Source organism: Typopeltis vanoorti, chromosome 25 (assembly GCF_054136105.1).
Source record: "Typopeltis vanoorti isolate ZY-2024b chromosome 25, IOZ_Tvanoo_1.0, whole genome shotgun sequence".
NCBI lineage: Eukaryota > Metazoa > Arthropoda > Arachnida > Uropygi > Thelyphonidae > Typopeltis > Typopeltis vanoorti.
Genome location: NC_143573.1, coordinates 10,558,958 through 10,703,136, shown reverse-complemented (window position 1 = coordinate 10,703,136; position 144,179 = coordinate 10,558,958). Strand labels below are relative to the sequence as shown.

General features: G+C 36.5%; 3 protein-coding genes across 3 annotated transcripts in view; 2 read left to right on the top strand and 1 right to left on the bottom strand.

Annotated features, from left to right (window-relative positions):
• LOC150092534 (DNA damage-regulated autophagy modulator protein 1-like) overlaps positions 1 to 32,676 on the top strand; it is a 35,167-nt gene extending 2,491 nt beyond the window's left edge. The window contains exons 2-7 of the mRNA XM_090414708.1: positions 17,306 to 17,462; positions 17,781 to 17,848; positions 18,888 to 19,060; positions 29,080 to 29,251; positions 30,950 to 31,023; positions 31,123 to 32,676. Of these exons, the coding sequence (XP_090270834.1) occupies positions 17,306 to 17,462; positions 17,781 to 17,848; positions 18,888 to 19,060; positions 29,080 to 29,251; positions 30,950 to 31,023; positions 31,123 to 31,365 (887 nt within the window). The 3' untranslated portion in view covers positions 31,366 to 32,676. The remainder of the gene's footprint in view (positions 1 to 17,305; positions 17,463 to 17,780; positions 17,849 to 18,887; positions 19,061 to 29,079; positions 29,252 to 30,949; positions 31,024 to 31,122) is intronic.
• A 41,590-nt stretch (positions 32,677 to 74,266) lies between these two features.
• On the bottom strand, positions 74,267 to 99,476 carry LOC150092533 (DNA damage-regulated autophagy modulator protein 1-like). Its single transcript, XM_090414226.1, has 7 exons — positions 99,420 to 99,476; positions 90,867 to 91,026; positions 86,162 to 86,229; positions 84,263 to 84,432; positions 77,680 to 77,842; positions 77,194 to 77,279; positions 74,267 to 74,485 (listed from the first exon to the last, which is right to left on the bottom strand). Exons 1-7 carry the CDS (start codon positions 99,445 to 99,447, stop codon positions 74,267 to 74,269), a joined length of 894 nt encoding a protein of 297 aa, XP_090270352.1. The 5' UTR covers positions 99,448 to 99,476.
• Positions 99,477 to 104,865: 5,389 nt separating this feature from the next.
• On the top strand, positions 104,866 to 134,161 carry LOC150092532 (DNA damage-regulated autophagy modulator protein 1-like). The gene is made up of 7 exons (XM_090414650.1): positions 104,866 to 104,994; positions 110,088 to 110,250; positions 111,907 to 111,974; positions 119,998 to 120,167; positions 122,388 to 122,550; positions 126,653 to 126,729; positions 130,865 to 134,161. The coding sequence occupies exons 1-7, from the start codon at positions 104,961 to 104,963 to the stop codon at positions 131,036 to 131,038; spliced, it is 849 nt and encodes a 282-aa protein (XP_090270776.1). The 5' UTR covers positions 104,866 to 104,960; the 3' UTR covers positions 131,039 to 134,161.
• Positions 134,162 to 144,179: the final 10,018 nt, after the last annotated feature.

Here is a 144,179-nt window from a genome sequence, read left to right as displayed (position 1 = left end):
CCTTGGTATTTTCCAGGTCTACCTACTCACTGATGAGACCCCAAAGAGGGTTGAAACCGGTGCGGGTTAGGCTTGGATTCTGAGAGGCTCCACTTGGAGGTAGGTTTTTGCTTGTCTCTGCTTGGAGCCACCGCTGAGATTATGGCTCTGCTTGGTGGTGGGGTGAGCCTGCCACTGGGTAGAGCCTATGCTGAGAAGTTCTTCTCGGTGACGGGGTGAGCCTGTCACTGAGTGGAACAACGCTGAGATGGGCGATCTTTCGGGATCGCCTAATTTTTAGAGCCCGCTTCACCTATACAAAGGTCGAAACCCCTCTGGGTAGTGACCTTTCCTCATAATGTAAAACAGTAATACATCTCGTAGGAGCTGCGTTTTACATTATGAGAAAATATTAAGGATAGTGACGGAGTTTGTTCCACCTTTGCTCCGAGTTGCCCTAGTGTTGTACTACCCAGGTGTTGACTTACGCTTGGACTCGCCGATAGTTCTGCATGAAACACTTAGATTTCGATCTCCGAGTTTCGTATCCGGCTTTAAAATAATGAGGGATTTATTATTCCCTTAACTTAATTTACACCGCCGGAAAAAAATAACCTCTTGGGTCTTTATCGTAAGTATACTATACTAGTACAGCATGGCTTAATTATTACTCTACTATTTCCATTTCAGTTTGTTTATTAGATATTCTTAATTTGTAATACCTCTTCTTTTTAAAAATATTTTTTTCTATATAAAAACTGATATACAGTATTTGTATGTTCAATTTGCAATCACATATTAAAGATTAGCTTTAACATTGAAGCGCATTTTTAGTGTGAAATTCATTTTTATCCTTCTTAGGAAAATATAGTAATCTGTTTAGAATATAAATCCAAACAGGTATTTTATCATTTATTCCTCCTTTTTCCTGCAACTTTTCTTAGAAAGTTTATTTCGGACTTTTTTTGTAATCCGCTGCTGTTGCAAAGCCCATTTATTTTTTATTCTTTGAATTTTCTATTAATTCAAATAATTCTTTGTTTGCTCACTTTGTCCACATATTTCATTATAAAATTCGTATAAAAGTCGTCTTTCATTCCACAATAAAGCCTGAAGCGACTTAAAGATCTTAAAGATGCAAAGTGAATCTTGGGTACCGAACAGTGAAAAAATTGTTAGCAAAATGGACCATGTTATCCTACTGCTGTCATGCGTGGCTCAGTCAACTGAAGGGACTAAACAAGAATTCAAAGTCACGTCCCGATTCTTTGGCATAAATACAAGTTTATTCACGAAGGTCACAAATCCACGTGCATCAGTTCTTGGAAATTCATCTTGCTGATTACCCAGTAGCTGGCACTCTTGCGTGTGTTTTTATATCACCAGCAGTCGATGATCAGCAGTTTAACACTTGAGAAAGCAAATCTATAAATATTATCCATTGAATGAGTATTTACAATGCCACCACGCATTTCGTCCTTTCGAAAAATGATATTAATACATCCTGTTGCTGTTCGCAGTAGACCTTTATCATTTGCATTCAATTTTCGTCCTTCCAATAAAAATTATTAAAACGAAGAAGCTTCCATGTATTTAACGTACCTATAACTGTTATCTTACTAACTGAAGGTCTGAAATGACTTTAAAAATGCCATGTTTTGACTACAGAACATGCTTCTCGGATTAGCTAATTTCCCCGCTTATGTACTACAGTTTCTTATAAGTTTCTACATATTCTTATGAATTCACATAAGAATGCACCCCCACACTAAGGCGACATTAAGTAGGTTACTGAAACCAAGGTTAGTAACCTACGGAAGTAAAATATCTTGCTCTTCGCACGAGCCTCCGTAGCTCAGTCAGTATAGAGTGGTCGGAAAGACCTGGGTTCGATACCCATCAGTGACGTGAGGAACCTTTCTCTGGTCTCTTTCGACTAAAGGTGAGTTAGCCGGCCTTATACCGAGGTAGGGTTTTTTTCACCTGTAAACTCGGGTTTTTTGTCCCCCAAAACAGACAAACCGGTCCCGTGAACACAAATGGATTACAGCCATGAATACGTCCATGCCATATGTCGGTACCGAGCTCGGATAAAATTGAGGTTGGGTGACAGCAATGGTGAACTACCCTGTAAAAATCTCAACCAAGAATACTTTGTGGACAATGCCTACAAAGTCACCTATGGTCAGAAACCTATTGAGCAACAAGTAACATATTGAGAAAGAAAAGTTCAGCTTATTAATAGCTAAATTTGTGATAGTGTATACATGTTTTGCTAAACGTCTCACAAAGCATCAGCAGAAAGCAACAAGAGTAAAACGTTCACAATTAACCTGATATAGCTGTGTACTTGCAACAGATATCGTTTATATGACTGAGCGTATATGATAGTAGCTAAAATACACTATTATTCTTAAATTCAATCACATTATCTGCGCTCGTAACCTCCAAATGCAATCCATTTTAATCGGGCACCGCTCGATGAGAGAAAAATCTAGCTCTTTCACCGCTTCTTCACTGCATTCATTCTCAACTTCCATGGATGCTTCTTTCTCCTCTCCCCACCTTCATAAAATGGGGGAAAATGAAGATTCTGTGCATTATGTCATACATTTGCAAGAACTTTATCGTAAGAAACCAGAGAATTCATTTTATTGCTGACATGAAACCTGCCATACCACCTCTGCAACAAGTTACTTTTGTATTATGTAAGATATTAGTATTCATTTCACAACGATTTAGAGAATACAAATAAAGCAAGTAACACATTCGTAACCAAATTTACGTTAGTAATTACTCAAGACAACTGTTAACCCATTATTCACCAATAGGCAATTGTTTTCAAAGCAACTGTGTATGGAAGACTTAATTACCTCGTCTGCATTGCAAAATGGATTCGTCTTTCCTTATATCAATTTGAAACATCTGCAATAGTGACAGGTCTTACCACGTGTGTCAGAAAAAGCAGAACTCATTGCCCATGAATATAACTAGAAGGAAAACGACTTTTAATTAATAACGCTAATAAAAAAACTAATAAAATTACTAATAAAATGCGTAAATCAAGAATGACCTTCTCAGTAATCATTAACTTGTAGTTGTTGCCAGAATCAGACTAAAGAACAATCATTTCCTCTAAGCAATCAATCAGTCATTACATAAGAGAAACTTAAGATTTCTTGGAGATATTCGATGGCTCCAGTTTCTTGTTTAAGGAATACAAACCCGATTTTTCGGGAGAAAGATATTAACAAAAAAATAATCAAAAATTACATTTAAAAGTTTCAGCCACTTCATTATAAGTGAACATGCGATGCTGAAGCGATTACATTCAAACGAATAATAATAAAGTAAATATAATAAAAAATAAAAGTATTCTTTGTCTATTTCTCATTTGTAGTGGTTTGCGGGATGTTGGTATTTTCAATACTGATGATACAAAAATTGTACTGTAGTTTGTAACGTAAGTTTTTCATTAACCTTTGATCGCACACAAACGAACAGAATATTTAAACCTGGAGAGAAAATTATCTGAAGACGTGTTTTGTGAATTCCACCCACGAAAGTTTGTTAGCCTATTAGTACATTGATATTAGTGGCTTAGATGATCTATAGATTAGATCATCTGGAAACTCTGCTCTATAAACCAGACCTGACAAGTTTTCAAGTCACTTCAAGGGAGGGTGGTAGTCTCGTGCTGGGAGGTGAAATTCATTTTTCAGCCAATGGTTAGAATTATATGATTGAGATTTTTTTTTAATAAAGGAATTGCCACTTCTACAAAATAAAACTCGGAAAGAAACCCTGAATAAATCTAACTGATTCAGCCAGAAAGGCATGTGTAAGAATAAGAAAATTAGACCTCCATGGTGGAATCAAGAAGTTAACGAGGCAGTCAAGGAAAAGAAAGAATCATATAGAAAATTCCTGGCAAGTAAGTCAGATTGTATTTTAAGAGAATACAGAGACCAATGTAAGAAAGCGAAGCACGTGTAAAAACTAGCTAAAAAAGTAATGGGAAGACTTTGGTAAGAACATAGAAAATAAATATTAGGAAGGTGGCAAAATATTCTAGAGGCTATTGAAAAAGTTTAAAAATGGAGGAAAAGTACTGTAAAAGGAATCAGAGATGATAAAGGTGACATGAAAAACTGAAGATAAAGGTCTTCAAATTAAGTGGATATTGAATCCAACATTATTTCTTAGCCGAATAAGAAACTCAAAGATAGAAAATCTATCCAAGAGTTTCATGCCGAATATAGAAACTATAAAAGTTCGGCCAGTTCAAGCGTAAGCCAACAGGTGGTACATGCTGGGGCAACTTGTAGTAAAGGTGTAGTAAGCTCCGATCACGGTCCTTAGTATTTTCCCATAATGTAAAACACAACTCCTAGGAGATGTATGCTGTTATGCATCATGGAATAATGTCACTACCCAGACCGGTTTCGACCTTTTTTGAGGTCTTGTCAGTGAGTAGGTAGACCTAGATGTAAATACTGAGGTTGCAGTAATACAAAGCTTATTTCTTTACTGTACGAGTCGCCAAAAGGTGCATTAATAAATTACTGAGATACTAAGGACATTGATCGAAGCTTGCTCGACCTTTACTACGAGTTTCCCCAGCATATACCACCTGTTGGCTTACGCTTGGACTCGCCGAACTTTTATAGTTTTCTATATTCGGTATGAAACTCTTAGAGCGTCTATCTTTGAGTTTCTTATTCGGCTAAGAAATAATGTTGGATTCAATATCCACTTAATTTGAATAAATTTACTTCGCCGAAGTGAAGCCTATTGGCTCTATATCTCAGTGAAGATAAAGGTATTCTAGACGTCTGGAGTAATTACTTCGAAAGACTGATAAATGAAACAAGCAGTAACAGGATGGTAATAAAAGCACTCAGCAGGCATGCAGTCAGGAAGACATCAATACTTCAAGTGAACAAAGCCATCAAAAACCTGAAATGCTGAAAGGCAGCTGGAGTAGATGATATTCAAACAGAATGCTTACGTATGGAGGTATAAACGTTTTACGGTAGTTGAAGTACATAATTCAGAAGTCATAGTTAGAGGATAGAATTCCAGATGATTGGAGTAGAGCTCTTATAGTATCCATATATAAAAAGGGAAATAAAAAACTGAATGTGAGAAGTACAGAGATATTTCTCTACTGAGTGTTCCTGGTAATATTTATGCTAGTATACTTGAGAAACGACTAAGAAAAATCTAAGAAAAAAGAGAAGATTGTTGAAGAACAAGCTGGATTCAAGCCAAATAGGGATTGCTATGACCACATTTTCACTTTAAGACAAACAGTTGAGAAATCGTGGGATCATAACAATCATAACAAATCATAGCAAGAATCTTCATTTAAGTTTTGTAGATCTGAAAAAGGCATATGACATGGTCCCAAGAGGAAAGCTGTTCAAAACACTTGTTATATACTGTAAATGGGAGATTACATCGATCAATACAGTCATTATTTAAGCTAAGTCAGTAGTTAGAATTGAAGGAGGTACAGGAAGATGGTTTGATGTTAAGCCAGGTGTGCGCCAAGGTTGCATGTTATCTCCACTGTTATTCATTATCTATATGGATCACATTATGAAGGAAAGCAGTATTTAATCTGATAAAATTGGTGAAGGTAAATCCTGTTCTTTATTTTATGCAGATGATGTTATACTTCTGAATAAATCCAGTACCAGTCTGCAAGATTCCCTGACTAAATTAAATAACTGTTGTAATAGATTTGGTATGAAAATCAGCAATAAAAAGACAATGCAAATAGGCAGAAACATTGAAAACCTCGACTGTATCCTGAATGATGAGCCTATAGAACAAGTAAAACATTTCAGCTATTTTTAGCGAAGATCGCAAATTAAATATGAAAACAGACAATAGAATTAGTAAAGCTGGTATGGTAAGAAGTCAGTTGAATAAATTTATATGAAATAAGATAGAATTAGTGAAACCATTAAATTATCTGTATACAAGACAGTGTTCACACCAATTTTAACTTATGGATCGAGAGCTGGGTTAGAAATAAACACTTGATTAAAGACTAGAGAATTTCTGATATGAGATTTCTGAGAACGATTAGTGGAATTCATAGATTGCACAAATGGCAATATCAAGTTCATTCCTAATATCCTCATTTTTAATATGATATTGCCATTTGTGCAATCTATGGATTCCACTGATCTTTCTCAGTGTGTTTATTAGCATTCAGGAATGCGTTAGCAAAGCTAATCTCATAGAGTATGGTCACTTAAACAGAATGGGCGAGGAAGGATTAGAAAAGCAAGTGTTCTCTGCCAGGTTGGCAGGAAAACGATCCCCTTAGGAAGTCCAAGATATAGGTGGATTGATACAGTGAAAGCGCCTTAAAATACAGAAATATAAAATTGATATTTTAATGATGAAATATAACAGATTAATGTGGAGGGAAATTGTTGATCGAAAGTCAGTAATGGTATAACGTTTTCATGTATTTTTACTACCATAATTATCCTGTTCACTCCTTGAGGGTACATGTCAGGAATTTGATAAAAAAAAATACAAAGAAACATTTGCTGTACAAAACAATGCAGTTTACTGAGAATTCTTTCCTTCCCTCCAAAAATGGATGGAGTGGAAATAATTATTTCTTACAATCCATCTTCGTTCTGTAGTAGTGGATCGACGGTTCGTGTTCATCAATCCACCCTTCTGCTGAGTGAATCGAAATATATTCACTGAATCTATCTCCCTCTTTAGTCATATGTTTCATGACTCATTGATGTGTACTTAGTTGGGTTACTGGACAAAAGGTTTTTGTCTGCTTTCGTTAGCATAATTGCGGAAATTTATGTAAAACAATTAAGTTCTTCCTTGTTTGAGGATCTCTTAAAGCCACATATGAAACATTTGGTAACGAGTTTTAGATGAGTAATCCCATGTACTCGTTCTCGGATGTAGGAAGTTTTTTTTTCCTTCTAGAAACCGTTTTCATCCTGTAGTTGGTCAGTTGAAATACGCAGTTGACTGATGATTGCGGGATAATAATTTGCTTTTGGCAAAAATGGGTAACTTATTCTGATATGAGAAATTGGTTCTGATAACAATCTTCCACTCGAGTGCCTATAACTCATGGAAAAGTTGTCCAGCTTAATGTTGAATAACTTGTAGCTGATTTTTTTTTTCATTTTTGTTATCCTAAGAAAGGCAGCAGTGTGCTTCCCAAACTTCTGGATGTCAGGGCCCGGATAAAAATTCTTAATTATATTATTATTCCTTAACTCTAGTAGACTGAATTGAAAAATACAAATACATCTTCGAGGATATTTGTTAGTTTGGTTACAGACTTTCCTTACCTTCATTTACTTGTAGTAGTGTTTTCCAAAGTGGGGTATGCGTACCCGAGGGGATCTTTATGAGGTACGAGGCACGTTCAATTTTACTTTTATATTTTTTGTGAACGTACAGCGCAAGTGTATTGTATAATTCATTTTCAATAACTAATAAATCTAAAGGAAGCTTTAAACTTCCTTTCGATTGATCTTCTTTAAGGCCACACTTTGCGATATCGCTTCAACCGCGTGGTTCGAACAGTTTGAATTAAAAGTTTAAAATCAGATAGTTTGAATCCTCACTGGCGAAACTCGTCGGTCCATTTCTACATCATTCGTACTTAAATTGTAACAGTCCTCAACAAAAGTACCATTCAGAAAAGTATTGACTATTATCTTTCAGCCACACTACAATCTAATGTGAAGAGGATTTCCATCCCCATTTCTAGTACCGTGCTCACCTTAAAGGAAAGTGTGAATAAATAGCACGGATTATTTGCAGATTCAACCTATATGCTTCCTTCAAACCAGGGAGAAACTATCTTCTTTTTTTCTCATCATCTGCAAAGGATAAATCACCACCTCTCTCCTTACAAGATGTCTATCAAGTACCCTGCTCATGTGATCTTCGCCACTTCAGACTGGCTGCTCTGCTTTCATTATAATCCAAGAATGCCAACTCTATACTGCATTTTTGGAATATGAGAAGACCTACCCTGCATCTCATACCATTAACAATAGCCACAGTTGTTTGGAACCATACAAATATTCTTTATAACAACAGATTCAATTTTGGTTGTCTTTTGCTTGAAATGTGTGAAACTCGAAACCATCTGAACTGTTAACAGCTCTGACTGTATGCCAATCTCAAAGTTTGGGGAAGTGATTACCATTAACTGTTCATAGTATTTAAAAAAATAGGTACTTAATTGCAGAAGCTTTTATAATTTCTCAGTTGAATTTAATTGCGTAATATTATCAACTCGGTCGCGATCAAGATAGGAGCTAGTAAGCACATGATAAGTGATTCATTCTTAGGAATTGTGTTTTGAATGTCGTCACTGAAAATATCCGTGTTACACTGGATGAAATATATCGTAGTCATTAAATAAAATTCTGCATTTTTTTCTGTGTGTGAAAATGTAGAAGTATATAGAAATAAATGAAACGGTCTACGAGAGATAGTTTACTTTCCCCTCCCCCAAGTGGTTAATAGGCTAAGGCTAAAACTACAGAACCTGATTCGAAACCTTTTCAACAGAAAAAAAACCCCATCAGTTGCATCAAACTTATTACTGAAAATTTACATTTCGTAATTTAATTTGCGTAACTAAAATGCATTTTAAGATATTTCAAGTGTTTTTCACATATTATAACGCAAATAATAAATATCTTTACCATTATTCGCGTTTGAATGAAATATTCTAACTTTTCCAAAACTGTATTTGGCTGAGAGGGGGTACAACGGTGCTATTCAAATACTAAGAGAATTAAGTGAATAATACAAGTTTGGAAAACATTGATTTATAGCAAAACATATCAAGACATACATGATAAAAATAAACTGGTAGAAAAGTAATTACGCAAATTACAACGCATAATAGATTGGTCTCGTAGCCTTATTTGCTTTGGCCGTCATTATAACCGGTTTCAGCAGATTATCGCTTTCTTGTACTCAAATTAAGTGATTCGCAGCAAATAGTGCATGTTATAAATTTGTTGCAACCAAAAACTGAAATCGGAAGAAATCTGCGCTGTTTGCATTAAGAAAATGGAATTCCTGTGATCCTTTTATGTATGGTTAAAGCCTCCCCACACACATGTATTTCAATCCTCTGTTGAATGCTTCCTGATGTCAGCCACCTCCACTCAGTCATTCTTCCATCTTCTCTCTGGTCATCCTTTCATCTTCTCTAGGCATTCGTCTTCCTCCATATGAATGCCACTGGGTGATTGTATTGTCTTTGTCCATCTGTAGCTGTTCATCCGAGCAATATGTCCTGCCCCTCTCTATTTTAATTTTAAAATCTCTTCCCTATATCCAATACTTTCATTCCTTATATCTTGATTCCTTATTTTGTCTTGCAGTGTGATGTTTAGCATGGCGCTCTCGCTCGCTCCCTCTCTCATTCTATGCTCAGTTTTCCTATTCCGTCCATTCTTTGTTGGTCACGTGTCTTATCCATATGTCATAATTTAGATGATGCATTGAGTGAAAACTTTGCCTCTATTTTCTCGTTTAATACAAGAATTTATTCAGTTCGCTAAAATCCACCCAACTTAGCTGAATCGTTTTTATTTCTCAATGCATCTCTTTCCTAAACGTAATTATTATTTACTGTATCTGCTTATTCAATTTTTTCCATTGATATAGCTCCTTTTGGCATTCAAATCAAGTTCATTCAGGGCATATTTTAATACTGCATTGAATATTTGGGCGAAATAGTATCTCCTCGGCGTGCTCCATTATTTATTTGGAATTGACTGCTTTGTTCATCTATAAGGATACCAGCAGTTGTTCCTTCATATATTTTGTTTATTAGATGTATATAAGTTTGGTTACTTACTCCATATATCTTTTAATATCTATCTTAAAGAATTTCAGAATAAATTTTAGAACCTACATTGAATGCAATTTAGAATTTTGTACGCTTTATTATAGAATCGTTCATCCCGAACTGCTCACATGCATAAAAGGGCTACACTGACATGCAGCAATGAATTGAATAATATGAGAAATTCCCATCAAAAATAAAGTTCACGGCACGATGTTTTGAATAATTTAAGAATAAAAAAAGATGTTGCCGTTCAAAGTATTTTTATTATCATCCCTTTGTTTTCATTTATATCTTTTCCGTATCAGAATTATATCTTCAACCTATAAGTTCACCTGGGATTACTGCGTCAATTTTCCACTTATTCCCACTGGAGTTATATGATGCATCATCTGTTGATGTCTTCTATAAATTAAAATAAATAAGATCACGTGATATTCCTAAACATTCTCACTATTAACAAAAATTAGTTTGCCGTTTACCAAGCAGAATGATCTCACGAGAGAAAAAAAAACTCACTTCTTTGTATATTTCTCTGTGGTTTCCTTTTTTAGCTACATGTTTTTTAAGGTTGACTGAAACACAAACATTACAGCTTCACATTTAGTCCTTGCAGGACTCGATGTCCTCTAAAATATATCCAGCCGAAGTATCTTGATAAGGTGGATTCACATAAATTCAGCCTTGTTTACTCGAAGGTGGAACCTTCAGGGAAGTAATAATTTAATTTTTTTTTTAAGCAGATGTTTTTATAAATGATGACCTACATTTGGTCACAGGAGATGACAGATGCACAAACATGGGGCTCTGTATGTTAGAATTACTGTTTGTAGGCTGTGGGCTTAAGTGCTCTTATTCTCTTAGCAACAGCTCGAACATTTATTGCCACTGACGCTATAAAGCGTCAAACCGCTTCCAAGAGTTGTAAGATACGTGTTTCTATGCTACATTACTCAATCTGGCTTGGGCAGTAGAATCGTGTGAATGTGTAAGCATTGTGCAAAGTCATTTTTGTCATAAGCGAATGCTGAACGTGCCAAATAAAAATTTGACCGCCTGTAACTGAACTCCACTGAATGTTTTCTATGACCTGAATCCCTTTTTCCATAGAAAAATGACGCCAATTACGCGACTATATTGCAACTAAAAAAAACCGTTTCTTCAAACGGGTTTTTGAAGATCAACTGACAGGATACATCAAGATGAAGTATCACATGATAAATGACTTGTCACGAGCATGGATCAGTTCCATGTTTTGATTTTAATAATCATTTTGATTTCCTGAAGATAACTCTAGAAAAGGTTTTCTGAAGACTTATTGGCATTTGACCACCAAAGTGAGTTTTCCTCTCATAAAATTCTGGTTTAAATTTAAATCGCTTTAAAATTCTGAGAATTGTTTAGGCTGGTGGTACCTAAGCCGAGTATTTGGCTGCTTGTATGCCATTGTGGTTGATGTTAGATTACTGAAACAAGAGAACATCTTTTCCTGATCGCTTGACTTTCATTAGTTATTCACATAACTGTTTTCCATTTTGAAAAATTATGGAGACAACTACCGTGTTTGAGTAAAACTTTAGTTTAATATAAACTAGAAATCAGCACTCGACGTTTCGACCTTCATATCAAGGTCATCATCTGGAGCATACACAATATATACAGAGAAACAAGCTGCACTACAATCTACATGGTTTGCTAAAGTTACTGACCAACCGTTATTACAATTATTGGCCTGACCTCTAGTGAAAAAAAAAAACCTTCACTACATCAAAACTAGAGTCCTATTACTGTTATCACTTAAGTTACGAAACTAAATCGGGCTGGAGAGCAACATGTTTATATAATGTGATTATACATATAAATTTCAACCAATTGGTATGAATAGTTTCCAATAAAAGCAGAAAATTGCTTAAAGTCCTAAAGTATGCTATATACTAAGTAAGCTGAATATGTGCTATCCAAATTCTTGGAATTTTTATGCCAACATTATTGTTGAGATTAGGGTAGTTAATCAAAATTTTACAGGCTTCTTTAAATTTTCTTTCATACCCGGTTTTTGTATGATGTAAAGGGCAGGTACTTTTCCAATCAATTTGGTGTAGGGTGTAGAGAGCATGATCTGAGAGGCCTGCTTCACCAAAATTGTTATATTTAACGTGTCTTTTGTGTTCTCTTTTGCGTATAAGGATTGTACGTCCAGTTTCACCAATATAAGGTAAGTTACAGGTGCAGTAGATGCAATAAACTCCAGGATGTGCCAATGGAAGGAAAGGATCCTTAGAGGAGTTCCATATGTTTTTTTTAATTTTATAGGTGGTTTAAAGTGGCATGAGAGCCTTGTAAACATGAAAGAAAGGATAACTGTTTTCCGTTTACTACATGTTTTGAAAGATTCGAGAAATGCCTAAGAATACCACGGTATTCTTATGGATTCATTTTTCCCACTTCTGGAGGTACATTTTAATCCCTACAAATCGACAATTGGATTCAAATCGCATAGGTTATATAAACGAAGGCTAGTCAAGATAACGAACGTTTCATTTTTTTCTAACATGCCTTAAAAAGCAGTCAATCAACTTGAGAGTTCGAAAAAGATTTCCCTTGTGTTAGCACAGATACTGTGGTGGAATTACAGATTGGAGATGGGCATCATTGATTTTGAAACCAAGGCCAAGTATATCGAAGGTGTTTTTCAAATGCAATTTTTGCTTTAGATATAATTGCTGTTCGTTGAAGGCAAGTTGAAATTAGAAGGTCATGGAATATAAACATCATTGGATTCTTTACTAAGCCTGATAAGTAGGGCCTTAGCAGCTCCCCGCCCAAATACTGCTATTCGGGTTTCTCGCAGAAAATTGGCAGTAAGATCATTCGCTAGTTGAAATGAAGACTCGTAAATTGAAGAATTATTAATCTCCCCGAAGTCCAGCATAATCGAGACTGTGGTGGCTTGAACATTGAATGACGAAAGAGTAATGAAATTAGGCCCTGAAAATCGTGCGTTCACTCTTGGCTGCATTCAGAAAAACATTTATGAAGTAAAAAATGGTCTCAAGTCCAAGACTAGTACACTCCTTACCCGCATAGCTTACCGACAATGCCCATTCTTTTCTTCGAAATATTGCTATTCATTTCGATTTCGTGATTTAAATGACAAAAAGTTAGATACCGTTATATACAGCCTTTTCTTGATAAGCACAAAGTGATCACATTTCTTAAAATCGATTGCTCTTCAACTTTCAGAAAAATCTAAATGTCAATATACTCCGAATGTCGAGTCACATACCCATACATTTGCATCTTCACTCAAAGCCTTCTCATAAATCAATTTGTGAGACGGCTAGACAGCCGAAATGAATGCTGTTTTGAAATTCGCCGGATATGACAAGAAAGCACTTTGTTTATCAAGCAGCAGTCTGGCCTACCTCGATGACTCACATTCAGGAATAGCAGCACACTTGTGGTAACCGCAAAACCGGTCCCTAACTCCGTTGCACAATTTTTTTTTTTTTTTTGAACTAACGTATCTTAGAAGGTAAAGAGACTTTTCGTAACTTACGAAACGGATAAATGAATATTAGCAACGAATATATATTTTTACTTGGTGTATGCACCCTCTGTCCAAAAACCGAACGTTTCGAAAATAGAAGAAACTAGTGGCACCACCTATTGTATCTTTTTGTTGTCAAAAGAGGCAACCTTCGTTAGTGTTGTGTCAACTGTTTGTGACATTTGTTTCAATATAAGCCGAGTTATAGTGCCAAGAGTGATAGCGTGTTTTGATGAACGGTCGGTCGTCACGATATTCATGCCGTACGCGACGAATTCTCGCTATCAATCGCTTCAAAACTTCGAGATAAAACTCACCATTGACCGTTTGGCAAGGTGAAACGAATTCTTTGTGGATAATGCCCTTGGAATCGTAGAACCTAATCAGCATTGTCTTTACTTTTGACTTATCCAAGCTACTTTTTTTTCGAATGCCTCTCTTCTTGTGGTATTCACTCAGCACTCTCGCGCTTTGTTTCAGGCTCATACTCAAAACACCAGGTTTCGTCACCAGTAACGATCGTTTAAAGGAAGTTTGAGTCCTTACGAACGGTTATAATGAGGTCCTTGCAGTGTTCAATTCGATACATTTTTTGGTCGTCGGTCAACTTGTGGGGAACAAATCGCGAATTTAATTTACGAAGGCCCAAACTCTCCGTCAAAATGTTGTGCACAGTTGATTATGGAATCCCCAATTCATTTTCAATAAATCTCGTGGATGAGTTCGAGTTTTCTTTGATGAAATCACGCACGTTTTGGATGTTATTTTCGTTCAGTCCAGATTTTGGAGGGTCAGGCTTTTCGTCGTCCTCAAGCGTCTCACGACCACTTGGAAATCGCTTAAGCCACTCGTAAACTTGAGAACGGGATAAGCATTCATCATCGTATGCTTTTTGAAACATTTGATGCTTTTCGGTAAAACTTTTGCCAAGTTTAACTCAAAAGTCAATCGCAGCTCTCTGTTTGCAAGTCATTTACCAACCGTTCGCCCAAACACACTGTCACTCTTGGCACTCTAACTCGGCATCTAATGAAACAAATGTCATAAACAGTTGACACAACACTGATGAAGGTTGCCTCTTTCGACCACAAAAACATACAACAGGTAGCGCCACTAGTTTCGTCTCTTTTCGAAAAGTTCGGTTTCTTTTTGGACAGAGGGTGTATAAATACTTTTACCGTTCCTTATGTGCGATCACTCGAAAAAGAATCTTTAATTCTATAATAATGGAATTGTTCAAATTCTTTGGCAATGTATACTCAACGTACTCTTAGCATATACGTTCCTAGACGTGTAAAGAATATTTATCAAATACCCTCAATTGCAACGCGAACGATTTTATTTATTTATTTGGTACCCGTATTAATTCAGATGATTCTAATGTATTTCTAAATTCAAAATATTCCATAACGTAGAAATTTAACACATGCGAATTATCGTAAGCCTCCGAAATATTTTATTGTGAATTATTAATCATACCAAAGGCTTAAAATGTCACGTAATTACTCTTTCGTAGACGTTATGATTCTCATGGCATGTAAGAATAGAATGAAAATGAATTGAAGGATGCTTTGAATCAGTCGTATATCAAGGAACGCTGTAACACAAACTCGATATCTTAGTTCATTATTCAAAAAGTTAAAGGCTGCAAAACAAATTTGCTGATTTTGATATTTGTCTGGTCGTTTACAAGTGTCAAACATCGACATGTCATTATTCACGCGGTGCTGTACTTTCATTACTTTGAATGCGAATAGCGGACGGTGGTTAAAAATGGCCTTTCTGCTGCACTTTCTGAAAAACTTGACTCGAATAGATTCAGAGAAAAGGCCAGTCTTTTATGGCGTCACTGATTATCAAGAGGTCATGTAATGGATTGTTACTGTTCAATTATTGTATTAGAATTTCCTATAAAAAGTAAAGATTTGGTCTTGCAGCTAAACTTAGAATTTGAATTTTTTTCTTTCAGTGTGAACACAGTCATCATTAGATGAATTTGTCAGATCTCAGAGTGAACTGAAAGAAATATGCACGATCTTGTTGAGGGGATATTTGTTGGACCTCAAGGCTGTGATGCCTTTTCTCCAAAGTACCACAAACTTTTCTATTTGGTTAAGATTCGTTACGTTTGGAGACTTAACTGTGAATAAAGGACGCATGATTTTACACTAACCGTTTAGTATGTTATTAGATGCCAAGACATCAAAATGCATTAATAAAAAGCCTTTCTGCCTTAAGGAGACCGCTCACATCAGTTCCACGGAGAATGTTCGTAACTAAGAAACTATCTGAAAATCAACAAATTAATTTCCTTTATATCTTAAGTGTTCCGATAGCAATTCTGAATATTAAATAGGCGTCCATATGAAATTGGGATGATGCTTCTACGTTGTGATGCAGATTTCTCCCCCTGACATAGACTCCACAGATATCCTGGGGAGGAATAGCGTATTAGCATCAAGGAAGACCACGACTGAAGGACACTTACAGGCTCTAATTTGCCACTGTATGCGACTACATCCTCTCCAATGTTAGCCTACTTCTCTGTCCAAACAACCATATCGTCTTGCATTATACAATGCTTCACTACCCCATGTAAGAACAGTTTTATCACAAATGTCTTACCTTAACTGAGAATTAAGAAGAAACATAAGTAGTTTTACAAAAATGTTTTGATTTTTAGATAATTATAAGCGTATACATTGAACATCATCCTTCAAATTATGTACTGAAACTAGAAAAGAGAGAGAGCCTTCACTCAACATACGAGACATTTCCGAGTAATACTATTTGATAATATTGATATTAGATCACTATCGGCCTGGTTGGCCGAGTGGTTAGCGCATCTGCTCTCCAACAGACTGTTCTTGAATTCCACCTGACGAGGGAAAAGATGGCCGACTTTAATTGGAGCATGTTAGTCAATGAATTTCATTGACCAACATGCTGGAGGACGAAATGGATTGAAAATGTTACTGCTCTCTTGAGAAGTTTATCGACTATGCAAAAGAAATAAAAATTAATAAAAATAGAAAAGATCTTTAATTCACCCGGGGTACTTATGTAATATAGCTTTACAATTTTTTGTGGATGAGAGTAAAAAAATGTAAGTAAAGCTGCATGGATTCTATTCAAGTGAGTTCTCGGTTCAACTTTTTGTTTTTAAAGTTACTCATTTGTGTGTGTGTGTGTGTTAGGGGTTCAACCAATAAAAGAAAAACTGAATTGTCACTTCGCTATTAGTGCAAGAGACAACTTCGTATTACAAGGCGAATCAGATAATTTGTTTTAGTCGAGAAAAACAGAATCCACCAAACCAGGTGTTGGGTATAATCCCTGATACGGTATTGGAATTTCGAATAAACTGCGTCATCTACTGTCATTATGGAAAACCAATATTCTCCGCGCGTTATAATTAACGATATTAAAGTAACTAATGCTCGCGTAAAAACAAAATTTAATTTTATCAGATTACTGCTACTGGCATCCAATAAATGAATCATAATTTAAACCATATTTGTTTTTCGGATTAAGCCATCGAATATGTTATAACAGCTACTTAGTTCTCCCAGAGAATTGAAATAAACTTAAATCATCATTGGATACATTTCGCTTGGATAATCTTATTATCCAAGATTAAAGTATCGACTAGTGTACGAAGAGTGTCCAACCAGACTGCACAAAACTTGAATATCTACCTCAAGGAGAGAGAGAAATTTTCCCAAGAAACAGATAACATGCATTCAGAAATAACCTCAATTTATTTTGTATTGTCTAACGTGAAAGCCACGGTTGATTCGAAGCAACGCGAAACAACTTTCAAGACTGCAGTGCATACAATGAGAGAAAAATAATTTATGTAACCCCAAATTTATGAAGTGTTTCTTTTACAGGGGAGGTGATGCAGTACAGTAACTTCATCGTGTTTCAAAGAGATGGAGGAGCTTTTATTCCAATACTGTTATTTGTCCTTCTGTTGTCTGCGGCTTTAGCGCCTTATATTATCGCTATTACCAAAGATGGGGCCAATCCTTTGCTCCCATTTATCAGGTGAGTCGAAGATATATATATTAGGAAATATGAAGAAATTGTTAACGTTTTGATATTACAGAGCGGAAAAAGATATTTAAAAAAAAATAAAATTCAGGACTTGCAATGATCTTTTATCATAAATTTCGAAGAAAAGAAAGATCCAGAAATGCATTGCATCAACAATTTGTGACTCAGTATTTGTTACTGTCAAACAATTCGTTTTTATATTTAATCGTGTTTAAATAATATCCCACTATGACATTGCTATTTTGAAATTTTACAATTTTGTATTGTAACATGCAGTTTGATAAACACGTAGAATTGTTTTGTTTACAGTGACGCTGCAGGAAGCACACCGCAGTCAGGAATTTTCGCGATACTGCTAGCATATTCTGCTTTTGTTGGTAAGTCATTTATTACTCAGGTATAACTATACGACGATAGCCTGTCCTTTCGAAGACCTGCAGTCCCCAGAGAGCTAACCTGACCATTTAAAATCAGTGAGACTAACCACATCACCTCAAACACCTTCCACCCTCGAGAGCTAATACGAGGGGATGGGGGGTCTGGAAAGTTCTGATAAACACCTAGAACAAAAAAGATATTAAAGAAACTGATATATAACCACAAGAGAAAGAACATATCTTAAAACCCTTTAACCCGATGTTTCATCAAATTGAAATATTTTGTTATTTTTTTTTAGGATATATAAAAAGACATGCCAGACCTCAATTCCTTCATGGTGATTATCACAACTTTTCAGTCCCCACTACCATCCTCCCCTGAAAAGCTCCACTACTATACTCCACTTCCCCAACCATATAATGCCACATATCCCTCCCTCATAAAACATCTCTCCCCCATCCCCAAATACACACAAACCTCCCACCACGAAAAACAAACCGATGTACAACTCCACCATCATAACTCCAATTTGTAATTTAACAGGTACACATTAATATACAATTGCCACGGAATGTATTCTTCTGCGTGATGGCGCGTCAAGCGTTAGTGAAGTCACTTCCAGTGACGTCTCCAACGTACTGCTTACAAAGGCACGTGGTTTCCTTTACATCACGATAACTGAAGGACTATCATCGTATAGTTATAGGATTTGCTCTAACTATTGTAATTAAAATTTTGGGGAATTCCTCCCAAAAAGAGTATCGTTGTTGATTCATTTAGAGTTTTAAAAATACTTATTTTATTTTTAAATCAGATTAACTTTTACAAATATCTAAATTTTCGCAAAGAATGTCAGTTTGAAAACAATAAACGTATTCGTCGTGGTTTGTAGCAATACTGTTCTGAAGCAATACTGTTTTAAAACTAAACAAAATATAGTTGTATGCCGAGCATTTATTGAGTTCTTATGTTAGTAAAAATCGATATCTTTTTCGATCTTTTGAGAATTTCATCTAATTATTTTTTCCCCTTAACTAGGAGCGATTGGTTTGTTCATCAGGTATCTGATGGTGGCCAATTTGAATGCCCAAAGAGTACGAAAGATCGACATTGTCAACAATGCCAGTGCTTTCTTTGGATCAGGAGCTTTATTTGGGATGCTCATGGTGGGAGCGTATCCTATTAACACCTTACGAGGCTATCCTCAGTGGGTAAGTAAGCTCCACAGTCGTATTAATTATCCTGAAGTATATTGCATAATACAAAACTATTCCTTAGGAAAATGTTTGAAAACGTTACTAGTTTAAGAGGAAGGAATATTAAGACTACATCAAACTCCCATTCACTTTCTACTAACTGTATTCGGAGCCACGCAATGAGTTGTACAATCTAGCGTGAATGGGGGTTGCTTTATAAGTGGTAAAGCAAACCTCATTAATTTAACAATATCCGAGTTGCATGAAGTATCCAGTATACTTTAAATCCAGTTAAACTATAGAGGAATTGCAGCTCAACTAAGCGAAGCGTAAATAAAATTACCGCCTCGCTGACTAGCAAACTAATGCCTGACAAAACCGAAGAGCATAACATTCTGTATTGCTCGCTCGTCAAATCACGGACAATAACGAAGAAAGCCGGCTGGGAGAGAGGAAAGAGAAGAATATTTTCCTAAGCTACAGGAAAACCGTCAAACGTTCTTTCGTTGGCTTCCTTAAACAGAGACGTCAGTGAATAATAAACTGTACACGTTTAAAATATAAAACTGATGGAACTATTTACTAATTCCCAGGCTATTCAATATTTCCATACAAATAAATCTTAAGCTATTGTACGCCGACACCTCGTAGAGCCGACCTTGACAAAGTGCCAAGAAGAGTCTATTTATGTTGAAGGGGGGGGGGGAAGAAATAAAGGATGTACGAATTGGTCACCAATACGCGAAATCACGTGCTTTATACGTAAATTTTCTAACTGTTGTACAAGCAAAATAGTTACCACTTTAAGAACTAGAATTGTCATAAAAGAAAAGCTAATTTTTCGTATAATAATAAACACTTATTCCACGAAACCCATTGATTACCCTGTTATCGGAATGGATTCTCCTTCTTTTGACATGCGTAGAAGTGTCGAAAGGTCTCGCATCTGTGGGTGTACAGAAACAGTTTAATTATCAAAGTGTGCCTTTGAGATTTCGCGATGTCAGTCCAATATACGTAAGTTGAAAAGAACGATTTCGAAGCGTTCTGCGTTCCTACTGGAATTTAGTTCACAAAATTCGTTGAGTTTATGCCACTTTCAAAACTCATAGATATAAGAGCCTTCACTTGAACTGCTGGTTTTGTAACTGTCACGAACACCACCAGAGAGAGGTCGTTGCCAAATCGCGATCTGTTTGCTCGGTGAAAATGCTGAAATAAAGGAAAAACGAATAACCGAATCGACTGAACATCCATACATGATGTTTACGTGTTAAGCTTTCAGTTCAGTCAGTTGAAAAGAAAAAAAAGTATCGCGAAAAAAGAGAGTATTAACAATAATTTGGTAGCAACGTTATCTTAGCCACATCAGTTATTACTCTGCTTCCACTGGAAATGAGAATATAAGAGACAGAAGTTTTATGTTCTTTGTTAAATGTCAAGTTTTATATTTTATACGGCGAACACTTTATAATACAGTTTCCAATGATTAATTCATCGGAAGTGACGCAAATCCAGCAGTATCTACCGGAAGTTTGCACTATGTGCAAGAAATAATCTTCACACCAAGAAGAATCCAAGGTATTTTTATTTGCATGACCCGTTTGCACGGCTTATTTACGTCTGAGGGAGAAATGGATAATCGTTCCTCAGAGCGGGAGGATGGGCGCTGCTCCCAGTAATTAATTTCGCACCTTAAATGCATCTTCCATTCACGATCTTCACATTACATTAAAAGTTGCTTATAAAATGAGATACAGTTCTCTTCTTTGGAAGCATATGACGAAAAGAATGCAAACTTTGCAACTAATGTCAGTGTGAAGGTAGATCTGTTCCGTCCAAACTCGTTATCCAAATAGATTGCGCACACAATATACTGCAAACGTTATATAGCCCCATTCTTTGCGGAATACTGTGACATACCTCTGGAAAAAAAGTATGTTATTGGATTCAACGGGAAACGTCTGGGAAGGTTTGGAAAAGATAGGCATAAAAAAGAAGAAATAGACGTGATTTACACTTAAAAATGGACTGCTACAAAGAAGTCTATTATCTCCATTGCAGGGGCGAATGCTGGTCTTGAAACTCACGTTTGCTCTTGTTATCATTCAGGGAATGAGAGGTGTGATTGAAGTCTGATTAACGGAATAATAAATTACTGACCATTTAAAACTATGTACAGATAACCCTCGTATAACGCGGATGTTAGGTTCCGCAGCAATGCCGCGTTATATAAATCACGTTATGCGAGTCTCAGATCACATAGAAAAAGTAGGGTTATGTTCCGAAATCGTTTTTTTTAATTATATAAACAGCAATGACATATCCAACAAAAATATATTTTTATTTAATTCACATAATTCAAGAAAACATATAGACTATGAAACAAATACACAGTATAAAAGTATAAAAATTACAAATTGTACTCTTAAACTTCATTGCACATAATGCATAAATGTTTCAGGCAAAATAAAATAGCGCATATTTTAATCTTTCTTAGCACGAGGATTTGAGGATTGGTTAATAAACACTGGTTTTGTCATGTAATCACCCGATGCATTACTATAAAACAGTAGAGTAATTCTCTCTTTGGAAACTTTGAATCCAGGAACTGATCTTTCATTTTTCGAAATATAGGTGCGTTTTTGCATTCATTTTTTTTTTCAATATAACCCGGATTCATCCGCATTGAACACCTGATCTGCACTATAAATGTTTATAAACTTTGAGAGTTTTTTTGTTTAATGATATTTCCATCCATAGGAATTTTCTTTTGAGGTGCAATCTTCTATCGAAATCATTAGCGATTTCTCCATTTTCCCATTTTCCCATATTTAGAATATCGCGTACACGAGTAACGCGCTTTGCACTTATCGTTGACCCAGCAATAAACACTTTCTCGGATTTTATGTTCATTTTGTTTGATTGTTCTAATTGTTGAGTCATTTAAATTCAAAGTCCCGGCAAAAACTTCTGGTTTTTCTTCATTTTTCAACCGATCCAAGATTTTGAATATTTTTCTTTGAGAGAAATAAATTTTGTTTTCAATGTTGGTTTCTCCCTTTCGTTGCAGTTTGTGGTCATTACTAAAAAATAATCTTTTACAGAAAAAAGCAAGCCTTACATATTGTATGTAACTCACCAGAAAATAAAGTGCTCGGCTTGAGATGAACACACTTATGATTTTTAATGCACTTAACTGGCAGAAAACGAAAACAATTTTCAACAATAAACGTTTTATACGGTAAGCAATTGAGGTACATGCGTGCTAAAGGGTATTTCCCCCAATATAAATTCGCTACTTATAATTACATGCACAGGCAGACACAAATTTAACGTAGATAAAATTTGATTTTTAAGTCGCGCGGTGAAAAACATATGAAAAGATAAAGGGTTACTACAATTTGTAGATCGTATTCTTATCAGAACCGTGTTGTATAAGTACCTCGTCATACGAGAGTTTCCTGTGTTTAGAAATTTATGTACATTTAATCATACAAATACAATATTTATTTCACAAATGATGTTCTACCTTTTTCAATTTAGCTACTTGAATACAAATCCTACCCTACGGTTATTCTTTATGAACTGGTCAATAACATCCTCATAAAAAGTTGGTTGTAACTTAATTTTCCCAAGCAACACGCACACTTGTAAAGGCTGGCTGAAGCTCACTGGCTAGAGCTACTTTGACTGTGTTTAAGCAACAGGGTGAGACGACGTGGACTGAGCGGAAATGGCTATGCGCGCGCATGAAATCACAGTGCTGAAGCGAGGACCTGGATGCTCCCACAACTGAGCAAGCCAAGGTAGCTTGATTAGCGTTGGCCTTCGATACACAACGCAAAGCTCAATTATTGCCGCGCAAGCTTAAAACGTCTTCTGTCTACAAAAATAAAAGCTTATAAAACTTCTTTCTCAATGAATGAGCTTGCGCAGCAAGCATGGAGAATTCGCTACTGCTCCATTGCAGTTCATCGTGGTGATCTAGAAAAGCGAAACCTGCACTGTCGCAGTATTCATGAAGGAAGAATTTGGAAGAATAGAAAGGCATGGAGAGATTTGATACTCCTGACCTGACAATTTCTATCGAAACGGTTGCAGCTAAAGAAGAAGTCTGTGACATAGAAAGGCATAAAAGACAAGCGATTTATGCTAAATGACCACAAAGCGACTGTAAAATAAACTAACTTCCAGTCCTGTAAATGAGTATATGAGAAAATACTGTCTTTTTGGGAAGGGGGGAAAAAACGGATTCTAAGTATTTTGGAGCTGAGGATGCTATAGAACTAATGAGGTTATTTACAGTAATACTCACCTAATGCTAGGAATAAAGGCCCGTCCAAGAAGAGCGATCCAGTTTTTACTTTTCAGCTGAGCATTAGCACAGGTACGGGAATGGACCAACTAAGGTAATTTTTGAGAGAAAAAGATAAAAGTGCGTTTTAGGTAGGTTTTCAGGTCAGATAAAGAAGTTAACTTAAGTATAAAAGAAAGAGGGTGGGCCAAATACTAGTCTCCCGAGGAATACCTGCGTTAGCAGATAAAGAGAGAAAATCATCCAATCATGACAAGCAGAGAACGATTCGAAAGAAAAGTGGTAATCCAGGACGCAAGAGGAACCATAAGATGACAAACTGCTGAGAAGCCTTCTTTGCCAAACTTTATCAATGCTTTGGAAATATTTAGTCAACAGTTTCAAGCCTTTCCATGGCACGTGTTCAGAAGTGACTGATGTTGACAAACAGACCTGCTGTTGATCTTGATTGGCGCAAGGAGAATTACCAACATCATATATATATATATATATATATATATAATCGGCTGTACAATGGCTTGTTTCCATGTTATGGAGTGGTGGAGGAACAGGAGGCATGTTAGGTGAGTTGAACACAATTGGTGATATGCTATCAGACTAAAAGCCTTTTAGGTAGGCTATGTACGAAGCCGATGTTTATTCTCAAGCACCTACAATATGCTGTTTTCTTGTCTTAGACAGTTCCTGGTACCTCTTGGAAAACCACTGTTTGAATATTAAAGCGGGAGAGGGTGTTTTTTTGAAAAGAGTGGGGAATGAAATCCTCATTCCGACATGAATAATTTCTTGTTTATAACCAATATCAGAAGAACGAAAACAGTACTTTGACCAGGAAAAGTAGGACTAAAAGTCTCTGATTCACTCCTGGCGATATTGTAGCCTTACAGGATGTGTTTCTCCTAAATCTAATGTTTGGGAGATAGCAATGCTACAAAGGGAATTATAAAACAAGATGATTTTCGTTGCGTTCTTTGTCCAGTGTTTTCAGAGACAAAAACGAGAGTTTTCAGAAAAACTCCTCTACTCCGTACGAAACCGGCTAACTCATCTTTGAGAGAAAAGCTCTGATGAGCGTTCTTCGTGTTATAGACGGATTCGAACCCGGGTCAAAACTAACTGAACTACGGAGGCACCTCACAGAGGATAAGAGCTGGGTTCGATTCCCGTCCGTGACTTTAGGAACCTTTATCTGGTCTCTTTCGACTAAAGGTGACTTTACCAATATCATACGGAGGTAGAGTGGTTTTTCTCCGGGAAACTCGGGTTTTTCGTCCCTGAGAACAGGCAAACCGGCCCCGTGAACACACATATCTACAGACATATGTCACTCCTGGAATAAGGATTAACTGACCTATTCCGTAGGATTTGGGTTTTGAACGCCTAAACGGTGGAGTGTGGGTATATGCGTGAGCGTAAATCAGAAGAAGAAGTTATACAGTATGTATTACCTTCTCTATGTTCACTGGGCATGTACAAATGCAGTATGGTCACTACGATGCTCGGTGATGTGCCACACCAGAATTCTCCATGTACAGTAGTCCTGCTGTTTGCTTTTCTGGCAGCCTCAACTCACTCTCCGAATATCAGTCACTCCACACACACACACACACACACACACACACACACACACACACACACACACACACACACACACACACACACACACACACACACACACACACACACACACACACACACACACACACACACACACACACTCCATCCATCCATCCATCTCATTGATGGTCTATTTCTTCCTATTTTCCCGAGAACTTTACCTTCTATTACTGTTCTGAGAAGTCCTTCTTCCATCCTTTCTATGTGTCCAAAATATTTTAACTTTCTTCTGTTAATATCCTTAAGGATCCTTAAAGTTCTACTGATCTTTTCTAACACCCATTCATTTGTATGCCTTTGAGTATATGACATCCTCAAAAGCCTTCTGTAACACCACATCTCAAAAGCAGATATCCGTTTCTTATCTGACTTTTTTAGGTTCCAAGTCTCACATCCATAAGTCGCTGTTGGAAAAACAACTGCATCCAATATCCTTAACATTGTTCCCATGGAGATAGATCCATCCTTCCAGATTTTAGACAGGTCTCTGACTATTGTTTTAGCCATTCCTAACTTTTTTATGAACAGCAATTCTTCACATTAATAATGAATCCCTGGTAGTCAAACTTGCTGACTTCCTCAATCCTTTCTCCATTAAGATACACTTGTTTCTCAAGAGCTTCTCTGTTTGTATTTCCTTTGAGGACCATAATCTTTGTCTTGCTAGGATTGATTTGAAGTCCTCTGTTATTATTGATCTTGTTAACTTCTTAGTCAACATACCTAAGATTACTGATCAATCTACCCCTATCCTAATTCCTGTCCAGAGCTCACCCAATGCTTCACGCATGATATCCTCCGCATATATACTAAACAAGTGAGGAGAAAGTAAACATCCTTGCCTAACTCCTTTTCCAACTTGAAGCCAGTCAGTCAATCTAACACCTGTTCTTACCGTGTCTTCTTGCTCCCTATACAAGTTCCTATCAACCTGATAGTGTGTTGTGGAAAACCCATCCGGCATTATCACTAGTGTTAAATGTGGTGCAGGATGTGTATGGTACCAGGAAAGTCGAATACTCACTTTTGTTATGTCTATACTATCGTTTCTATACAGAAAATATCAACTAAATTAAATACTCATATTGTAATACAATATGCCATATTGCAAAGTTAATGCAAATTAGAATGGGCAACACAAAGTCCCGATATGAATCTATAATGCGCCTTTGGGAAGTGTTAGAAAGATAGATGGAGGAGAGAATATTCGAGGATGGAAACAAATTTATTCTGACCGTTTAAACATCTTGGATTAGCTGATTTCAGAAGAAGCCAGCTAAACAAAGGCAATGTTTTCCTGTTTCTACAACATAGCATACAAATCAAAATGAGAGAAAACACACACACGCGCACAAAGTATATTCTTAAAATATTCTATCCTTTTCGTTTGCCAGAGACACTTGCAACAAAGTAATTCTTGTTGCTACTTTTATGTTTATTTATTTTCGTTTGCATGTTTTGTATGCAGAATTGGTTTCATCTTGTCTTGGATAAATCCATTCTGCATTTTCAGTCGCATTCAATGAAAACGCTGGCGAACTTTTCGGAAAAAAAAGTGTTGGGTGAGCAGAATTTAAAATGGTTTATTCGGATTCTATTCGATTGAGCATTTTATTTTAAAAAAAGAGAAGGATGGAGAAGGAACAAGCGCATCACAGTTGAATATTAAGTGGCTGATTTAGAGAACACCTGAAAGCAAAATAGAAATGACTTGCATCTCATTCCTTAGTAAACATGGTGACTTGCACATGTGTAATGCACACAAAGGAAAACAACTGCCTACACGGAAAGTGGGTGTCTTTACTTTGATTATCCTAACAAGAAAGTAGAACCTCTCGGCTACTGTGTGTGTTATGAAACACTTGACGTAAAAGTATAACCAACTCGAATGAATACTTTTGTTAGTGGAATCTTCTCGGAAGGCAATAGACTTCCGTGAGAATCTTATTGATGCAGAAGGCTATAGGGCTTTTGCGTAAATAAAATGGATATCGTTCATTACTGTGCATTGAATATACAGGGTGGCCATAAAATAACCTTCCCTCTTTGGAGGCATTTGTAGTTAAACCCAAATGGAATGAGACGAAATTTTATATTGAGACTTTTGAAGGCATGCGGAGATGATTTCCGCGAAAAAAAAAGATTTAGTACCAAAAGTCGCAGATATGGAGAAATTTTGGCGCTGGTAGAGCCGAAAACAACGGATAATTACATTAAAGGCAGATAAAAATGGAATAATAAGAATAATAATAATTAAACTAAAACAACAACTTGCGAGAGATACAGAAATGAATGTAGTGATTGAACTCACAGGAAATAATGTTTTATTCATCAGAATCAGGGTCCCATGGACCACATACACGATTTTCAATGTGGTAACCTTTCTTCAAAAAAAAAAAAATCAGCTAACGCTTTTTTTCTTGTGTACAACGAATTGCATCCGGTGTGCGACATGCTGAGTCGTTGCGACTCCTTACGCTCAGCTGCGACATTCTGCAGCTGAGCGTAAGGAGTCGGATTGGATGTTCATAACAGCCAGTTTTATGTTCTCTTTCAAGACATTCAAGTTGGGAACGCCACCAACATACACAACGATTTCAAATACCCCCACAACCAAAAGTCACATGCAGTGATTTTTGGCTTGAGTTCAATCACTACATTAATTTCTGTGTCTCTCGCAAGTTGTTGTTTTAGTTTAATTATTATTATTATTATCATCATTGTAATGCCACATATCCAGCTGGAATGAGTGATGCTGCTGTCGTTTACACCGTCGAAATGTTATTATTCCATTTTATCTACCTTTAATGTAATTATCCGCTTGTTTTCGAATCCGCCAGCGCCAAAATATTCCCTATCGGCGATTTTGGTACTAAATCTTTTTTTTTTCTCGGAAATCATCTACCCATGCCTTCAAAAGATTAAAAATAAACTTTGGTCTCATTCTGTTTATTGGTTTTAGCTACAGATGCCTCCAAATGGGGAGTGTTATTTTATGGGCACCCTGTATATATTAAGCAATACTACGATGGTTTCCAGAATGGAATCTCTCTCTCTCTCTCTCTCTCTCTCTCTCTCTCTCTCTCTCTCTCTCTAGTTGAATTCGCATGTTACAAAAGTTCCAAACGCATCCATAGTAGAGTAGAAGAAAGAAAGACAACGTCCTTTGATTAAAAATACTTGCTTTCGAGTTTCAACTGAGATGCCACTAATCTTTTTCTCTTGGTTTTTCAACTGAAGGTGCATTATCTGGTCACATTGCTATAAAATTAGCAAAAAATGAGGTCCAAGCAGTGTCATAGCTGTGGGGGGGGGACGATCCGCACTAAAGTTTTACTTCAAAAATAAACGTAGTTTTTTAATTTATTTCCCTATACGTTGTTTTGACTTTTGTAGTCAAAACAACGTATTTTTGATGTGTATTGAGAGGGCCGGAAAACTCAGCAACCACCCCTGGCAGCAAAAGTCTAGCTACGCCACTGCGTCCAAGAATACACTCAGTTATCAGATAATATATTGGCTTATGGCTTTATTTGCTTCAGCAGACTTACGAACAACAACAGAGATTCAAATATGATTAATACCTAATGTCTATATATATATATATATATCGCACCTTTATAAAGTGTTTCGTACGAACGAAACTCTTTGATTAGGTGAAAAATTAATAATGTGTTAGACCGGTCCATCTCGTAGTACTTCATCAAGCTATTTAATTCTCACCCTGCCTTCCATTTCTATTTACTTGTTATTGCCAAGTAACGTGGCTTCTTATAAAACCTAATTTTGGTAATTAAAAAGGCAGTGATCCTGTCTGAATATGTTTTTTTTTATTTATTTATTCGTTAAAATCGAAAACTTGTGACACAGCGAAGTAAGTAATTAATGCTATTTATAGGGATATAGGGATATATCCTAAAGGAAAGCTAGCATGAAATGTATACAGCTATGAATGTGTTCTGCATACCATAAAATTAAGAAAATAATAATAATCTAAACTGTTTAATTAAAAATAATTAAAGGTGTTTATTGCAAATGAACACATTCATGAAGATACATTGCATTCAATAAATCTTCTTTTAATACGTTTTTTACTTAGGCGTGGGGGGTTGCAGTTCCACATTTCGTTGCAGCCATCATACTGTTTGGATGCGCTACGATATTTTGGATACTGGACTGTGCAATTCTGCGCATGATTTCACCAGAAAAGAAGTGTCTACTGGTAGTCCGGCTAGCCTTGTTGATATTGGGAGTGATTCCTCTTGTCTCTCGTATCCTTTACTGATGTTAACACAGTATATTTTATGATAGCGATATTTTTACAGAGTCCAGAAATTCGCTAAATAGTTTATAATAATAATAATAATAATAATAATAATAATAATAATAATATAAAATAATGCGTATACTTTAGTATGCATAATTGTTACACGTGATCTAAAAACTTAATGTTCTGTTTGCTACTGTGATATTTAATATTTTTGATACAAAATTATAGTGCCTAGAAGGCATTACTTTGTTAAATATTAAATACACCCTCTGTCCAAAAAGAAACCGAACTTTTCGAAAATAGAAGAAACCAGTGGAGCCACCTGTTGTATCTTTTTTCTTGTCGAAAGTGACAACCTTCATTAGTGTTCTGTTGACTGTTTATGACATTTGTTTCATTAGAAGCTGAGATATAGTGCCAAGAGTGACCTGTGTTTTGACGAACGGTCGGAAAATCAGTTTCAGAAAGAGAGCGGCGATTGACGTTTGTGATAAACTTGGTAAACGTTTTACCACAACCCATCAAATGCTTCAAAAAGGATATGGTGATGAATGCTTATCGCATACTCAAGTTTACGAGTGGTTTAAGTGATTTCAAAGTGGTCGTGAGACGCTTGAGGACGACGAAAAGCCGGGCCGTCCAAAAACTAAACCGAGCGAAGTTAACATCCGCAAAGTGCTCGATTTCATCAAAGAAAACCCCAAAGTCGTCCGTGAGATTGATTGAAGATGAATTGGGGATTCCAAAACCAACTGCGCATAACATTTTGACCGAGAGTTTGGGACTTCGTAAATTGAATTCACGATTTGTTCCCCACAAGTTGACCGACGACAAAAAAATGGATCGAATTGAACACTGCAAGGACTTCATTAAAACCGCTGGTAAGGACTCAAACTTCCTTGAAACGATCGTTATTGGTGACGAAGTATGAGCCCGAAACAAAGCGCCAGAGTGCTGAGTGGAGACCACCAGAAGAGGGGCATCCGAAAAAAAAGTCACTTGGAGAAGTCAAAAGTAAAGACAATGCTGATTTATTTCCATGATTCCAAGGATATTATCCACAAAGAATTCGTTCCGCCTGGCCAAACGGTGAATGGCGAGTTTTATCTCGAAGTTCTGAAGCGATTGATAGCGAGAATTCGTAGCGAACGCCATGAATATCGTGACTACCTACCGTTCGTGAAAAAACACTGTCACTCTTGCCCCTATAACTCGGCTTCTAATGAAACAAATATCATAAACAGTTGACACAACACTAACGAAGGTTGTCGCTTTCGATAACAAAATGATACAAAAGGTGGCACCAATAGTTTCTTCTATTTTCGAAAAGTTCGGTTTATTTTTGGACAGAGGGTGTATAAATGATGAGGCCAGCGAAGACTGACCAACTCGCTAGTAAAATGCGACTATATAGGATCCTGCGTGGAGTCCACATCTTTTATGTAGTGCAAAGCTTATTCCGTGCCGAAGGTTTATTCCCGTTAATTGTCTAAACATTCGAAAGTTTTGTTTTCATTTTGGTATTAAAATAATGACGGATGTCGAATGTCATCATTTATATTTAATTATTTTTTTTAATTTTTATCCGTCTAATGTTATTTGTTGTCAAACAACATCCACCTCCTATTCATTATCACGTTCAACAACCTTTTCCCTTCAAAATGACGCAATTTTTAGAAGTCCTTGACAAGAGTTTCAGTACCCGTACTTATGAATAAAGCGATGAACTTCAAGGTAATGTTTGGCGGAATACGAGAGCAGAGCTTCCAGGAGGTAACTTTCTTTTATTCATATGGCCGCATTCATATCAGTCATCTCATCTAATTATATTGCATAATACAATAACGAATCTGCGTATTTATGTCGTTTCAGGTCGTCACCTCTAAGGACACTTGCGCGCCATGGAAATTTCCAGCGGAATATTCCGATTATTACATCTTCTGTGCTGCCTGCGAGTGGTTCCTTTTCATCACCTACATCCTTCAGTTTCTCACACTGGTCTCGGATGCAAAGTTATATTCAGTTCAAATAATCGTTGGAAAGACGGGAATGATGCCCAACGTGAAAGATTGTTCCAGGCAACTGTCCAGTCCAGGATCTAGCATAGATAAATGAATTCATTATTTTTCGGGCATTCTCACGAAGAATGTCGGTGAGGAGATGACTGCGGACAAGAAAAGAAAATAGTTTCTATGAAACCGTTTAAAACTGGAAATATTTTACTTAAGCATCGTCATTTCTGTTTTCAGATCCCCATGCATCTTAAGAAAACTAAGCTACTTTCCTGTGTAACCCTAAGTCCATGTATTATAAAAGTTACAGTGATTTAGGAAGTAAAGCTCCAACCGTATTAGTTAAAGAGCACATCTAATTCTTTTATAGAAAAGCAACAAAAATGGCAAACATTTCTCATCACCTGAAGAAGTACTGGATGTTTTTCTTTCCACGTGCAACCTCTTCTTTCTGTAGAATTAAATATACTTTACTAAACTTCATCGCTATCCGAATCACAAACTGTAATACATAAGTAGCTAATGACTTCAGTTCTGCATTAGGGTAAATAATATCAATGAACAGAATGACTATTTCGTTGTGCCCTGAATCATCATTTATTCTTCATGTCCATATGTTGAATGTATTCTTTCTATTTAGAGCCGATTTTTCCGCACTATAATTAACACTTACGGCAATGACTTTTAAGCCAAGTATTTCAGCCAATCATTAACTATTGTTATTACAAGAATCATTACAGCCCGGATTCTATCTGCTGTAAAACTTTGGTTCTAAGTTGAATCCACTAATTATTCTTTTGTTTGACAGCTTTATTCATGCGAACACTCACTTCCGAATTTGAGAGTGAGGTCAAATTAATAATAAAATCAGAGCACTTTGAGCAGAGCGAAAAAAATAATAAAGGAGTAGTTCTTCTTTTCTTTCCTTCAGAGATAGACAGAGGTACTTTCGACCAAATGGGGAATGTTCTTTTTTCCAACGTTTGCTTTTTTGTTTTCTTCAGATATGAATCGCATCATTCAATAAACTCAATTAATTTCGGGACAACATAGTTGATTCTTGCACTGTTTAAGGTCTTCAAAGAAGTTCAGGTGAGTTGTTTCTTTCGTGGACTTATCTTTCAGTAGATTTCGACCAATTTTGTGAATCTCGTTTTTTGCGTTGGTTAATGTGGCTTGAAACTTTTTTGCCTAACAGGACCAACATGAATTACCAAGAACAGAGAGGAAACTGGAATGCTTCTACAGGTCACACAGCCTAATAGTTATTCTTCGACGTTTTGAACCTACGGGACCTAGAAAAGTGCTGTTTTAAAAAATTCGTGACTTTCATGTACAAAAGTGAGCCAAGTGCTGAGAAAGTTGACTGTAGCTGACTATGATGTAAAATGTTCTATGAAATTCAGCTCTGTAACATTAAAAACAAGAATGTTGCTAATAAAATAATATGTACAAAATAACCATTTCTAAACTGTCAGTCTCTTGTCTTCTTCAGTAATTTTTCACTTGTTTTGATTAAGAGATCTTTTCTTTTTTTTAATGAGATTCGAGTATGGCAAGCAATCAACAGATATGTAAAACTACGAGCGAAGTCTGCTCGTGGTCTTTCTAAATTGCAATAAGTATTGTGAAACCAATATTGTTTTTTCAGTTAGTGTTCAGCTTTTAAGTCCCCGCGATTAGCCTATTGGCATTGCTCTTCGCACCTATATGCCTGGGGAAGGAGTGTCTTAGGTTCGATTCTCGTCGACGACGAGAGCTTAAGGATTTTCCTAAGCACAGCAGGGTTTTTTCCACCAGTTTATCTGCGGTTTTTCATCGCGCAAGCAGGCAAACCAGCCCGTGAACACACATGGATACAGTCATAAATATCGGCCTTAGGGGATACAGCAGAGGAGTGGCGAACCTGCCACATTAATACGCCAGTAACGCCTCATTAGGAGGGGACTCAACCCCTCCTGACGGATGAGAAAAATAGGACAGGATAGTTCAGCTTTACATAGTAAAGAATATGCATTTCAATTGTTTTCCACTAAGAGACCAGAATTAAGAAGAACACTGCGTATTACAGGAAATTTACTATCATGTTTTTAAGTTGTTTAATGCTAATTTACTTATCATAGTCGTGAAATACAATTTGATACCCAAAACGGAGCGCGCGATCTGTCTAAACGACCCTTACATTTCGTTAAATTTATCCTTGACCTCTTCAGGGTAAATATTCTTCTCTATAGTCATAACCAGTTATGTGATAGTTTATTGTGTGCAGAGAGAATATAGCTGATGGAATTGATATTCGTCAAAGCTCTTGAAAGGATCGTTATTTGATGGACGAACTGCTTTTTGATGTAAAGATCATTCAAGACAGTGAAGTCCGGAATTAGACAAAGTCTTGTTCTGGTTTAAGGAAACACAGCTCATTTGAATGGCAATCACGTCGTTGAGATGTTTACTACTATGGATCGAAGCCAAGAGGACCAAGAAATCTTAAAACATTATGCAAAAAAGTTTGTTACTTAAAAACGTGTATTAAGTTAGGAAATGAAGTTAAATTCGTCAATATTTCCATGTTTCGTTCATTCATTTTGTTTTTACTCTTTTCATTTCGAACTGCATAAGTAGTATCAGGTTCTTGACTAAGAAAGAATTTCGTAATAATGCTTTCCTTTTGTTTTTCATGGATCAGTGTGTTAAAATCATCTAGATGCACAGATTCAAAAGGCGATGTTTTATAGGGAAAAAACAGCCTTTGATTGTGGAAAAAAATCTTGTTTTCTTTATCGAAAAGCATCTCAATCTTCCTGCTTGATTAAACAAAAAAGATTAGAGTTTTTTAGGAGGTTCGCCTTACCGATTATGTTAAGATTCCGAGTCGTTTACTGTCTAAAAGAAACACGAGATCTCACCAAATAACTTCCGAAAGTTCCGTTGACCGACAGGATTTAATTTATTACAGGACAAATGCCGGGTTCTTAACGAACAAGTCGCCACTTTTTGGACATCGAAAACTCGAATAAGTTTTAGCGCATCTTATATTATTTCGAATGGTAATGGATAATTGTTGTAGTGGATTTGGCCAAAGCGAAAGGTTGAGCTTACGTTCCTAATGAATATTTTCTTTGAAGGCTCATAGCGGAATCAGTAGAGGTTATGTTCTTTTTGGAAAGAGCATTAAAGGTGCATCCAGGAATTAGAGACGTCTGAAATTTGTCGTGATACTTGAGATCAGAAATGGGGAACCAACCTCCAGTCGTCCGTCTGAATAAGTAATATGGAATATCACCTGATAAGTGATGATTTTTTTATGATTTCTAAATATTTAATAAGATACAAAAATTTTAGTCTGCTAAGGAAACTCATGAAGTGTCGCTTTTCCCCTTAAAGATTATACCAGGTGCTTATTCCGCTAAACATTACACAAGATATTTTAATTTTTCGTTTTTAATTTTACTTTTCCTTTTTGATGCACTTTTTGCTTTAATTTTAATAATTAAGTACGAAGAAGTAGAACCATTTAGTTCATAAAGTTGTATGTGCACTATGGGAAGAACTTTTCCCCCATGTGTTTGTACTTTCTGATGTGAACATCACGAAGAAGCGTTTAGTCTAAATCGGAATTTTGTTTTCTTTTTAGCAAGAAAAGGCTCCCCATTGCTGGTCCAGATATAAATGTATGATAGTTAATTTACTCTATATTCAAATATGCTACACGTAATTAATTCATATCACCATACTAATTATTTAGATAAAATATTATAATAATAAAGACGCTTCAGAAACTTGATTATAATCGAACACAGCATTATTTTAATTCGTATAAGTGTATATGATTTACAAAAAATATTTAAGTTTGACAAGTTCGTTCTTTAGTGAACGTTACTGTACATTTTGTATGCTTTCATGTACACAGTTATTTTGAAAAAAAATCGAAACCTTTTATTTTGATATCGCTTTAGTTTTGATTAAATGTTTTTGCGTTGTTACGATAACCTAAAATAAAAAAATACGACTACCGATATCATGACTATAGACATGCTCACAATTCTCATTACCGTGTTATGAGAATTGTGAGCATCAATTGCTTTCATCCCGGCATGCAGTAGGAGCATGTCCATCCTTTGTATGTACAGATGTTGAGGAAAAGCAAGATATGTACAATTCAACGCGCAACTTAGCATGAAATAAGTAAAGGTAAATTATTTAAACACTTGCTGGATGGATCAGTTACTTCACTTCTAGGGAAAGCAACTTAAAATATTGTTCAACCTATTTGCAGATTATTTTGGACATCTAAACTATGCAATGCGTTCGTGTTCCGGCTGATTAAACTTCTTCTGATGTAATAATTTCATTTGTGACAAAATACAAAAATTGTCATAGCTTTTAATTACAATTCTATATCCCTTTATTAATAAAGGAAGTTTACTTCTGGACTTTGGCTCTCATCTTGAGAGCCAAAGTCCAGAAGATGATAAATATAAAACGAATTTAGCTATACGAGATGAATCTCAAAATTTACCGGACTGTAAAGGTACATACTATAGGCAACATGGCGTACTTTCGCTAGGTTTTGTTTTTTGTATTGATTTATCTTTAGTTCTTTCATTTAGTGTCCTCAGGAGAGAACGTCCTTCACATGTTCTTTGTGAATCAGTAGCGTTTACATTATTTTAAAGTCAGAGAGCGGTTTCTTGGTTTAAAGTCAGAGAGCGGTTTCTTGGTTTAAAGTCAGAGAGCCATCATCAAGAAAAGGCTTTCTTCAACATCATGTTCAAACACAGCCAAGTCGAATATGGAAGCGTATGATCATCGTCTTCTCGGATTGTAGAAGAGATGTGCGCTCTGAATGCTCTCCTGCAGGCTAATGTCAAAACAGTATTACTTGGGTGCTCTTAGGCGTTTAAGGGAAGATGATGGCAAACGACTACAAGACTGGCGTAAGAACTGGATGCTTCACCAAGACAATGCCACTGCTTACAACTATGTTACTGTACAACAATTTTGAGTCAAACATCATGACTACAACTCTCACATCCTATGGGGATTTGGAACTTGGTTTTTTATTTCCAAACGATTTGTTTTTTAAGTAGCTCCAAGAACGTTTTGGTAGAGCTTCCCTCGTAATCTGTTTATCTGAGTAGATACTGTTATTTTGCCTAAAAGATATATGATCAACAGATGAATATTAGATAATACATTATGGGAAAAAATGTTTTCATTCAGGTTTTGTATGATTTATTTGCGCTAATTTAAAATTTAAATCTCTGAAATTCTAAATTTTAATATCTAATATACACCTAACACTCACATGATATGTAACACATAATGAGCTCTGTTTCATGATGTCTCTTCAGTGTATTCACTGAAACGTCTATTAACGCATAGTTTGACTCCATGGAAAAAATGAATCCACAATCAACATGGTTAATGTAATCCTGCTCTATATTGCAGGGGCGAATTCTCCGTGCTTGCTATGCTCGATGTGCAAGCTCATTAATTGAGAAAGAAGTAATATTTATTTGTTAATAAATGCATGCATTTATAAGCATTCCATTTAGGCTTTTATTTTTGTAGACAGAAGACGTCTTAAGCTTGCATGGCAATAATTGAGCTTGGCGGTGTGTATCGAAGGTAGATGCTTGCTCGTGTAGTCAAAGCTACCTTGGCTTGCTCGGTTGTAGGAGCTTCCAGGCCCTCGCAGTAGCACTGTGATTTGGCTATGTGCGCGCATAGCCATTTCACGTCGTCTCACTCTGTTGCTTAAACCCAGGCCATACACAGTCAACGTAGCTCTAGACAGTGAGCTTCAGCAGCCTTTACAAGTGTGCGTGTTGCTTGGGAAAATTAAGTTACAACCAACTTTTTAAGACGATGCTATGGACCAGTTCATAAAGAAGAACCGTAAGGTAGAATTTGTATTCAAGTAGCTAAATTGAAAAAGATAGAATATCATTTGTAAAATAAATGTGAATTTGTATGATTAAATGTACATACATTTCTAAATATGTAGTTTTAAATGGTCAGTGATTCATTATTCCGCTAATCAGACTTCAATCACGCCTCTCACTCCCTGAATGATAACAAGAGCAAGCGTCAATTTTAAGACCAGCATTCGCCCCTGCTATATTGTATATTGCGTTTGTCATTAAAAATCTTAATATCTGATACGCACTAGTATTTATAAAATTCAGTCTTCTGTAGCATCTTAAAAACACCAGCAGTTGGCCTTGGTTATAAAACGTATCTTGTAAGAAATGTAAATTTATAAGTTATTCATTTCACTCCAAGAGAGCTAGCAACAGTCTAATGTTAAATATAATATTATGAAACTTTCCATGTTTAGTAGAGACAATTGTTAATAGATGGCACTACCTGAAAGCTGTTTCAATGAATTTGCTTTCAAATAAAGCAATATTTACATTCGTAGTTTAAAAATAAATAAATCAATTAAAAAAAAAAGGTTTCCATGGACCTAACAATTTTAATGGTAATCTTACATACACAAAAGATTATTCAATCTATTGTGAAGAACACTGCACTGTACTTTTTTAAGAAATACAACTGAATAACTTTTGGCTCAATCCTAGATTCTTCTTCTCCCTACTGTTTACAGAATGCTGTTCTTATATGTTCGGTGCAAAGAAGACGCAACTCCTCGGGGATTTCTTATTGTTGTGTTGCTGGAACACATTTTTTCGTTTCTGAAGAAATGCGTCGCATGCAGATCGATTCCAGTTTATATAAGCAAACTCCGATCATTCGGTCTGTCTCAGTCTTCTGCAGTTGGATTGCCAGCTTTCGCACTCGACGCACGCAACGTGTGATGATCGTTGGTTCATATCCTCTCATTGTTCAAGTAACACTGGGGTTCCACAGGGTTCTGTTCTTTCCCCAATCCTCTTCCTTCTATATATCGATGATTTACTTCACTTGACCTCCAGTCCAATACATAGCTTTCGAAAAAAACTAGGATTTTTCTTTCGCTCATGGCGTGACCTCACCGCCGAAATGATGGGTCACTCATACAAATCACAATTCCTCCCAGTTATTGAATACTGCTTTCACATTTAGGAGTGAGTCCTATAAATTCCTTAAAAATACTTGACAGATACGCAATCAGATTAATTAATAATTTATAACTCAATAATTCCTCCACGCCGTACTAAATCCGTCGAACACGTGCAGCTGCAGTCCAACATCCCTTCATGGTACAACTCCAGACCCACAGAATAAGTTTCTTTTCCTCCTCCTTCATTACTGATATTGTGTAACAGTCTCCTCCCCCCCCTCCCTTATGTGTTTGCCAAGGAATACAATATACAGGCTTTCAAATCAAATATAAATATCATATATATAAATATAAATATATCATATATCAAATATAAATATAAATATATCATATATCAAATATAAATATAAATATATATTAATATATATATATATATATATATATATATATATATACAGTATATATATATATTATAGTTCATATTTACTCGGTAGATCATGTTATAAAAAATTAGTTTCAATGACCTATAAACCGAGAATGAAAAAAAAAATGTTTAATGTTAAGATACTACTAGTCTCGTTGAATAAATCAACTTCTTCAGGTATCACAGGCAAAGAATTATATAAAATAACAGAGACGAGTCATGATAAAATTACATCAACAGATCTAGTATAAAACACAATAGTACATTTTAAAATAGGAATGCGTGCTGGAGTTCCAATTGAAGTTGACTACATGCGTAAGCTGTCACGAGTGCGCCAATACTGGACAGTGGCAATGTGTAGATAAGGTTAATATGGGATGAATCGAGCGATATTTCTCTAGATTCGATAATCTTCTTTCGAGTATATATATAGCGTTTGATTTACAGAAGATTAAAAAAAAGTAAAAAATTCTGCCACCAGGGACATATGGCGCTATAAGCGCGTGATTTTGGATTAATTAAAGAGTAATGGCTAGAAGTGACACAAGTCAGTTTTCGTGTTCGTATAACTTACAGATATGGTCCAATATATTCTCCTTTCAGATGTTCTAAGAACTGCATTCTGTCAATGTACATGTTCTACAGCGGAACCCAACAGATCTGCATTGATTTACCTCATTTGCTGCGTTATCCTGTCTTTTAGCAGGGTTGCTAAATCAGGCACATGTCCTTCATACACCACGCGTTTCAGATAGCCCAGCAACCAAAAGTCACAGGGGTTGGGGGGAAAAAAAAGCGAACGAGGTGGCCATGCTGTGGGAAATGCACGGCACGACTAATCACTCTGTGTTCTGCGAAGTGCTTTTGTAACATTCGCTCTACGGGCAATCCAATGCGAGGCTGTGCTCCATCCTGCATGAATATGCTAGAGTCAAAGCATCTTCTGTGCTGCAGTTGCGGATAAACAAAGTTGCCCACCATCTCTCGATACCTAACAGCAGAGACGGTACAAGTTATTGGTCCTGTCGGGCTAAGTTCTTCGAAAAAGTACGGACCGATAATAAGCGATGTAGTAAAACTACACCACACTGAGTCTTTCGGTGAGTGTAAAGGGGTCTGATGGAACACATGGGGGTTATTCGCAGTCCAAGTGGGACAATTGTGTGAGTTAACACTACTGTTAAGATAAAAACAACGTGTCATCACTTCACAAGATCTTCTAGGGCCATGCATCATCCACCTCCATTCGAGCTAAGAACGTCAGGACAAACTGCAGTCGACTATCCAGATCACCATGAAGCCAAAGCTTGAGTATGGGAGATCTTGTAGGTGAAAAAGTTTCGCATTTAAAGCAGGATTTTCCACATAGTTGAGTTTGGCCTGTCCAGTTGTCTTGATGTTGCCCGAGCACTGCTGGACCTTTGTGTGTTATTCATTCTGTGTTCCATGAAGGCAGTTGCAACTTCAACTTGTTGAGGAATAATCTGTTTTGCGCCCTTGTCCTAGCCTCACTGCTAAAAATCCACTATTTTCAAATCGCAAAGTAATTTTTGTAAGATTTGTAATTGGAGAAAAGGTCCAATTGTCATTGGACCTTTTCTCCTATCCTCCAAACGCCGGAATTCTTGAAGCGAGGCATCAACGGTAAGCAACATTCCGGTAAGGTGAGATCCATAGCACTTTAGCTTTATCAGAAAGACTCGTATCCGTTTCGGTTTTCTTATATCCACCAACTCGTCAGTAGAAATAGTGAGATTATTCAACATCTCAAAACAGTAATCCTTTTTTTTCTGTAATTTCCCAATGCCGAAATCTTCATAAATTAACTTTAATATTCCCTCCAGTGTTTCACTATTGCTAAATCTCTTTTCTGGAGCCAAGTATTTAGCACTTTAACTGTTAGCATTCATAGCCATTAAAAACAAGGCGATATAAATAAAGATTGCTAGGGTGTTTTTCCACACAAAGTAATAATAATATATAAAATCAACAAATATCCAACAACAAATGTTAAACAGAAATTTAACAAAGATCTCTCACATTTATCAACAGAACACCAAATGGAGGTAAAAACATCACTGATCACCACAATCGTGTTCCATGCCAGAAAATGTCAACTCCGAAATCCTGTTTCTTTATGTCGTCAGGTTCAAAATTTCCCTGCATCGTTGTTGCATTCATTAACTGTCTTATTCATTCTCCAAATTCCGGTAACCACTCCGACCCTTCATTATTTATTAGGTTGTTTCTTGGAAACTTCAATGCACACAGTTCAAACTGACTTGCCTTTTTTTCCCAGTTCCACTAATCAATCTTGAAGGAATGCGAAAATATTTTCGTATTATCAATTACCTAATGCAATTTGTCAATCTTTCTATAAGAGCATTATCTTTACCATCAGAATCCTAGATCTCTTTGAAACTTTGAAATCAGCTTTCGTCCCCCAAACATGTTGCATCAACTAACTCTCTTCTCTTGTTAACTTAACTCGGACTAAAACCTTGTGTACTTTTTCCTTTTTCACGGATTGTCCATTAGACAACACCTCATTTTAATTATTTAATAATACAGTGGTACTAAATAGGCTGCTTGTCACGTTTTCTACTTCTTCTCATTGAATGATTACTGTTTTACAAGTAATCATCAATCAATCAATCAAGTTACTGTCTTCACTTGTCGATCTTATTCAAAGAAGTTTGCCCTGACGTAACAATGAAATCAACAGATAAGCCTTGGCAAGTGTTCAAAAAATGGCTGGAGACAAAATCTCTTGCTCCAGACTCAGTCTGCACTACAGTTCGCAATAACTGTAAAAAAAAAAAAGAAATACAAATCCTACGCTGAAAAGGGCAAGAATATAAAATTTCCCATCTGTTCAAATGGCAGTCTTCTTTCTGACCTCTTTTCAGTTTTGAGAGCAAATTCTAAGCGTTAAACGTCTTCATCGCTTTAATGCTAAATGATACCATAAAACACCAGCCAGAGATCAAATTGATTTCATGCCATCATTCCCTTCCTCCAACTACTGCATACGTAATCTTCACAGTCTCCTAAGAACTGCCTGTTCTGTTCCCCATCTAATCTTTTTATTTTCAGAAAGATATCAGATGAATCTCATATAACTTGGATACTGACAAATTTTCTGGTCCTGGTAGTACTGCCTCCACTTGATATCACGGATTAACACCCATCTTTACCATGCATCGCATCGATTCGGCATTTACCTTATACACCCACTGTCCAAAAAGAAACCGAACGTTTCGAATATAGAAGAAACTAGTGGCGTCACCTGTTGTACCTTTTTGTTGTCAAAAGCGGCGACCTTCGTTAGTGTACGGTCAACTGTTTATGGCATTTGTTTCATTAGAAGCCGAGTTATAGTGTCAAGAATGACAGTGTGTTTAGACGAACGGTCGGTAAATGAGTTTCAAACAGAGAGCTGCGATTGACGTTTGGGTTAAACTTGGTGGAAGTTTTTACCGAAACGCATCAAATGTTTCAAAAAGCATACGATGATGAATGTTTATCGCATACTTAAGTTTACGAGTGGCTTAAGCGATTTCCAAGTGGTCGTGAGACGCTCGAGGACGACGAAAAGCCGGGCCCTCCAAAATCTGGACTGAACGAAGATAACATCCAAAACGTGCGTGATTTCATCAAAGAAAACTCGAACTCATCCGCAAGATTTATTGAAGATGAATTGGGGATTCCATAATCAACTGTGCACAACATTTTGATGGAGAGTTAGGGCCTTCGTAAATTGAATGCGCGATTTGTTCCTCACAAGTTGACCGACGACCAAAAAATGTAACGAATTGAACACTATAACGACCTCATTAAAACCGCTCTTAAGGACTCAGACTTCCTTGAAACGATCGTTACTGGTAAAGAAACCTGGTGTTTTGAGTATGAGCCCAAAACAAAACGCGAGAGTGCTGAGTGGAGACCACAAGAAGAGAGGCATCCGAAAAAAAAGTAGCTTGGATAAGTCAAAAGTAAAGACAATGCTGATTAGTCATCAGAATCAGTTGGAGGTGACATCACTAAAAGATATCCACAAATGATGAGCTTGCTCATCTCCATTAGCCTCAGCAGACATTTTCTGGAGGAAAGAGGGATGAGGGGTTAGAGTGTGGGGTGAGGGAGCATTGCAGGGAAGCGTTTTTCTTTTTTTTTTCGCTCTGCATTTATCAGTATCAGTTGGAGATTTTTTTTCCTCCAAAGTTATCAGAATCAGTTGGAGGTGACATCACTAAAAGATATCCGCAAATGATGAGCTCGCTCATCTCCACTAGCCTGAGCAGCCATTTTCTGGAGGAAAGAGGGATGAAGGGTTAGAGTATGGGGTGGGGGAGCATTGCAGGGAAGCGTTTCTTTCTTTTTTCACTCTGCATTTATCAGTGTCAGTTGGAGGTGATATCACTAAAACAAGATATCCACAAATGATGAGCTCACTCATCTCCACTAGCCTGAGCAGACATCTTCTGGAGGAGAGGGGGAGAATAGGGGGATAATGGAGTTAGGGGGTAGGGTGTGAGGAGCATTGCAGGGAAGACCTCTGTCTCCCTCTTGATGACCTTTTTACTTCCACCACCTAATGCTATTTTTTTCCCATTCCAACCATTTCGGACATATAAGTGAGAGAAATAGTCACTTGGTCTAACATCGAAAACACTTTTTGAGGATAAAATACTTAACATAATAAGGACAAATAATATAGAATACCCTTCAAGCCACAGAGATACGTTTTTCCCTATGATATCTCAAAGCAAGATAATCTCACATCAACAACATATCCAGCGGCATGTAGAAACATGTCCATGAATCATCTGTGCAAAAGTTTCATTTTGGAAGGAACGGTCAAGGTTAAGGGTCAGGTAAACACTACTATAAGGAAAAACAAACGAGTCAAGTGTCTTTGCAGTTATGGCAGTTTGTTCATCCAGTGCAAGTATCATATTGTGTTGAGGTGTTTTGTATCCAAGAAAGTAAAGTAAAGTAAAATAATGGGTGAGCCACAAAAGTCATTGAAATTTTCTTTCTTCAGGAAAATAGCATGAGACAAAACTCTTCACATTGCTCTAAAAGGATGGAAACCGATTATTATTTTAGAAGACACATACATTGTGATGTATTTATCCAGGACCACTTGGGAAAAGTTATGCAGGAAGTGGTCTGATATCCTCAGCTACTTGCAAAGAAGAGTTGACTACGAAATGGACCTCGATGAGTGTTATATTCTGAAATGCCAAAATGGGGAACTAATACTTGATGATACAGGAGCTGATGGAAGTAAAGTTTTTTCTATTAGTTGTGAAGAAGCTGAGAGATTTTCACCAAAAATGTATGACATTGATAATCATTTACTATTTTTGGAAACTGAATTACCAGCTATTCGTATCATGGGGAAAATCATCGCTAATCATTCAAATTCATCAATGGTAAAATTAGACTCAAGATTTTATCCAATTCGATAAAAATTCTTTATTTTGGAACACTTACAAAATTTTTACCAAAACTGTTTGTCTATATTTGGTAACAAAAGAATACACAGAATGTTTAGGGAGGCATTGTGTCATTTCCAGACTAACACAATATCAATATGGAGCTGTGCTTACCATGGTACTGATTTAAAAACTCTTTTTCATGACCAGCTATTTTGATGTAATGTAACCAAAAAAAAAACAGTGAGTAACAAAAATTTTGTTCATTGAATTCTTTGGAAAATGTTAAGAGTGTAAACTAAATATTGTGAAATATTTTAATGTGACATAAAGTTTGGTATAGAAAAAATGTTTGTACTCTCCAGATAACACATATACAAATTTTACCTTTCTCCACACAAAATAAGATAAAAACACACCAACAGTATATTCAACAGCATGCAAAAACATGTCCATTACTAAAAATTACTAATGCTGAAGAAAAAATAAATAAAATAAATAAATTCCACTTACAGAAATAGGTTATGAGCACAAGGAATCGAAGGTAAAATTAATAGTCATATTGTTTTTTTTAAAAAAAATAAATGTAAGCATTAATTTACTACAGTCATAATTTCCCACAGGAACGATGAGTTCCAACCTAAACAAAAGATTTCTCACCTACTTGGCAACCGTATAAGAGAGATATCTTTAAGATTAGACTTAATGAGAAATCTAGTGTTGGAAAATAAATTCACATACATTTTATTTATTTATTAATTTTGCTCAGTTATTGTGTTAGATTATGTAGTTAAACTGAATTTTAAAAATAAAATATAGAAAATAACCAATTAATTGGGGAAAAAATCATTTCATTTTTCAGAATTTCATACTCTAACAGCATTCTGAATTCGAAACCGGAAATAACACTTACCCTAAACAAAACGGCGCATAGACTTTCCCACCGAGCTTGGGAAAACATAGCATGAGCAACTGCGGGAAAGAATTAATACAGATAACCAATCGGATAGTAATCTAAATTAAGTAGTGAACTAGCTTTTCTGGTTATTTACAGAAATATCTTTCAACTCCTGTGTTTTGTGTGTTTTTGTGGTGTGAATATATGTTAGCCCCAGTAACCTGGTCAACTACATTTTGAGACCTCTGTTTGTGTTCTGTGCTGTGAATACATGTTAAAAATTCACAATTTGGAATATTCAGAAAACCTAGATAGTACCAAGATGTTCCCATTCTGGAAAGAAATGTAAATTAATTTTTTTTAACTTAAATATAACAATTGATAATTGTAATTTCAATAATCACTACTTATGTTTTGGTAAGTGTAATTCTAATACTGAATAGTTTTTTTTCATAAGAATAATCATAGGGTAGATATTAGAGTATCAACATGGATACATTAGCGACTTTTCATCTCTAATGTGTGTGTGTGTCTGTTTTAGGCACACCAGCATATAATTAAATTATTCAGAAAAGCCTAATCACTGCCGCCATCACGACTCTACTCTAAGAATTCCCACCCTTTAGCAGGAAAGAAATATCCCAAACTGTATTGGAAAATTAGTACACCCATCTATAGACAACGAAAAACAAAACTTGACAACAATGATGGATTTGTGTCACCCTGGGAAAATTTCAAGATATCTTATCTCAAAAACATCGCCCAAAATTCCATAGGCAAACCAAAACACCATGTGATATCACAGAGAGACATATGTTCCCCAGAAATTCCCAAACACAAAACGTCACGATTCCTTATCTCTAAACATCACACACAATGCTATAATCGAACCAAACACACCACGTGATGTCCCTGACAGATGAGGGTCCCCAGCGAAATTCCAAACTTTATCTTATCACTATCCATCACCCATAATACCATACGCAAACCATTTACTTATCTACAACTCATAACAACACATATCCAGGACATTGACATCGCTTCCCCTTTCACCACACCCCTATTTGTTTCATAGTATCCCACCAATCATGATACGAATGATTATCCACTAATATATCTCCCTTTTCTATTCAAAACAATCTTCTTCTTCTACAGCTTCTCCCACTTAAGTGGGGTCACTGTTTGTTATGAGGCTCCTCCACACCTTCCTGTCTTGGGCTGTCACCACATCCAAGTTCTTCATCTTCAAGTCCTCTTCTACCAGCTCCCTCCATCTCTTCTTTGGCCGCCCACGTTTCCGCCTTCCTTGTACATCCATGTGCAATACCTTTCTTCCCATATATTCGTCCTCCCTCATCATCACATGACCAAACCATCTCAACTTTGCCTCCGGTATTTTCGCTCCTAAGTTCGTAACTTTCACTGTTCCCCTGACATAGTCATTTCTCAGATGATCCTTTCTGGTCACACCGCACATCCACCTAAGCATTCTCATCTCTGCTACTTCCATCCTGCTGATGTTATTTTTCCTCAGGGCCACAGTTTCTATAGCATATATCATAGCTGGCCTCACTACTGTCCTATAAATTTTGCCTTTCAGATTGATCGGCACCCTCTTATCGCATAACACTCCAGCCATCTCCCTCCAGTTCCTCCAACCCGCTTGTATCCTGCATCCCACTTCCTTCTCAGCTCCTCCATCTTCTTCCACTGTTGAACTTAAGTATCTAAAGTCTCTCACCTTCCTGATGACATTTCCTCCCAGCTCCAGATCTGTTTCCGCCACCGCCCACTGTGCAACACATATACTCTGTCTTACTTCTGCTCAGTCTCATACCTCTCTCTTCCAGTAATTTTCTCCATCTTTCCAGTACTTTTCTCCATCTTTCCAGTTTATTTTCCACTTCTTCTCTTGAATCTACACACAGCAAGATGTCATCTGCATACAACATTGTCCAAGGTGCATCTTCTCTCACCTCCTCTGTTACCATCTCCATCACAATATTAAGGACAGGTCTGAACACTTGTCTTCACATTTCTGTACATTTCCTGCACCAACCTGACATATTTCTCCGGCACCTTCTTCTCCCTCAGACACCTCCAGACTTCTTGCCTTGGACTCTATCGTATGTTTTCTCCAGATCAATAAATACCAGATGTAGCTCCCTTTGTTTCTCTCGATATTTTTCCATCATCTGTCATAACCCAAAGATAGCATCTGTTGTTGATTTACCAGGCATGAAGCCAAATTGTTCCTTTGCAATATCCACCTCCTCCCTCAATCTACCATCAAGAACCCTTTCTAGGATCTTCATTGTGTGGGACATCAACTTTATTCCTCTGTAATTTTTAGAGTCTTATGCATCCCCCATTACCCTTGTAGATGGGAACAAGAGTACTCTCGCTCCATTCCTTGGGTATATTTTCCTGTTGGCAAACTTTCATGAACAGGTCCCACAGCAGGTCAATTCCCTCTTCCCCCAGTGCCTTCCATGCCTCCACTGGAATTCTGTCGGGGCCCACCGCTCTTCCATTCCTCATCCTCTACATGGCCTCCGTCACTTCCATTCTACTGATGTTCTGCACCATCCCCTCAGAAGGCTGCCCATCTCCTCTGTGAGTCCTTGCATTTTCTTCATTCAAAAGTCCCTCAAAGTATATTTTCCATCTGTTTCTTATGTCCACATCCCTCCATAATACTCTTCCTTCAGCATCTTTGATCTGCCTCACATGTAAGATGTCCTTAGCTACTTTATTTCTACATTTCGCTAGTTGGTAAATTTTTCTCTGTCCTTCCTTTGTTTCTAATTGATCACACAGATCTTGATATGCCATGGCCTTCCCCTGTGTCACAACTCTCTTGGCTTCTTGCTTTCTCTCTTTGTACACCTCTCTGTCCTCTTCCACCCTTGACTCATCCCACTTCTGCTTTGCCTTCCTCTTAGCTGTCACTGTCACTTGTACATCATTATTCCACCACCAACCCTCCTTCTGCTCTCTAATCTTTCCAGATGTCTTACCAAGCACCTCGATTGCACAGCTCAGGATTACTTTTGAATTATGTTTCCACCACTTTCCAGTTCATCCGAAATCCTGTCTAACACTCTCTCTCTAAAACGATTCCTCACACTCTCCTCTTTTAAGCAAAACCACTTAATTGTCTTCATCTCATGGCAACCAGAAGTTCTTATCTTCGATCTTGTTTTAAAGTCTGTGCACAGCAGTCGGTGTTGTTGTGCTACTTGATCTGTTGGAATTACTTTACAATTTGTCACAACCTTAAGATGTTTTCTTGTAGTCAAAATGTAGTCAATTTGTGAGCTGTTTTTACCACTTCTAAATGTTATCAAATGTTCTTCCCTCATGAAGAAAAACGAGTTCTCAATTGCCAGATCAAACGCTACTGCAAAGTCTACAACCCTCTCTCCTTCCTGGTTCATCATTCCCACTCCGTGGCAACCATGCACCCTTTCACAGTCTCTATTCTGTCTTCCTATGTGCCCGTTCAAGTCTCCACCAACAATCACCATCTCATTTTCTTCCAATTCCCTCATTTCTTCATCTAACACGTTCCAGAACTCATCTTTTTCCTCTGCTGTACAACCAACTTGTGGGGCATATACACATAATACGACCACCCGCTCTTCTCCAAGACCCAATTTCATTCGCATGATCCTGTCATTCCTTCTACCCACGTCCAGTACTTCACCCTTCAATCTGCCAAACACCGCAATTCCTACACCATTTCTTCCCTCGTTATTCGCTCCAGAGTAGAACAATTTATATCCATCTCCCAGTTCCTTTGCCTTTCCCCATTTCCACCTTGTCTCCTGCACACATAAAATGTCCAACTTCCTCTTCCTCATCATGTCTGCCACCTCTCTTCCCCTTCCAGTCATGCTTCCAACATTCAGTGTTCCCACTCGCAACATCCTCTCCACCTGCTGGGCTCGCTTCTTTAACCGCACCCGCCCTTGATGCGGTAGCCCTCGTCCACTTCTCACAGCCGTAGGGCGATGTGGCTGCGCGTCGCTTAAGGGGTACATCCTAGCTCTTATATCATTTTCTCTTCGACTCATAATCATAGTTTGAGTTGGCACTGAAGTTTTACGACCGGATGCCCTTCCTGACATCAACCCTCGCATTTATCCGGGCTTGGGACCGGCACATATTGAGGCTAGCTTGCCTGCTTCGGTGGCTGCATAAGACGAAATGACTTAGCAAGATAGGAAAGACTCACTCCTAGCCCACAAATACTCTAATAGCATCAGGGGGAAGGCGCAAGGAGAGGAGAAAGAAGCAAAGAAAGAAGAGGAGGGACCAGAATAATATAACAGATATATATTACATCAAGTAAGGCATGGTCCAGCATCAGGTACCTCGGGTTTGTCATGCCCGTACTCACTAAAGTGAGCCCTTGAGGAAAAACAATAACATCACTTATTTACAACTAACAAATGATGTCACTTATCAACATCTGAAAACAATACACACACCCATGACACGATTCCTTATCTTATCTTGCTCTTGATCTTGTTCAAAGTGTCACACCAATCACGACACGAATCTTATCTCTTATCATCACCATTAATTCCATACGCGAACAAAACAAACAACGTGATGTGACACACACAGATTATCCACAGATAAATTCCTAACATTCCAAACTCATGACGTCACCATTTCAACAACCAATCACGTCACGGTTCCTTAACTTATGGTGATCTTGGTCTTGTCAGAACTGGCACTCATACTACTTCAATGCTTCAAACTCCGATCTCTTTATCATCTTTAAGTCACGTGTGGTCTACATAGATGGCGCATTAAACGTCAATAATATAGAAAGACAGTTCTGTATTATTTCTGGCAAGAAAGGTTCTCACTTCTCGTTACATTTGATAAAGCCCAACTTTCCGGACAAATCAAATTGTTCAGTATAACTGAGACCTAAATCTCGGTTAATGTATGTCTTTCTTGACAGAAACACATCACGTGCACTAAACAATCACACCCATTTCTCCACAGTAGAGCTGCCAACAGTATAAATCCCAAATCTTCCCAATCTTAAAGCAGTTCTCACATTTCTCACATAATCCGTTAATCTCATACTAGAGAATCAAACATGGTGCTTTTTCAGAGAGCAAACATCGTAATTTTTCAAGCAATCTAACATTTCCAATAAACAGATCGGTGTTCTCACGCTTGGTGCTGAAATTTACCTTGCCTTCCTTTCCTTTCGGTGTGATGGTGACACAGCACCATCTAGTCCCACCCAAATTTTATCTGGGCTCCGGAATCGGCATAGGCTGACGAATCAGACTTATGGCTGAGTTAGTATTCCTGACTGTAATCCGTGTGTGTGTTCACGGGGCCGATTTGCCTGCTTGCGGGATGAATAAGATCAGATAAACTGGCGGAAAAACCCTGCTGTCCACGCCCAAGACCGGCTAACTTGGCTATGGCTGAGGAAGATCCTTAAGCTCCTCACGTCTTCGACGGGAATCGAGCCTAGGACCCTCCTTCCCCAGGCATTGGTTGCGAAGCGCAAAGCCACTAGGCTAACCGCGCGGACATTTACCTGGCATTTAAATAATTTCAAAACATTTATGTAGAACGAGATTCGAACTTGCACAATATTGAGTGGGCACAATGTTCAATGGACTAAGTGGACTGGCAGAATTTACAATGACGCATCAAAAATATGTAACATTTTTAGTGCTTCAAGAGGCCAGTCCGATTAATAGATGATCCCATTTCAGATTCGTTTGCAGTCACTTCCTCCTTTCTGATTTCGTATTATTCTTTTCTATAAGCGTTCCTTTTTACTTCAACTTTCCTGTAATTCCGCAAAAACACCAATATCTGCTGGCTTACATACATTCACAGTTCCTCTTAAAGCTTATCAGACCAACTTCTTGGCTCTCTCTTTAATTCATCAAACCTTCCCTTTTTTATTTTTAACCACCTGCTCACATACAGCACGACACTGTGGTTTACACAGCCTTTCTTATTTATGAGTTAACACGCACGTAAAAATACTCACGTGGATTTAACAATGCGGTGTCTCTCCGATGTAATTAATCTGAGATCCCACCTTTAGAAAATCAACTAATTTTGACCAAATGTGGCATCTCGCTCTTCGCTTAATGAAAGTTGAATTGCTTGATCTATTGAAAAATTCGGCCGAAATGAATGAAAATTTAGGAAGGGACAGCAGATTGGTTACATCGTCTGCAACGCCAATCGCATAATCGGTTTTGAGTAATTTCCCAATCCGCCAGATATTTTTATGAGATGTTTTAACTATTTCTGTGGCGTAATAAAATTATGTATTATATTAGCAATATTATAATATCAAATTAGCCCTTTTCAAAACTGTACATCGAGACTGTTTATATTTTACTATAAATTAAGGCACAATCTCTTCATGTATTAATTTTTTATTCTAACAGAATGGAATTTTTAGCCTTCAATAAAGGAAACGTTCCATTCCTATCTCCAGTTTGCTGCATCTACTTTACAAATCGTCACTGGTCTCTTGTTTCACTAAAGATGCTCTCCATAAGGATTTTTCACAATTAAACAAATTAAATTTAAGAGAAAATAAGATAGGTGTATCATAGAATTTTTACTGATCGGACAAGGTCGATACACGTAAAGCCATTATATCACCAGCGATTTATTAATGTCATATTATATTATGAATAATCGTTAATACACGAAGGTAGATTGAAATGTTCTCGGCCTCGACCATAGATGGCAACACTATCGGTACGAAATTTTTCTAAGTTGGTACATGTAACCTAAACATCCATGTGAAATTGCAAGTCATTCTATCAAGTAGTTTGTTTCACACAGCCGTCTGAAGCAAAAGTGTTGTTTTATCCCTTGAAATGGATAAAATTGAATATCGTACGGTTATAAAATTCTTTGTAAAAGAAGGCTTAAAGCCAAAAGAAATTCATTGGAAGTTCATAAAAGTTTACGGGTACTCTTCTCCTTCGTTTTCGAAAATTAAGAAATGGGCTACCGAGTACAAATGTGGCCGTACCAGCCTTGACGATGATCCACGTAAAGGACGTCCAAAAAAGTGTAACAAAACCAGAAATCATTGATCAAGTGCACGATATGGTATTGGATGACCGGCGAGTCAAAGTGCGTGAAATTGATGAGACTATGGACATTTCAAAAGAACGTGCAGGATATATTTTGCATGAAGAATTGCAAATGAAAAAGCATTGCGCAGGATGGGTGCCGCGCTTGCTCACAGCAGATCAACAACACACTCGCATGAAAATCTCTGAACAGTGCTTTGAGCGTATTTAACAAAATAAAACTGATTTTGTACGTTGATTTATTACTCTGGATGAGACCTGAATTCACCATTACACACCAGACTCCAAACAGCAGTTAAAACAGTGGCCAGACGCCGGTTGTTCAGAACCAAAGAAGACAAAGTCGGTTCCATCAGCAGGAAAGGTTATGGCATCGGTGTTTTGGGATACTAAAGGTATCTTGCTTATTAATTATCTTGAAAAGAGTAAAACGATAATGGGGGAATATTTTTCCGATCTTTTAACCAGACTAGACGAAAAAAATCGTGTGAAAATACCCGGTTTGCAGAAGAAAAAAATCATCTTTCATCAGGACAATGCACCTGCCTAAAAAGCTGTTTTGGATGGGAAAATTAAGGGATCTGCACTATGAATTGTTGAACATCCACCCTATTCCCCAGATTTGGCCCCCTCTGACTTCTGTCTCTTCCCAAAACTAAAACTCTTCCTCGCTGGTCAGCGTTTTACTTCGAATCAAGAGGTGATTGCAGCTGTAGAGGAGTATTTTGCAGATCTTACTGAGAACCAAAACCTGGGATAATGGCGCTGGAGCATCGTTTTAATAAATGTATTAGTCTTAAGGGAGATTATGTTGAAAAATAAAAATAATTTCGAAATTATAAATTCGTTTTTTCATTGTTAGGTCGAGAACTTTTTCAGACCACCCTCGTACATGAATCATGATAAATTCACGTTTGAAATGTGTAATAGCAGTAGTGCGAAACCCTATTGTTAAATCGACACATTTCTTGATGAATCTCTCAAAAACTGGAATGAAAAATTGCAGGGCATAACTGCATTTAATTTTAGCCAACTGAAAAAAAAGTTTAAGCCGTGATAAATGAAACGAGACGAACGCAGAGAACGAAGGAACAAAAATGCATAAAATGAGTGGCGAGAAACGTTAAAGAGATTTTGAAATTGAAATCATATGTGGGAACACAGATAGTCATAATTATAAGCTTCACCACAGAAAGTGTTTGCTAAGACCCGTACTTACTTCCTCCTAATAATTTATTTGAAAAGCTTTCTGTTTGTTCAGGTGAACAGATGAGATTCAAGGTAGAGTGATAGAACGATTCAAGTCTCTGTTCTCTTCACGACACTGCGGTGCCAACTGGCTAAGTAAATTGTCGGCTTAAAGAATAACAAAGCATAAAGAATCCATACAACCATACGGTGATCTACACTGCATCAAATACTGAAAAAGGGCTGTCCTCAGATGGGCTAAAGTGCCGTGGGCTCACAGGAAAATCCCAGCGCCTTGTTTTTCGGATAATACTGCAACGTAACGTGATCTGGGAGAAAATATTGCAAAAAATGACAAAAGGTAAAATATATTTTCTTTCTGTGGTAAATTTTTGACATATTTTTAAGATGATCTATCCAACAAAGATAATTGTAATGGATGCATGAACATTTAAGATGAATCGAAATCTCTTCTGTTTTCTTTGGAATGAAGGATAGATTTTTTCCCCTTTTTTTGTATTTAAAAGTACAGTCACTTCCACAGAAGAACCAAGTTTTTCCCTTTTTATACTTGTTATGATTTCAAATTAAACACCGTTAGAGCATCATAAATTTAAAACCCAATTTGACTGCATGCTAAAAATTGATTGTGTTTATGCAACCAGAGTTAACCATATTACGTTATCTGAAATATTTTAGAAGAATCTGTCTACTTGTATGGCACTTATTAGGTTGCCTTATCTCAGAATAAATTATTGACTATGCTATCTGTGAATAACACAGCGATCCAGTCACAAATTTAACATGGCTGGATGCATTCCTTTATTAGAATGCACTTATTCACTACACTCATATGATTCTCCAAGGTTCTGTATTATTTACTTGCGAATAATGCTTCCCTACAAACAAGAATGTAGATCCTTAGATACGTGAAAATAAAAAAAGATAAGAAAGTAAAAAAAAAAAAATCTTCATTCCACCTGGCAAGTGTCTCCATCTGCTGTGAGATGTGCACAACATATTTCATCAAAATACTCGAAAGTGGGATTAACTACAAATTACATGTTTTATTTATTACTTGAGATAAATTTTTAATAGAACAATAGTATGCAGATCATCATGCGAATCAAGGATGTAGGCCTAGCAAGGCCTGTTCCGGCTTTAGAAGTCATCGATTAAGAGGACCTCCTGGTTTTCTCTTTCCTAATGGCTTGTACTTTAAGGCTTGTTTTGGTAATCTTTCTGTTTTCAATCTTTGAACGTTTTCCATCCATTTATGTTTATATTTTTTAATTTTTTCTATTACAGGTTCTTGGTTTAATTCTTTCATAATTTCTTCGTTTCTTTTGTGATCAAATAGGGTATAGTTTGCAGTTTTTCTCATAAACTTCATTTCTGCTGTTGTTAATCTTTGTTTGTCTTTTTTGTTTTATTGTCCAGATTTCGCTTCCATACATTAAGACCGGTAAGGCTAATGTATTGTATACTTTTAGACTGGTTTGTTTTTGAACTAAGTTTGGTTTAAATATAGAGTTAATTACACCTGTTATTTTTAAATATTTTGCAATTTTACGTTTATATCTTTTTCATTTTCATATGTGATCATACATTCTAGGTAGTTGAATGAATTCACCTGTTCTAAGATCTTGTTATCTATTACTGTTTTAGTTCTTGCTGGATCTTGTCCTTTAAAGGCCATAGTTTTTGATTTTTCTGTTGTATTATCATACCATAATCTTTGACTAACTTATTTAGATTCTAAAATAGCTTTCTGTAAGTTATCTTCAGAATTTGTAATTATTATTTGGTCCTCGGTAAAAAGGAGAGTGTTTAAGTTCACTGTAGGAGAAAGTTTAATTCCTTGATGTAAATTTTTATTCCAGTTTATTATTTCATTTAAGTAAATATTAGAAAGAGTTGCTGAGAGTGGACATTGCTGTCGGACCCCTTGGTTTATCTCTCTCGTATATGATAGCTCGTGATTTAATCTTATTTGTATGTATGTATTTGTATGTATCTTATTTGTATGTAGTATGCAGATAACAGTGTTATATGAGCAACGTTTCCCTTCTATGTAGATTGTCTTTTATATAGATTCGGAAAAGACAGTAAGAACAAAGAATGGTTTTGTTGTGTCCCATTTTATGATTTTTATTCTATCTAACAATTCCCGCTTATCTATGTTTTACTATTATCTATATCACCAAAACTTATACTAATATCTAAGTTATTTCTCCCCTTAGTACCCCTAATATTTGTATTTTTACTGCGCCTTTTGGGATATTTAGTTTGAGATATTATATACAAAAACAAGGAGAAAGAACTAAAATATGTCTGAAAGTGTAAGTATGTTGCAGTCGTGACACTTTATCTCGTTTCTTAACATTAATTTCCCGCGTGATTAGGTTCGTATTTTTAAGTGGTGCATTGGATAGCAATTTCAGACAACCCTTTTATCATTGAACAAAGGTTTATTAAATTCCTTAACATGGTACAATTAAATTTTTGTGATTACTCAATTTAATGCTAAACTAAATACTTACAAACTAACACTAGCTTATTACAAGTAATTAGGCTATGATCCTATATCGGGTATTACGATCATGCCGCCATAACATTTCAACACATAAATTCACTTGACATGGACAAATAAGATTAATTCACACTATTTAACTATTCAAACTTAAGTAGATTAACTAAACCTTTTTCTGCACTAACACACAACTATGGCATTTCAACTTTCCTATACATTGCAATAGACATGCAAAATTCTCAGGACACGTAATTACTTAATAATATTCATTAGCAAGCTTACTTTCATTATATTCTGTCAGATACTAAAGTCCTAGTATAAATTTTCCTTGGTCACTTCAACAGTTCCGTATTAGAACAATGATACCTATTACAGACAGATTTTAGTTAACATTAGATATATTTTACAGTACCTTTCTTTCTTGAGTTTTTCATATGGACCATTACCTTTTTCTGATTGAATTAGCTTGGTATAACCTCACCGATAATCTGCTACTCCTACGTTCCCTTTGGAATTGAACTATGCTTACACGGTCTTAAACTTTCGTAATTCAGAACACACACTTTGAATCATCTATATGATGGCTGTGCAACTCGCCACGTGGATATCGATATCTTTACAGCTTTCCCTTTCTCGTGGTTGTCACTGAAGTCGAAACACAAAGAATATTTTCCTTTTCTTCGACTCTATGGCATTCTTCGCTTCTTACATAGGAAATCCGGAATCGAAATCCCGCTCACTTTTGTTTCCATGTTGTGACGACGGAGATATAACCCCAATCTCCACTCAGGAAAACCGCGTGAAACACTATGCCACGGAGCTCGTAAAGAACTCTCCGGAAACAGAATCAAAACAAAAACCACAAAGTCCCTCCGTGGGGGGGGGGTTTCCAACCCTTTTATACCTGCTCTCCTAACGGCACCTTTTTTAACTTCTTTTCTCCCTCCCCCTTCTTGATTTTACTTCACCGACCAATTAGGGTGGCGTTTTTCTTCCAAACGGCCTTTGGTCGGCTAGCCCGTAACGATGTCTCAATCCGGGAATCGGCCCTGAGCGATAGTCTGTTGTTTCTCTTTTACTAGCCTCTAATTTAATCCCCTTTCCAAAATTTTTCTATGAATTTACTTAATAACTTAATCTCTAGCCTCTCACATACCATCTCTTATGACTAATCCTTTTCTGTGTTATTTAGTTAAATTTTCTCATTTATACCATATTACGACATATTCTTTCTTTTGTTAGTTAGTTTAACAAACACGTTTATTTTTTATATATTTTAATGGATGCAAGAATCTTTCTTTTTCTTTTAATTAATTCAACTATTATCTTTTATGCAGGATTTTTAATTTATTTTATTTATTCTTCATGTTACACCATGATAGCTGAGAATTTTACATTCTTAAGATATCAGGTGTAACAGTTTTTTAAAAATCAGAACGTAGGTGCAGAAGATGGTGGTTCATGAGACTCATTAAGATCCTTAGAGATCAGAATTAGGTCGATGAATGGTATTCATATTTGTTAGTGGTTGATCAGGAAATCAAATGGACAATATCTTTAATAGTTTTAATATTTTTTTGTCATTTTAGCAAAGTCAAATCAGATTTATCACAATCAAGATTCGTCTTTGGTGGAACTGGGATGGAAGAAGAGTGGCTGGCTCCATGCCCTGATGGTACTGCTGCTATTTTTGGCATCTCTTCTCGCTTATCTGATAGCGTTATGGAGGGATGACGTCCAACCATTCCTCCCTTATATCAGGTATGTTATTGCATTGAACGTGTGCTTTTTATGTGAGTATTTTAACACGGATTTTTACATTTCTGCATATTTGATTTCCATTTATTCTGTCATTTGGGTAGGAAGACAATACTTGATAGAGATTAACATCTGCAAAGAACTTTCATCCACGCTTTTTTTTAACCAAGGAAAAATTAGTTGATCTTGAATTTAGGTCAACTCTTCTAGGAAAGGATTTTTTCCCTTTCTTCAAGCAAGCAAACCAACCAGAGCTGATTTCTGTCTTTGCAAGAAAGCAAACAGAAGCACGGTCTTCAACTGCATCACTATAATTGGGATGAATCCAGATAGCTGCAAGCTATTTTGTGCCATTTTTCAGAAAACAAAATTATTATCTAACGTCATTGACGTTTATTTACATATTATACGAATTCCTCTGAATGATTTTAAAATAACTGATTTAGTTTAATCACTAAATAATGCGAATAGTTTTGTTCTCCAGACCTGCCAAATAATAACTATTTATTCTTTTGCAGTGACGCAGGAGGGACACCTCCACAAAGCGGGATATTCAGCATTTTGCTTTGTTTGTCTGGATTTGTAGGTGGGTATTATACCTGTTTAAAATTTAAATCTACGGTTTTTTCATTCACTTTATTTATTTTTTATTTTCGTAGCGGGACCTTCATAATAAAAAGAATGCTTCGTAGTTTTTGATTTTTTTTTATTCCTCATCTTATTTTAGATTTAGGTAACACATTTAAGTGTGATACGATTATTTGTATTTGCATTACAGTAGCAAACTTTAGTCATCGTTATTCAAGCCATACGAGGGTGGTCTGAAAAGTTCTTGGCCTAAGAATGAAAAACCGAATTTATAATTGCAAGATTATTTTTATTATTCAACATAATCTCCCTTAAGACAAATACATTTATTCCAGCGATGCTCCAGCGCCATTATCCCAAACCCTGTAGTGGTTCTCAGAAAGATCTGCAAAATACCCCTCTACAGCTGCAATTCGAAGATTCACCTCTTGATTCGAAGAAAAACGCTGACCAGCGAGGAAAACTCTTTAGTTCTGGGAAGAGATAGAAGTCAGAGGGAGCGAAATCTGGGGAATAGGATGGATGTTCCAACAATTCATAGTACAGATCCCAAAATCCGTTTCCTGCTATTAAGATCCCTTAATAGCAGGAAAGGCCATGGCATCCCAAAACACTGATGCCATGACCTTTCCTGCTGATGGAACTGACTTTGTCTTCTTTGGCGCTGAACAACTGGTTTCTATAAACTGTTTTGACTGCTGTTTGGATTCTGGTGTGTAATGGTAAATGTAAGTCTCATACGTAGTAATAAATCGACGCTCAAAATCAGTTTTATTCTTGTTAAAAGGCTTCAAGCGCTTTTCAGAGATTTTCATGCGTGTGTGTTTTTCATCTGCTGTGAGCAAGCACGGCACCCATCTTGCGCAAATCCTTTTCATTTGCAATTTTTCATGCAAAATATATTTACACGTTCTTTTGAAATGCCTATAGTTTCCGCAATTTCACCTACTTTTACTCGCCGGTCATCCAGTACCATATCGTGCACTTGATCAATGATTTCTGGTGTTGTGACACGTTTTTGGACGTCCTTCACGTGGTTCAATTTCAAGGCTGGTACGACCACGTTTAAACTCGGCAGCCCATTTCTTAATTGTCGAAGAAGAAGGAAACGAGTGCCCATAAACTTTTAAGAACTTCGAATGAATTTGTTTTGGCGTTTAACCTTCTTTCACAAAGAATTTTATAACCGCACGATACCCAATTTTATCCATTTCAAGGGATACAGACAACACTTTTGCTTCAGACAGCTGTAGAAAACAAACTTACTTGATAGAATGACTTGCAATTTCATATGGATGCTTATGACAGATGTACCAACTTAGAAACAAAAAAACCTTGCCGATAGTGTTGCCATCTATGGTCGAGGCCGAGAACTTTTCAAACCATCCTCGTATACTTTATTTGCTATCACTTCAGTTGAAATATACTTATTGTAATTTACTATACCTGATACTTGATCTTCTACTCTACTTTGTACTTTGTATTATACTTTAACGTAGTTGCTAGTACTTTATTTAATATAATTTCTGGGCACGTGCGCTGTGCTCTAGAATTGCTGTCTCACACTTCGCAGAGAATCTGTAAACATTCTAAGGCAAAGAAAGCTATCAATCAGTGGACTGCTGTGATGGATTTCATTTCTTCTTCTGATAGAAAGCATCTTGTTTTCTTTATCTGTTTGCTGCTATTTTTTGTATTATGGATTTATTTATTTCTAGACAATTATCTTCTCCACCAACCATAGTAATTACAAAATTATCTTGTTGAATTGAATATATAGATTAGGCAAATAGATGATAAGTATCATCGAATTGTGTAATTATTTAAACATAGATATTTGTATCTTCCCAACGGCAGGTACTTTTGCAATCGCCATTCAGTACTTTTTCATCTCCATCAAGAATCAAGAGAAACAAAGAAAGATCAAATTTTTAAATTTCGTTTCTTTAATTGCCGGATTAGTTTCCAGCTTCAGTATGGTGGTAGTGGCAGCCTATCCTGCAGGATTTTACAGGGACAAAGAAGGATATGTAAGTATATCTCTTCGTACGTATAAGTTTGAAAATATTCTCATAAGAAATCAAAGAAGAAAACAGAAACATATTTCTTCGCATGAATTTAATTGTAATGTGTACAGATATGAAAAATGAGCCACAGTAGCTCAGCCGGTATAGCCCTCTGGTCGGAAAAACCTGGGTTCGATTCCTGTCCATGACGTGAAGAACCTTTATCTGGTCTCTTTCGGGTAAAGGTGAGTTAGCTGGTCTGATACGGAAATTCTGGATTTTCGTTCCTCAGAACGGGCAAACAAATCCCGTGAACACACACACAGGTATACAGTCATGAAATATATATATATATGAACCCTCATTAGGAGGACTCAATCCTCCACCTCCAAAGGGAGGGAGGAGAAAGGGGGTGAATCCCATACGAATCAATCAATCAATCTGAAAAATAGATTTCCTGATTTTTAGTAAACAGTCTATCCTGGTTCACAGCCTATTGCATTATTTCGACGTTTATATATTTAATAATTTATTGGTACGTTGACAATATACAGGGCGGCCATAAAATAACTTTCCCTCTTTGGAGGCATCTGTAGCTAAACCTAATAAACGGAATGAGACCAAATTTTCTATTGAGACTTTCGAAGGCATGGGGAGATGAATTCAGCGAAAAAAAGGTTTAGCACCAAAATTCGCCGATAGGGGAAATTTTGGCACTGGCGGAGCCGAAACCCGTCAAATATTTGCAGTAAACGCAGGTAAAAAGGATTATACAAATTTTACTGTGCGTACGTGAGAGCAGCGCCACTAGTTCCACTTAAAAAGGGATTGGGAACGCTCAGGCAGTTATTCCAATGACTGACGAATTGTGTTCAAAATGCGTCCTACCTTGCCTCAGCGTGCTTTAATTGTTAAGTTGTTTTACCTTAAACAGTGCAATACCGTAGCGGCCCTTAGGAAATTTAGAAGGCTTCGTAACCTGTGTACAGGTCCTATGTGAGCTGTAGCACTGAGAGCTATGATTAAGAAGTTTGAAGAAACTGGATCACTAGGATAGTGATCCAGTTAGAGCTGGCAGAGGGCGGAAAGCAGTGTCAGAAGAGGCAGTAACAGACAGTAACGTGTACGTGGTCCAGGGGTCCCTAATTCTGATAAATAAGACATTATTTCCTGTGAGTTCAATCACTACATTAATTTCTGTGTCTTTCGCAAGTTGTTGTTTTAGTTTAATTATTATTATTATTATTATTATCATTGTAACGCGCCACATATCCAGCTGGAATGAGTGACGCGGCAGTCGCTTACACCGTCGAAATATTATTATTCCATTTTATCTGCCTTTAATGGGAATTATCTGCTTGTTTTTGGCTCCGCCAATGCCAAAATTTCCCCTATCAGCGACTTTTGATACTAAATTTTTTTTTCACGGAAATCATCACCCTTCAAAACCATGCCTTCAAAAGTCTTAATATAAAATTTGGTCTCATTCCGTTTATTGGATTTAGCTACAGATGCCTCCAAAGAGGGAAAGTTATTTTATGGCCACCCTTTATATAAAAAAGACACCACTTGTTATATTCAGATTTTGTTTTTTTTTTCAGCGGTCTTCTGTATTTTTCCCGCACGTATTGGGGGCATGTGGATTGTTTGGAGGAGGACTACTGTATGCTGCTGTCCAGTGTGTTATTACTTACTGCATGCCGCAGTACAGCAAAATAATATTTATATTTCGTTTGGGGCTGTTTGGTTTATGCTTGTCAAGTTTCTTCTGTAGTATCCTTTTACTGATCAAATGTTATTCATACTCTTACATTATAATTACGATATTCAATGGAAAAGACGTTGCCAACATTGTTTATTTCACAAAACTGTAGTCACATACGGGCATTCAGAATATACAAATGAATGACATCGTTAACATTGGTTTTAAAATTTTTCCAGCAGGTGGTGACATTGTATTGGCTGCTATAGCATTCGAACTCTGGAGCTAATTGGGATGAACGAGGTTTTCTCTGATTTTTATATCCATCATATGTCACAAATGGACGTGTATCCCTTTGTGACATTCCAGGAATACTTGGCTGACCGAATATCGTTAAGAGATGAATACGTATGACCTTCGACCACGCATAAACATATCTGTCAAAAGCTGCCATTTAAAGCAGCAGGTGGTCGATTGGTAGTACCTCTGCTACTAATGGTTCAGTTAAGTAAGTTTGAGCGCGGTTAGTAGTTGGAAGGGAATCAATCGTTCGATGCTGTTGGCACACTCTCCCTCGATGAGTCTTTGGACTCCCTGGAGGTGTCAAATAATAATAATAAAATAATATTGCTGATGGAACGATGCGGCAGATATCGCCAAGAAGTTTAGATGTTGCGGTAAAAATAATTTCATGATCTCTATTTCATTTGTATATTCTGACATGCTCATTGCAAGTCATAATTTAATCGAAAAATATCAATGTATTTAGATTAATACTGAAAGAAATTTCCCCTAAAGTTAATTTTCTATTCACATTGCTTTTTATCTAACTACAAGATTTGTAAATGTTGCCAACTTTTCCAAAATTATTTTGTAATAATTAAAAAGTTATATCGCACTTACTAATTTCTCAATGCTTCACATTTTTATTTATATTTCCCCTTGGAAGAATATACTCTGTCATAAAGATTTTTACATTATTCCCATACAGAATCTTTGAAAAATTGATTGTGTAGAGAAAGACTTAAGAAAAACGTAGTCTCTTCATGGTGAAAGTTGTATTGTTTGGAGTATATTTCACAGAGAAGGTTCTTCTACGTAAATGGAATGAAAGAAGAATGGAAGTAACTTGCTGAGTGACCAGTTCAATTATAAAAATATGTTGGGCAGCACTTGCTCTTGTTGCAGTAGGTTTAGAAAAAAATTGTAGGCATGAGGGATGTTAGTTCTACTGAACAACAACACCCATGAAAATATCTGTAGAAGCGACACCAAACAGACCGTCTATGAGAGAGTGGCTGATGAGTCTGTAAAAGAGGGATTATCGTGAGTTAAGCTGTTTTCTCTTCTGTTTTCTTTTCACCAGCAAGAATTTTAGAGAGATTTTAGTTGGATAGAGGTCCAACTACCTACTTGAAGTTCTTTGTAAGCCAAGGCTACTAATGAAGTCATGTGATTATGCCAGGAAAGGCTAGTGGTAATATGAGTCCCAAAGAGAAACTGGACTTTACTGTTAAGTTGAGCATTATCAAATGTATGAGACAAGAATTAGTCCGTTTTAGCTTGTCAAAGTTCAAAAGTTTGTTTTAGGAGCATTGAACTACAGAAATTGTAATAAAAATGACCCGTTAGTTACATTAATATTAAAATATTATTTCTTCGTGTAGAGAATTATCTTTTTTCTAATAAATTTAACCATTACTTAACACTGAATCCCAGTGGCTATTCCTCTGAAAGAATCCTTGCCCTGGATTGACCCAAATTTCGTAGACAAACATCTAGACATACAGAAAGTTCCAGGACAAGTAAGTAGTCATTTCCTTAATGAAATCGCCATGTTCAATCATTATGCTTAAACAACAGAAACTGAAATCCATATTAAAATTATTTTTATTTTTTTCTTTAATTTAAGATTTATTGAATATTGTATATTTCATGAATGTTTACTAAATTTAGTCGATATTAAATAGTATTTAGCCCGTTATTAATCAGAAGAAATACAGTTAGTGTCAGTACGAATAGCAAACAACTTCAAGGTTTTGTCGAAGGCATCCTGGAAATTATAGACACCACCGATCTGTTACAACTTTAATTTGTGAACCGAGTCAAGCTGTACATTTGCAGCAAGGCTTGCCAGTAGCGGAAAAAACTGGTCGCACGTGCTCTTCTTTGCTAGACGAGGAAAAAGGATTAAAATCAACCCTAGAGGACACATAATTTGAAATGATTTTCCTGTAAGTTTTGAATGTTATCGAGGCTACGGATCTAATAGTTATAGTCCTTTAACGAGAACTACAATTGAACTACAATTGAAGAAAGCCTCTATATTTTAAGCCAGCCTATATATCTCAAATTAAAATGTTTGTGTTTCAGGCTAATTAAACGAATAACCACTCGTTCACTTTTGATACTTCATGATAAAACAACATTGACGAATGTGGCAAACAGCCTTGTTCTATTTAGCTGCGCGCCATTTAAATTTCTCACAAACTCAACAGATACTCAATCCAGACGTTAACCATCTCACGGTGACATTCCAAAAAAAAAAAAAAAAAACTTTCGCATTCAACAAATTAAACTCTTAGGGTTCGATTGTAACATTAAGATTTAAAGTCTCACTTGGGACATTCGTTTGCAATAAACTATTAATGTGTGTGTGTGTGTGTGTGTGTGTGTGTGTGTGTGTGTGTGTGTGTGTGTGTGTGTGTGTGTGTGTGTGTGTGTGTGTGTGTGTGTGTGTGTGTGTGTGTGTGTGTGTGTGTGTGTGTGTGCGTGCGTGTGCAGAGTTGAGAGTGCACTACGCTACAATATCAGGATCTTCAAATATATTTTGAAATTATAGTAAAATATTGGATTGATGTTAATCCCTACGAAACTTCTTTTAGTACTCTTCAGAATACCTGTTTAGTGCCGCTTCGGAGTGGATCCTCTTCATAGTGCTGGTAGTGTTCTTCTTGACCTTTATTAAGGACGCTCAAAAAATCTCGGTGGTCATTACAGTGTGCGACAATACTTCTCCAGGTACTGCAGAGGTAAAAATCTCCAATCACATTGCTGGAATGGAAAACTGTGTCCCAGGAAATCCCAACGGAAGAATAATGTAGATATTGTTCTTTATCTAACAGTGAGTAAAATAATGTTTAGATTTTTCTTTAAATAATTCAGTTTCTTCTCTAAGTGGGTTTAATAATATGATTACAGATAGGGACAGCAAAATTCGATCCCTACTTTTGATCCCAGTTACGAAGGTTCGACGATTTTCTTCTTAGAAGTTCCATTATTATTCAGAACATTCCTCCAAGGAGATAACAATACTCGCTTATTGTTTACTAGTAACCTTCTGAAACTTTTTTCAATAAATAATTCATATCCATAACACATTTTTCTGGGAATATTACAATTAAACGTATATATTGATAAAGGTAGCAGTGCCTTCATCATTCTCCTTCTACGTAGCAGAACCTTTTCATTCCCTCAAACGTATTAGGACTAATGTCTTCCCAAGTTACTTACTTGATTTCCTATAAATGTAATCAGTGATGTCATCCCATCTACGTCAGTATTGCAAGACCAAGAACTCGAAATTTCAGGATGAAAACTTACCACACGTGACCGTGTAACTCATATTTAATTGAAATGTGTCTCGTATCCTACGAGGCACTCAAAATGAATTATTCAGTATTCTAATATTTTTTAACGAAATATACACTATGTTGACAAAAGTATTTGGACACCTTACTTCCATGGAGATTTCGGATTCTACCACATGCAAATATTCAGAGGTTGTCTGATTAAGTCTGGTAATAAAAGGTGGGGTGTGCTCCATGTTTTGCACTGTATTCGATGTCAAAATGCCACGTGACTGACAGACTTCCAACGTGGGATAGGAGTTGGGTGTCGCAAGTGGTCTTTCTGTCAGTGACACTGCTACCCGTCTCAATACACTGAAATCCACCGTTGCTTATGTCATTCGTAGATGGAAAGTTGATGGTGCTACTACAGCAGGAAAACGCTCGTGGAGGCCACCGACACTCACTGGCCGAGATAGACGAGCTCTGTCTAGGAATATTCGAGCATCCCACACATCATCAGAGGAGGTCTTCGCAATTCACCTGGAAAATGCTGCAGGGACATCTGTCAACACTAGACCTGTCCGCAGAGAGTTGCACAGATTACCAAGTCACAGCTGCTCCGAACAAGTCACACATCACCCCCCTCTCAACGCCGAACGACGTTTGGACTAATGTCTTCACACCGTTTATGGACCGTAGATGATTGGAAAAGGGTTCTGTGGAGTGATGAATAAGGTTTCCAAATATTTCACTGTGATGGTCGTCTTGGAATTGGAGATTACCCGGGTAACGGTTCCCGCAGGGCTGCATCATTCCTAATGCTCAGTAATGGTATGGAGTTTTCAGTTGGATGGGGATTGGTCCATTGGTTAACGTGCCCAAAACCATGATGTCTGATGACTACCTGGATATCTTGAACAACTCTATGCTTCGGACTCTAAGTACTTCGCTAGTGACCCTTCCATAATTCAGCACGACAACGCTCTATGCCATATTGCATTGCATGTCCGAGACTGGTTTTCACAAAACAAAGTTGAAGTGTTGGATTGGCTGGCTCAGAGTTCAGACCTCAACCCCATCGAATATCTTAGGGAACGAATTAGAAAGACGAATTAGCTCCAGACCACAGCGGCCATCGTCAGCACCAGTAATGTGGGTAGCTTTGAGCGAGGAATAGAAGAATATTCCTATTGCGAAGTATCGGAAATTGGTTGAAGGCATATCCCAAAGGGTAGCTGCCGTCATTCAGGCCAAAGGTAGACACACTTGGTATTAGAAATATAATTATAACTCTTTTTTAAAAAAAACCAAAACTAGGTGCCCAAATATTTTTTGTAAACAGAATGTATTTTATTTTCTTATTTTTATTTTTATGAAGAAAGCAAAATTATGATCACATTACTAGTATTTGATACTATTCTCTTGTAACGACAGCAACAACAATACTTGAATCCCGAATCCTACTGTATATAAAAAATTTAACCTCTGCAGTAAAGTGTGTGTCTTCTGAAACACGAATTCGCCAAAGAATTCAGACGAGGCTCACAACATGGGTTTCCATGGTAAGACCGCAATATGCAAACCCCACATTACCCGAACCAACGTGTAGCGTCGTCTTCAGTGGTGCAAAGAGTGTGTACAGTGGAACATGGAAAGTATTATGGAGCAGCAAGCACTCTAGCAGATGGAGGAGTGTGGGTGTGGCGGATGCCCAGTGAACATCTCTTAGCAGAATGCGCAATCCCAACTATGAAATTCGGAGGTGACCGTGTGATTCGTAGTTTGGCCTCGGGCCTCTCTGTGTTGTGCCAGGATATTTAACTCCGAGCGCATCCAAACATTCTGAACAACGCAATGCTTCCTACTTTGTGGCGTTTCTACGGAACTGACCCTTGTCTCTTTCAGCAAGACAACGCACGGTGTTATAAGGATGCTGCTGCTGTAACTGCATGATTCGTGGACATAAACGTCACCACACTTGACTGGCCCTGATCGCAACTCTATTTATCATCTACGGCAGTTCCCAAACTTCTGGATGTCAGGGGCCCCTTTGGAAAAATTAAAATATTCCCCCCCCCTCGAAACCAAATCGTAATATACACGTAATATTATAATATTTATTGTATTTATATTCAATACAAAACATACACAACGAATATTGCAAAAATCAAATGCAAATATTACATTTTTAGCATCTTGCATACGCATTTCACATTATCTCATTTTTATACCGATAGATATATTGCTATTGTACATTTGCAGTACAAGCACATGAAATGTAAAACTATTAGTAATAAAGAAAGAATTAAAAACATAAAAGAAGTTTAATAACATTTTAATGTGATGGATGTGTTTCAATACTGCTACACCAATATCAGGTGAAATATTTGAAACTGCAATTCTTAGATTTCTGCTTTGAAATGAAACTTATATGAATAACCATACATTTATTAATATTCATTAAGCGCCGAAATACGCAGGAAGCAAAATTTGTGAACCAACACCAACGTGTGATTTTTTTCCATTAAAATATAAAAAATAACAAAAAAGAAATAATAAAAATTAAATACGTTTCTTTTAAGATAAAAAAAATCTACTTGGTCTTAAAACATTTTCAATTTGTTTTCATTGTTTCACGGCCCCCTCAACAAAACCTACGGCCCCTAAGAGGGCCGCGGCCCACAGTTTGGGAAACGCTGCTCTACGGGATGAACTGGAAAGTCGAGGGAGGTCAAGGGATGTCCGCCACATAACGGTCCAGGACCTCATTACATGCCTACCGGAAGAATCGTCCAAATTTCCATTAATCCTATCGCACGGCTGTCAAATATAAGTCCAATAGGATTGCTGCATCATCGCAGGGAAAGCAATTAATTACATCTTATTCAGATGGACGTCGTGGCTGTTTGTTCCTCATAGTATGGTGTCTGTTGACTTGTTAGTAAGCAGTGTATTCTCTATGAATGTCAGGCTGCTCACCTTCGCCTGCACTATCCATTGATATTTTTTCGCCTCCCAATTTCTTTCTTCGTCATTTGCTATACGTTTAGGATCCATTATGATCAAAAGGTTACATGGAATAGATTTCTCACGGTACGTTGGTTTTCAAAAATTCGTTTCGTTTATTATAACACGTGCGCTGCGTCCGATTTTCCTTATTTCGTCGACATTTTCCTGCATCCACTTTTCCTTCAGAATTCCAAAGTAATTCTGCCGTTTAATCTTACATAATCCTATTTGTTCCTCCTTTAATTTCAGTCGAATCAGTGAAGTTACCTCATTTGACCCCAGCGTTTCCGAGGAAACGCTGGGGGTTTGGTGGTTTGTTTCCTCGATTCCCGACCATTTTTCCAAATATAATTCTTATAATAGTTTGCTGGATTTCTTTTATCCGTCTTCAATTGTTTTATATTAATTTAGACGGTTTTGTTTGTTTAGTTTATCCATAGAGTATAAAATTTCTTTTTTAATATTTACTTACTTCATTGAATCTTAGAGTGAACGGCCATGACTAAGATTACGTTTGCTCTGTGTCGACATTTGCTCCATTTTTCTGTTTTAAAATCCTTACACGAATTAACTTGCTTTCAAAATCGTTGCGTTGATATTATGTCGTCAGTTCTTAAACTTCCTGGTATTTTGTTGTGAACTAACTTGGCTGCAGGTGCTCTTTTTCAAGCCTTCATTTCTCATGCTAATTCATTTTCATTTTAAATTTTCTAAATGAAACTTTCTATTTTCGTTCATCTTAATAAAAAATATGTTTATCGTAGTATTCTCGTTAAGTTTATGTTAAAGACTTGATCTGCCATCTACCGACAAATATGTGAAACTCACGATGTTAATGCTGCAGTTGTTTTTATCAGAATTTTGGATTGCTTAAATAACACACACACACACACACACACACACACACACACACACACACACACACACACACACACACACACACACACACACACACACACACACACACACACACACACACACACACACACACACAAATAATGAAAGATATGGAATATTAATTTCACCTGTCCGACACGTTAGCCTTGAGCTAAATTGTACTTTATTGCATTATAGAATTGGGAAAGTGGAACACATTAAGCCGCTAAGCATATAGTTTAGCGGAGGGGGACATTTTTTATTTTTATTTATTTATTTTTTGTGATTATTCAGATTCGATTTCGGCCATTTTTATTGTTGTTTTACATTACGGACGAAGCAACTAAGGCTATGAGCTATTATGTTAGGTCTTGTAATGGCGTGTATTCTTCTATCAGTTGTGAAAGCAGATCAAAATTCCAAATTGGAGGAAAAAACTCACCACCTCCGTATGAGACTCGATAACTCACCTCCATGATAAGTCCAATCTGTGACAATAAAAATACTAAAACATTCTTTGCGTCACTTTATTGATTGCTTTCTTGTACGATATAAGTTAAAGTTAATAGCATTCCCTCAAAGAAATTCAGATATAAATTTAGAACTTACGTTGAAAGTTCCCATTAAGTAAATTGTGCAATCAGACTTGAATGTTTTACGCTTTTTCATTTCTTGAGGCCTACGTTTGATGTTAGTCATAAACATTTTATCAGTACTGCAATGTCTTATCATTCAGGAAGTCTATGAATCTTCTGAAGGAAATCCTGTTAAAATGGAAGATTGCGTCACTTAAGGATGAATTTAGGAGTGAATTTTCTTCCTGTATTTGTTTTGTATGTTGAGAAACCTCAAGTGAGAAAGATTAATATCTATTCTAAATATATGACTTACTTCATTAAAAAGGCATATAATGTGTTTCTTGGAAAAGTTAGATGATGTTTTTCTTGAAAACTGAAGATTGTAATCACTGAGTTGGTTCGTTAAGTTTGATAGTAAATGGATATTGACCAGCACCTGCGCATGTTCCTACAGTTTCAGAAGAAATTGGAGAAATTTAATGCTGGCCAGTAGAATATGTAAATGAAAATAATTATAGAACCATAAAGAACAAAGAGAACATAACATCTATGAGAGATTGACTGAAACTTATCTATGGCAGACGGATCGATATTTAAATCGGTTGCCCTCACCTGGATAGTATCAAGAATTTATTCCGGGGTCTTTGGTCTCCATATGTGAGAATGGTATCCTTAGCATTAGTGTTAACAGTTGTACTCATAAATAGCATCTCATTCAGAAAAGTATAGCAGGTTTCTTGGAGGTGGATAAAGCCATGGCTTAGATCTATTTATGCGATGAAATCTATTCAGAGAAATGTTAAAAATAATCAAGAAATCGGATCATGTTTGGAATCTTAACTGTAATTTGCTAGACTTGATGTTCATAAGATTATCTTCATCTCCCCTGCAGAATAACGAGATCTGAGTTTAAGGCATTCGGTATAGAAGATCCATCATATTGTGCACTGCATGGGTTAATTCTGTGGATGATTTAATTATTTTAAAAGATTGTAAAAAGCTTGCTAATGTGATGTATCCTAAAGACATTTTAATTTCTAGATGTCAGTTAAAGGGCCTCCATTGCTTGGTTGGTATAGAGTATAGACGAACTCTTTTTTGGAAAAATTTGTGTTTTAATTCCATCTAGGGTTCAAATAACATTTACGAGGGTTATTCATTTGAAAACGAGTTAGTCGGTTTCATACAGAGGCAGAATTGTTTTCTTCTCTGAAACTTGGGTGTTCATCTGCAAAACAGGCAAACCGGCCAGGAGAACACACGCAATTTATAGCCATAGCAGACAATGCAAGCAGGATTAACCATCACATCACAGGTGGTGGTAACAGGCTTCTTGAAGAGAAATTACTTGGCCGCGTTTGGCCATTGAGCCGGAAAAGGAAGATTGGATGGAAATATTAGTTCAGTGTATTGTCAAAAAACGAGTTTCACTTTTACTGATTTCATCATATTCTAAAAAATTTCGTAGAAATCAATAACCAAAGCTATGTCCATACCTGTATTATACCTGAGGACAGATATCACTTCAAATATTTCAGAAGATATGTTAAAATCTGTTTTACTGCAGGAAGAAAATCTGGATGTATATCCACATGTGTATCAGTTGACTCAATGTTGGTTGAAAATCTCCAGTAAAAGGCACATTTTCGAAGCAGTCCTTCTGTCCAAAGCATTTCTATACGATATTTTAAGTAAATCACGTTCCACTGTCCCTTTTATTAAATACAAAATAAACTCAATATTTTTAACAGGCTCTTTAGGGTCTTGACGGAAGAACTTTGTGGACACTTCAGTTTGTACTTGTAAATTACAAAAACTAGTCTGTCTGTAAACACACATATGCTCAATGCTTTTCAATAATAGTAAACAAGCACACCAGCCTTTCATACATCGTAAAAATCTCACGACACCAAACCGGTTTAGCTTTATTAGCTCAAAATAGCAGGTTGACACACCCAGCATCCAGCAGCCTATGCTTGCTGTGCTAGCTTGCCTAAATCCGCACAGACATACATACAGTGTATTAATAAGAAGAGAGAGTGCTATTTAACATCTGCACATACTTCCAATCCTGATTCGTTTTCATATAATTTGATTAAAGTAAGGGATATTTTATTAACGAAATCATTATTTTTTAACAGTGACTTCTGTTGAGGACCAAACTGAAGATACGTTCGTGCCATCGTTGGTTACAACTGTTATAACAGATCAACATCGCAACACCTGCTGAAATATTTCACTTATCTCGACATACTTGGATTATTCCTGTGTAATGTTTAGACAATTTTATATTCACATACAGACATAACTTAAAATCTTTTAACAATGCAATATTCTGATTATTTTGAGATGGCTTTCAAAAATTGCATGAACGTCTGTTGAATTCGTTTTCAGGTCCATTAGTGTGTATATTAATACTGAGTTCGTAAAAGTAACGCAGTGTTTTGTTTTACTATTCTTTTTTTTTGTTTAAATTGGACTTTTTAATGTTTCATAACTGAACAAACATAAGTTAATCGAATTAAATGGCAACATAACATTTGATCTACTCTCCTATGGAAAGCAATCAAACAGGTTGGCCACCGAAATATTTTACAGGAGTTTGCCTACATCAGTGATATTCACTAAACATAATGAGGATTAACTGAAAAATTGAGAAACTATTCATTATATTGAGTTACTGTTATTTTAAATAACGTGTTGCTTTTGAATCTTAATTTTAATTGAACAAGGTGAAGTCATAAGACGATTGTATGATGTAGATTGATAACAAGAATGATCTTACAATATTTGTATAAATCCAATAATTTAATAAACATTTTACGATAAACAACATATGCTGTATTACATTCCATGAGCTTATTCTAACAATGATTAACAAGAAAATACAAGATGTTTTTCAGCTGAGTCCAGTTATTTCCAGTATTTCAAGAAATATACACTTTGATGGATCTAAAACCACCTTTGACAATTTTTCTAAAACAGCTGAGTTGCAAGATGATTTAATGTACACAGAAACGGTCGCCTATTAAAACCTATTCATCTCTCTCTCTCTCTCTCTCTCTCTCTCTCTCTCTTGATACTATGCAATTAGATAACATCAAAAGAATGCTTCTGTTAATTAACAGGGAAAATACTAAGTTGCGAAACTTTCTTGGATATATTTCTTAGGAAAAATATAAGTACTTATAAGCGTTTTTTTTAACCCCTATGTGGAAACTGAAAGTTGCAATGATATCCTAAATTTGCATCGATGATGGGATGTGACAGAAAAGGACTTTCAACTATAGTTTATAATGCCCCGTAGTTTAAAAAAACTAATTTTTTTAAAAAACTGTCTTCAAGATATAATTCGAATTTCTTTTTAAAAATTGTCTAATTACATTTTCAAATTTATTATACAATTGGCATATGTGTGCCATTGGCCATTTCAGCGTTAATCGTCTATATAGTACAATGGGGAGATCATTTCAACATTTCTCTTCGGTCGGAATGTAGTAAGTTCGAATCCCGCCTGGATAACAGGATCCGTTTGATGAGGACTTTTCAAGAGACTGTGAGGTAGTCTATCTCATGTGGAAGTAGCATGGTTTTGTTTCTGCAAAGTTCGCAAACTGGTAGGAGAACACTCGCACTTAACAGCATAATATACTGGTCTTCTTTGGTCTAATTTCAACCAACCCAACCTGACTCGTTCTGGTTACGAAATACATACGATTGTACACTGAATTCTCAAAACAATTCAAAGCATGGATGAAACGAAATGAGGAAGAATATTGCATCAACTTATGATGCGGATGGTTGGTCATCTTTGATTTTAATACAGTCATTCGAGTAGGCTAAAAGTAGTGCGAAATGTGTACCAAAGAAACGTGTGACATGCCCTTATACATAAGAATAGGCTGAACATTTCGAAAAGAACAGTTTTCTACTTCAAATTTCAACGCAGAACATCACTAGCTTCGTACTAGAGGTGATGTGGATTGCATTCATTTGGACTCGAATCCAAAATACATAATTAATTTTGTACTAAAGATTTACATACATCGTCAATAATTCAATATATTAATGTGTGCTGCTTTCAACTGAGAAAATTAAATTTTATGTGCATCTTGATTGAATTTTTAAATAATATCTGAACTAATTCTCACTTCGGTGTGAGGCCTCGTTTCCATCACCTAGCAGGTCTCTGTATAAGGGCGTGTTGGGATCAGAGCATTTGTGCTGGGTGAACCTCTTCTTAAGAAACCTGAGCAGAACATCAAATACTAGACAATGAACCCACGTGATAACTGACCAAAAAATTAATCATTTTGAAGTTCTTTTTCTGAGTTGTCAGTAGTTGATGGCGTTTCTTCTTCTTCTTCTTCTTCTTCTTTTTCGTTCTTTTCTTCCATGTTCTTGAAACAGGTTATCTTAAGAGAATATTGCTGGCACTCGGAAGCGAAGGTGAAGAAGTAGAAGACGAGAATCAATATCAGAACCCATTCAGAAATAGAACTGATGAGGTAGAATGAGTCGAACTGAAAGGGAAAAAAATTAGTGGGCGATGAGTTTCTTTTATATGATATGCATAACTTGCAAACGAAAATCACTAAGTACATCGGTCGGCAATAGCGTTGTGTGAATTGATACGAAATGTATTGTTTCGTTTGAGGTTAACAAAGATATCAGTCCATCTGTTTTTATGCACACTGGTGTCCAAAAGTTAATGACGATCTCATCCTAATAAATTATATTACACAAACAATCTGCTATAAATTTCATGCAAATTAAATACCAATACGTTTTTGGCACAAGTTAGCAATATTTTAAGGACGTAGATAAAGAATTAATATACGCTGCTTACAGAAAACTATGCGAAGAGACATTTCAGTGTGGAATACGTCCGCCCCGAACTGCGATGCAGTTCTCACAACGTCGTACCCTGATTAAAACGCCAAGTGATTGAGGAGTTTTTGAGCAAAATGACCCACTCCTCCTTCAGAGCAAGGATAAGGCCTTGTTTACTTATTAGCGGGGAATTTGCATCAGCAATGCGTCTCCTGATTGCGTCCCAAACGTGTCCTATGCAGTTGTGATCTGTGGAGCGTGCTGGCCACTCCATTCTATTAGTATCCTCAGTCTCCAGAAGTATCTCCACTACTCGTGTACGATGTGGTTTGGCATGTGATCCATGAAAATGAATTCTAGCTTACTTGAATACCTCCCCACACCATGACCCCAGTACCGCCGTATCTATCCTTTTCAAGAACATTCTCGCAGTACCACTTTCACGACAGATCAAGTGTCGTCTAGAATCGGAGGAAAGACCACAACGACTCTCATCTGTAAAGAGCATATTACCTCACTGGTGTCTTGTCCAATTTTTATGTATACAACACCACTGAAAACGTGTCCTACGATGAGCTGTGAATAAAGGGACGCAGGTTGCAGGCGGTTGGGTGTATAGGCCTGCTTGCCGCAGACATCTTGCCACCTGTGCTTGAATGGAGCCGACTTGCAAGCTGACCTGCTGTGGTATGTCGATTACGTTTTGCTGTTATAACCAAAAATCTGTCTTCATTCTCCGTGAACGAGGGAGGGCGAGCTCTTAGCAAACGTCTGGAACACATTCCATTAGTTCTCAGAGATGTGAGATTCAAAACTCTCCGATAATATCAGTAATTCTTTGGCCTTCTTCAAGATTTCCATAATTCTTCTCCGCGTCAAATCATCTAGTGATGTCTGAGATATTAAAAGACAACCCAAGTTTGCAACTTTATTCCTTCACGAAAAGAGATTTCATCAAACTCAATTCACTTAGCGCAGCGTTTTGTCTTTTGTCTTGTTGATTTCTATCACGTGACCCCTTTTCGCGCGATTTTAAAATTTGAATGATCCACTTTCTACTCAATTTATACAAATTGCCACAAGCCGATTCATCAGAATTTGCGGTTGAAATCTTAAGAAATACTGTTCGTCCTTAGGAGCTGGACACCAGAGTATGAATGAGGAATTTGAACTTGACTGATCAACTCTATTCTATGTGAACAAGGAGATCGACTGATTACACATACCAAGAATAACAGCCTGCGCTGATTTGATTTCTGTGTGCTGAAGGTTTAGTGGACTTACCGAATTGACAGTATATACAAGAGGACTCACATGATCAGATCCTCCCTCTTTCTATTTAGACAACCACGAGATAAATCACTTGATGATTATCAGTGAAAGGGTATGAAAAATGATGTCCATTTACGTCGTTTGTGCTACTTTTAATAAGTATATTGGTGAGGCTTTCTGCATCCGTCTTGTGCATATTATTATTGGTCATTTCTAAGGATGCATTTTGTGCCACAGAATAACTTTGTTTGTTATTCTAGCGTAACACTGAAGCAAATAACTATTTAGTTTATTATTTATCATGCGATTTATAGTATGATATAAAGCATAAACGTACAATTTATTACTGATTAACATGTACAAAATTAAAAACTTTTTTTGCTTAAAATACTTTTTTCAGATTAACAAATAATGCGCTAATTTTGCAAAGCCTGTTTTTAAACAACAAGGAAAAATGCATTTGCTGTTTGCATAATATTCCTGTGAGAATTATAAATTTTTTAACCTTTATTTTTCCCAAATATTTTCAGGAGGCATAACACAAGTTTCACTTGTGTTGTGCATCTCTTTAGATACAAGAATTGGGAATCAGATAATGTACCAGGAACATGTCAAATATATAACGAGTTAGTGCAAAATAAAAATGGAATTAACTTATCTTCGTAAAGGCAATCAATTGAGAAGAAATAGCACATTTTACCAACATAAGGAAAATCATAAAATGTGGAAGAATATCTCAGGAAAGCAATCCGCAATGGACTATAAAATACACAATAGAATGAATAAAAAACTTATTCAATAAATTATAAATATTTAATATTAAATGAACAACAAGGTTTCAGATTTGGAAGGTCCTACACAGAAGTAATAAATGCAGTGAAATAACTAATAGAAAAATCAATAAATTAAACCTCTCCGGTTTTTATGCGTTTTGTAAATCTACATAAAGCATCGCAAATGTAACTACATCGACTAATTGAGTGATAAAAGTCCATCCAAGATCCATACAAAATTTCAATAATTTTGAACCAAAAAAAAAAGAACAAAAGAGAGACATTTTGATGCGCTTTGTATCTCTAATTATTCAATAAAATCTTAATCAATTTTTATCGTAAAATAGTCTTACCTGATGCGGTAATGCAGGGTTGCCAACCACATTTTTCACTGACATATCCACGTAAGTCTGCACTGTTGGGTAAGCCATAGCAAGAACTGGGATTATATTTAAGGAAGCTATTCTTGACTCAATAATTTAAAGAATAAAATTACAGATTAAAGTATTTTTTATTCTTTGTTTAATTAGAAATCAATAGAAAGGTCTAGAAATAGATAACATCCTCTTGAGATTACAGCAGCATTTGCAGAATACATTTAAATGTTTTAGCCAAATGTAGCGCCATCATTTTGATTTATTATACTTCGGTATTATAACTAACACCTCTATAAATAGTAAGTATTGTGTCCTTGTGTTTCGAAATATGAGCAAGCTTCCTTCTCAATTTTCCTGTTACCAAATTCTTGTGCGGATTTAACGCAAGGAGGCTCCGACAGTCGCTTTTATTATTAAAAATACATGAAAAAATTTTCGTAATCATTTCTGTTAAAAGGATACCTATCATGTGATAGACAAGGGCAAATATTCCTCGAATAAGATTCCATTTAGTCACACGTTTTTCCTGCATGTAGGTGATCACAGTGACAAAAATCATGTACAAACCCATCCCCATTAAAATAGCTAGAGAACCAAGTCCATGAGGAAGTAACTGCGTCATATACTGAAATGAATATAAAACTGCATTAAAATACGATTTTTTTTAAAACTCTTGTAATTGCAAAGTAAAGGAATGTAACATAATCGTTATGATATACATATAATGATCTGAGAAAACAACGTGTACAAGATGGAGCAAAAATAATAAAGAAAAACGACATATCTTTTAGAAAAATATCCCTTATTTCGTAATGCTAATGATAATTTTCTAACAAGGAGAATGTTTGCTTATTTTACTGTCAGCAGGGGTCGTTAAGGATCATTTGTAGTCAAGGTTATAATCACAGCATCTACAAAAACATGCGCATTAATATAAAAAATTAACGAAGGCAGATATTTTAAAGGCTATTTGGCCGTTGTATTATCACAAATGAATCATTTGCTGGCTGTCAGTGCATCATTTGACATTGTTAGTGAGTTTTTTACAAGGAAGAACGAATAAATATTTCTGGTGGCTCCTTCCTTACTATCTTGCACGAGTCAGAGTAAATAAGTCTCTGATGACCCATTAAAAGTACGTGTATGGCGTGGTGAATATAAAACCACATATTGTATAACTTCGTGTTTTTTAATTTTAAATTCTGAACTCACAGACAATGATGAATACAATTAATTAAACAATAGCTAATATGATTTACATTTTATTATTTTTAATTATCAGAAAAAATAAATGTTTATTAAAAATAAATGCAATAATAGACTGAATGAAAAAATATATGATATTACAATAATATTTTATATTCCTCTGACAATTGACATTTATGACTTAAGGGGTGACGCGAAACGCTTTTCATATTCCCCGTTGTCTGTTACGGTCACAGTGAGGGAAAATATCATGAACAGTTTGCTCGCCCAAAATGGGCATGGAGATTATACATCACTGAAGGAAGTTAAAATTGTTTTGGGCTTTTGTGTCTGAATGTATCCGTAGGCTCATAGGCTACAGCTTGCTGAACTAGATCATTGGGATGAGTGGACGTCTTTAGGAAAAACTTTGCAGCTAAAGTTTGTAGGAAGGAGAAGATATAAGGAATATTTGTATCTCGGTGAAGTTAATGATTTCTGACGAACCATGGGACGTTTAGGATCATTCTCAACCATTTGTTCTGAACGCGTTGCAATTCGATAATATTTGTAGTGGAAGTGTGGCTCCAGGCTGGAGAAGCATAAGTAACTATAGGACGAATCGTTAGCTGGTATAAATGCGGTTTGATTCTGATGTTTAGCTTGCTGCTTCTGTTTATTAGGGGGTAGATCTGAGCGATGGCTTTAGATGCCTTTGTACATGTAGCCTTGATGTGTTGGTTAAAAGTTAATTTTTTGTCGAGGTGGACACCTAAGTATTTTGTTTCTGTCTGCCAGGGAATTTTGGTGTTGAATAATAAGATGTCTCCTACAGGGGATATCGACCTTTATTTGTGAAAAGAATAGCTGAACTTTTTAGGGAATTTACTTGCAGTCTCCATTTATAGAACCATCTTTCTAATTTTAGAAGGTTTTCTTGAAGTTTTCTAGTAACGAAATGTGGTCGGAGAGATCTGACTAATAATGCCGTGTCATCTACATACAGAGACATAATGGATGACATTGGGTTGTGCGGGATATCAGACATGTATACAGAGAACAACAATGGAGCCAGTAGTGATCCTTGTGGCACTTCGGCCAAGATGGGTCGCTGAGATGAGATAGTGCCATTAATCTTGACTTGCATGGTCCTGTTTTGCAGATATGAACTAACTAAATGTATCAATTTCATTGAGATACCAGCTGAGATAAATTTATGTAACAGTCCAAAATGCCATATTTTGTCAAATGCTTTGGATAGGTCAAGGAAAACAACTCCCGTGTATTGACGCCAGTTGTAGCTGGCAGTAATGTATTCCACTATTCTGTGGATTTGGTGAGTAGTACTATGGTATTGCCGAAAACCGAACTGCCCTTTAGGAAGGATGTCTGGTTCATTTATTGAGGCTTGAAGACGTGCGAGGATGACCTTCTCCGCAATCTTGCCTAGGTTGAGACTGATTGGACGATAATTTTGAGGCAAGTGAGGATCCTTGCCTGGCTTATGTATAGGAATTACATCGGCCAGTTTCCAGGTGGAAGGAAAATAGTGAAGACTTAGGATTGCATTTATAATTATGGTCAGGTGCACTACTGATTTTCGGGGGAAACGTTTGATCACCCGATTAGTAATTCCGTCTGGCCCAGGAGCTTTTTTGTTCTTTAATGTTTTAATAATGTCATATATCTCAGCAGGTGATGTTGGTGCAATATGGTCCGTGCTGGTGTCAGGAAGTTTGAGTGAGTGTCTGACCTTTCTGTGAACCTTATATATGTGATCAAAGTCAAGGTTTTCATACGAAGGCCTGCATTGCTCCTCCAAATTGTTTGCTATAACTTCTGCTTTGTCTACATCCGTGTAAGCAAGGCCCTGGTTAGAGAATATTGGGGGAAGGGATCTGTCTTTATTTCTCATATTTTTCAGTAGTCCTCAGATGGAGTGATCAGCAGGTGAAATAGAGGCTAACGTTTCTTCCCATACTTGGTCTATATGAGCTTTGAGTGCATCTCTTACTGCCCCATTTAACCTGTTTAGAGCTGTTTTATTTTGTGGAGTACACGTGTTATGGAATCTTTTCCTAGCTCTGTTTTTGTCTCTGATTAAGCTCATGATGTCTTCAGGCAAACGATCTTGCTTGCGGGCAGATTTGTAGGAGGTAGCTACCGTAATAGCAGAATTACTTTGTTGTGTGAGATTTGTAACTGCAGTTTCCACTTCTTCTTTTGTGCGTATGTGAGGAATAGGTCCAATATAATCCTTGAGTGTTGTTGACAGTCTTTCCCATGCTATGCAGGAGTGAGAAGGAGGAGACAGGTATTCTTGTTTTCCCAGCTGTAGTAGAATTGGGTTGTCATCGGATGATAGTTCATCCATAGATATGATGCTGTATTGAAGTTTGATATCCTGCAGGACAGCTATATCCAGGATGTCAGCAGTGCCAAACTGAGATGAGTTGGTTCGGTGGGGCCTGCCACAACAGCGTTCCTTGATCCTAAGTAATTGGAAAGGATGTAACCATTCTTGTTGGTGGTTTTGCAATTCCACGCAGGGTGCTTGGAGTTCAGATCCCCGGCTATAATGTTCGGCTCTCTGGCGCATAAGATGGCATTTAGGTCAGAGTGTAGTAGAGATTTTTGGGGAGGGTTGTAAGCTGAGTAGATTTTCAGTTTGCCAGTGGAGCTGGTGACTACTTCCACGCCTGTGATCTCAAGGTTAGTGGCTGAAGTGTTGCTCACAGAGTGGTGCTTAATGCAATTTTTAATGAAGATGGCAGTGCCGCTGGCTCTGTGGAGTAATCTATCGTTTCTGTATAGGCCATAACTTCTTATTTTAGGATTGTCTGAGGGTCTTAAATGAGTTTCACTGATTAATATAACATCTGGTTGATACCTAGATGTGAAATCTCGGAGTTCCAGAATTCTGTTTTTGAGGCCACTTGAATTCCATGCAACGATCTGAAGAGATGCTGGAATGAATTTTTTACTATTCATTTATGAGAGCTGTGAGGATGACCTGTGTTTCACGAAGAAATCTTTTAGTGGAGGTTGCAGTAGGGTTTGACAAGCAGCAATCTTGTAGCATGTTTCCTAGTGAGACCGTAATAACAGCTGTTAGATTTTTAGGTGCTATTGGTTGATGTTGTTCTGGTATGGGTCTATTTGTACAGGTCGCATCAGAGGTCTTCGACTGTGGCCGCTGAGTCTCCAGTTTTGATGTCTGGGCCTCTAGTGTTCTTATACTATAGGAGGAGGGCTGATTGACTGCCTCCATCCGTCTGTTCTTTGGGTGCTCAGTACATCCTTTGTAGTTCGCAGGATGAGGGCCACCGCAGTTGGCACATTTGGCCGAGGTAGTCCTCGGCTTTGTGCAGGTATTGGTTGGGTGGCTGTCCCCACATTTCAAACATCTATAATCCGCTCTACATAGATTCTGGACATGGCCAAACTTCTGGAACCTCAGGCACTGCCCAGAAGATGATCTTTTCCGGAGTGGTTCTAGTGTGACGATAAGTCCACAGACTGTATTTAAGTTGTAGATATTTTTGTAAATTTCATGAATCTCTAGTAGGACTAATGGCATGGGAGTCTTGTCTGCTTTGTGCATTCTGATGACCTTGACTGGAGGCAGATCCTGAGAATTAAGGTTAGCAGCTATTTCTGCTGCGTCAATGTCTTCACAGACACCACGAAGGATCACTTTTAAATTTTTTTCCGAGCTGAGAGCAAAGGTATGATACTGGATGCCTCTATCGTCCAGTTCTTTGGCCTTAATGAAGCCAATGTGCAGATTGGACATTGTGAATCTTAAAGCTGCCCATCTCTGTTTTTCATCTTTTTCTCTAAGGATAATCGGAGGCACCTTTTCTTTGTAAGAAATAGCGGCGTCCGAGCCCTGAGCATCCTGTTCCATTTCGTTGTCTTTGTGCGGTTCTTCTGTTGTTCTTCGCTTTTTTGCGTGCGCGCACTTCTACAAAGTCTGAAGGAGTAGAAGGCACCGATTCTAACTGATCTTCTGCGACAAAGTCTGTGACACTTTCCGGGGGAAACGTGTCATGAAGTTTCACTTTTCCGGGCTAATTGTTGTTAAGTAACCTAGTCTTATAAATTCTCTATATACCTCTTTGAATATTGTCTCATTTAGCTGTTTTTCCATGACTATCAATGTGAAGTATCTAAAGTTGAAGGGGAAAAAAAAACGCTTACCGTGCAGTTGAAGCCTTACCGGCACTTATGCAGGACTCTGAATGTTTGGGGTAAGACACTGATTTTGGGGTAAGAGCACTGATATTTAATGGCGTGGTATTCAGAACACATTTACAACAAATATCACTTGCCGGTCACTCGGTCCGTCTCCGGTCAAATTTGCTGCCTTTTTCATATTCCTCTTTGTAGTTTTTTTCTTTTTTATTGAGAAGGCATACTTTTATTAAGATGGTGTCGTTGTTATTAATACGTAGAAATAAAAAATAAAATATAATTAAGATTAATGAAGTTGGTTTTTAACTTAATTAATTCAATTTCTACCTAATTTTAAATTAGGTAGGACTTGAAGTTAATTTTAATTTGGCAGAAATTTTAATTTGTTATATCATCAATTACTTCTTTTGTTTCCATGGAATATTTAATCTTACACATAACCTGGAGGAGTACGAAGCACAATTTTAGACTGTGACATCCCTTTCTATCCGTAGTAAATAATCCTGACATCAATCTCCTCCTTCTGTCCCCCCCCACCCACCACCACCCACTTATTAGAAGCTTACAGGCTAGCGAACGAAATTATCAAATTTTATTTTAATTATTGTCGAAACTATTTCTATTGAAATACTTAGGAATTCAGATTAATTCAAGGAATAATATGTTTATATTTTAAAAGCCTCCACACACACACACACACACACACACGCACGCACGCACGCACGCACGGAGGCGTCGAGAGGAACGAACTGACACTTGGGTCACTGTTAAATATTCACGAGAGGTTGTATCATCGCATGCCATTTCGAACAGCAGCCAATGAAGCCACTACAGGAAAGTCGTTAATGAACACTTAAGTGTGAAAGTCGTTAACGAACACTTCTCTATTCAAAGAACGTCTGTCAACACTTGTCAAGAAGAGCAGCGGTGAAGGATGCATTCATTGAGTGATTCACGCCTTCCATTGTTAAAAATAACTGCCGGAGTGCGTAGGAATACACAAAAAAAAGGTGTCACAAAATATAATTGTCTGACAACATTATTGCATATTAATGTGTATGATTGTGTAAATACGAACATCATTTCAAAAGTTCTGCACATCCTACTCCTGTTGTCAAACCAAACATACCTTCAATACGTCTATTCTGCCTTATTACTGTTGGCCGTTGTATGGTTGATTCTTTTGTTCTTGTCAATAAAACATTTTGTTGTGCGTTTCATAAATGAGTTCATTTGATCAGAAAACTCGTCAACTTGTAGTGAAGCGTTTTCCACGAAGTGGGTTTTTAAAGTTAGAAAACAGATTGAAGTCAAAAAGGCTCAAGTCAGGATTGTGGACAGTGAGAATTCACTTGCCATCAATATTTTTTTTTTAAGGTCGCATATCTCAAGTGCAAAACGTGGCTCGCATTATCAAGAAAAATCAGAACTCTGGTAACGAACATGTCGGGTCTTCGCTGCGAATTTTAAGGCAAAAAAATTACCTTCAAGAAACTTCCTGTAGTGCGCTGTTGTCACATGGAAAAATATAATAACTGGGATTCTCATTGTGGATGTGATAAAGCAAACCACCTCTATTATGCCAAATCATCTCTCTCTCTCTCTCTCTTTCTTTCTCTCCTCACTATTCGCATGTAAGTTATAATCAAGCGCTTCCACCTACCCACTTCTCATCATTAACGAATCCCATTGGATAGCTGGCCGTGGTTATCAGACCAAACACGCCGATTCCACCGAGGACGAGGGCAATCTTGTTCATCCTGGCCACGGCTTTACATTTAATCCGGTTTCTTTGTTCCGCATGAGCGTACCGAATGAAAAACACGACAATGGCTGCAATGAAAGAAATAACAGGATTGAAAATTATATTTGAACAACACATAATAAGATGATAAATTAATACATAATGAACAAATTAGCTTAAAATGATGAACTACATGATTCATTTATACTCGAGTTTTAATTAATAGTGACGCTTTTTCAAAACAACCTTTGTGGCAAGATTAGTTAGGTTTTTGTTTTACCGTGTGGTACAATACGATAGATTTTATTACATTTGAAACCTTTAAGTGATTTTTCATATGAAGGTTAGTTAGCTGGTTTATACAGAGATCAAAGATTTTCTCTTCAAAATAAAACAAAAAAAGCAAACGTTAAACCACCCGAAGAACACACCACTGACAAAAATAATACTCACTCCTTTTAGCGTTAATGGCCGCTGTCGATTGTTTAAAACTACAGCGGCCATTAACGCTAAAAGGAGCGAGTATTATTTTTGTCAGTGGTGTGTTCTTCGGGTGGTTTGTCTTTTGCTTTTTTTGTTTTGTAACTGCATCTACTTGTTGTGTATGCAAGGAAGAAGATCCAATAGGAACAATACAATTTAGCCATAGATCGCTTCATTGCTTAACCAAGGAAAGTAAAGCCCGATGAACAATATGGCTTCTCAAGTACAAGGTCATGTAGTGCATTTTTCCAGGAAATGCTTACTATTTTAAAATCTTTCCTCAATTACATGACGATTACCGTACGAAAATGCGATAAACAGTTTACTCCTTTATTCCATCGTGCATGAGTCATAGAAATTCTGAATCATCTAGAAACGATCTATTGTGTAGGTGCCACGAAGCAAAAAAGGAAAACTGTCAAAAATATCGTGCAAAATGGTCAAAATCTCTTCACTTCACATTGTTTTCTAAAGTGATTACGACTACAATAATTTTCGAAACAAAGTTGTTGAAGAAGTAATTCTGCATAAGAGTGAAAATCAGAGAATAATGGGTTTCTTAGGAGATGCAGACGTAAATGAAAGATGACGGCTTATCTTATTAAAATATAATGATGGTTAAGTAAGATTCATCAGTTTAGAGAGATGACACAGAGAGTATGGATTAGAAAGTAAAGTGCACGTGTGTGTGTGTGTGTGTGTGTGTGTGTGTGTGTGTGTGTGTGTGTGTGTGTGTGTGTGTGTGTGTGTGTGTGTGTGTGTGTGTGTGTGTGTGTGTGTGTGTGTGTGTGTGTGTGTGTGTGTGTGTGTGTGTGTGTGTGTGTGTGTGTGTGTGTGTGTGAGGGAGAGTCATATTAAATCATGAATCTCTAATTTAATTTCTTCAATCATTTCCTCCTTTGTAAATTGCACAGCTGGACGAGGAAAATACTTCAAGAAGTAGAACCATACTGAAGACCATACTGACTTTTGCCTTTTTTTTTCAATACATAAAATAGAATAGATGTGGTAATAGAGAAGGAACAAGTATACAGAGTTTAAAATAATAAAAAATGATGAGACAATAGAAAATTATTATTATTTTCAAAGCTGTGGAAAGCAGCCATCCCTTTGTGAATTTATATTTGGGGATATCTCTTTCGAAGCCACTTTAGTCTGTTGCTGACTCTCTTGTGCTGCTACTCCTGGTCAGGTTCATTGGCAGAATTCAAAGCGCGCACTCGATTAATATATCTAAATTACTCACGATATTTAAATGGTTTTTGTTTATAATATAAAATCAAATTTTATTTCTTTTATTATATTTAATTTTATTAAATGGGAAACATCATTTACCTGGCATTGTTGTTGCAAACAGCATGAAAGAAAATATGCCACTCTGAGGGGGCGATCCTCCTGCTTGACTGAAAATGGAAAATGGAATTAAAAGAACCACTGAAACTTATATCGATATAAACCTGAAAACAGGTTTGCAATTTAGAGGCTTTGATTAACGATAAATTGAGTTTTATACACTCAAAAGTTATTACCAGTGGAGAAATGGTTAATCTAATCTAATCTTTAGAACGATAATGACATTTTGATAACTTTCTCGAATAACACTACAAATTTTATCGATACACACACACATTACAATTTTTTCATTGGTTTTCTAGAATGACAATGACAATGCTTTAAATGGGTATCCTTTATGACATTTCGATTTTCTATAATTCAGTACAGCATAGCGTGGTTTGGTTAAGGGGAAGATAGTTTATGGCGAACCCCATTTTTCTTTTGAAGATGTCATGAGAGAAATGGATCAAGGTAATGTCTGTGATGTGATTTATTTGGACTTAAGAAAAGCCTTTGACACTATTCTAGATCAGAATTTGTTGATTAAAATGCACCAAATATAAATTACAGATAATCTAAATGAGGGGGAGATGAGAAACTGGTTAATTTATTGACAACAGAAAGCAATGTTTAGAGGGAGTCTTCAAAGGCCCTTCGGTACCTTAAAGGCAGCCAACTAATACCTGACTGCCAGTACGGATTCTGCCTCTGAAGATCAACAGGAAATCTACTCATATATGTTACCTATCCCGGGACAAATGCCATAGAGAAGTTTGGTGAATCCCAAGTGGTTGCACTTACTATCTCCGAAGATTCTGAGTCTGGTCTGCCACAAAGGCCTATTAAGCAAGCTCCCATCATTTGGTCTTCCCAGTGACTTATGCAACTGGGTCGCAAATGTTCGAACTGGACTCACATTGCGTGTGATGATTGGTCCATGTCCTTTTACTATTCAACTAACGCTGAGGGTTCCACAAGGTTCTTTTCTCTTATTAATCCTTTTCGTTCTCATATCACCAACCTACTTCAGTTGACCACTAAACTAATACAGTTTCGCTGATGACAGCACTTTGCACTTCTCTACCACACAAATTACCACATCTTACAGAGCATCAACCACCACTGCCCTTAATTCTAACCTCCAAGCCATCCTCCAATGGGGTTCAGACAACCTCATCAATTTCAATACTATCAAAAACCCAAAACAATACTCAAATTTCTAAACAAGATGAGAGTTAGTTTTCTTCCTAGAATTACTTTGATATCAATCCTCTTTTGTCATAAACACATCGCAATCATTGGCTACTCAGATTGATTCCTCTAAGATTCCTCTTTCGATGGTGTTACCTCACCTCTGAAAAGCTGTTGACCTTTATGCAAATCTCAAATCCGCTTAGATATGCTATCGAATATTGCTTTTATATTTGGGTGGTGCCACTCAGAGATTCCTAAATATACTCAGTTCAATACAGAAGAAGACAGACTTATTAATTACCCACCTCTTACCAACTCACTCCACTCACTCTCACATGGGAATTTGGTTTCTGAAATACTCTATAAATATTCCCACAGTAATTGTTCATGTGAACCAGCATCAATTATTCCTTCATCCTGTACTAAATCCATGGAGACAAGTGCAGCTTCTATTAAACATCCCATCAGAGTACACCTTGAAACCTACAGAACAAGTTTCTTTTCCTCCTGCTCCATCCCTGTTACTGCTGTATTGTGGAACAGTCTTCCTAAGATGCATTTCCAAGGAATACAATATGCAAGTGTTCAAATCAAATGTAAATCAATTAATCCTTTTCCAACACAAAACCAATTCACCATGATTTACTATAGGTAGATCAACCAATTTCTCGTGTGTGAACTTGCACATAAAAAGACCCAAATTGTTGGTGAGTGGAGCACTCCAACAATTAGCGGCCTTGTTGTTTAATATATTCGTAAATGACAACTAGCAAAGGCTAGCAGATTATGGAATAAGTTAAAAGAAATTTTGCCTCCAGGAGAAAGGATATAATGATACCGTTATACAAGTCTTTAGTCAGGAAAATATTGGATTATCGCTTTACTCACCAAACTTTCAACATATGTAAAGAACCATTCCAAACATCATTTGTTGACTTAATTTCTTATTAAAATCGCACATAATAAATGAAAAGTTTAAAGTACATCTTTCGAAACGACCTAATTACAACAGCATATGCATGGCTTAATATATTACGCTCATTATTATTTAAGTAATATATTTAAGTAGAGCCTTGTTCCTATAATGATCTCTCTCTATGTGTGTGTGTGTGTGTGTGTGTATCCTATATATATATAAAATGATACGCCTTTTATGTCACGTTTATATGTCACGTTTTTTGAAACATTTTGAAACTCAGGGGGTACCCTAAGTGTCGAGTCATCAGAATTCAAGGAGAACCGGCCTACCAGTGCGGAACACAGGGGGGGGGATTGGGCGCCGTCGGTGCCAGGGGGGGAGTATCCCCCTAGTATATATATATATGTGTGTGTGGTATATACACACAACTCTGCTTATATACAGTATACATATATATACACACACATATATACCGCTTATATATATATACATATATACATATCTCTATATACATAACCCTGCTACTAGTATGTTCATTTTGTGACTATATCAGTTGCTTTAATATCATTTTGGTTCTAGATGTTTATCAGAACTTTCCAGACCCCCCCCTACCTCGTATGCAGTCTACTGTACATGAGAATAGGCATTCCGCGCTCTGCAGAACATTTTCAAAAATAAACGTATGTAATACTAGTCAATAATAAGTGCATTTTAAGCGAATGTATACAATATATCTTGTCTAATTTTATATTTATGTCTTAGATCCAATGCACTGTTATTGGAGAACAATTTGCTGACTTTCTAAACCAACGTTTTTACTTGCATAGTTTTTTATATTGCTCTCACACACGAAAGATTATATGCAAACATAGTAAATTTATAGTGGGTTAGTTAAGGAATTATTTTGGTATATTTTTTATTTATCTTTTACATATTCCGGAAATTCTGCTACAGAGACCAAACAACGAACTTTTTCAAGTCACTCCTGTCCTCCAGTAAGCAGGGCTGCGGTCTTACATCGATTTAATCGTATTTTATTAGTATTTTATATTATTGATGCGTGTGTTCTCTGGTAAGGCTTTTCTATCCGAATGGTGCTAGAAATTCTTTTGTTTTCTAAATGTATACTCTTAGTGAATTGAGTTGTCAGAATCATTTGAAGCTAAAAATGTCTTTTCTGTCTTCGAATAGTTCAAACAAACTTACTTAATTTGAAAGCCCGTTAAGAATGCGTCTCAGAGGGATCGCGCTGAACAGCATGGTTGACTTTTTGACTGTGCTACGTTCATAAATGGGTTCCTGATTTTAGCTTGCAGGTAAGATACAACACTCTCTGTCCAAAACGAAACAGAACTTTTCCAAAATAGAAGAAACTAATGGCGCCACCTGTTGTATCTTCTTGACGTCGAAAGCCGCAACTTTCTTTAGTGTTGGATCAACTGTTTATGATATTTGTTTCATTAGAAGCCGAGTTATAGTGCCAAGAGTGACAGTGTGTTTTGACGAACGGTCGGTCGTCACGATATTCATGCCGCACGCGACGAATTCTCTCTATCAATCGCTTCAAAACTTCTAGATAAAACTCACGATTGACCGTTTGGCCAGACGGAACGAATTCTTTGTGGATAATGCCCTTGGAATCGTAGAAACAAATCAGCATTGTCTTTACTTTTGACTTCTCCAAGCGACTTTTTTTTCGGATGCCCCTCTTCTGGTGGTCTCCATTCAGCACTCTGGAGCTTTATTTCCGGCTCATATTCAAAACAACAAGTTTCGTCACCAGTAACGATCGTTTCAAGGAAGTTTGAGTCCTTACGAACGGTTTTAATGATGTGCTTGCAGTATTCAATTCGATACATTTTTTGGTCGTCGGTCAACTTGTGTGGAACAAATCGCGAATTCAGTTTACGAAGGCTCAAACTCTCCGTCAAAATGTTGTGCACAGTTGATTTTGAAATCTCCAATTCATCTTCAATCAATCTCACGATTTCGGATTTTCTTTGATGAAATCACGCATTTTTTGGATGTTAGCTTCGCTCAGTCCAGTTTTTGGAAACCGGCTTTTCGTCGTCCTCAAGCGTCTCACGACCACTTTGAAATCGCTTAAACCACTCGTAAACTTGAGTACGGGATAGGCATTCATCACCGTATGCTTTTTGAAGCATTTGATGCGTTTCGGTAAAACGTTTACCAAGTTTAACACAAAAGTCCATCGTTTGAAACTCATTTTCCGACCGTTCGTCAAAACACAGTCACTCTTGGCACTATAACTCGGCTTCTAATGAAACAAATGTCATAAATAGTTGAAACAACGCTAATTAAGGTTGCCGCTTTCGAGAATAAAAAAGATACAATAGGTGGCGCCACTAGTTTCTTCTATTTTCGAAAAATTCGGTTTCTTTTGGGGTGGAGGGTGTACTCAAAATTGTCCAGGAGATAAACAAATTTATCTCCTCCTACATTTGTTTTTCTCTTCAACCCCCTTATTTTAAGTGAAAATAAACTACGCTTAACATTCTCATAACTTAAGATCAGCATGATAATGTTGGTCTTTTCTTCTGCTTTGGCATTACAACTGAATTAAAATCTTACCTGATAAAAGGAAGGAATGCAGGAAGGTCGCCACGAGCCACAGCGATTATATAAGGCACAAAAATGCCGATTAAAGTAAATGATCCAACCAGTAGAGGAAAAAGGGACGTCCTTGTAAATTCTACACTAACATGCAGCGGAGAGACCTCCATGGTTGAACCTGCAATCGAAAAAAAAACGTAAAAATTTTATACTGTTTTAATATCTGATGTTAAAAAACTGAAACAAATTTTTTATTAAAGTCAATTTATTTAATTAACAAGAAATAATAAGAATGAAAGTGGGTGTGTGGGGTAGGGTGTATGCGATTCGTTTTTATTGAGTTCTTGTAGTGTCATTAAAACATCCAAAATTTAAAATGCAACTACTCCTGCATCTAAGACATAATTAGTAATTTCGAATATTCAGCAACAAAGGACTTCATCTATACCGACTAAGCTACAGTAGTAGCTTAGTCGGTATAGATGAAGCCCTTTGGAAAAACCTCGCTTCTAGTCCGGTCTGGGACGCGAAGAACCACTATCCGGGCTTTTCAATTGAAGGTGAGTTAGCAAGTCCGAAATAGAAGTTGAAAGGTTCCCCTCCCTCCCGAAAACTTCATCTAGCAAGTAGGAACAACCGCCAGGAGACAACACACGCAAGTTATACATAAAATATCCATTTAAGTATAGAACTCAACACTTTATCCTGAAATTATGATTATAAAGCCAGTTTGGAAGGGCATGCATCTTAAGAACCCTTTAAGTACTGGGGATTATTAAAATATCCATATACGCGATGAAATATTTGTTATATCACCTCACTCTAAAATTTGGCTGGTGCATAAAACGCATGCCGATATGCCTGATTCCATATTTGGTGGATCTTTTGTATTCAGAAATAAGTCAAGCAAGTAAGGGCTAAACTGTCTGTGAGAAAACTCTGAAATAGGATATACATCTATATTCTTCTTTAGCCTAAATGTATTACAATTAACAGTTCGTAAAGCTTTATTATAAGCACTGCTACACTTTAATTATAGGATAGCCATACGGCTTACTAAATCTCCTTATTCTCAAGAGTTCACAGATTACCTTCGTATACCCTATACTTAGATCTACAGATTATTTGGTGTATTTCCAGTGTGAGAGAGAAAAATAACTTCTTTCGAAAATAACGTGGGAACTAATCAGTTGTGTGCATGCAGGAAACGTAAGTGTACTTACCCAGAGAACGCTGGCGGGGAAATGAAAGTGACTGCGTTTGGGGAACGATTTGCAAACGATGCAGTTAGTAGAGCAAAGCCTTCCTTCCTGAACCTGCAGGGCTAGAGGCGTATTTCGTAAATACCAAAAAGGCAATAAAACCATTTATCAGTACTAATTATGATTTTGAAAGGAAGGACCACTTACTGTCGATTTTTTGAGGAAATTTAATCAGAACGCCTTCTCTCCTCTGTTTCTCTGAATGGTGTATTGGGGATATCCTGAAGAACAGAAGCCGATGTCCACATCAGTTCCCTACTCACACTTCGAGACACCTACTTAACCGGTATTCATCTTTATCTCGAATAACACTTGATCTAAATAAAACGGGTCTCATACACATAGGCTGATTCTCTGGTCAGATAAAATAAGGAAATTTGTCTTTCGTACTTCCTTCTTACTTCCTTCGTGCAATGGTTATAATGACTAAACGTGTTCCAGATACTTGCAGAGGTGAGTGACATTTCAGTTATTAAAATATACGAGACTGGATGGATGACTGGTTGCTTAGTTTTGTTTATTTTTTTCTTCAGGGCAATTATGTCGCTCAGAGATCGACATTATATAACCATTCAATTATTTGTATGGGGGATGGCTTAATTATCGTGTTTAATTTGAAATTAATGACCAAAAGTAAGACTCCCAAACGATAGAATTAGCTAAAATTAGTTTGCAACTGTTAATGTTTTTGAATAAAATATTTTACGAGTTTGATATCTTAGACTGGTGATGACCGGCTGTTAAGGTATGATAGACGTCGTGCTCATTTTAAGGGAAATATTTTCTGCTAATGTAAATGACGTTTTAGTTCAACACTTACCTCAATAAATGATTAATATACCAGTACACACGTGTAAAGCTCTGTACAGAGTGGTTCATAAGTTATCGTAAAGTGCAAACAATAAATAACTACAAAAATATAAGGAAAACGTCAAAGCAGTCTCTTTTAAAAATGTCGAATGTGGATCGATATTTTTTATGTTCTGTGTGTTTCTTTTTAGTGATGACTTTAGATCTAGTTCAACTCGTTCAGATTTAATCTCTTAGGACATACACTTAAGGTGTTGGGATAGAGAACGACCTCTAAAAGGCATACGGATTTTCAAAACACTACAACTGTATGACGTAAATTGAAAATTATATAAGCAAAATATAATTTATGTTTAAGTTGTAAATCAGCAGTTAGAAGTGAAGGAAATAGAGAAAGATGACTTGATGTAAAATCAAGAAGACAAGAAAGCACATTACCTCCACTCTTATTCATCATGTATATAGATCGCACTCATCAAGTTCTACTTCTTATTAACACTGTTTGCTTAATATTTCATATCTTTGCATTTATCCACTTTCATTCACTAACGTGATGTTAAACTTAGTATTAGAATCGGAAATATAAAACTTAGCTCTTTGCTTTATGCAGATAATGTTGTACTCCTAAACGCGTCGAGTGCAATTCTCCCACATTCCCTGATTACATTGAATAACAGCTGTAACAAATTTAGTAGAAAACCAGCAATAAAAAGGCCAAAACTATGAAAATAAGCAGGAACACGGAAAACTTTAGCTGCATTCTGAATGGAGAACCTATAGAACAAATAAAATATTTCAGCTATTTAGTCACAGTTTTCAGCGAAGATGGCGGGTTAAATCTGGAATAAGCAAAGCTAGTTTGATTAAAATAAAATAGAAATTAGTCATAACACGAAACTAGTAGTATACAAGCCGATGTCCAAACAGTTTTAAGTAATGGGTTTTAAGTTATGGGTCTGAAAGTTGAGTTACAAAGACTAGAGACGAGACCACAGATATGAGGGCTCTGAGAACAATTAGGGGACTGAACAGATGGCATCAATGGTAGAATCATATTAAAAATGAAGATATCAGAAATAAATGATATTGGCATTCCAGAATGATGAACATAGCTAATCTGAGGTGGTGTGGCGGCCACTTAAATAGAATAGGTGAGGAAAGGTTACCAAAATAGGTGTTTGATTCGAAGATTTCAGGAAAGAGATCCAGGGGATAGGTGGATTGATTCAGTCAAATTCAGAAGAACGAAATGTTAGATACGACAGTTTTGGAGTGCAGACAATAACAGACTAATTTGGAGGAAATTGTGGATAGGAGATTAATGATAATGTAAACTATATCATGTGGTGCTGTCATAGTAGCTTACATATTGGAGGTACATATCAGGAAATTGATGACGATAATATGTCTAACTTTTGAAGTAGTTTAATTTCCAAACATTGCTTTTTTTTCTTCTTTTTTTTTTGACTGTCTGCATATCCACAATCCCCACAAATGTTTTAATTCTTGCTTTTTGAAATACTTGCAATTGGCACAGTTTATTCATTCCCATCTCGATTTTTGGATCAGTTCCTCTATTTCATTACATGCGTCCTGAGGGTCAGTGTTAACCTTCGTCCCAGCAAGAATACTCAAACGAAAAAAAAAATAATGTTCTACAAATCTGTGGGATAATGAAAGTTTCTTTTTTTTAATATTTTCACCTATAAGAATAACTGCAATGCCAGTTCATAGGACGCCATGTTTTTTTTCTTTTTTTTTTCAAGGCTTGTCAATTTTTATATCCATTTTTCGAAGATGAATTGAAATTTTCGTTTTTTTACACAGCACTAAGAGACACGTTTGTACTTTTTTTTTTTTTGAAAGAGGATAATCCCCACAAAGAGCTGAAATATAATAGCTTAAAGCAATCCGGGTATTTTTAGAGCACGCGGAAATGGTAGAACTAGGATGTGTGTCAGTGGGTATTGCTAATGACATGCTGCTTCCCTGAAGATAACTAATAGTTTTTTCTTTCTTTCAGAGCACGTGCATTGTGAAAGAACTAATTTCAGGAAGTAGAGGAACAGAAAAATAGAAAAAATAAGTCGTGTAAGAAAATAGTCAACCATACATCAAAAACAGCAGCTATGATCTTCGAATGTTATGGAATTTAGACGAAGCTCTAGAATTATTATGAGTTGAAGAGTGAGATACCAATAACATGCTTACTTTTAAATTCGAACCTTCTCTCAGTTGGTTTTGAAGCGTAGTTTGATTGCTGAATGATAATATGAACCATGAAGTACTGCTGCCCAAATCGATACACTCCATTGGTTGTTTGTCATATTTTCTATCGGTTCCTGGTTGTTGAGATGTTTTCCCTCGATTATCGTTATTATTATTATTATTATTTTCCCAAACGGATAATGAAATACAAACTCCCTGTGTGCAGTAGAGTGAATAAGATCAGTACAATATTGATTGAAATGTGATATTACAACACGATGTTTTCCTGAGTGTCAGCTCGTTTTGTTGTTAACAAAATAAAAACGAATAACAGACGGAAGTCTTTTTCTTTATCATTTTATCAAATCAGAATAGTATTCCCAGAAACGTCCATCATAGAAATTAAAACAAAATACATGAAAAACAGTAATCAAGTTTTCGTTTATTTGGTGTTTTCATTCTTATACAAAAGTCATGATTTGTTTCAGGTGATCAAATGTAAAAATTTAAGCCTGAAAAATCTTTGAATATTTTAATAGCAGTGTAAACTGAATTTGTGAATTTTGCTATCTCCTATGAGGCAAAATTAGCCTTTCTCCCCTTCACTTGGCTTAATTGATAGCACGTTTAGGAGTTCAGTGGAAAACATGCAAACACTCATGTATTCATTACACCATTCAAAATCATCAGAAGAATAGAGTGAATTATGTGCTTATTGCAATTTATCAAAGAGTAAATCTAATACTTTCATGGATTATTTATTACTTTCTTCTGGCTAAAAAGGGAACAAACATCTTTGAAATAACATCATCGAAAACTACTTCGTGTTAACTTTTATGTGACAACTGTTCTCACATTTAATTTCGAATAAATACAACCGATTTCTTTAATGGCAAATGTCAACATGGTGTGTTGACTCGCATTCAACGATGTTCGCACAAAATTGTCGTGGAAAAGACTTTATTAAACTTTCTGAATAACCACATGTGAAAGAAATATTAATTCAGAATGACTACAGGAACCTAACAATGATAAAAGCTAATCCATATTAAGCCGGCCTGGTTGGCCAAGTGGTTAGCGTATCTGCTTTCCAGCCAAAAGGCTGTGGGTTCGAATCCCAACTTGGGCATGGATGTTTGTGATTGTCTGTGAAAATACTAGTGGTGGGAGGTAGATGGCGTTGATGTAGATGAGGAAGGTAGTTGTGGTGGATGGATTGGTGGAGATGGAGAGTTGTAAAGAATGCGCCATCCCTCGATGAGTCTTTGGACTCCCTGAAGGTGTGATGTAATAATAATAATAATAATAATATTCAATTGTAAAGAGGCATTTAAAGAGTTGGTAAGCGAAAGATAAACATTTATTGAGTCTACTCTTTAGTGTCTATAGGATTTAATGGATTTATGTTTATTAATGAGCAGTTTAGATGAACTTCAATCATGCATCATAATGAGCTTCTAGAAAATTACAGATCCAATTATAGGACCAGATAATTAAATGAATTTCTTATAAGCCAAATAGCTTCATTATAATAGGAGAGAATGTTACCAAATCCTGAGAGGTATTTGAAATTAAAAAGCAAAATTAGTTGTCATCAGGGATGCGTGCACTTCAACTAAAATTTACTGGACGAGTTTAAACTAGTATGTCATCATCTCTATGAGATTCCATCAAAAACGCCGTCTTGTACAAAATAAGGTCTAAGTTAATTGATCTTTGGCAAACACACTGGAGCTGGAACAGTTATCGGGAAAAGCTTCCTGTTATGCTTGAAATTAAAAGAAACCCTACATTTTTTGGTCTGAAGAGCATGAAATTGTGGCTGTCATAGTTTGAAACAAAAAAGGAGATAGGAAACGCTAATAGACGACTTGTCATGAAATGCTTTTAAATGTCTAGTGTGACACCACAGGCTTGCTCACTGGTGCTTTAAAAGGGTATAAAAATCCTAAATAGACTTTATTATCTCATTATGTAATTATTTTTGAAGTTTTATGAGAGGGATCATAATTATCCTCAATTAAACTTTCAATATCATTATAATCATCCTCATCATCTGCATAATAAAGTGATTGAAATCAAGAAAATAATAGACTGATCGGTACAAAATAAGGATTGGTTCTTGATAACGTGGAGGATTAATTCATTATACACAAGCAACGCAGATTGCTTCAAATAAAAGCAAAGAATTTGATTTCCATCGACTTAACGTTTTTTTTTCGCCCATGGCTAAAAGAATTTAATCGTACAGCTTTGCCAGCATTACATAAGGTGGACTGGCATTGGTTTTATGCATTCATTACTTACTTTGCTTCATATAATATACGTGCATATTTTTCTTCATCTGTGAACTACGTACTTGAACAGTTAAATAAGTATGCTTCTGATGAACAAAGCTGTTTATTACTGTTTTCGTTTCGCTTATAATTAAATAACAAGGCCAAAACATATATCACTTTAGCCTTCAGAGCAATCTCATCTGTTCAGGAAGACCTGCATTAGTAAGGTGTCAGAAGCATTCGCACTTGCTGCCCTGGATTGGACGAAATGTGTCCCTTGTTGCGAATAGTTCGTTTTGCTTCTTCTCACAAATTCTCAGTTTAGTTGAAATCAGAGAATGCGATACCTTAACGATCCTGTGGTTCTGGCTAGTACATTAGCTCTTAAAATTATTTAGTGCGCTTTTGGTACATTACTTTCCCACACACACTACCCTGCTGTCTACTTTCTATAGTCAAAACTCGGTTTATCATCGCCGCAAAACAGGAAAACTGGCTTGAAGAACACACACACATTATACATAGATAAAATGTGGATTAATCAACCTATTCCTTTGAATTTCGTTTCAAATGCCCACCATACCCAGGTGGGTCTGTGCACAAGCCTAAAACGGATAATCAGTGATGAATGCCTTCGTATTAATTCAGCAAAACTGATCGAGAAAGTTTATTTGTTGTCATTATTCAGTGGTCATCATTATGAAGTGCCAAACGTTATTGTGAGAGACCAACACCATGATAAGTTTTGAAATTCCCATTTCCGGAAATCTGTTCTATTCATTGACCATCCACCAGCAAAGCATTTAGTCCATTTATAATAATAACAATAATTCCAGTGATTGAAATCAAGAAAATAATAGAATGATCGGTACAAAAAATTGCTTGAAATAAAAGCAAAGAATTTGAATTCCATCGATTCAATAATTATTTCCATAGCATAATAATTATTTAATTATAATTATTATGATAATTAAAATTAAATACGTTATACTTCCATGTAGTTTTAACATCCCTGCTAAACAATTTTACTAGCTTCAATGTGTCCTTATAAGGAGGCATGACATCATCCTGGTCGCCAGCCTCTAAGTCCTCTCGACCACTTCCTCATTCGCAAATATTTAGATAACGAAATTCACAACTGTATTCCAGATAATGTAGTAACAAAGCCTTGTTATACAGAGAGGGAATAATAACGTCCTTATCTTTCGCTGTTGGAGTAGTTTTCAACATCCAAGGCACTTTTGTACGTTATATTTTATTATAAATCGAAACACGACAATGCTTGCCTATTTTAATCACGCAAATATCGTTTACTCATATAAATCTAGTAATAACAATAATAATAATAATAATAAGAAGAAGAAGAAGAAGAAGAATCAGCTGGTCTTACACGGAAGAGTTTTCATTCCACCCCACCACTACCAAAAAATAAAAATAAAAATAAAATAAAATAATAAATAAACCGGCCATAAGAATACAGTTAACATACAGACAAAATATAGCTCTCATAGTTTCAGTTGCTTCACCAGCAATTCTGATGACTTACGTTTAATATTTAGATAACATTATACTGTCTCAACCAAAACTGAATCACCGGTTAATATTTTAGATCGAATTCTTGCTGAATTAAAAATAATTAGAATCTCTCAAACCTTATTGAAAAAAAGGGCTATCAACGACAAATTCAGCAGACCTTTCTCTGAACAAATATTTAACTTTTGTAAACGTGAAAAGTTAGCGAAAAGTTTACGATTACTCATGGGTTTCCCAGAAGACTATGCGACCTGTTAGTTGATGAATTTGCCGATAGGTTTAGCCATGCAGTTTGACTTTACCGATTAAGAAAAAAAAATCCGATATGGCGACATTGCCTCGCAATTTTGCAGATCTTCATTGATGATATGCGTAATTCCAATGTAAGGGACGTCCACAAATAACAGAAATATCCATTCGGCAGTTAAAATATAATAATGTACAGATGCAATTGCTCTAATCCAGTAAGAATCGCTCACCTGTTTGAGTGTTCGTAGACGTCTCCATGCTTCTGTTTTTCGCGCGTGGTAAGTGAACACCTGTAGCCCCTTCAGTGGCGTGCTCCACTACTTCGCAAGTACATGCGCATGCCAGTCGTCATGTAGTCGATAGCCTTCGTTGCCATCGGGTAAACACAGCAACTGGAAGCGAGAGTCACATCCCCCCTCCCCCCATTGTCCCACCTGGAGCGAATAAACGGATAACCGGTTCACCTTGATGAAACGTGTGGTGAAACATAGATGTTTCATTGCCCCATAGAATGCTCGTATGTAAGACTCTTTCTCTCTCTCTCTCTCTCTCTCTCTCTCTCTCTCTCTCTCTCCATTCGATGTAATTGATTAGAAATGTTTTAATGTCAGTTTTTAGTTCTGGTTTAAGTGAGAACTTTTGCAAATTAACCCAACCAATCGGACTCAACTAATTAAGATTTAACTTCTATCTCAGAGTGCCCTGCAGGTTTTCTTTATGAAGTACATCGCATTCGATTAATTTTCAAATTCAAATTTTGGTTATTTTTTCAACTGAAATAATATTTGAATGTACTTTATTTAAATGCTAGTTTCATTCCAAGAATTTCAAATAGGTTGAACATAATTGATAACATTTTTATATACAATGAAATAGTGTGGTATAAATTCATCCCGTTCTTCCTAAGATTTAATTAATCAAGTCATAAAGATGTCGCGCATGTGAAAGTTTTGAGGTGTCATTTAATATTCATGCAAAACTTAAACAAATAACCATGCATAAAAGGAAGTAGAATGAATAAAATATGAACACGTATGGAACTGACCGCAGACAGTCGTAAACGTTGCATTTTGTGAAGATATTCTTGTAGAGTGACGTCATCATCTTAGAAGTCGAATCTACAGCCACACTGCATAGTTGATTTCTTGATTTGATTTTGTAATTACGTATAGTTTGACTGAAAAAAATGGTCTCAACCGAAACCACAGCTAAGTCAACTCAACCAATTTCAGTATTTAAATGCCAAATTTCGTCAAATTCTGTCAATCTAAAGCAGATGTATTACATGTGTGCAGTCTAATCAGCAAAATGAATCTACATTTTAAACAAAAACTGACTGAAATAATCCTGAAACACATTGATTAGAGTATAAAATTATTACTAAATTCATTAAAACAATATTTCTTCTTTACAGAGTCAAACTTAGCATGAGCAGAAATGAAGATAGGCACCATCACCGTAAGAAGAATCGACGAAAAAGAAATCGAACTAACAGAAGAATTAAACAAGTATTACATTGTCATAATTGGTTATCGAAAAAAGGTGAAATTTAGCTAAATAATAACTAGAATACAGTAAGTTATATTCGATGATTTCGATTATATTCGATGAACGATGATTTTTTCTTAAAAAATCATCGTTCACTGTTAGCAATTATTGCGTTGCATTTTGGAGTATATTCTATAATATGTACATACTACTTCATACTACATAATACTTCGCAGGAAACACTGACGTTTTTATGCGCTTTGTGCCTAAAACTTTGCCAAATTTTGCCACAATAAAAGATAAGAACAAAAATAAATGTTATTACTGTTATTATACAGCTAAAAACAAAGACAACACCAGGAATAGACAAAATAAGACTCACAGACCTTTTAAAACACTTTGAAAAAATAAATCCTATATTTCTGAGACTCGTGAACATAATATTCGACATTGGTATTATTCCACAAGAAATAAAAACTGCGATAATTATGCCAATTTACAAACATGGTAAAAGAAATGACACACAGAACAACAGACCAATAACTAACCTACCTGTCATTTCAAAAATTCTAGAAAAAATAACACACGCCAGACTACAGAACTATTTACGGAAGTACAACATCGTCTCACAAAACCAATACGGCTTCCAGAAAACAAAAAGCACTATCAATTTATTAAAAATAGAAGACATCTATTTTTTACTAAAGGTAAAAAAAAATAATGTGTCGACCTTCAAACAATCACCTCATTTTAGTGCTATCTAAAATAATGAAGGTCATGAAAGGTCAACATCTTCGACATCTGTAGAAATGCCGACTAATTATTGACCACCAATGTGGATTTTGCCAATTAAGATCCACAGGAAATCTCCTCACCTTCATCCCCAACTGTGGACTTGTGACGTGAAAAAACGTGGAGAAATCCTTGCTGTTACCATTGACATTTCAATGACAATGGATAGGGGTTGGCACCGAATGCTTGCCACCAAATTATCTTCTTTTGGTTTGCCTTTCTTGCTTTGAGGCGATTGGAATTTCTCTTTGGTTTGTTCACTACGCGTGATAGAAAGTATTCTGTCGTCAGATTTTCCTGTTAATGGAGGTGTACCTCAGGGTTGTTGTTATGTTATGTTATGTTGCTCATGGTAGCGCTTACTACTCATTCTACTCATGTGACAAATCTTGTTCTCAAGCATAACAGTCCTCAAGATTACAGTAAGTGCCCTCAACACTGATCTCCAAGCCATGGGGCAATAATAACTGACTTTTATTGCCTTCAATCATTCAAGACAGTCTTCTCTGTTTTCTCGCAAAAAAGGAACTAGGCTCTTCTCGACTTGCCTTTGGTCATCCTAATCTTTACAGTCAATTCTTACTCCTGGTCTTCCCTAGAATAATCACATCAATTCTACAGCTCTATTAGCTTCCAGAAAGCTCAACATCCTTTCTTTCTTCAAGACGCTACTTTTTGTATAAACGATTACAATTTACTTTGTGATCGTTTTCTAAGAAATGTTTTCTAGAGAATTCAGTTGATTTCCGAGAAAAATAACCATTCTCAGGCAGGGTTCTGCAAACTCTCAAAAAGTATGAGAGCTCTGAGAAAAATTAGAGAGTGAACAGGTAGTATTTGACTAGAATAGTCCGCGCGGTTAGCCTACTGGCTTTGCGCTTCGCAACCACATGCCTGGGGAAGGAATATCCTGGGTTCGATTCCCGTAGTCGACGTGAGGATCTTCAGGATTTTCCTCAGCCGTAGCCAAGTTAGCCGGTCTTGGGCGTGGACAGCAGGGTTTTTCCCCCCCGTTTATCTGGGGTTTTTCCTCCCGCAAGCAGGCAAACTGGCCCCTTGAACACACACGTATCTACAGCCATAAATACTTAACCCCCCTTGAGGGGGCTCAACTCCGGGAGAAAAGGAAGGAAAGTCCATATGAATAAATAAATAAATAAATTTGACTAGAATCATATTAAATGTTATGTTATTGTAAAAGATCTGATGGCATTTAGCATTCAGGAATATGTGAGCAGATCTAATCTAAGGAGCTTAGCAAAGCAACTGTATGATGCCAACATGGCAGCAAAAAAAAAACAAAAAAAAAAAGATCAGGATCTAGGTGGATTATTACCTGAAACGAAACCCCCAGGAGGTGAGGTACTCATCCAGGGAGACCACATATTACCCACTCCAGCTGTCATAGATTTTCTTGAATTCATTCACTGTGCACTCACCACCTTAAAAATGCATTCCAACCACACACTGTTCTATAAGAGATAAATATAGTTCTTACCCTCTTCTTGGCCGCAAAAATTCAAAAAATAAATTAAAAATTCCAGCTAATGCTGGTTTATATAATCCTTTCAGATGTTTTAGGTCTCTATCTTATCACTACTATTTCTTCCGTTTACTAGTGTCTGCAATCCACAAATTCTCAATCGATCCTCGTAATCTACATCTCATCCCTATATCATCTTTAATGCTTCCCCCCCTCGCCCTTTCCACGCGCTTTCATCAGCATGGAAACCCGGAGGTCAGATCTGCGTACATTAGTCTAGGTTATATCGTATCAAGTCCTTTTGAAATATCTTACAATATTGGAAACCCAACAAAATTTGGAGGAAATCTTTCAACAGGAAGTTTCGTAAACTTATCATGTATTCCTTTCGTAGTATCAATACAGCCCTTGAGGATGCATGTCAGAAATTTGATCATGGTTTTCTTAATCTTCTTCTTCCTCTCATTATTATTATTATTATTATTATTATTATTATTATTTATTCACATAATTCATACACAGTCAAAACAAGATTTAAACAACATTATTTAAACAACAATTTGACTGGAGATACAAAACAATTCAGATTCCACCCAAGAAACTAAGAATAGTCTGTCAGGTAGCGTCGTAAAATATGGACTGTTCCAAGTAATACAGTTTGTTGTAGGTCATATTGGGGTCACTTCTTTGATGTTTAATTGCTGTAAATAGTTGGATAGCTTCTTTGAAATAGCTCCAAGTGCACCGATAACTATTGGGATGATTTAGCGTGTTTATGCCACAGCCTGCCAACTTCGATTGCCGATATTTATATTTGATTGCCTATCTCGATATTTAGTAATTTTTTCCAGTTCTTCGTTGTTAATGATGTTATCACTGTTATCACTTGGTACTGCGATATCAGTAATCAAACCTGTCGGTGTTCGATAATTGTGTTCCAAATGCCGATCAGTTTGTATTCGAAAGTCCCAGAGACTTTTTGCTGTTTCGTTTCCCAATACAGTCTCTATTTTATGCTGCCACCAGTTATCAGATATAGGAAAGCCATATTTTTTGCATACTGAATTATTTTGGCCACTTGATCATGGCGGTATTTATAGTCAGTTTGTATCTTGTTGGCACTGATTAGATGTTCAACAGTCTCATTTTTCTGATTGCGTAATGTGCATTTGCAGTTATTATTGATGTTCAACATTTTTTGCTTTGATTACATTAGTTTATAATGCTGTTCTGGAGCTGCTGGAATAAATCCCCCTGTTTCTTTTTTAATATATCCATATTATAGCCATTGCCATGTCTTGTTCACGTCAATTTTGTCCGCAGTATCTCTAAGAAATTGGCCATGCAAAGCATTATTTTTATTTCCAGCTTCATTCAGTACATTCACGTAGTCACCTGATAACCATTTGAGCACGTGTCTACATTCTGACCCTAAAGTAATTAAGTTTGTAAACATTCGTATGTGAAATGCTGTCGGCCTTCGTGGCCCCAGGGAACCAATCCTGCTCTTTGCCACACATTTAATGAATCCCCTTTTAAACTAAAACTTTCACCACCATCTCTTTGCTTGAAAGGCCCGAAATATCATGACGTATGTCGTATTTAACTCTTAGTCCTCACAGTTAACCTGCACTTCTATTTTGTGGATTGTAAACACGCAGGATGACGATGGAGAAGCGTCTTACAGCAACAGCATTTAAAATTTTAGTAAAATTTGTGATTTAAATCCGCAGCTCACGAGTCAAGAGGCGAATGGCGCAATGCCTTCTTAAAGATAAACCTGCTTCAGTGTTGTGTGTATCCTTGATGAGCACGTGCACAGCGTTCTAAGCAAATTAAATGACGTATTTCGTCCTTCAGACACCGAGGTAAGTAACAGTTGCGTTTTACTACTGCGTTAGATACAAAGCACAGCCGAATTCCCCTAAAGTATTTCGTACTATTCGTGACAGAACGGACAGAATGAGCAGTGAGAAGAAGTGAAAATCTGAATCGAAATTATCTCCCAATGGATTGCTCTGAGAACAAGAAGTCCAAATACCGTGAGTATTAGTGTACGATCTTAAGTATCTTTGTTTTGTTTTGACCTAAGCCATAAAAACTTTTCTCTGTACGTTCGTTATTTGGTTCCGCATGTTTTTCTCTTTAGGTATCACAACTGTGTTATGCATGTCACTAAGAACCGAAGCAGTCGCAGAAGAAAAAATACGTTAGCTAGTCAGTTATCAACGATTTAAATAAGGCTCAATTGATACAATTGTATGAAAATATAAATTTTATTTTATTTTTGGAATATGCTTAATTTATTCATTATTTACACTGACATTTTACGATCAGCTTCTTAAAGATTGTTATCCGAATAACATCTGCATTTTTCGACCTTTAATTCATCATAATTTAGTTCGTTTGGTTGTGTGCGAAAGTCGCTCTAGTGAAAAACCTTTCTCAGTATGTAAAAACTAGAAAAGTTGGTCCATCATTCTTTGTTAATGTCAGAATAATTTTAGGGATTATTGATTTAACTTCCTGGATGATTTTTTTAAAAAAAAATATATTGAAGGAAGGAATGTAAATGAATGTAAATGTAATATTAATTGAAGTGTTTTTCTTTTTCCTGGAGACTCATGTAGCTCGGTAGAGAAGCCGTTGCCAAGTCTGACTTGCATTAGATTCTCTTTAATGAGGCAAGGAGCCTTGAAATTGATCTTCTCCATTGATTATTAGTCAGTCTCGTACGAATGAGGATGGAAATTTTATCCCACTAATTCGAGTATTTCTTTCCACAAGCAGACAGACAGACCGATCTTGAGAATAAACTTATATACAGACTGGAGGGATGTGCAGATGGAACGGCATACCAGCTGCATAAGTTTTTAAACTTCTAACCAGGGATCTCCATCCATTCTCGGTTGGAAAAAATAAGGCGTTTGTTCAGTAAAAAAATGATAGATTTAGATGTTATTTTAATTTTTAATATTCTGCCTTCGATATACCTAAAATCAATGTACTGCTCTTGGATACATTGCTGGAATTGTCCATGGTCCAGTTAGCAGGAGATTTGAGAAAGGCCTAGATTCATTTGTCCATATAGTCCTTATAAGGACTGGCTTAAAGGGGCGAAGCAAGAATGCTTTTCATATTCCCCGTTATCTGTAGAGGGCAGTGTAGGGATAAGGTGTTATTGAGTAATTAAAGCTCTGATCATGGCAGGAGGGTAACAGCAATAGCCGAGCCTCAGTTAGAACTTCATTGGCTACAGCATTGCCATCCATCACCCTCCAAGGGTATTGGACTGAATGAATCAATCACCGCATTTTACGGTCGATTGATTCAACCCTTCTAGATTCATTTCTTATAGTCCTTATAAGGACTGGCTTAAAGGGGCGAAGCAAGAATGCTTTTCATCTTCCCCGTTATTTGTAGAGGACAGTGTAGGAATAAGGTGTTATTGAGCTATTAAAGCTCTGATCATGGCAGGAGGGTAACAGCAATAGCTGAGCCTCAGTTAGAACTTCATTAGCTACAGCATTGCCATCCATTACCCTCCAAGAGTATTGGATTGAATGAATCAATCACCGTCACCCCTCCCTAGATTCATTTGGTGTGTCGTAGATTATTATAAAGGTTTTTAAATTTAGACTAATATTGGTGTGAGAGGAATTTGTTCTTTTTTTTCGACTTCTGGAAACGCGGTTTCTGGGTCTCATCAAAATAAATAAGGAAAATTATTAATTTTAAATAATCTGTCTTTTTTTTAATTTTAAAAATTAAAAAAAAAGGCAGATAATCACTATGGAACCTAAACTAGGAAAAGCAGTGAGAGGAAAATTACTTACGGACAAAGCAATCGTTATATAGAAGAATCCTGTGAGGTATTAAGTAATGCATTATTGGTGGGGAGAATGATGAGAGAAAGAGTTAAAAAATTTTGGGAGTCTTCTACTTAGATGGGGGTGTGCAGGGGTATCGAGAGGCTGATATTAGAAAGAACTGTGCATTTCTTGGAGGAATGTGTGTTTTTAAAATAAAAACAGTGGTGTTATGGGCGTGTATGGAACCTGCCATAGGTGCAGATTTGTAGGCCACTGTATTTTATTTATTTATTTGCTTAGAGCACTATTTAGAACCAGGAACAAGTAGTAGTCCGGAAACCTGCCATAGATGGCACTAAAGGAGCCTTGAACACTGTTTTTGTGTTTTTTGCTTGGTGGGGATTTTAAATATTTGTGAGACGGTAGAGAAATGAATTGTTGGATTTACTGCTTGTTTGCAGGACGCTGTTGTTCTTGTTCTTATTATACAGAGCACTGTTCTTGAAGTTAGAAATGGACTGTTGAATTTAGTGTTTGCTATTTCTGTGTACAGACAAACGACACCAAGAAGTTTTTCGAGGAAATAAGTTTCAATGATTCTAACATGTGTTTCTAATGTGTGTGTGTGTGTGTGTGTGTGTGCGTGTGTGTGCGTGCTCTATGCATAGATGACAGCACAGACTACGTTTTTCTGAAATGGATATATTTTTCTTTTTAATTCGAATGTCATTTATCTATATATAAATAAATAAATAAATGTGAAATATATTAATCAAGTTTTTCAATTTAAGCTCTTAAAAACAGTTCTATTACACACACACACACACACACACACACACACACACACACACACACACACACACACACACACACACACACACACACACACACACACACACACACACACACTTATTCAGACGTTTTACACAATGTGATATTATTCTTAAAATGTTTTGATTATTGTGATTGTTTTACATAATTCAAAATTTCAAAAATTCTACATTTTCGTCACCAGTTTTTTATTCTACATCTTTATCTATAATTTAGAGTTTTAATCATATGGTAAATCTATTTATATCGAGAAATAAACATTTAGGACTGTTTCAAAAGTACAATTTTTTAATCAAGTTACGTTTTTGAATTTAAGCTTTTAAAAGAAGTTCTATTATTGTTATCTAACATATTAACTGTCCATACCATCTTGATCTGATTAACAGAATTATGCTGTATGTGTCCTTCTCATAGGACGACTAAATCCTAATCTCATACACTTCTACAAAACCGAGATGATCGCATACCTGCATGTCTTGGTGCTTGCATATCTGTTGTCTGTTTCTGGATACCACCAGATTAAAGTGTTTTTCAAGAGACAACACTTGTAGGAATACATTTGAGAGTATTTCTTCCTGCGTATCCCAGGGATGGGGGGGAATAAAACCAAATACCCAGAGTGATAGGCCTGAGGTATTAGCATGGCTCACCTGGTTAGAACACCAAAGCAACATATCTATCCAGCATGCATTATTAATAGTAGAAAGTTGTTGTGGGTCCTAATTTTGTAACTCAGAATGATGACAATATGTTTTATAAATCATTCGGCTATTACTGCTAAAGTTAGCAAATGGACTACTGACCGAAGACATGATCATACTCTCAGAAACACAGGTTTGATGACACTTTTTGAACCCAGGGTTTTCCGATCAAAGGGCTTCATCTATACTGACTCAGCTAAAAGCTCTTGAATATCATAAACCTTTATAAATGAAAAATAAAATGCGAAGTATTTCCTCAGCGTTACTCTGAGCTTATCCTCCATAACTGTGATAGTTTCCTTAGGAAGAAAGCAATTGGAATTGCTGAAGCTGTTTGTAATAATGAGGAATTCGACTAAGGCTAGGATCTCTGCATAGTACGTTTGCTGAGTGGGTTCTCTGACTGATTAGCTTGTCTTTGGATGAATAACTACAAATTCTGAAAAGAAGAAACCTTTTCACTTTCTTCTGAAACAAGCTAACTTACCATCAGTCGAAAAACTGAATAAAAATTCTTCGTACCCTAATAGGATAAAAATTCCATCAAGCAAAAGTATGATGTCTCGGAGAAACATTGCTGGCAATGCCATTTCCCACAGCACTGCTTGTTTCTAGTTCCAAACATTAGCCTTCCAAGTAATGGTGCTCTCTTTGCCATCAGTGTCGCCTGATCCAAGAACCCAGAATGATGCCTTTCCACAGCTTCAACCCAGTACCCATTATGTATCAGCGGCACCACTAATGCTTATCCCAACTGCTGAGACATTATTGTGGTCAATCAACTGAATTGAGAAGCCTAAGACCAAGAACTGCTTCAGATATCCATCTTCAGGCTTCACGGTCCTACCTCACAATCTACACAGTTCATTTCTGAGAATTATTATCAGCTCTTTATCTTTTTTTATACCCACAATGCATCACTAAGCAAAATGATTTTGGTACACGCGCACAATACATCACGCCATCACTATAATCGCTTCCTCTGCACAGAACATCGAAGAAGCTGTTATGGTATATTCTTCCAACACTTTTCACGCAACTGACGGCTCTTAATTTTCTGCATTTAGGTTTTAAAAGATCCTCTGTTCTACAGTTGCTCAAGACAAAAACAGTAATCAAACAAGAAATGCTACAATTTTTAATTTCGACATTTAAAATATTCTCAACTCTAGTTTTCATGTAACCCATTATTCCAATTCGAATATATCTAATTCATTCTTAAGCTGTTTAAATAGCTCAAGGAAATTTTGTGGCTTTCAGGTTTATCTTTTAGATTCTTCTCCCAACTTGTTTAACTTCCATTACCCATAGCTTATTGCTATTACATTTATTACGCAGTCTCTCCGAGCACATGCATATTTGTTGTTAGGAATTTTCGATATGCTTTCTTCTGTTCCAAGACTATTTAACTTCTTGAATCCACAATGAAGTTCAGAGTTTTCTGCTCTTGAAAGATCCTTCTCTCTAATTCAACCAATCAGCGTTTTCTTCAGATGTTGCTACTAAGTGTACAAGGTTTGATTCTGATTTTCAATTTTTATTTTTGGTTGAATAATATTTGTATATTTATCTAAACACAGTTCATCTGCGTGACAGCTGATAACACAGCCAATGAGACATTCTTTATTAAGGTGTGTTTTCTCGTTGTGAATTTATGGAATTGGAGCATACAGTTATTATTATTTTATTTATGTGTGTGTGTTATTCACATTTCAGTTTTTCATTCTGTACCAACGTGCACTTTTTTAACGTTGTAAATTTGTATTAATATTACGATTTCATATATTTTAGGTTTTTTAGAGAAGAAATGCACCAGCAACGAAACAGCATTTATCTTTCATCATACAAATTTTCTACCGATCACAGCTGCCATCATCATTATATTGTTATGCGTGGTGCCTTATGTGATGGTTGTAGTTGCAGGCGAACTCCCAGCGTTCCTTCCTTTCATCAGGTAAGTCAGAATTTGATCTTAGACGGTGATGAATACAAAGATATGTATTCACAGTGTAGCTCTGACAAACTCCCAAAGCTACGCTGTGCAGCTCCTGAGACAACATTGGTTTGGTGTTCACTGCCATTTTTTCTAAACTTTTATATTAATAATCTATAATGTATAGTATGTACCAATATTAGAATATTTTATTTCGTAAATGCTTTAAAGATAAGTAAAAAAAACAGATATTTTGAAACTTTACATTTTTAGTAAAATGGTAACGACCGAAAGGATTGTTAACGTGATTTTTATTATCGTATTTGGTTGGTAAAAAGTGTTTCGACATTTTATGGCCTGTGTCGCTCCCACCAAAATTAGATCCAAAAGTGACTACCATGTTCGCTGCATTACCCACCGCCTCCGTTGCCTGGACTCTGGGTCATCACTCTTCATGCAGTACACCCAAGTTACGCACTTGTGGTGGTAGCGGAACATAACTAGTGAATTTTAGTGTAGATGAGTACTTTTCTGATTAATAAATAATTAAGACTGATTTTAGTGAAAGTTATAAAACCCTTGTTTATGATGACTGAGCAACAGAAGAGGTTTAAAACGAAAATACGAGCAAGAAATCAGAGTTTAATCAAGAATGGGAGGACGATTTTAACTGAAACAATGCGAAGGAAACTTAGAAACACTTTATGATTTTGAAAATAGGTTTGAGAAATTATAAAAGTTAAAGGCATGCTTTGAATTTCTTGCGAATCCTTTTGTGATTGATGTCATCAACGATGGATGTCCTGTTGTTGCACTTTTTACCGCGGTTGTTGCTTCAATAGAGACAGAGCTTATTGAGCTGCAGGAAGAATCTAGTATATAAAAGCGGGTTTGAAGCTAGTATATAAAAACTCATCTGTAACTGACTTTTGGAAACAAATCCCAGAAGCGAAGTATCCCAATTTTCAGAAAACTGGCTTCCGACTACTCTCTGTTTTCGGGAAAACTTACTGCTGCGAATCTCTCTTCTCTGTAATGAAGTTTGTCAAGCCCAAACATCGTGCTATCCTCACTAACAGCCACCTCACCGAGCCTTCTTAGAATAGCTTTGACATCCTACCAGCCAGATTTTAAACTATTAACTGCACAAATAAAGAATCAATCAAAGCCTTCAACGAGTAGAGATTCAACATATTCTTCTTTGGTGAGTAGGACTACTATCTAGTTGTAGTTTTTATTATTTATAAATACAAATTTAAAATAATATTTTATGTGACTCTTGAACATTCAAAAATATATTATATGCGGCTCTTTTTACCGAAGAACTTTCCCACCCCTGGTCTAGTACATTTGCTTTTAACATATTCTAAACATCTATCAGAGAATCAGTTAATCTTCAAGTGAGTCTTCATTTGTAAACCATCTTGGACAGTTTTATATTTTTATATTTATATTACATTTTTATATTTGAAGAATATATTTGAACGGTTTTGATTTAAAGAATGTCCTCCAGACAAGCCTTTCTTGTTTGAAATGCATTGGTTAAAATGATTTTAACGCTCTCTAAACTTCAAGAATTAAAAATAATACCTGTTAAGTCTTATTCAGCTATAAATGTTCTGCATTCACATTTAAATAAAACGAATAAATTTTTAATAAATTATTCTCTTGTTTCAGTCAATCTGGTGGTTCCCCTCCGCAGAGCGGTATCTTCTCATTCTTGATGTTCCTCGAAGCGTCACTGTGTAAGTTGGAATTACTTTCTTCACAACACGTATTTATTAAACAAAATGCGCAGTGAATAAGATGTAAGCGTAACATTATCATGAAATCAACTGTGGATTAATGTTTACAGGTTGTCAAGAAAGAGAAACATTCATTTATACCACTGTTTAACAGTGGTATAAATGAATATATAAATGATTGGTATAAGTGGTATAAAAACAAAAAGTGTCAGGTATTTAGGCCTCCACATCGATAGCAATTTGAAGTGGAACTCCCACACCACATTCACAAATAAGTTTAGGTTCATAATTAACAGAATATATTATGTTAAAAAATTTGTAAATTCTTAAGAAATTTGTAACATCGTAAGAAATTTGTAATTTCTTAAGATGTTTATACTATTCCTGGGTAAATTCCTCACTGCAGTATGACATTAACTGTTGGGGCGGAGACTATTATAACAATCTGCTTCCATTAATAACAATACAAAACAGAATAATTGGAGCCATAACTGCTACCGACTTTGCACACTCGACCAATGATCTGTATATCGTTCATACTATTCTACCATTTCAGAAACTCTCTCTATGGTTGTCTGTTATATGTAAAAAGAAACCCTGAAAGTTTCTTGGTATATAATGTAGACTATGGATTGCGCTGCGGTCGAAACACGCTGGAAGTACCTAAGACTAACAAAGAAATTTTTCAAAAATCATTCAAGTACATTGCGACCAGTAGCTATAATAAACTTCCGAGTGAAATGAACTCTATAACCTCAGAATATGTATTCAGAAAAAGATTGATAAACTACCTTATGGGATTAAAGAATGTTGACAATTATTTTAAACGTATAGTATAAGAGATCATTATAACTCATATATCATAACCAATTAAGCTATTGATTTACAAATACCTTAATTGGTTATGATATATGATAATATATCAAACTGGTAAGGGAGCCCTCTTAGATGCGGTCCCCGGATTCTCAGTGTCTTAATTACTTTTCTATTAACCAGTACTGCCCTTGGTTACACATATTTGCATTAACTAACTTACATTACTCTAAACCAGTTACTTATCATAACTATGAAACCATTCAAAATATATTATATTCTACTTGCATATATGAGAAAACTTTTTATTAATCATAATAAAATAATAGCCAAAATAAGTGTTAGTACCAACAGAATATGATAGTAATACTTGAATTTTATTTTATAATATTGCACTGTGCATTGAATTGTATTGTGAAATATTCTCAGAATTATACAAGTTGAATAGCATAACATGCATAATTTGTATACGTGATGTGAATAAATAACTGTTAAACTGTTAACTTCAGTTAAGCCTCGGCATTCAACCCTTGTTCGACGTGGTCATAGTGAGCTCAAGGAAGTCACTATTGCCTTAATCATCACAGATCCAGCTTTTATGTTTTGTATTCATCATAATTGTTGAGTAGTCCAGCAGGCTTGGAAACCTTTGGGCGCCTTGTTGATGATGATGTAATGTGAAATGGGCCCGCCTCTAATGGATCACGTTTTCTCACACGAGACACAACTGCTCTCTACTTAAACCTCGGATACAGCCACTTTTATGTTGTGAAGTATTGTAAGAACATGCAGCCTTGTCATACTTGTTATAGTAAGACTATAATTGCCCCTAGCTTGATTATGACAAGATACTTTTGCTTTATTTAAAAAAAAAAAATGGAAAGACTTAGAAAGCTGGTTGTGCCTTTTATGTAATGAACTTTTATATGTTAAGATTTTCATCATTTGTTACTGGAAATTGTGACTGTACTTTTCGCTTGCCAGGTTTCATTTAGCCATAAGCATAAATAAATACAGATCCAGCTGACCTTTCCTCGCTCTGCTAGTGAACAATGATGGTATTTCTTTTTTTTTCCCCTTCGATATGTTGAATCTACAGTTGTCGTCTACAATTAATAATACGCATGGCATCATTAGAAGTACAGTGCTTTCAGATACACCCCCATCATCATTCCTTGTTGAACAGTACATTTGTTTTCTTAATTGTAGTATACGTGGGCTGTTCAATAGGTAATAAGACTAATTTTACTGTGGCGAAACCACTCATCACAATATTAATTTCTGTGGAATAAAGAAAAGTTGCTGTCTGTATTAACAAAAGAGGTTGATAGATGGCGTATACGGGCTGATGTGCCAGAGTGTCACGTGACTAAACGCGAGCTTGTTTCGTTGCGCCTACAAGGCGCGACCAGTCTTCAAAACGGAAGCATCCTTGGAACAGCGTTATGCGATTAAATTTTGTGTGCGTTTGCAAAAATCGGCATCGGACATTTTTAACATGATACGCGAAGCTTTCCACGATGAAGCAATGTCGAGGGCAAGTGTTTTTCGCTGTCATAAAACTTTTAAGGAAGGAAGGCAAAATGTGGAAGATCTTGAACGTGAGGGAAGACCTTCAACGTCCATCACAGAGAGAATGATCAACACAGCAGCGATTATCATCAAGCACGTCAAAAGGAAGCGTCCATTGCTGAAGAATGGCTTCTTATTGCACCACGATAATGCAAGGCCACATATTGCTGGTTGTGTAGGGGACGTTTTGCAGAAGAACAACACAGATATCCTACCACACCCTCCATACAGTCCTGATCTCGCACCGTGCGATTTCTGGCTGTTTCCTCAGCTCAAGAAACCACTAAGAGGCCGCCATTTCGAAAGCAACAAAGCAAGTGTAAACGCTACGGAGGCGGTTTTGAAAGAACTCTCAAAAAACGGACTTTCACATGTGTTTAAGAAGTGGACGCAACGTTGGAACAAATGCATCGCGTCTAGCAGTATTTACTTCGAAAAATACCATGTAAATGATGACGATTAAACATAATCTGTTTTCTGTATAAATATAGTCTTATTTCTTTTTGAACAGCCTAGGTACATCGAACTTTAGATCTTGTTAATCCTTCGTCCGCGTCTCGCGCCGATTAGCTGTTTCCAACCGCATGCTCTACTTAGCCTTCCTTCTTCCTTTATATATCTTAGACACTGCTGCACTTGGCCATCCTCAGGATATAACCTACCATCAAACACACGCGAACTCAGATACTGTTGATTGAAATAATCTGCTGTTTATTTGTATCTGCTGGGTGACATGTAAGGGTGATACTCGCGGTTCACTGAACAAAGACATGTCTCTATTTCGACTACAGGGTCACTAATACTTTCCAAACTGATGGCTATGAACCAAAAAAAAAAAAAACACTTTCACATATATTCTTATTCTATTCCCTCAGCCATACGGCTAGTAGGGGTGGCTGTTCTAAATGTGACATTCTAAGCTTATCAGGATACCCTGATAAGCTTAGAATGTCATGATTCTACTTATCATTGTATAATAGAGTATAAACTATATACAATGCTTACTGAAAATACTTGTTATCTGGGTAATAGTAATGTGTACTTTAAATACCAAGTATATTAACAAGAAAAAGAAAGGAAGAAATTGGAAAATATCTAACGGAAAGGTTATGTACTAGTGTAAAAAGAAAAAAAAACGTGTTTACTTTAAGAAATGGAAAGAATATTTAAGAAGATAGGCTAACGTTGTACTGATAGTAATGCTTAAGTTTTGGTCAAATTGTTTTTCATTTTATAAAACAACAAAAAAAAGAGGAAACAATCAAGAAAATTCTATGCTTACCTATACTCCAAGGGAAGAAAGGGGGAAGCAAACCGTTACCCCATACTGTCCCGTGCTAGCGAGAGCGAGAGAATCGGACGCTGTGACGTCACACAAGCATGTTCGCGCCTCGGGTGAACGTCCAAGTTTACGGTAGCGGCCGATAGGAGAGTGGTATCAAAGGGTTGAATCCCGCCTACCCCTCGAGGTCTTTTGGTCTTCTGGTCTTAGTCCTGTGTTCCTGGGTTGTGCTCCTGAGATCCTCGTGAATGACGCAGGTTTTTACCTCGTGGTCGGCCGCATATCTAGGTGCCGATTCCCTCGCTAGCATGTGGAAGGAACGGTTGTCGGCGAAGATCCTGATTCCAAACTCACCAAATAGCAGCAGGCTATACAGCATGAAATGCCCGGGAATGTTCGTACCTGGAGTGCTAAGAAATGAGAGGTCCATAAAAGAAGATCGCATTGGCATATCGTCGATCAGAGGGAAAGAAAACAAAGCATATAGGTAAGTAAAATTTTGTTCTCTGATTTGTGTGTGAAAGCAGAATCTAAGAATCGTAAAAGAATTAATCAGCGAAGAACTCTAAGAATAGTTAAAAATAAGGACTGTAGGAAAGTGATTAATTTGATTTAAAGAAAGTATTAAATGAATAAGCACTGTGTGGTTGAAAATTGTTAAACTTGTCCAAGAATATTATAATAGAAATTTGATCTTAGGAGCGAATGTTTAAAAAAAAATTGTTAATTCTAAAATTAGTAGTGTATAAAGCATATTATGTATGGAATAACTAAGGTTAATTGAATGGTGCCTGTATGATCCTTTGTGACTAGGAGTGTACGATTTTCCACGTGTATGAATTAAGAGCTTAATCGCACATAGAATTATTGTAACAAAGAACCCAGAGGCAATTATTATGAGAACTTTAGGACAAAGGGAAACAAGTTTGTGTAATATTATGAGTAATCTGATGAAATGTATATTAGATTAATGTCTGCTTATAAAAGGAATTATAAGATTGTGTCTAAAGTGAGGATATAAAATTAGGGATTGTTTAATTAAGGTTCATAGTGTTAATAGTTGTATCAGGAGAGATATATAAGGCTGATTGAAACTTAGTGTGAATTTCATTTGAGTCACTTAATACTGTTAGACTTGATTTAATTCTTAACCTTTATTGGATGAAAACCTTTCTTTGTGTAAATAGCATTGTATGTCTTCTGTTAAATAAATGTTTGCTATTCTTTAACTAAATCTTGTTTCTGTATGGAATTTAATGCACCACCTGTGAAATAATACGGATCTAAGCGGGGAACCCATTCAATGTAAATTTTCGGTCACGATTGCAATAATTTGTGATACTTAGGCGAAGCTCTCTACCAACCTCTTGATTAAAATTTCAATTAATCTAAGGTCCTAAGTGGCACAGTAAAAAATAAATATTCTTAGGCTTAACAAGAGGTTGGTTAGGAAGAATCATCCTAACCATAGGTTTTGACTCGGGCTATTCCTTTGTGAAACAGAGATATCACGTGTCACACGTAAGAGATCCCTTTGAAATATACAAACTAACATATATGAAAATAAGGGGACGTAACAGTAGCTATATGGTACCATACTCGGGAGATGATTATGAGCAAGGTGGTTTCCTGTTGCCTTCCTTGCTGTATATCCTATGGATGCATTCTGTGTGTTCACGAGGGCCGGTTTGCCTGCTTGAGGGATAAAAAACGCCAGATAAACTGGTTGAAAAAACCCTGCTGTCCATGCCCAAGACCGGCTAACTTGGCTATGGCTGAGGAAGATCCTCAAATTCCTCATAGTCGACAGGAATCGAACCTAGAACACTCCTTCTCCTGGTATATGGTTGCGAAGCGCATAGCCACTAGGCTAACCGCGAGGACTACATAGATATCAGCACTCTATTTCGAAATTTTTGAACTTTTTCTGCTGGAACATCCAGTGCGCCAGCATTCAAATGTGCATAAATTCAAGTGGAGAACTCATAAGCTGCACAAGTCTTATTGTTTACATTAAAAAGTATCTATTATTTTTACTCCACAAAATTACGTTTTCGAAATTGATGAGAATCATGTCACCCCTTAGTCATCATCGCACACTTGAACAAGTCACTTCTAGATTTTTAGAAAAAGCACCCTTCTCATGTCCTAACTCTAACTTTTATTACTATTTTTAGAAATGATGTGAGTATCGTGAATTGGGTTCAACCTCCTCTCTACTCCAAAAAAAAACAAAAAGCTACTTGCCTACGGTAAAGTGAATGTGAATTGAATTCCCGGAGTCCCCAGTACACAAACACTATTAGAAAAAGGAAATAGTTTAGAAAATAAGAGAGCAACCCCTATACAGGGAAAGGTTGGGGGTGGCGACTGTAAGCTCAAATCACACATTCAAACCGGAAGGCAACGGCAAACAATCCTGACCATGATGAATCATCTGAGTAGCTACCTGGCCAGCACGAGACATTTACCCCTCTGCGGGTATGCGTTAAAATCTTGTCTAGTAGGTGAAGAAACTCTACGGAATTTTTAAGAAGATAAATTAGTCCTACAACAATATTTGTATCTTTGTTTCTACAGTCACCTCTTAATGCTTATACGACTTTAGTCCTTTTGAAAATTTTCGTATATATTCTTGTCGTTTCACTATTATTATTTTTTCATATTTGTTCCTGTCATTCTTTTAAAAAATTAACAAAAATAATTTATTTATATAAAGGATATTATATATCCGTTTTAATTTTGTTGGATTACAGTTTTCTGAGAACTTATGAAAATATAACCTTTGCATTGGAATTGCCTTTAGCTCTACGTAAAAGACATTAACTCATTCTACGAGCCCATATAATCACCTTTTATTAGTTTTCGAATAATAATAATAATAAATCGAACCCATATTTTTGCCGTTTAGTTTCGAACAAAAGAGTTCGGCTGTTTCAAAGTGTTTTGTTCTCTTCAGAGACGGTAGAAACCTTCAGAGTGCAAAATCCTGTCTCAATGCAGTCATCATCTCGTGTTAGAAAGTTTTTTTTTTTCATAAATAAACTCTCGATCGATGATACATAAATTAATAAAATAAAAAGCACAAAAAAGCTTAATTCTAGAAAAAGTAAGTAATTTATGTAAAGTATATTATATATCCATGATTTCTGTAACTATAAAGACTCAAATAAGATTTGATCTCATCAAGTTTATTTTATTTATGCTTTATTTTCTTCATTTTGTTTTGGTCAAATATTACGATAACATCCCCCAACATAAATAGGCTTTCGGCAAGCAGTTATTAAGCGTCGGTATGGTTCTCAGAAAGGATATTCAGAGCGATTTTTGAAAGGTGATTCATGTTTTTAATTCCGCATCTCAGAAATGTGGGGGGGGGGGAGATTTTATGCATTACTTCTCACTGATAACAGCAGTTAGAGTTAGGAACACGAAATGGCAGCGGTCATCTGCGTACCTCTCGTCATCATCCGTAACTATACGGATCGTGCGTGTCCAAGAATTTAACTGCCGACAAGAACAAAGATTGATCCAACTGCCTCCCGATTTTTAAAATGAGGGCTAAAAGTATTCAAGGTTGGAAATGTATTCGAGAATTTATTTGATCTCTTTTTCATAGATCTGGATCCAACGATAGTTTTTAAAGGTGTCAAGGCAGAATAATTTCGACCTTGTCGTGTCTTAAGCTTTTTACGAGCCATTGAGGGAGGTTCTTTAGCTGTAGACTTCACAACCGCGACCGTCTCGAGGATAAGGTGGTTGGCCCTATGCCTCCAGGTGTGTCCTATGTCTATCAAAGCGTGTGCTCACTGGGTCGGTTTGGCTGTTCTGAGGGGACGAAAAATCCGAGTTTACAGGTGAAAAATCCCCTATCTCTGTATGAGACCGGCTAACTCATCTTTAGTCGAAACAGAGCAGATAAAGGTTTCTCACGATCACTGACGGGAATCGAACCCAGGTCTTTTGGAAGCCCTAATTTTGACCTTAGGTTTAAAGAATAAAACATCGATCTTAAAATCATTTAAATATTTTGTTACTCTGTTTAATCAGATCAAAATGATAAAAAAGCAAGATTTATTATTATTATTATTATTATTATTATTATTATTATTATTTTAATGCAGTTCGAGTATTTAACCTAACAGAAAAGTCATTGTCCGATACTCATCCTTTGTCGCAGAAGAATTTTCCTGGCATCTACTGTGATGATTCTTAAAATGTGCTTTTCCGTGTAATTAATTCATAACATTTAACATTTCGAATGATAAAAATGAAATAACTCCTTTTTGAGTAGCTTAATAAAGATGCTCAGTTTAGCAACAGCGTTTTATTTTTGTTCGTTTATCTTCTGTTTAGGTAGCAGTTTAGTTTCGATGCGATGCTTAGTAATCAAAATGGAGAACACAAGTGGAAGGAAACCTTTGAATCGACTGATGATGATCCAACTTGCTTTGGGGATATTCTGTTCAATAGGAATAGCAGGGACTGCTTCTTATCCAGTAGGATTTATGATCGACAAGCTATGGGTAAGTATCTGCAATTTCTGAAGTTGGAACTTCCCACGTAGGATTTTCATAGTTTGAGTGACCTGACGTTAACTAACTTAAGAGTTCTTTGACATACTTGAAACCATTTGATTTGTTAACTTTAAAATGTCATCCGAACAACGTCTTCTTTAGTAGAACAGAAACTAACCAATGACAGAAATAAAAATCGTATATTCTGAACAAGAAGGCAAACTGATGATCGCGATAATTATTCCAAATTTTTTGAATTTCAATGTATTAAGATCTTTTGCAAGTTGGTCTTGCAAGATTTACTGCATCTTGTATTGACCAACGTTATTTAGTGCAAATGCAGCGAGTCAGATGGCTGGAATATATCATTTTTAATTATTTTTATTAACATTATATAATGCCGTCTCTAGTGTTGGTATATATTAATAAAAGATTATTCACAGGACCTTTAGGAGCTTAGAACTTTGCTAGATAGCCTATAATTTCATACCCAGAAAGCAATAAACTTGTAAAATACCTCGTAGTTTATTTATAAACAGTATTGCTGTGTGAACTATTAAAAGCGAGCTATACTGACAGATCAGTACTTAATAAAGACAATCTCCATAAATTTGTCATGGTGTTCGAATATCTAGAAAGGGTTTTACCAATATTCACGTGATTCTACTGGAGCTGAAGCCTCTTGATACTGTGAGTTCGAAGCTCTGCTGGAAGCACAACCGTGGTCATAAACACGTCTTGAATAGGCAGCATATAATGCCTTTCAATAAAATATTCCCATTCACTGATGATTAGATAATATATCCCGCTTTAAAGATGACTTCGGGGTATCTGTTTCTACTCAGAAAATGTGGGGTCATGAAAATATTCAGCTCACACTTTTTGTTGCTTCCTGTATTATAATGACCGGGCGAGCCATTATTTAGATTACAAAGGATATCCTGTTTGTAGAAAGGTGACTGGTTAAACTTCTTTTTGTGGTTAGCGTTCGCTAAACAGAAAAACCAGAACCACAAATGACCTTGTAGTTTAACTCTGTATAGTAGTAGTAGTATTATCATAAAAGTGCCTTTCACATCAACTAACTAATGAATCAATCACAATCGACACTCAGCATGAGACAATTCTTGCCAAAAGAGGACATAAGGATAAATCATATAAGCAAAAGAGTTATAGGCCAAGTTATAGATAAAGATGACCCTCCTGTTACGTTTTGTTCAGTTGGGTAGTGAAAGATCATTATAACAAAATAAATAATAAAAACCCAACAGCTCCTAAATGAGTTAAGAGTGTGTGAGTGAGATAGCATAGCTCATTCACTTTGAATTGCATAGCTCATTCTTTGTACACATATTCTTTGGTTAGTACTACTACTATTATCTCGAAATTGAGTACTGTCTATTTTCATTTGTGTTAATTCACAAGAGTAATTTATTCATGTAAATATATATATGTGTAAACAAACACATACACACACAATTTTAGACAAAAAATACCATTGGGAAACTGTAGATTGCGTTGTATGTTTTGAGTAGTGTATATGGTGAATTGTGTGGTGTGCCCTCTTGTGAAAAGTTCTTAGACTCCTTGGTGGTTCACGTAATAATAATAATAATAATAATAATAATAATTTCTATTAATCTCAAAAATATTTACATATATACAATCGTCTTAAGTGATATTCCAACATGTTATTTTATAAAATACTCCAACTATATGCTGCAGGTTATGGTTCATTTTACACATTAGACTTCTATTGAAAAAAAAAAAAAAAACACAATAATTTTTATTATTAAAATTATGATTATACATCATACTCTTACGACAAATATTGTTCTAGTTTTTTTTCACAAAGAAATTCATACACATTTTCTTTTTTTTTCTTCTCTATAATATTAATAATAGTTACTGTAATTGGTAATTTATAGTTGCAGTTGAATAAGATTACATTTTTTACAGTATTTATACAATAACAATAAATTATACATATTTACAATTTTTGCTTTAATGTATTTAAGTGCTATCATTACTGCACTTAATGTAATAAAAATAATAATAATAAATATTAATATATATATGGATTATTTTTCTATTCTTTGTGTTGATCTCAGTTGAGATACAATGTCTCAGCTTGAATCCTCGAAGCATTTTTAATACGCTTATTCATATAAATTCGTTTTTCTTACTCTGCTGTAATGACAATCAGTTAAACAAATATTTTATTTGCAGGTATGGCTAGTGCTGATGCCCCATGGTTTCTTCGCAGCAGTAACCTTTGGCTGCATTACGTGTATGATGGTGATTGAAGTTAGAATAACGCATCTCCTTGGTGGCCCTCCATGTCTCGCTCACAGGATACGTTTTTGTTCTACTGTCCTCAACGTATTAAGTCGTATCCTTGAATTATCCGTTGTTGCAGACTAATAATTTTATTTTACGGTTTCTGAATGAATGTCAGAAACTGTAAGAAACAGCTCAGAATTAATCTCTGCAAAAAAATTTCTCTCTGATAAGGTGAAGAGCCAGTGATGGTTAATAGATACCATAGTATCCACCACTAGCTTCTAGTAAAAGACTACTCTGGTATTATTTTGTAGTATTGCTGATTATAATTCTGCTATGTTATATACAATATGATGACACAAGTGCAGGACAATATTTCGAAGACATCTGAATAGCGCACACATCTGAGCAAGATCAGTTTCCCGTGATTCCACTGGAATCACGTGAAACCCTTTGGATTCTGCTTTGACTCCATTTCTTGCCTCTCACTTTGAGATAACAATAAGAGCAGGTATTTTGGACTTCGTCCTTCACCATGACCCACTGGCGATCTTCTTGTCTCACACCCAACAACTATGGTTCACCTAAAGGCCAGTACAGTCTCCCCATCGACCTGTTGGGTCGATGGCGAGACTGTACTGGCAAGTCAAGTTTTTTATATCATTTCCTGAAACCAAGGGGCAGTGTGCCATGGTGTGTTGTCATGTTGAAAGAAATATGGTCCGCTCCATAAAAGAAATTGCATTATTCGGAAGCGTTGCATATCGACATTCATCACTGCAAGTATTCTAATGAAAGGTTCTAGTCCATAACACGAAAAACAGAACAAACCTTTACGTTGAGAAAATAAAACATTTTCCTGGGACTTTCCTTCCACAGCCCCCCCACTCGCTGATCCAATCAGAAAATGATGTATTATGATTCATTTCTCCATATAATCGATTTCTAACGTTCTATGGACCAGTCAAGATGCTCGTTGTACCAGTGTAGTCTTTGTCATTCATTGTAATTGTTGACATTTACTGTAGCTTACGTGTAGTCATCCTTTCCCAGAAACGGAAAGTGTGCAGATCTTTTCTTACTGCCATACTTCTGATACTACGTGGATCTCTAAGTTATAATTTCTACATGGAAATGCCAATGTTTCGATACCATTCTTGTGAGCACCTTTTAATCTTTTGGTGTTAGTTTAGTTGGTCTCTTCTCTCTCTCTCTCTCTCTCTCTCTCTCATGTTTCATCTCATCTTATGCGATTTTCGATGTGATAAGTCTTCAAATAAGTTCATTACTATTACTCTAGATTACCCTATTTCCTAATCGTTTATTTAAATATTTGTATTTTGTAATTCCTAGTTATTAGAGGCTGAGGAAGATGCTGATGTGATCGTATATTCCAGGAAAAGCAGGAGATAAATGCCAATCCAAGGGTTGGCAGTAATTGTATCCGAATGGTCTTTGCATGAGAGGAGGAAGCATAACTTCCATTTGATAAAGAGGCAGCGAATGTTTTGCTATTGTTGGCACTTACAAAGTTAGATTTGGATCTGATCGAGAATGGTGATTTGTGTATTATTGATAGTAAGGATAGCGAGATGCGACCGTTTTTCAAAGAAAGAAAAAGGTAAGAAGTAGCATTGAAGATGAGTAGGTTATTCTCGTCCATTGAAGAAGTTGGCAAGATCAGTGTGTTAAGGTAATAGTTGAGGACGATCTTGAAGCTCGGGATGTTTTAAAACTGCACGGTTGGTCGAAGAAGTGGGATGAAAAGTGTACTGTCACCGCCAAAACTTTAGACAGGAATTCTGGTTGATAGAGAGTTATTTATGTATAAGAGGAAAAAAAAGGAGGGTAGACGAAAGAATATAATTTTAGGGCACTCCTGAAAAAGCTCAAAGAGAAGTCATCTATCATTAGTAATAATAAGCAAAGCGCAGATCAAGTCGCCTAACCAATAACGGTAGAAGATGTCGCTTTATTGAAAAAGCTTCTGCTAGACAAGGAATAAAGCAACAGCCAGCTCACGTTTCTCCAAATTTTTCCATATCACGTGTTCCGTAGATGGTGATTTAGGCTACGATGTCAGTCATTGATCTAAAGTAGCGTTTATAGGTGGTCTTTGATCAACTGCTAGCCTCTGGGAAATGAAAAGTTTACACTTAATAACATTCTCTATTCTTTTGAAGAAGACAGGTGAGAGCGATCAGTTAGTGGTTAGAGAGAAGACTATTATTTCAATTTCTCTTAGATTATGTCATAAATATGTTTGCTTCCAAACATATGTTGCAAATATGAAAGCATAGGTGCGCAGCAATTGCATCCGAATGGTCTCTGCACGAGGCGTTTGATAAAGAGGCAGCGAATGTTTTGCTACTGTTGGCCCTTACGAAGTTAGATTTGGATTTTCTCATCTTTGTGTTGCATTTATTCCTTAGTCCATCATAGGCTGAGCATGTAATTTGAGTTCTTGTTACAAGTTACCTGCAAAATTTTGAATTCTTCTCCCTTGGACTGCCGTGGTACACCTGTTTTTAAACCATGGCCTGAAAGTTGGACAAGAAGTACGGATGAAGTGGAGAGAATAATTTTTGTAGATCTCTTTGAGTAAGTGCTTGGGTGAGAAGAGTGGTATTAGTCTTCATAAGGAAAGGAAGTGTAGACATTTCAGAGGTCATACCACAGCACTTTTGTAGCCAAAAGAAACAAAGTGTGGATTGGAGGGGAGGAATTCGCAAAATTTGCATAAGATTGTAGTCTGAGTTACTGAAAGGATAGATGAACTCTATGATATACCTTGAAAAAGAAAAAAAAATAAGAAAAAGAGCAAGGTATAGGAAGAGTAAATGTGGGTATTCTGGTTAAACGTGGTCAGTAGTGTTAGAAAAGAGAAGCCATGAAAGTTAAGATCACTACGAAGATAATTTCAATGTGAATGGCTGGATTGTAGGAAGTAGCTTCTGGGAATGTTATTATCCAGCATAGTTGTTCCATCAAATAACCGTGACTGTTAGAAGTTTATTTTTCACTTGGTTAGACTATAATGAATTTAGTTTAATCCTTTATTATTATTATTATTTGTCACCTCCAGGGAGTCCAAAGACTCATCGAGGGAGGGCATCTACTCTACAGCTCTGCTTCCACCACTCACAATCCACAAATTGACCGCAACTACACCAACGCCATCTATGGCCGACCGCCACCACTATTTTTTCCACAGACAATCACAAACGTCCATGCCCACGGCGGGATTCGAACCCGCAGCCTATTGACTAAAGCGCAGACACGCTAACCACTCGGCCAGCCAGGCTGGCTTTCCAAGGCTGACTTCGTTATCCAAGTGTATGCAAACAAAGTTTGCGCCTGAAGATATTTCAGGACTGAGGCAACTCGTAGCAAAGGTGGACCAAGTTCTCATCACTTCTTGTCTTAGTATCTCCCTTAATACAAAGCACATCTCCTTGGGGACATGTATAATGTTATGCATTAAGGTAAGAGCCACTGCTCAGACCGGTTTCGACCTTTATTGAGGTGTCGTCAGTGGGAGCCAGACCTGAACTGGTGAAATGAAGGTAGAGGCAATGGAGAGGTCACATTTACCTATATGAGTTGCCAAAAGGTGTACCATCTTACTATTAAATTACTCTGGATTTAGAGGAAGATGTTAGAAGTTTATTTTTAACTTGGTTAGACTATAATGAATTTAGTTTAATCCTTTAGATAAATATCCATATAGGTAAATTTGACCTCTCCATTACTTCTGCCTTTGTTTCACCACTTCGGGTCTGGCTTCCACTGACGAGACTTCAATAAAGTTCGAAACCGGTCTGGGTAGTGGTCCTTCCTGTAATGCATAGCATTATACATATCCCCAAGGAGAGTGCTTTGTATTAAGGGGGATACTAAGACAAGGAGTGATGAGAACTTGGTCCACCTTTGCTACGAGTTACCTCAGTCCTGAAGTATCTTCAGGAGCAAACTTTGTTTGCGTACACTTTGGATAAAGGATTAAACTAAAGTTAATATAATTGTAACTGTTCTTATTCCGCTTTATTCTGTATGAGATAATGCTTTTGAGAATATTATGCATGTATTAATTAAGATTTAAGATGCTCTTTATACTGACTTATTTAATCTTAACTTTCCAAATATGACAATCATCAAAGTAAAACAGGAATTTGATTCTTCAGTTTATTTTCCTTTATAAATGTAATCAGTGTTGATTCTAATTTACCCAGTTTCGATTTCTAACAGAAGATATATTAGAGATCCCAATCCACAGTTACCAACTCAGGTGAGTTTTTTAATGATTGTAATAATAATAATGAAAAAACCCATTAAAACCAAAATCTGAAATGTAAAATTTATGAAAATATTTGGAAATTGCAGTCATTTCCTTTTAGCTTTACGACGCCATATAGTGCATTCGCTATAGCTAGTAATTCCAAACATATAAAAGGAGGATGGTACTCCTAATACTCGCACAATTACGTTAATTTTACAGTTAGAACATTTAATGCTTTCTTTTTTAGGAAGGGACGACCCTTTACCTTTCACAGCTGTCATCCCAAGTCAGTATGGAAAACAGTCAGTTAATCGTTGGTACACGTTTGAAGAAATCAATAAATTTTAGATAAATTGATGCTCAAGGATTTTCCCCAGATGACTAGGAGGTACGGATCTGACTTGCTGACATCCTTTCCTTATACGCATCTCATTCACAGATTCACCTTTTATGCACATTTTTTATGTATTTCATATGTATCGTTTCATGCGATAAAATCCATCGTGCACCAGGAAGACCTTTCATTAAGTGTATTGATATTTAAATACTGTTTTCTTTCATTAAAACAGAAGAAAGCTTTTAAATGTACATAAGTGGAGAAGCTCTTTTTGTGGCTAAACGTGTTTTCAGGTAAACTTACGAGTATAATAAAGAGAATGATTTTTATAGGAACGGAGAAAAACCTTGATTAATACTTTTCATTCCTTGAATGTTCTGCTGTAAATGGAGTAATACAACAAAGAGCATTGGGAGAATGTTTGTGTGCTCTTGTCTTCTGCTGAGGACTAACAGTTCGATACAACTGTCACGCAGTGAAACTTGTGTTTTTGAAACTTTGAAACTTTTGAAAATTAAAGAGAGAGAGAGAGAGAGAAATCAAATTTATAAAATTACTTGGTATCCTTAATAATATATATATATATATATATTAATTATTATTATTATTATTATTATTATTATTATTATTATTATTATTATTATTATTTATATAATATTATAAAGAGGGCGCTGTGTAGGCATACGAACGGTCGCACGGTGATATCGCTGCTCCAGTTTTTTATAGTTTTAAAGTGGTTCCAACTCCTGTTTTAAGTTGAAAGTGCTCCCAAGTAACCCTACTCATCACGCCGAAGACAGTGACATAAAATTCAACGAGATCGTCTAAGAAGAAACCAAATTTTGAAGTGTTGAAAAGGGAACAGAGAGGACCGTGGTCAACAACCAGCGAAGAACAAAGGACGTCGCCATCTTTATAATCACGCCTCACCGCCCAAGGGAAGAAAGGTGAGTCATGAAGTGTATCAAATGCCTGGAGGAGTTATCGTCCAACGGAAATAATATAACTTGTACGAAATGCAGTAGGATTCTACACTTAAAATGTGCCGGCTTTTCAGAAACAACCGGGCAACATAAATATGAACCCGATGTAACACGTGAAGAATGGAAGTGTGTAATCTGCAAGAGGAACAAAGAAACGCACGTAAGGCAACCACCTACGATGCAGCCGATTACACCAGAGGCGAAATCAGATGACGAACTGAACAGACAAAAAAACGCAGGTGAGTCCTATAATTTAAACTCTTTAAGTATACTAATAGAAAACGGTCTAGTGACTATAAAAGCCAGCTTAGTAGATCTTGTGCAAGAACTCTTTAAGAAACAGAACGAACAAATAACAAAAAAATCTAGCGAATATGAAGATTTGGTAAAACATAATAATTTAGCAGTTATAGAAGTGTTGCAAACGGTAAAAGACATTAAAATGAGCATTAACGCACTAAAAGACAGGCAACACAATTTGATGAAAGAGACATCCGAACTCCGTCAAGAACTTCATTCTCTAAAACTACAATACGAACGTTTAAATCAGCAACAACATAAAAAAGATCTTGTCATAAACGGTCTTCCTGAAACTGCACCTACAGAAAACCTCAGAGACGTGATTTTAAAATTAGGCCATGTAATTGATATCCCCCTACAGCTTAACGACATTCAGACCGTAAATCGGATTCCTAGGAAGAGCAAAAACCAAGGCTTCTCACGACCTGCCCCAGTCATAATTCGTCTTAAGAGCAAGTCCACAAGAGACAATCTCATAAAAGCCAGCAGGCAGAAAAAACCAGTTGCCAAGGACTTGAACGCACAGCAAGACAATACACCAATCTTCCTATCCGAATATTTAACACCATTCAACCAGAATCTGTAGTACCAAACACGAAAAGCAAAAATGGAAAAAAATTACCAATTTTTGTGGACCAGAGATGCCAAAATATTCATAAGGAAGTCACAAACTTCAAAGCCGATACAAATTAAAAGCGCAGAAGACATAGAAAGGCTGCCACTGTGACGAAAAAAGCCTCCTAAATAGTTCAAAAAGAAGCCCGCAATAAAAAAGGAACGTGAACCATCAAGACAGATGCAATAACACAGGATATATCGGCAATTTCACTTTGATCCGACCTTTCAGATCATTCATTTGACCTCCCAAAGATCTGCCTACTTCCAACACAGCAACCAAATCAATAACAAATATATGTATATATAACCAGTATCACCCTCAGATAAGCTAATTACAAAGCTTCGAGGGTGCAGTTGAGTTACATCCCAGTAGTAGTATTTATCTAACATTATTCACTTAACATTCTGTAATGAATTCTAGTAGTAAACAGAAAATGTGATAGTAATACTTCAGTTATATATTTAAGTTTAAAATTATATATTTAATTTACAATTTAAATTTAAAAAAATAATTATTATGTGAACTGCAACATAAGTAATATTGTTTAACTTGTGAGTCATTAATAATAAACACGATTACCATGATTATTATTAATGGTAATAATACACACTTTTTACTCTTGTGTCAATGAGAAATTCTGCAAATGATAATGATATTAAGAGTAATTATAATTCTTACTGAACCATTTTGCAAGAAAGAGATGCATTGTTGCCTAAATATTAGTATATTCATGTAATTATTTGAGAGATAATAAACTAAAAAAAAAAAAAAAAAATTATTATTATCATCATCATCATCAGAGACTTCCAGGGAGTCAAGGACTCATCGAGGGAGGCTGTAAATTACCCTACCCAGCTATCATACCTTCCCTTGAATTCATTCACACTAGATGCACTCACTACTCGTAAGGGCAAATTATTCCACTCACTCACTGCTCTGTCTCTGAGAGAAAAACCTAGCTCTTACCCCTCTCTTGAATGTGAACAACCTTGGCTTCCATGGATGTCCTCGTGTTCTCTCCCCGCCTTCCATATAACGAAAACTTTCATCATTTGAAATGCTATATCACCCATTCAAAAGTTTATAGACCTCTATCATATCACCCCTCTTTCTCCTGTTAACCAGAGTCTGTAATCCACATACTCGCAATCTGTCCTCATAATCTAAGTCCCATAATCCGGACATCATCTTTGTAACTCTTCTTTGCACCCTTTCCACAGCTTCTTTATCCCCTTGGAATCCGGGAGACCAAATCTGCGCACAGTAATTCAAGTGTGGTCTTATCAAAGCCTTATAAAGAGGCAAAATTACTTCCTTATCCTTACAGGTTCGCTTCAACATAGCAATTATCCTCTGAGTTGTATTTGCAACTTTTGCTATGTGACCTTTGAACTTTAAATTTTTATACTAATACACCAAGATCCCTTGCCTCTTCAGTTTCTTGTAGCATAACCCCGCTAATATAATATGCCGCTGGAACTCTTATCATCGCCAAAGTGCATAACTGTACGCTTACTAACATTAAACTGATAGCCGTTTTCGTTTGCCCAGAATTCCAGTCTATTCAATTCATTTTGTAATTGCTGAATATCAGTAGCATCCCTGATTGCCCTGCATCAGGGATTCAGGGCAATCTTCGCATCATCAGCAAACAATTGCAAATCTGCTGATAGACCCTGCTTGATGTCATTAATGTATATTAATGTATATTAATAACATTGATGTGTATTTTTACACATCAATGAAGAAGTAAAAGTATTTCAAGTATAAACACCTTTTAAGAAATGAAAGTAACAGTTTCCCAGATAGTTTGTAAAAACACCCATCTGATAATAATACTGTTTATTTCCACTGTATAGTATCTTTGAATTAACTGAAACCTTTTTTTTGTTCTCTCTCTTTCAGTTTGATACGATGTACCTCATCGCTGCATTCTGTGAATGGCTGCTTTTGGTTTTCTTCATGATCTTCATTTTAACCTTCGTCAAAGAGTGCCAAGACTTGAAAGTGAAGTTCGCCTTCGTTAAAAAAGTGCCAAATGCAGACATCACACCACCAATTTCCCTTTCCGTCTGCTAGGAATCAATACCTTACGGACGAACCTAAACATAATAGTTGGTTACCAAAAAAAAACAAAAAAAACCCATACGATATATGTAACGATTATCATTAATCTGAATGGTAGAAATGTTTGTCAAACCGCAATGTACCTTATAATTCTTTATCACTTCTCGACAACCGTTTTCTACAAACTGCAAGTCAGATGACAGCGAGCATTATCTTTATCTATAAAGTATACAGTATATGTTTCTTTAATTCTTCATATTTTCCAGATGTGTGTATGCGTATAAACCACCGCTAAAAATCAAGCAATTATTTATACCATTCTAGGCTGGTTACACGATAGTGTCATTTAACATACATACATACACACATCTTCAAGGCCCACTTTTTCTAATTGGGTTGTGTGTGTGTGTGGGGGGGGGGGAAACACTGCAAGAGGAACTTCCAATGGTCACGATCCGCTGCCACCAAGCTCAGGTGTTTTGGTGGGATTTCCAAACACGTCCACCAAGGTTTTGGAAATAATCTATCCAACGACTCTTTGGCCTTCCACGTGGCCTCTCACCCTCTGGCTTGGCAAAGAGGACTTGCTGAGGGAGCCTCTCTTGTGGCATTCTGACCAGGTGCCCGTACCGACGTAACTGTGATCTCTCAACACGGAGAAGCAGCGGTTGAGTGTATTGAGAGTTTCCCGAATTGCAGAGCTTCTGACTCTGTCAAGTCTTGTCAGCCCTGCATCCCCTCGAAGGAACCTCATTTCAGCCGCTTGGATTCGTGTCCGCATTATTTTGGTCATTACCCAACTCTCATGCCCCTAGGTGAGGATGGGGACATAGACTGTATTGAAGACAGCCAGCTTTGCCTTCTGGCTTAACTCCTGCTTCAATACTACCGAACGGCCAAGCTCCCACAATATTGAGCTTGCTAAGCCATTCGAGTATCTAGCTCTACGTCCCATTTTCCATCATTCGTGAATATGGACCCAAGGTATTTAAACTTCTCCACCTGCCTCATTGGGACTCCACTTACATGTAGAGTGCACTGGGATGGTTATCTTGAGACCACAAATGTTTCAGTTTTGGCCACACTGATCTTCATTCCAGCGTCTGCACAAATAGCTACAAACCTATCCAGGGTCCGCTGGCGGTCATATGAGGAAGAGCTAAGCAGAACTATGTCATCTGCAAAAAGCAGACATCCAATGCTACATCTTCGAATTTTGACACACTCACTGCCTCGGCTGTGCCAATCAATCCAGTCCATAAATATTATGAAAAGGAGGGGGTGACAGAACACACCCTTGGCGGAGGCCAATGGAGACTGTGAAAGGTTCAGACTCTGTGCTGTTCATCCTGACACAAAACTGTGGGCATTCATACAGGGACTTGATGGCAGCTAATAGTTGGCCATCCACTTCATACTCCTGTACTACTTGCTAAAGCTTATCCCAAGGAACCCGGTCATATGCCTTCTCCAAGTCCACAAAACATGTGCAGACATTCTTTGCATATTCCCAAGATTTCTCAAAGACTTGCCTTAAAGTGAAGATTTGGTCAGTTGTGCTTCTACCAGAACGAAAGTCACATTGTTCTTCCTGGAACTTTGACTCAACTATGCTCCTGCACCGTCTTTCGAAGCACTCAGGATACACTTTCCCAGGCAGGCTCAGTAGAGAGATGCCACGATAGTTACTGCAATCCTTCTGGTCTCCCTTCTTGAAGACTGGTATTATTATGCCTGTCTGCCATTGCTTTGGTGCTTTCCCAGATATCCAAGCAGCCTGACACACTTGAGTCAGCCAGAGAACACCGTCTCGATTTAAGGATTTTAGTATTTCGGGCCGAATTTCATCATCGCCAGCAGCCTTACCCGATTTTAGCGATTTTATTGCTAAATGAACCTCTTCTGCTGTGAGACAAGTCATTGCCCTGATCTGCACCTCTTGGATGTCCACAACTGCAGGGCCACCCGGGTTAAGAAGGCTCTCAAAGTACTCCCTCCATCTGTGGAGGATATCCTTCTCGGTTGTTAAAAGTGCACCATCAGAGGCCTTAATTGCCCTTGCTTTTGCATAGGATGAGTCTAATCTTTCTCCAAAGGATTCCCAAGCCTTCTGCTTTGCTCTCTTTACTGCCTCAGCAGCAGCTTTTTGTGCCTCAGCATACCGCAAACGCATCTCAGGTGATCCAACCCTAAGCCATGTTAGGTAGCACTCCTTTTTTGCCAAAAACGTTTTGCTAAAAATTGCCAAAATAGTGAATGATTAGGTTTCTTCGATCGTATCTAAAAGTGCGTTTCGCAGATTTATTTATATCACTGTGAATTTTTAAGTTTTACAGCTGAAGTGACAATTCAGCGTCGATGACATAATCTGCAATTCCTGATTATACAGTTATAGTTTTTTATATAGCTTTTGTGATCTCTCTGGATTAAGATGTTGCGATGTTAAATTTCCAGTGCATCCCCAAAAGGATGAAACAGATTATCATGTATACTTGAAACCAGTTTTTGATCATTAAACGAAGTCTTACGGAAGATGGCGTTCAGTGACATTTTCGAGCAGGAAATTATGAGATCTGCGATATATACATGGTTAGTAGAGTAAAATTATTTTTAAAAATACACAAGAAAAATTTAATGCTGTTAAATAGTATCCAAATACAGATGTTTCGGTCTGGAAATGGTTTATGGAACCACCCATGAGTACTGGAATAGGTAAGAACATTGTCATTATTCTACAGAAAGATTATTTACAGCTGATGAGAAGAAATGCAACCGGTTCTACTCTGGCTCAATAGGTGTAAAAGACCCTAAGAGGCTTTTTAAATAATTATAAGCTATCCAATATGCAGCGGCATTTGTGGGCGAGACGCCTCTTCGAAAAAAATGGATTCTGTGGCCACATTGGACAAGGATCTCCACAGAGAAAGCAAACCCACGCGGAACATTAAGTCTTCCTTGGCATATTACTCTCCCGCTCTCCGTCGGGCGGCTTAACCATTATTTTATCATGTTCATGACAAGTAATAATAATAAAGCAGTACTTTTAAAGCAATATCTGTAATCAACGCCTTCTTTTTTGTAAAATATTTTCTTATTGTAAGTTATTTTCCAAATAAATATTTTTTTAAAACGTTCTGAATGCTATTCACTGTTTTGCTATTCACTGTGAAGAATTTTAGAAGCTCTAGTAAACGTAAGGAGAAACATAATGCATATGGAAACGGCTGTGATAAATACAGAAATAATATCATAATTCTATTATTATTATTGTTGTTGTTGAGAATGGTGGATGACATGATAAAGACCTAAAACTTCTGAATTGTTCATATAGGATATCAGCAGAGGGAATTTTTCATTTTATGGAGGGTGGGGAAAGGATGAGAAGGCATCCATGGAAGTCGAGAATGAAATCACTTAAGAAAGGGATGGGAACTAGATTTTCCCTCATAGAGCGATGATGACTGGAATGGTTTGCCTTCCAAGGTGGTGAGTGAAGGTAGTGTGAATGAATTCAGAAAAGGTATGACAGTTGGTGTGAGTGACATGTCACCACCTTCGATTAGTCCGTTACTCTCTGCAGGTCTCTGCTGCTGCTGCTACTACTACTACTACTACTACTACTACTACTACTACTACTACTACTACTACTACTACTACTACTACTAATAATAATAATAATAATAATAATTGCTAAAATTGCTAAATTGCTAAAATATTTATACAAACAATAAACATCTTGTGTGACATTGCACCTTATAATTTTACAGAGTTCAGCATTAAGTGCTGCATTTCCGACATTGGATTTCAATTAACATTTTTAATAATACTTTTTTGCCTTTATATTATGTATTTACAACACATGTTCTTCTAATATTAACAATCACTGCGCGGTTGGCCTAGTGGAAGGAGTATCCCAGGTTCGATTCCCGTTCTAGACGTAAGGAATTTGAGGATCTTCCTCAGGCATAGCCAAGTTAGCCGGTCTTGGGCGCGGTCAGTAAGGTTTTTTCCGCCAGTTTATCTGGCGTTTTTCATCACGCAAACCGGCCCAGTGAACATACGCCTCTACAGTCAAAAAAATATATCCCTCCCCCAGCGGCAGACCAGGCGACGGGTCGGTTGAGAGTAGTACTAACAAGAAGTCGCATCTAAGTAACACGCGGACCCTGCATAGGAAGCGGGAATAACGCCTAGAAGAAGTTCTAATATTAACAATGAAGATTACACAGAATTTTTTGTATAATTTTTTTATTTTTTATTTTATTTTTATTTTTTTTAAAGTTTGAGAAAGAGTGATTATACATACAAATTTCTGCATTTGCTTATAAAGATTACATGTAGATGAGTGAGGCAAGTTAATCCCACCTACTTCGAAGCTTGGGTTAGCTTTTATGAAGAGAGCGGGATTTAGCCTTCACTATTTGTGTTGTTGCTACTGTTTATGTAGGGGATGTAGGCAATGGTTGCTAGTGATTTGTGATGTGTATATTAGTGTTAATGGTTTCTTAACTTTGTTGGTATATTTTCCAGAGTTCGTTTTTTAATGTTCTGTAGTTATCTATGTGTTTTAAAATTTCTTGGTAGGTTGTTGAGTAGCGTGGGTATCTGATGTGATCTCACAAAAGAACCGTATGAGTTGTTGAAGGGTGTGGGGATGTAGAGAGTTGTTGTAGGTCGTGTTATACGACATGGGTCTCTGTTGTTTCGATAGATGATGTTGAAGTAATTCCTTGTTAATGTCAAGTAGTGTTTCAGATTTTTAATGCTCAGAATTCTATGTATCGCCATGTGCTTGTCGGATATTGGTAGTTGCGTGTAAGGTGTCCACATCACTGTTGACACGATTTTCCTGTGTAGTGTTTCTAATTTTGTTAGGTGGCTGTTTGGTGTATTGGCATAGAATGTTATTCCGTATCTGAGCAGGGATTCGCAGATACCGTGATGTTGGGTGGAATAATGTCTTTAACTTGGAAGAGTTTTGCTGCGATGATCCGGAGTTTGGTGTGTAGGTATTCTATATGTTTTGTCTATTTAAGGTGGGAATCTATATAGAGACCGAGGTATTTTGCTTATGTTAGAGGTTTGATATCGGAACATTGCCAGGTATTATTGTTGTTAATCCAGCGGTATGTGTGAAAATGTATCGTTAGTGATGCGGGGCGTATGGTTCTTGGGTTGTGAATTATCAACATCTGTGTTTTGGTGCCGTTGATTAGAATTGCGTTTTGGTGGAAGTATGTTGTGATTTCGTTTAAGTCTCGAGCTTTGCAGAGAGCTGTGTTAATGTTGGATTGCTAGTAGTGCAGTGTCATCTGCGTATTGAAATATTTGACTTCTTATGGACATGTTATGAACATCGTTAATGTATATATTGAATAGAGTGGGTGATAATATGGCACCTTGAAGTACACCGTGTTTTACTTGTGTACTCCGACTGTGACTTGTACCTATTTTTGTTACTTGTGTTCTGTTTCAGAGGAAGTTCTTGAACGATGTATGCAGTGTTCCTCTTATACCTATTGAGTATAGTTTGGTGAGTAGTATGTCATGTTCAAGTGTGTCAAATGCTTTAGTTAGGTCCAGCAGTATAAGGACGGCGTACTTGTTTTTGTCGAGAGCTTTGTTTATTGTGCTGGCGATGTCTTCTAATAAAGTAATGGTGCTTTTTGTTTTATGAAAGCCGAATTGGTTTTGTGAGATGATGTTGTACTTCTGTAAATAGTTCTGTAGTCTGGTGTGTGTTATTTTTTCTAGAATTTTTGAGATGACTAGTAAGGTAGATATTGGTCTGTAGTTCTGAGTATCGTTTCTTTTGCCGTGTTTGTATATTGGCGTAATTACAGCAGTTTTAAGTTGTGGAATAATGCCTGTGTCGAATATTATGTTCAGGAGTTTCAAATGTATTGGATTTATTTGTTCAAAGTGTGTTATAAGGTCTGTGAGTCTTATTTTGTCTATTCCTGGAGTGGTCTTTAGTTTTAGTTGTTGGATTGCTTCTTTCAGTTCCTGATTTGTTATGGGTGGAAAATTCATCCTTTTTTGTTGACTTTGTGTCGGAACTTTGTTGTTTGTGAAAGCATGGTTGAATGAGTCTGCTGGCTTCCTTTTGGTTTGTGTCCTGACCGAAGCTTTTAGCAATAAAATCTTGTGCTGAAGTTTTCTTTCTTCGGGTTATTAATTCGTTGAGTGTACCCCATGTTTGCTTAATGTTGTCGTTATATTCCATGAATTTTTGGAAGTAGCAGCGTCTTTTTGCCCTACGAATTTTTGTTGTTAGTTTATTTCTTGTGTTTTTGTATAAGGTTTGTAAATGTTTGTTACTGGGTGACTTCTTAAGTTTTTTCCATAGATTTTCTTTTACAGTAATAGTATTTAGTATGTCGTCATTTACCCATGGATTGTTGTCTGTTTGTCGCCTGGTTTGTGTAGGTTTTGTTGCTTTTTTGTATATTTCTGTGAACTTTAGTTGAAAATTCTCGTATAATGTTATAGGATCGTTTATTTTAAATAGGGAATTCCAGTCTGTATTTTTTACTTGGTTATCGACAATGCTCTTTAGTATGATCGAGTTTTGTCGACTTTTGTGGTGGTGGTGGGGACGGGGGTAGGAAACGTAATAAAATGAAGTTAAGACAAAGTAGGGATCGGCAATTTTTACGTTAATTACTGATGATGTATATGTATGGATGGGAGCCAGTATGTTGATATGATCAATGCATGATTGTGTCAGTGAGTTATTGAATATTTCTTCTCTTGTTGGGGAGTTAATGGTAGAGTTTATATTGTACTGACTTAGTATATCTAGATATGTGTTAGTAGTTCAAGAAGCATGGTCAAGAGTATTTATATTAATGTCTCCTATTAGGATAAGCCTGTTTGTTGTACGCGGTTCGATGCCACTTAGCCATGTTTCTAACTCGTGAAGAAAACTGAGTGGATTATTATCTGGGGGTCTGTATATTGCGTTTATTGTGTCTTTGATACTATTTTGGCTATTTGTGATTTCAAAAATTAGTGTTTACGCATGTTCGAAGTGGGTTTGTTTTTCTGTCATATTGTATTTTTCTTTGATTAATGCCACAATGCCACCTCCTCTTTTGTTTGGTCTGCATAAGTTGTAGGTTTGATAATTATTTATGTCGTATGCGTTAATTTCTGTGTCGTTTATTGCAACTAACTTCGGTCAGTATTGGCGCATCTATGTTTATCATGGTATAATTGAGCTGTGTTATCAATGTAAGCCAGTGTTTTTTATTCTTCGTATGTTTGTGTGTATGATAGTGAAGTTGGTGTTGATGGAAATGTTCTCTATTTCTTCAAAGAGTCAAAGACCTTGAGGTTTATGTTGTCTGACTGGATATGTTCGCCTATGTTTGCGATCTCCATTATATAGTTTTTAAATGAGTTCTAATCTTATTCTTAAGATTGTGGTCCATGCGGCACCACCTTGTTGTAGTAGAAGGGCTTACACTCTATGAGGATACTAGGGGCTTCGTTAGCGGTAGAGTTGCTTAACAGCCGAGCCTTCCAGGTCAGACACTCCTTAACATAAGAGCCATACTAAATGTTTCTCACATCCTATTTTGAATGATCAGGAGCTATAGCACCAAATGTAGTCGTTGTTGACTCGGGAGACGACCGATCCGGTATTGATGATTTCTTTTTCCATGAATCTATACCGAATCTGTCATCACCTGGGTCAACAAGGACCGCGTTTTGGTGTTATAGCTCCTAGGCATCAGGCGATAAATAGACTACATTGCTCGGACTGGTTTACTGGGAAACCAAGGCAAAGAACTGAAATGCCACTGTACGAAGAAATACAACGAAAACGAAAGAAATGGACTCTACCCGAAAACGACGATTATGCAAGTTTATTATGAATAAAATCTGGCATCAAGAGGATACCAAAAGCGAGTATATCAAATTTCGAAACGGACATTTCCTGATAATACAAGACTCACTGAACAGCGTTTAATGAACCAACGAAGATTTATTTTAAGAAACAAATTTTTCAGTGATGCTGAATAAGAAAAATTGCAAAGACAGATTGTCATGGAATCCCAACAAAAAAACTTTAGGCGGCTACAAGACCTACAGGGAAACGCTTCTGGTAAATTTCTTGAATTCAGATAATCCAAATAATAACCAGCAGGATCATTAAATGCTACACAACAAGAACTAACACATATGACTGTATGACAAATGCAGAGTGTCAAACATAGCGACTGCTGACACTGAAACAAAGCCGAAGACAAGATCTCCCTGAAATATTGAACAACATCAACTTGGTAATAGAAACAATTCCTAGAAAAACAGTTGGAGAAACGAATCAAGTGATGAGCAGTGCTGCAGTTGTAGTACAAGAGAACTTGGATATGCAATAAAACAGATGAAGAAACCAAAGAGAGGAATCCTAAAATGGAATAACGGTTAGAATCAAGAGTAAACAAACCTCGAGCAGATGTTAGCAATTTAAGTTCAAAACAAGGAAAACGTAAGTAGGAAAAGATCAAGAGAGGTCCAAAAAACATAATAAAAATGATAACTTGATTTAATAAGTAATTCTGACATTACTTTCCAAATTGGTTTCTAATCTCTGGAATATTAATTTTCGTTCACACGAAATCCAGATTATTATTTTATTCTGGCAACAGATAAAGTGCTGTATGCTCAAGATTCCAATCGATTCCTTATATATCAACGTCCGTGTGATCATTGCTGCAATTCCCTCTGTTGACATCACAATCTTTGCGATATATTTTTAAAACTGCACCTCATACGATATCTACCAGCATTCTGATATTATTCATCTTTTCATTTCTAGCAGCAGAAGTCCGCTCCCTCTTTAACGAATATTTCATTTCTAAATCACTTCTGTCACAACGAAATAAGGACACCTGATTCTCTCGCAACATGTATGTTAAGTAAAATTCGCCTGGGGATACTTTTGTCCTACATAAAGTTTCATTATCACAAACATCATTCATTATACATTTCGCAAACTGGCCGTGGTTCAAGGTCTTCAAGAAGTCCATATCTTGTAGGCATGTTTCCTCAATGTCCGTCTGACAATATCATTCACACAGTGTTATATGCAAACCGATAATCTACCTTTAAATGTGCAGATCAATTTATCATGCTGTACGTTAATTTCTTCGCAAAATCGTTAAAATCATTAAATAATGCATTAAATTCATGAACATTATAACCAAACCAAATTGCTAGCGCAAGCTCTGCCCCCTTCCCTCACACTCTTTCTCCCCGCTTGCAACACTGAGCATATTCCAAGGAGGAAAAGGACAGAACTGACCATCGCCTTCTTCAGTGGCACTGTTAATTCCTAACATATGTTATTAAGCTTTACTGTATATCCATCAATCTGACCGGTAACTGATCAAACTATTCCGCCCTTGAACAACTTCACACCTTTTCAACTTGTCCGTCGTTCCCTTAATTATTTCTACAGTGGACTGGGAAACCAAAATGTTAACACTTTTCGGAAAACCATTCAGGAACTACTCAGTAATGCGCTATTCTTTTTCCCACAACCGACCAAATTCAAAAATAACTCTGTAAAATTCTTACGGCTCACTTAAAGTTTTATTTCAAATATTAATTTATCTTTTTCGCTGTACTCTCATAATTCAGCAATCCTCCTATGTATTTTCGTTATTCTCTCATCTGTTTTTTTATTCATAAACTCATGCAACTTTTCATAACTCACCTTACCATTTACTTTCATGCCACAGCACACTTTTCTACGAGAGCTGTAGAAAAGAATATTCTAGACATTCTTTTCTGCATTTCTTAGTTAACTGTGCCACTGATTGATCTTGCTCCCACATTGCATATGCTTGTTACTCGGTGACTTCATTCTAAATAATTAAAATAACGTATAATAAATTGTATATTTGATTTCTTCAACAAGATTCCAAGCCATGCTATTGATATAAATTAAAACCCCAATAAGAAATTTCAAATTCACTTAGCATGTCACAATTATCCCAAATTAATGGCGTTGCTTGACAATATATATATATATATATATATATATATATATATATTAGGAACTTTTTCTAAGCCTATCTTCGACCGGTTCCCGAGTTAGTCGATCTCTGGCACGGAAAACGTGTTTTTGCTCCCGGAAACTCGGGAGCAAAAACCCGATTATTTCAAACAATGACATATCCTGTTAGGGTTGGGTACCAAGAGATGACAGCACTTGTTTTCCAGTCTTTTCGTCGATGTGGCTGGAAAAAGTCCCATATTTGGTCTTTAGAGCAAATTTCCGGGCTATGTTAAACATTTTAAAGAAAAAAAACAAAAAATATTTAAATTTGATAAAAATAGAAAAATAATAATATTCTAACCACGCTACAAAATGTATTATAGATTTGCATATAACCTTTCGTAGGTTGGAGCAAGATTAAAAATAAAATAACCCTAATTTGAGTGCTGTACTTGCCAACTTTAAAACTCAAGACCTGAACAAGAGTTTTCATGCATGGAGAGTCTGATCGGAAGGTTTAAAGATAGGAAATTCACTCTCTAACAAAGCAGGTTCGAATCTCGCTGTACCATGAATGTTCGGAATATCTTTAATTGTTCAATGACTTTCCTCATGCGGTGTGAGAAAGCCACCCTAATTACCGAAACACCAAATTGGCTTCAAAAAGTCCTACATTAAATGTAAGATAGATAGATATACAAACTTTTGTATATCTATCTTATGGTCTGATTCGTTAAAAAACGATGTGTGACTTCCAGTTACAAATGACATCTAGAAGTCAGTGCACATACACCAAATGCTGTGGTCAAATAAGTTAATTTGCTCAAACCGCTACGCAATATAAAATCTGAAGTATCATATGGTGCATTGAAAAAGGACATGTACCTTTTCCGTAAAACTACGACAATGTAAGAAGCAGTGTGAACTATAGTGTTTATCGAGAAGGTTTATTCATATCCCTTGGAGTTCCTCATTCCAAGCACTGTGGCCAATGGTACCAGAATATGTCTGGTGAAACAACAGCTCAAGACTGATATCCCTCCATCAGTAAACGTCATTACGGTTGCGATGATGCATTCGTGAATGTCATTTTCTAGGTATTCACCGCACTAACACTTGCCTCGCTCATGCGATGGGAAAAGGGTGCAACGTGTTACCTTTCTATACATCACGGACTTCAGAGAACAATGAACAGCCAAGATATTCTTCATATTAGCATACAATTCGTTGCTGACTTATGTGGTTGATGTTATATGTGCAGCTGAATAGCAGAAGCAGAGACTATGCAACGGTTCACGTTTTGTCTTGCTGTTAACGTTAACTTCTAGTTGATAATTGGCATTTCGAATTCCCGAAATTTCTATACTACGCTTTTACCTTCTTGATTCCTCCTGTGCAATTCCTCACATTTCCATCAACTCATAAGAGGAAGTATTTTAGAGGAAGTATTTAAATGATTTCGCATTCACAAATTATATAGCAAATATCATAAATAACATTGACTACATTTTTTGAGGAAACACTGCAAATTTTATAGATATGATATTTTCGAAACATCTGATAAGTGTAAATATTAAAAATATGTGACTAAAAAAACGCATTTAATGAAAAATATATAAGGAACATAACTAAATAAATCATCATCACCATCATCATCAAATTCCTGCCATGTATCCTCAAGGGGTGTACAGGATATGACAGTACTACATGAAAAAATTACATCATTACTAACTTCCTATCTACAATTTTCCTCCAAATCAGTCTGTTACTTGTCAAGACCCCAACATTATCAGATCTTATATTTATATCGTCTAAGGCACTTTGTACCGTATCAATCCACCTATATCTTGGTCTTCCTCTGGGTCGTTTTCCTGCCAACCTGGCAGAGAACACTTGTTTTGCTAATCTTTCCTCTCCCATTCTATTTAAATGACCATACCACCTGAGATTAGCTCTGCTAATACATTCCAGGATTGTCAGAATCCTGGAATGCATTAGCAGAGTTCTTTCCTAATATCCTCGTTTTTAATATGATATTGCCATTGATGCCATCTGTTCACGCCTCGAATCTTTCTCAGGACTCTCATATCTGCGGTCTCTAGTCTTTGGTCAAGCGTTTTACTTCTGACCCAGCTCTCAGATCCATAAGTTAAAACTGGTTTGAATACTGTCTTGTATACAGCTAATTTAGTGTTCCGACTAATTTCTCTCTTATTCCATACGAATTTATTCAATTGACTTCCCACCATACCAGCTTTATTGATTCTGTTGTCTATTTCTATATTTAATTTACCATCTTCAGTAAAAATCGTGACTAAGTAGCTGAAATGTTTTTTCGTGCCTAATGTAGCTGAAACTAAATAAATAAAAGTGGATAATTTAGATGAATCATGTGAATTCGTTTATCATCCAATCACTACAATGTAAGACGTTACACGGTATACATTTTATCTACATTTGAGAATCGATACTGGAAAAGGGTTGGTTTTGGAATAGAAAGGAATTATTCATAGAAGCAATGTTACTATTTCCTACAATGATTTTGTACAGTATCATGAACTGATAATACCAGAATCTTTTATTTACCTTCTTCTCAATTTTCCTCTGTTCAAGATCTCCAGATGTCGGAATTTTTCCAAACTTCTCCAATTAGATATCGTTGGAAAATTATCTTCCGACGTTCTGTCTGGTAACCCAGGCATTCGTCTTCCTTTGTAAGAGCGCCACTGGATGACAGTATTTCTCTGTAGATCATCCTTCATCCTTGAAATATAACCTTTCATTTCGGTTTAAATTTAAAAATCTAATTCTCCTACATCTCTTAGGATGTAGGAGAATTAGATTTTGAATTACCTTTGTTTCTTTTCTTTTATTTTTGGAGTCTGATATTTAACACTGCTCTCTCAATTTTGCTTTTCACTTTTTTTTTTTTATTCATTCTGTCCAGTATTGGTTTTGGTATACGCCACGTCTCTGATCCACTTATCATTACGGTCATAGCAAAGTAATTAACTGCTTTCTGTTTTAAGACATTATTCGACTACACAGAATACCTTTTCATCCGAAATCTATCTCTATATCTAGCTGAAGTTTGCATTTTTTTCTACATCCTCTGTCCAAAAAGAAACCGAACTTTTCGAA

What these genes read in the sequence shown, in the direction of transcription:
- LOC150092533 (XM_090414226.1), bottom strand. Translation starts at nt 99,447, where the DNA reads ATGGAGACGTCTACGAACACTCAAACAG. An exon ending in GCATTCCTTCCTTTTATCAG is followed by an intron (nt 86,230 to 90,866) that starts GTAAGATTTTAA and finishes TTCCATTTTCAG; the next exon opens with TCAAGCAGGAGGATCGCCCC. An exon ending in CCTTGTCTATCACATGATAG is followed by an intron (nt 77,280 to 77,679) that starts GTATCCTTTTAA and finishes ATATAATCCCAG; the next exon opens with TTCTTGCTATGGCTTACCCA.
- LOC150092532 (XM_090414650.1), top strand. Translation starts at nt 104,961, where the DNA reads ATGGATTGCTCTGAGAACAAGAAGTCCAAATACC. An exon ending in TGTCCTCAACGTATTAAGTC is followed by an intron (nt 122,551 to 126,652) that starts GTATCCTTGAAT and finishes AAATGTAATCAG; the next exon opens with TGTTGATTCTAATTTACCCA. An exon ending in ATCCACAGTTACCAACTCAG is followed by an intron (nt 126,730 to 130,864) that starts GTGAGTTTTTTA and finishes TCTCTCTTTCAG; the next exon opens with TTTGATACGATGTACCTCAT.